Below are 115313 nucleotides of genomic sequence, written 5' to 3' on the forward strand. Positions count from 1 at the left end.
GCCCACCCCTCACCCCCCCCCCCACCCCCCACCCCATATATATCTATACATTTTCCATTTCTCCCAATATATATATATATAAATACAACCGCTTTCTTTCTTTCTTTCAATTCAATCTCAATCATCCATCAAAATACATATTACTACAAAGGGAAAAGGAAAAAAACATAGGACAAAAGGTGTTTGTGTAGTTCGGTATATATATACACAGAGACATCATCGGAGTCTTGTTGTTCTTGATTACTACAAGAAAGGGAGGATTTGAAGAAGGCATACATATATATATATACATGGGGCGGTCACCTTGCTGTGAGAAAGCCCACACCAACAAAGGAGCCTGGACTAAAGAAGAAGACCAGCGCCTCATCAATTACATCCGGGCTCATGGTGAGGGCTGCTGGCGTTCCCTCCCTAAAGCTGCAGGTACAACCTCTTTATGCATGTCTCTATGATAAAGATTTGTAAGAATTAAGACATTTATAAACATAATTCATTTTTCTGGTTAATAATTTGTTAAAAGGGTTTGTTCTTTGTATATAGGGTTGCTTAGATGTGGGAAGAGTTGCAGGTTGAGATGGATAAACTATCTGAGACCTGACCTCAAGAGAGGCAATTTCACTGAAGAAGAAGATGAGATCATCATCAAACTTCATAGTCTGCTTGGGAATAAGTATGTCGGATACCATTCTGGCCTCTTGCTTCTGCATCTTTCTTGATTTTTCTCATATGAATATCATCAGTTTTCATCAATTTTTATACTTGTCCTTTTTTTGGACCACAAAAGTAATAATTCTATTATTAGAATTTGAAAGTGAATTCTTAATTAATTACCTTAATTTAGTTAGTTTGATTGATTGTTTTGGCAAACACAAACATGTTATTTTATTTCTGTTTTACCCTTTCAATTCTTTCCTATCTTCAGACAAAGTAAAAGACAAAAAAAATAAGAAATTCAAGAATCAAGAGTCATAACCACATTTTTGTCAGAAGTTCCAGATTTTGAACATTATTTTTATGGGAAATACTCCGAGAAACGATTGTTTGTCTTTTTCTTGATTGTTTTTTTTTTAAAGGTAAAATGCAACATTTTTGTTTTTGCACTTTTTACTGCTGTTGAAATGGAGCTTTCTTTTTTCTAATATTTCAGCTGTGTGCAGATGGTCCTTGATAGCTGGAAGATTGCCCGGAAGAACAGACAACGAAATCAAGAATTACTGGAATACGCATATTAAACGCAAGCTTATTAGCCGTGGCATAGACCCTCAAACCCACCGTCCACTCAACTCCACCGCCGCCACTACCACCACCGTCGCCGCTGCCAAACCTTGCCTAGACTTCAGACCTTCAACTCCACCATCTTCAAAAGAAAACACGGCCGCATCAATGAATGAACCCATCACCAACAATATTAATAGCATTCCCGCAACAGATAATTCATCGTCAGTTGATAACACCAAATGCAACAGCAGCACAACGGAGGAGTCCCAACCACCGCCTCCTCCGCAGGAGGTGGAGGAGGGGAACGGCGCCGCCCATGCAGTACTTGACTTAGAGTTGTCTATAGGTCTGCCTTCTCAGTGCAAGTATACAAAAAGTGCTTCATTCAACTCATCCTCATCCACCGAGTCCAAGTCTTTCTATGACTTCTTGATGAGGCCGGCCGCGGTGGCTGAGGCGGAGACGGGGACACCCTCCACGGCGGCCATGTGCTTGTGTTGGCAGTTGGGTTTTCAGAAAGGCCAGTCGTGTAGCAATTGCCGATCCATTAATGGCTTATACAGATATTGCTGATCATCACTATATATGATATAATTGTAGAATTTTTAGATATATAGATGTTAATTAATGCTTCTTTTCTTGTAATCATTTTTTCTTCTTCTTTCTAATATCAACCAAAGATGCAGTAATCACTCAAAAATTAATGATTTGTGATTACTAATTATGCAGTAAAAAGTCTGAAAACCCTTCCTCTCTAATTAATTATTTGGTGTTATCATATGTAATTATTTTATTTTATTTATAGCTATATGTAATTATTTTATTTTATTTATAGCTAAGGAAAATGGAGACTATTAAAGAAAAAAGAGCACTTATATAATTATATTATAAGAAAAATAAAATATTTGGGGTAAGTGAAAAAAGGGCTGATTGAATAGAAATTGAAACAAGGGCACATCAGTTACAATATTACGGTTTGCAAAATATATTTATAACATTTAAGACAATTATTTTCGGATCCCTCTTTTGATGTTTTTTTTTTTTTTTTTGGTGGTGTATAAAAATATTTTTTCGTAGCACACAATGATTACGCTAATCACATGGCTTACCATTTTAATTTATTACATGGTCGGTTGAACTACTAAAATAATTTAATTATTGTAAAAGACCATTAATTAATTCCAGCAGGCATTAATTCTTTATAATAGAAAATTGTTTGAGTAAGCAAAAGTCGTGAATGGAGAGCTAAATAAAAACTGTACGTTTAAAGAAAAATAATGAAATCGAAAATTCATGATGGTTACAATATTTGTGCCTGTGACATAATTATGGTTACGGATTTCTTGGAATTTCCGATTAATTGCTTTCTTATGATATATTTGTCAATTAATAATTTAGTTTTCTCCTAATTTGCAAATGTCTTGTTCAAGTAATTACTTAGACTTAGACAACTAAAAATACTATTTTATAATAAATTCACCATCACGCATGCACCAATCATCTCTTGATCTAGTGGTTCAGGTTGAGGTCCCATGACTTAGTTCGAAATTATGGGTCTGAGTCCCACCAAATGTGTGGGTGTCAGTCCCACTTTTATGTGTGTTTATTCTAATTTGTTCTATGATAATTTTTAATCATATTGATGCACTGATTGAATCAACAGATTATTCAATTGCTTAATTTATTGAAATATTGATATAATAATGTAATTATGGTTTCTATCTGAAAGAATTGAATACTAACTAAAATATCTTTAATTATTTTCAAATTAGTCATTAACACATACATATATAATTTGAATAAACCACAGAATTAGTTGTTAGATGACGATTTCATAATAAAAAAAAATTCCAAACTTGAAATAATAACGAACTAAATTTTGAACTAATTGTTAGGTTTTAGATGTGAACTAACTCAATTAACATCAATATTGGTTATAAAAATTATTGAAAACTCTCAGACAATGAAATAAAAAATTATTATAAAAATAAACTTACCTATATATAATATTTTAATTGTAAGAACTCCAACTTTTTACTAATCAAGTAAAGCCTAATTGGAATTAACTAATAGATTAATCATATCAATATGATAATGCTAAATATGTTTGTTAAAATATTTAATTTCATTATTACATATATTAAAATGCTAAAAAACAATCCAATTGCGTAGAATCACAAAGCTCCAATCAAAATAGCACATGTACACAGAGGATCAGACACATGTTTGGTCAGGGTAGAAGGACCAACATAGAACTAGACAACAAGTTTGGTATTGTTTGAACCGAAATGCCATGTTTATTGAGTTTCAAAACGTCACTAATATGCCGACGTGGCCTTACTTTAGATTATGAGCCCACGAATATAAATATATGTCTATTTTTACTGTAGTTTGTTGATTTGAATTATGTTGTCTTGTTCAATTCCAAAGATTATTAGCTCGAATCCCATGAATATGAATGTATGTCTACTTTTATTTTATTTGAACGTATTCGTCGATTTGAATTATTAATGTATTGATTGATATAAGGAATTATTTGAACATATAAATGAATGTCTACTTTTTGGGGATTTAGTGAACCTATTGTGTATATATATATATATACATATATATATCAAATCTATGCTTTGTCATGAAAATCATATATACACTGACAGCTTTTGACCCACCCCCAAATCTGATCCAATGGAATTTGTTAGCACTGGCACATAAGAAAATTCCAGTCTTGGTTTTCAAATATTGGGACTGTTTTGGGCAATTTGGGGTTCAAGAATTTGACTTGATTACAAACATATATATATATATATATATATATTGTCCAATGAATGCACAACTAGGACATGAAAAGGTCACTTTTGAAAGATGCAACAACTTTACATTGAAAATGTTCTATTAGGTATGAACAAGTTATACAGATAGTGGCCAAAACAAATGAATAAGAGCCAATAATCTCTTACATGGGTGCTGACGTTTATTGTGAATTCGAGTTCTATGAATATATATTTTAATTTAATCTATTTTTTATAATAATTGTATGATGTTTCTTTATAAACTTTGGATTTGTTAATTAATTTATAAATATTGATGTATTGTGTACTGAATATTATATTAATACATAGTATATTAGTGGATTTAGATTTATCGATGAATTTTAGAAAAACATAAATGAAAAAGAAAACTAATTTTAGAGGGGGGTTTTGGCTAAAATTATTTAAAACATCTTATAAGTTCACATACTTATATAATACTTTTTTGAGCTTATATATTAGATCTAGTTTTCTTTTTTTTCAAAAAAATAATTTTTTGAATAAAATTACGCAACTTATTAGATGAAAATAATAATAAATTTATAATTAATTTAAAAGAATTTGCTTAGACGTCCTTCAAAATAAGTTAAAAAAATCCATTACTTCTACCGAACAAAATTATCAAATAATTTGTAACATTTAAAATAGTTTTTGAAAAAAATTATAAGCTCACCCAAACATCATCTCAATCAATTCAAAAATTTCACAATATTGATGTCACTAACATCGTCAAAGACCTTTTTTTTTTTTTTGAGTCAAAACGATTACAACAATCAATATCAAATATTTATATTTAACAACTATAGTAATTATATACTAATCATCAATATCAAATAATTATTATTAAAATAGAATGACGCCAACCATTAAACTAAAATAATAAGCCACACATTGATGGGGTTCGAACTCGAGACCTTATAGTCATGCAGCCTCAACTTCATCAAAAAAGATTGAATTTTACTTAAATGGTAAGACTTAGTGGATTTCATATTTGTGAATGTGAATATTAATTTCTTATGGGTTTTTTTTTTAAATATACACTTTAATTTGAAAATTTTCAATATATTAACATATGATATAATATGCATTTTATCTTTAAAAAAAGAATAAAAAGGGGGGCAAAAGGCATCATATGTTGAAATAAATGTAGTAAAATGCACATGGTATTAGGTGAACATAGAAACAAAATATTGGTGTATTTGGAATCTAGTTCTTGTGCCTATGCTCCACACAAAATGGCGCATATTCCTCCACTTAAGATATATATTAAAAATATTTGTGTAACAATGAAGCTATTATTAACATTATTTTCAAATATTCATTATAATTAGATCCCTTTTAAAAATATAAAATTATATTTTTTGTTAATTTTTTTTTAAATTATCTCTTTAAAAAAATTCTATTTGTAACTGTGACCTTTTTGTGGATTTGGATGCGAAAAACATATTTTTTTTAATTTTACACATCATTCAATATCCCGTATAAATTATTGACAACATGATTAGTTTTTTCAATCATCAACGACCACTGCTTTTTAGCCATGACAATAATTCGGAACAAAATATTATTACAATACACTCTTTTGATTTTATGTATAAATAAAAGTATTACTTGCATGGTTATATTTGTTGATAAATCATACAGAATGCTAAATGATGTGTCAAATTGAAAGATCATCTAAATTTTTCGTTAATATCAATATCTTTCGTCCAAACGATAATGAATGGGGTACAATTGTAAATAAAGAATTTTCTAAGAGGATGCAAGTATAATTATCAAAAGTTTTTGGAAGAAAATTGCAAAATTTCATATTTTTAGAGGGGCGTAGGTGTAGTTGGCCCTATTTTAAAATTGAGTGGTAATGAATGTACATGGTCACAATTAACAAATATAATTATGAGCCATTATATCTGGGATTAATTAGTTAAGTAACAATTTTGAGTTGAAGGAGAAAAAGAATAATAAAGAGATGGTGAGAGAGCATGTGACATGTTTGGATGGTAGGTAAACGGATCTTTTAAAATTTGGAAACATAGTGCAATAAAAAGAGAGAAGGAAAATGAAGAGAAAAGGGGATGGTTAGTTAAAGGTAGGTAGGTGGGTGGTGGAGATCTGAAGGGATGGGGGGATGGTCATGTGCGCCCACAACTTAATTAGTGTGGAATCCTACAAAGAATTTTAGGACAGCCAAACATTGCCTGTTTTTTAAGCATAATCCAACTATGCATTATCCTTCTTCACAACCCCTTTTTGTTTTTACTTTTTTTTTTTTTTTCCTTTCCTGATTTTCTGGTACTTGTGGGAACAATCACTAAAATAATTATAACACGTAACAACAATTAATTATCATAGTTAATAGCAATAGTTGTAGCAAATAGTTATTGATCACGATCACATAATAGTTGTTGCGCGTAATTTCTGTAAGGGTGGCTAAAATATTTGTCATGTCGGAAAACTATGTACGAATATTTTGACCATAGCTCATAATTTTCTATGTTGGAAAAGCTAATTTTTTGCATTAATTTTTTTTAATTAAAGTTAATAGCAGTCATTTATCATAATTTTTAATCATAGCCACTAATATTATAACCAATAATAATTTTTTCTCTACTGAATTTAGTTCTTTGTATATCTCTAGCAGTTACTATGATTCGCAATCTTACTCTTCTTTCTACATCCACATCTTCTTTGCTTATATTTAATTACAGTAAGCCTCGATTCAATCAATATATTAATATAATTATAAATAAATTATAATAATTTATATAAAGTGCGACAAATACCCACACGTCCAATGGGACTCGAGACCATGACATTGAACCTATTCATTGGACCTCAGCCCGAACCAAAACCACTAGACCAAGACATCATTGGTTAAATTAATAGCTTCTTAGGGCGAAAACTTACACAAGTACCTATTGAGGAAAATTACATCAACAACTCCTCAAGAGTGTACTTGTAATTTTATAAAAATTATGAGGTGTTTGTGTAATTACTTATAAGGGTAAATAACATTAACACCCCTTGAGACTAGGTTTAAATATACAAATATCACCGGCCCCTTTGTGAAATTACAAGTACACCCCTAGAATGGGTGTTAGTGTAATATACTTGAAAGGGTGTTCATGTAAACATTTGTCAATGAATATGGGATGTACTTGTAATTTTACAAAGAATAGAAGGTATTTCTGTATTTCGACCTAACTTCATGGAGTGTCAATGTACTTTATCCTAGATATAATTTTAAGAGGCATCAATATAATTTATCGTAATTAATAATTAATGATAAATTAAATGAATTTGGTATATATATATAGAGAGAAAGAGATATAAATTATAATTATATGATTATATCAATATTAATATTAATATTAAACAATACAAAAATTAGCTGTTGATATTCAAATTTACCAAATTCTTTAATTATTATATAAACTCTATACCTACTTCAACAACTCTATGGTTTTTTATATGAATTAAATTTAAAAATATGAAATAGTGTGAATCATAGTGTATCTGCACATTATAAATTCCACTATGGTTGAGATTACTTCCTCCAATCTCTATTAGATCAAACAAAAAGAGGTAATAATTGAAACAAGATAACAAGTTTACAAAGTCAATTTAAAATTTTGAATTTAAGGAAATGATTTTAACATAAAAAAAAAAAATTTAACTATGAAAATGTTGAATAAATTTGAAACTAGACATAATATTTTTTTTAAAAAAAAATACTGACCATTTTTTAAATAATATAAAATTATTCATTTATCTAATTTTTTTTAAAAAATACATCGATGTTTTTATACCAACCAACATATGACAACACTCATTATGCAATACATTAATCTAAATTAACCAAAAAGATAACAAAACAACTATTACAAAAAATGCAATATCTAATCATGGCTAATTATCATTATTAATAACAAAATAGCTATAGCAAATAGCCATTGACTATGACCATACAACGGTTGTTGGTCGTGGTATCTGTGAAGATAGCTAAAACATTTGTCATGGCTAAAAGCCATGTCAAATAACTTTTTTTGGTGCAAAATTTATATTGTTGCATTGGTTTTACTTAACCGTGGTCAAGAAAAGATATTTGTCACGATTTTTAGTCCATAGCTATTAAAATTGTAGTTAACAGTCATTTTTTTTTAGTGCACATACTATTATAAAAAATAGACTAAAATCTATATTCATAGAACTCGAACTCGAAGGAGACAAAGCAATTGGTAGTTGAAAAGATAATATAATAATAATAATGAAAAAGGTCAATTTGCACATGCTTTCACCAAACACATCTACTTTGCGGCGTTCTTAAGCTCTCATTCTCTCTTTCTCTACTCTCTACCATGTGCAAATTATTGCGCTTTTCTTCACTCCAACATAATATTTCCCTTCTTCTCCATTTGCCTTTTATTATAATTGTAACCCATTTATTAATAATATCTAATTTAATTGACGAATTCGAAACCTCATAACTACAAGGACATAATTCCGAATCCACCTAATACATCGGATGTTATTCTACTTTAGTTATAATTATTAATTAAATATTATTATTTGATGTTGAAGATTAGTATATAATTGTCATATTTCTCCAAGATTGATAAATATAAATATCTGATATTAATCATAGTAATCGATTTTACTAAAAAAAAAAAACAGAAAAGAGTAGGTTTTAATTTGAATTTTGTTATGCTTATCCACTTGACATCGTATTTTTCTTATCTCCTTTCTAGTCTAAGGATAAGATCTTATCTTTTGAAATCATTTAGACGATAAATTCAAACTATATATTACAAAAAAATTGAAATCAAATATCATGCACTCACGATTTGTAATACTGTAATTCAATTTTTAAAATATTAAATACTCTCAAATATTTATATTTATATAATTCTTTTAAATAATTCACGTTATTGCTAATATACTATCATATTTACTTTTCGATTTCATTCGTGTTAATCACTTAATTTATTTTTAATTATATATATTTTTTATTTTTAAAATTTATATTATATTTATTTAATTATACACACACAAATACTGCGCGACACTACGACTAGGTAGTTAAAATACAAAGTGAGACGTTGACATGGGAAAGGGGGTAGTGATAGACGGTATGATTTTCGTCAATCTACATCGTCTGGGTCGCTGACAATGCATCCAGGACACTTGTAAGAAATTAAGCAACATGTGACGGAATCATTAATTAATAATTATAGTTTAATTAACGGAATCATGCCACGCTAATCTCCGATCACACTGTAATTAATTAATTAATTAATTAATATTTATATATATATACATCTTTTTCAAAACCACATGTATACGACGACGTGTCACCGCCAATCCCACCAATCAATATCGAATCCTCCCTATCATCCAATAGAAAACAGGAACTTAATTAAACTTAAAAAAATGAAAATAATAAAGTCATACAATTACTTTACTTCCTCCCTAATTCTTTTTAAAGTTAATTATACTTAAACCCCTCTAAAAATATGAAAATTATAAAAAAAAATTATAATTATAATTACAATTACACAATTTTTGAAAATTCACTGTTTACACCCGACCTTTTTATTATGATTTGGATGAAATGTGCTAAAAAATGCATAAATCTTAAAATTTACCCTTCATTTAAAGTTTTAATATAATAATTTTATACTTATGAAGAAAAAATGCAATGATGTTAACTTCACTTCATATATATATATATATATTATTTATTATTTTATAAGTACAAATACATGAAAATATTAAATAAGGACAAAATTGAAAATCAATATATATATATATATATATTTTAAATATGTCAGTATTTTCCATCCAAATCCTAATAGAAGAAAGTCAGGTGTAATTGAAAATTTTTGGAGAAGGTGTAAGCGTAATTTCAAAAAAATTTAAAAAAATATATAATTTAATATTTTTAAAGAGAATTTCAGTATAATTCACCCTTCTTTTAATAATAATCCATAACATGGAGAATTACTAATGATATATGAGTGTGAACAAGCTGAAAAATTAGGGTTGAGAGATAAGCACAAAATCCACAGTACTTAAGACTATCTCAATATAAATAATTATAATAATAAAGCATCTTCAACCTAATTAATATATTTTGCATGTGATAAAACTATTTAAATCCTAATAAACCACTTTCTAGGAAACTATATATATAAATTAGTTGAATTTCTGTTATTATATCAAAAAGTTGTGGGTTCGAATTTTGCGTGTGTGAAAGGAAAGTAAGGTGGACCATCTTAATTATATCACATCCATAATTAATAAACCGTGTGGGCTGTGCTCCTTCCTACCTACACTCAAATTGAGTAACACGGAAAGAAAGGGACGGGAGGTGGGTGGTGGTTGGTACCGGCGCTGACGATACATACCCCACAACACACTCTCTTTCTCTCTCTCTCTTTCCTATCAGTTTCTTTCCCTCTTACTCTCCGCCCTCTACCTACTTTTCTATAATATATTCTATCCTCATTCTGTGACATGTGATTTGCAGTGTGATTGGTGTATACATATATATATTTATATTATTATATTCAACGTGTATAAAAATTATATTTTATGATCTATGATTATTTATATAAATTATTTTTATTTTTTGAATAATTACAAATATATTTATATGAAACATTAAAATTATTTATATTTTTAAAAATTACAAATATACCCCTCTAGAAATATCAATATCCTTAAACAAACTATTCATATTTTTTAATTGTCGTGGATGATTTCTGTAATTACGCAATAAATACAATTATTTGTAAAACTTATTATACACCCACTAGACTAGAATCTCATTTGACGTAATTTTAATGTTTTTGTCAAACGTCTTTCGATACAATTCTTGTTTAGCTTGTTAGTTAATAGTTTCAACTATAGGCTTGTAACGACCATCTTTGTCGATATTTCACGGATATATAGCTCGATGTAGGGGTAAATTCGTCCAGTGAATAAATAAAAAGACTAAATTGCCCTTCATAGGACTCAACCTTCCGTTTCAGATGATGATGTTGATGATGATACTCCAATATACTACATACATCCATACATACAAAACACACACACACACATATACATGCACATTCACATACGAAAAAATATATAATTAATAGTACAACAAATGAATAATGGAGTGAGGGGCAATCCGATGATGATGATGATGATGATGATCAAATAATGTATAGGAGGTAGATAAATACAAGTGGATAGGGATATTTCTTCTAGAAGGCCACGTTTGCCCCTACCTAAAAATTTGTCCAATTTAGGGCTTTTTCCCTAGATAACTCAAAAACTACCCCATCAACGACCAAACCAAACCTTGTACAGTAGCGCTTGTCTTCTCTCTAGAAGGCCAAATTAAGACCATCGTATCTGATGCGATTTGTAATTTGATGGATAATTTATTTTTTGAGGTATTGTTTACTTTAATTTTGCATGAGTTTTGTAATTTTATCCTGAAAAATCAACTTTCTATTAAAGAAGAAACTTCAGGATTTACAATACATTTCAAACTTCTCATTTGCAATCAATGTGTAGAGTAAATTTTTGTTGCGAACTTGGATCTACCCAATTTCTTGTCTTTTGTTGTGCCAATAAAACCTAATTCACAGTGCAAATGTCTGAATTAAGGTTCCAAATGCGTGTTGCAGCAGTCGGACATTTGGAAAAGGGCTATTTTGGTCAATTTGAATCAAAGGAAATGGGCCATTAAAGATGGGCTTTGGGGTCCGTTAAGCAAAAATTATGAACATTTGGGCCGTTGATCTGAAAGCCTACCTTAACTCCAATGATATGACCCAGTAGCCCATTTGTAGTGGATTGAGGCTCTTTCTTTCTTTAAATTTAAATCCTATTATCCATTATCCAATTGAAATTGTTTATTCCTTCCTTGGTTGTACTAAATTAGTTTTGAATATTGAAATAATAAGAGAGATAGGGAGATGATTGTCGTTCTACACATACATACCCCATCTTTACTTACTTGAATATCTCGCTTCGGGGTGTATACAATTCGAACTCAAAATATTTTGACTTCAGCTCGAGTTTTATTTTTTATTTATAATTAAAATAAAAAATATTTTAAAATATTTATTTATTATGTCAGATTGACAAGCTCAAATTATTTTAAACAAAATATATTCTTAATTGTCTTAAACTATTAGATAATTTAAAAAATTAATAATTAATATAAAATAAAAAATATATAGTAATAATAATGAACTTACTAACTTATTAATTCAACTTTTTTTTGTATAGAGATTAAATATATACATAAAAAATATTATATTTTATCATTAGCTAAATTTATAATATTTTAAGTATTATAATATATAATTAATTCTGAATATGAAGTTAAATATATAACAAACTGAAAAATACAAAATACCAAAAAAATTAAAATATATTGAAAAGCTCGCTAGCCTACTTGCGAACTTATGAACAGAATATTTTGAACTCGAGCTCAAATTCGAGCCAGCAGTCGAGCACATCTGCCACACCTAATCTTTGCTTTCTTCTTTTCCTGTGATTTTTGGGTCTTTATATATATCTATATATATATATATATATATATATTATTTTGGGTGTTTCGAAAACTGAGCAAAATAGATAAAATTATTACACAGTAATTCAACAATTCATCCAATAAACCAAACAAAATATTACATAATCCTATCATTATATATGCTAAAATTGACAAACATATATGGTGTCTTGGATCAAATTATTATTATGGCTTAAATGCATAAAACTCCTTTGTATTTTGAAAAGTCTGCTAAAATCCTCTCTTTGTTTTTCAATTAATTTGAAATTGTTAAATTTTAAAAAAATAAAAAAGTTTAGACTCAATAAATTATTTAACTTATATTATATATAAAAAATTCAAAATTATTAAAATATTATTATATTATTATATATAAAAAAGTAAATAAAAAACCCCTACACCCCCCCAAAAAAAAAAACAGGAATAAAATGGAATTTAGCCTTATAATTAATTATAGGCAGGTTTTATTGATACATGTATGTTTAAGTGAATTTGATAATAATAAGATTGATTTTCTTTTTTTTTTTTTCATTTTCTAATCATAGTGGGGTTATTTAATTTATGCGTGACTGTGGGTCCATATCATAATTAATGTTTCTTCGTCATTAAATCACTAAAGAATTATAATATTTAACTAAGGTTAATTATAATGATTAATAAGAAATAGTCGTAACAAATAGTTATTGACTACAATCACGCAATAATTGTTGACTATGGTTATTCCAAGGGTGGCCAATTTAACCATGGCAAATTGTATTTTGACTATGGCTCTTAGTCGTGACAAATAATTTTTCACTGTGAAAAAGTAGTTTTTTGCATCGATTTTATTTAGCAGTAGTTAATAGTAGTCATTTTACCACGATTTTTAACCATAAACACTAATATTATAGTCAATAATAATTTTTTTCTAGTGGATGTTTCTTTTCTTCCTAAGTTTTAATTTGTGATTTATTGTACTAACATGAATTACAATATTAATGTTGTAGATAGATAATAAAAAATTATTTGTTAATTTGATGTTGCCAATCATGGTATCACATTTAAAATATGAAAATAACAAGAATCCTAAGAAAATTAGTAACATCAGTTTAGAGAGGTCCTCAGCATCAAATAATATATATGTATGGGCCCAGAAGTGTCCATAATAGGTTTTATTTTGAGATAATTACATACATATACATATATATATATAATCTCAGATAAAAATATAGAAAACTTCATTTATTTATTTTTTTAAAAAAAAGATTGTAATTTTTTAAGAGCGTGACTAATATATTTGTAATAGCAAAAAAGGCACAGCAAAAATAATTTTTATGATGGATAAATTAAATTTTTGGATTGATTTTTATTTAATTATAATTAATTACCACCGTTTTAGTCTATAATCAATAAAATGGTAGCGGAAAAGAATTAAATGAAGTGATTTAATTTAGAAAATAGTAAGTAATTGCAGCATGAATGGGACAGACAGAGAAGGTAGGTTTCAACATTTTGTTTGTAAATCACATGAAAAGGGAAAAAATAGTAGAATTAATAGTAATTACTTTAAAGTGAGTAGAGTGTTAGTTACCAATATATAGATAGACAGAATATAGTTGGATGTGAAATGAGATGTCACAATCTTTTGCTTTGATTCCTTTTCAACATTTAGGCATAAATGGACAGCAACTTCACCATTTAGCTAACTCTCCTACACCTCTACACCCACCTCACCTCCATTTTTATGGTGTACCACTTTCTTATGCTACACACTCTTGGTTAAGTAATTCATTGTACACAAAATTAAGGTGGTAATAAAATTTTACGTATAATGTTTTATTAGATCAAGTATTGAATTATTTCATGTTTACTTACGCACCATCAAGACCTCCCGTTGTCTCTCCACCGCCCCATCTAGGGTGGCTACCTCCAGACGTGTCTCCGCCTTCACTTCAGTCGTGCATCTCCATCGCGGCACCACCATTCGGTGTTGCGCCGCCGCCACCGTTCTCCGGTGAAACTGGAAGAACAAAAATTCTCAACTAGTCAAACTCATGTCAGATTTAGTCAAGTTACGTCTATGTGTTTTTATTGTTTTGTTATTTTAGGCAATATTAGGGACAAATAAGTAAATGGGTTGGAGCATAATGAAGATATTTTTTAGAGCAAAAAAAATATCCCGTTGTCCTAAGTTGGGTCAAATTCGAATCCCAACTCCTCGGGTGGAATTCTAATCCAATAGTTATCATGTATAATATCGGGCTTGTCCTAAAAATCACGGGGTCAGATGAATTTAAAATAAACTAAGTATCCGATATAGTAAATAAGACCTTAATTAAATTGCAGTTATTAGACATAAAAGGAGAAGGTTAATATCCTAGTAATTAAACTACCATCATTATATATTTCTTAGTATTTTACGACCAATCTTTACAATTTTAATGGTTAATAATAGATTGATAGCGATCACTAATATATATATATATATATATATATATTAGCATTGGAAATAATTGTTTAGATAAATTCATGTGTATATATATTGTGTTCTTGATTACAAAACTTAATTACAATTTGAAAGCTCAGTAATAATATAAAATAATAAAAAGAATAATATAATTAATCAGTTACAGAAGCTAAATACCATTATAAAATTACTTCTTTAATATATATGTCGCTTTTTCTTTTTTAACTAAAAACGCATACAAAACAAATTCAGAAAAGGGCAACAAAGACCCTTATTGATACACTCCAACTAGCAACTTTTAATTTCCCTACTACTTATTATTCAATTACATTTTTTCTTTTCTTAAAAATCAAAGATGTATTAATTAATTAAAGTTAATTATTAAATGATATTTGCCTTTCACCAATACAAACCACACCACATCACCAAGAAAGTTAACTTTTAACTCAAATTAGAAAATAATAATAATAATAATCACCAATACATAACATGAATGCTTTTTCTATAAATACCTCGGACTAGACACCCAATGTCTTGCATCACAACTTTAATTATTGTCCATTTCTATGGATTCATCAAATGCTTCACTCCATCATCTTTCTTTCTTTGAACTATCCACCAATTTCGTATCAGAAAAATTCATCTGGCCAAAAGAAGAAAACCATAATGCAAACCAAGAAGAAGACCTTGACGAACCCATAGTTGATCTTGAGGGTTTCTTCAACGGCGAGGACGATGAAGCCCGGCAAACGGCCGAGCTCGTTAGATCAGCCTGTCTAAGCCATGGTTTGTTCCAAGTGATCAATCATGGGGTTGATCTAGAGCTCATAAAGCTGGTGCATGATCACGTAAAACATTTCTTTAAGCTTCCCATTCATGAGAAAATGAGGGTTGGAAGAAGTACTGATCATAGCTTTTGGGGCTATTCGTTTGCCCATGCAGACCGTTTCAGTTTGAAATTACCATGGAAGGAAACTATCTCCTGCTGCTTCCATGAAAGTGGCCCTGACGATCCTCAGGCAGCTCACGTGTTTTTCAAATCAGCTTTTGGACAAGAATTTGAACACATAGGGTAAGCTAGCATGCTTCCAAGAATTCATGCGTATTTATTAGTTTCGTACATGTACAATTCTATACCTATTTAGCACAGGAACACTCTTTTGCTTTTTTTTCTATTAACATGTAGATGACCATGTTGGTCACAATGAGACTATCGTCTCATGTCGGATGGAAACGAGGGACTCCGTTGTTTTTTTTTTTTTTTTAAAGGAAAATTGGAGATTTAATCTTGTAAGTATAGAGGATGATAATTTTAGTCTTGTTAAAATAAATTTTTGACAATTTGATCCTGCAACAATAATTGATAATTTTGGGGGGCGAAATTACACTTTTAATCAAATAGGATGAGAGGTTCAACACTTTCATATTCTACTTTACGAGAATTTAAAAATAACTCAAAATTAGGAAAATTCGACATTTCATAATTCACATAAATTCTGTAAAGTAGAGACTGTATGTGTGGAATTTTTTTCCAATTTTAGAACCATTCTGAAAATCCCATAATTAAAGCAGAGGACTAGATGTGACGAGTTTTTCTAATTTTGGACAATTTTGAAAATTTCTTAAAGCAAATGACTAAAAGTGTTGAATCTCCTATCTTATGTGACTAAAAATATAATTTTGCCCAATTTGAGGATAATTCTTTTTAACTATAGGATCAGATTGCCAAAATTGATTTCCATAGGACCAAAATCACGACCATCATATATTTACAGGACTAAAATTATAATTTTTTCAAAATAACCGAACTGTGAAATTATAACTATATATGGTTGCATGGATATGTGTTTTGTGGTAGATGGATTTTTGAGGAGTACTGCAAGGCCATGAAGAGATTGTCTCTTGGCATAATAGATATATTGGGGATGAGTTTGGGAGTGGATGAATCACACTTGAAAGAGTATTTCCAAGAAGGTAGCTCCATAATGAGATGCAATTTCTACCCTCCATGCCAAGAACCAGGGCTAGCCCTTGGCACTGGACCTCACTGTGATCCAACTGCTCTCACAATCCTTCATCAAGATCAAGTCGGAGGTCTCCAGGTTTTTGCCGACCACAAATGGAAGTCCGTCAGGCCGAGACACGATGCCTTAGTTGTCAGTCTTGGGGACACTTTCGTCCTAAGTTGCAATTTCTTTTTCATAAAATTTTAAATTGTTAGAGAATACGGTATGTTTATTCATTTTTAGGGTAAGTTATACTTACCAACGTTATATTCCATTTAAAAAATATTACATTACCAATCCTAATTTTGAACTTTTGAAAATACCCCGTTAGTAATTAAATCTATAATTCAAACACGTAAAAAGACTCTTTTATCCTCGACCTTATAAGTAAAAAAACAAAAATACATAAAAGAAATTATAATTTTAATTATGTAAGCATGCGCTGGTACAATTTTGATCCTATCGAAATCATAAATATTTGGATGTGGTGTAGGCATTAACGAATGGAGTGTACAAGAGCTGTGGGCACAGGGCAGTGGTGAATAAATGGAAGGAGAGGGTATCATTGGTGTTTTTCTTGTGTCCAAGAGAAGACAAAATCATTGTACCTCCAGAAAATCTTGTAAGCTCAGAGAAGGGAAGAGAGTACCCAGATTTCACATGGTCCGAATTCCTTGGCTTCACACAAAAACATTACAGGGTCGACCTTGCTACCCTCCAAAATTTCACTAAATGGCTCATCTCCCACCAAACAACATAATATATATATATATATATATATATATATTTCTACGTTTTTTCTTTTATCTTCTTCCCTCCAATAATATGCCCTACTCTAGTACTACTGTATCAATAGTATCTCACTACTTTGTGGGGGTGTCGTATTTACTGCAATTTTTAATGATTTCTGATGTGGTCGGTTTGAAAATTAGAATCTTGAGGCTTCAGAATTCGAGTTTCACTCAACTATGAACATTTGTCTACTTTAATAGTAGTGCTGCTTAATTATCAACTTGTTATTAATCATTTGCTGTTGATTGATGATTGATGTTCGTATCGTTGTAATATATATATATATATATATATATAATCATTTTATTGAAGCAGAAAAATTGAAAATACAGAATGTTAGATGGAAGTGAATAAGAACAATTGAATGTAAAATATTATATGTGAGTTTGATAGTTCATCTCACAATGATTAAGAATTGATAAGATAAGTATCATATGATTTTTTATAGCAAAAATTTAAATACATTCATTAAAAATCTCTTTTCGACGAGTTATTCATAGTTGAATAATGCACTTCGTGTGTTTGGAGTCAATTCTCATATTTGATAGGCTCATGGACTCGGAGTGTGACATTATAACTACTATATGTAGGGTTAAAGTGTTATGTTCGTGTAACATCAATTGTACCTATGCGGGAAAATATCATTTTTTGTTCCGTAACTTAAGGCACTTTTATATTTGATCCCATTAATTACGGAATTCTCGCATTTCATTCCATAAGTTTAATAAAATAGTACTTTTCATCTCATGATTACACCTTTCTGTTAGATATTTAATAGAAAAAGCCATATGGCCGTTAAGTGCATAAGACCAAAGTGAGAATCTCACAACCAGTGGGATCAAAAGTGTAAAGACTCTAAGAACCACGTGCTTTTCGTTAAAAATATTTTAAATAAAGTGTCATGAGACAAAATAATGCTACTTTTTAGAAATTATGGGACCAGCATAAAAATCTTGTAACCAATAGAATCACTAGAAAAAGAAATACTATTGGCTACAATATTAGTGGCTACGGTTAAAAATCATGGTAAATGACTACTGTTAATTATGGTTAAATAAAACAGATGCAAAAAACTAACTTTCCATCATGAAAAAATTATTTGTTATAGCTAAGAGTTATGATCAAAACATTTACTATGCATTTTAGTCATCACAAATGCTTTAGTCACCCTCGTAAAAACCACGGCCAATAACCGTTGTGTGGTTGTGGTTGTGGTCAATAATTATTTATTAATAACTATGATAATTATAATTATAGTTAAATATTATAATTCTTCTAATAAATTTTTAAAAAAAAGTTAAATTACATAACAAAAAGTATTATTTCTCCAAATCACACTATGAAATGTGTAAGCACTCTCCATCCCCAAAATAATGCCAGCTAAAATTATGCTTAAAACAAAACTCAAATAACAATACATAATGAGCCAATTTTTGTGGTTCACTTTTGTGATAAATCCCAGATGGCCTTTCAAATAAAAGAACATCATCATAATCAAAGTTTAGTCCCACTGATTGATGGATGCACAATGCCTCTAGCCTATCAAATCGTAACACGTAGTTGATGGATCTCTCGAGACGACTAATAATCTTATTTTAGTCCTTATAATATTTTGTGATATACGATAAAATCATGAATGTCTCATCGCCACCCAACGCACTAAAAAAATTATTAGAATACGGAAAATTTGTCTGATTATGTATATAATTAATACTGAGAATGCAAATCCAAAATACATATGGGGACATGGTGCGATCCATCAAATCCAAATATGATTAGGGCAGGAGTGTCTTTGTATTGAGTTGCATAATACAAAGAACATGGGAGTGGAGAAAAATCCAGGACACCCAAACCCCCTTATTGCAATTCAACTGTCAGATGCCCATTCTGTACACAAAGATTGTGCTTAACTTTTGGGATACGTCGCAACCCTACTATAGCTTCAAGATTTGAAATCCTAGAATGGGGGATTTGGAGAGAGAAACTAAAGTTTGATGTGAAATCACTTTTCACGAATCTTACCATTCGAATCTAGGTAATTTTTACCACTTTTTAAACGTGCAATAATTTCATTTGTGATGTTTGAAAAGTAATTAACTATTAAATTTTTTTTACTCAAATTAAATTGAACTGAATTGATCATTTTTTCTTTTTTAAATTATAGATTACTCGTACAATAAATGTATAATTAATTTTATCTGATAAACCCGATATGAATGGGAAATGGGTTGTGGGTTCGGACAAAAATGGAAGATTCATCAAGGCCTTGGAAAAGTCTTGCCTCAATGGAAGGCTCTCAACTTATGTGGTTTTACTTAGCAATATCCGAGGGTAGTGATGTCTGAGGAATTTAATTCACATCTAATTGTACAAGTGTAATTAATTTAGTTTTGGTCAAATGTCTTTAATTTGACGATGCCAAATTTTTCCAGTAGATGTGATTTTCAAGAAAATATTAAATTTCAATCAATTATATTACAACATTTGTCGTATTATTTACGGATTATATTTTTCATGTGATTCATTTAAATTTAACAAAATTGATTTTGGACTTCAGTTCACAAGTGTCTAACATTCGTGCATGGATAACCGTACTTTGTTCTATATCAATCTTTGTTTTCCATACAGCATCGTTAAGTGCAAAATAGATGAATCACATGGAAGACTTTAGTTCACAAGTGGCTCGTTGTGGTGTCGCCGCCGGCCGGAAAAGTGGAAGACGTCCCCAATTTCTGGAGAGTATTGTCTGCACATGATTAAATTGGCTTTCTTAGGTTGTTGCAAAACTGCACGTGTCGTTTATTTATGTCTGCGAAATAGAAAGAATTTCAAGACAAGATATGCCTTATTCGACAAAATTAATAATGGCTCTCCATGCAAGAAATGCGATGCTAATATTTAAGACATGCTGCTTGATCATAACATCTTTTGCAGCAGCTGATAATCAACCACAAGCGATCCATCCAGATTGTGAAGAATAGTGTGGCAATGCACGCATTCCTTGCCCTTTTCGGCCCGAAAGCTGGCTGTTTTTCTAAGTGAAGTTTTTTAACTAACTTGCAACACAAGTGTTAGTCCCTCTAGGTAAGAGCAAATGTGTGAACAAGGCAGGAGGCTGTTATTGCTCTTGCTCGGAAGGCTTCCAGGGGAATAGCAGAAGTGACGGAACGGGACGGAATGCAAACGTAGTTATATTTGATAATTATCCTGATATCAATGACCGCCCAAAACATTGCATTAATGCTCCTGGTACAGTTATATTTGTTCCCTGTCGATATGTAGATTTCATGAAGTAATATTTGGAAGGGGAAGCTGGAAGCGTAGTAGCAATAAAGAAGTCCAAGGTGATTGATGAAACACAGATCAAACAGTTTATCAGTGAAGTAGTTGTCCTCTGCCAAATCAATCACACAAATGTTGTCAGGCTTCTAGGTTGTTGTCTGGAAACTCAAGCAGCCCATTATTGTTCATGAATATGTTAAAAACGCAACCCTTTAGAGCACTTACATCACCAAAGGAAATCGTCTGGTTTATTCGAATAGCAGCAGAAACCGAGGGAGTCTTGGCATAACTACACTCCCAAGCACCACAGCTTGTATTATATCATCAATATCAGTCTAAAGCAGGAAAAGAGAAAGAAGTCGGTCTTGGCAAAGCACACTGATAATTTGTTTTGCCCCATAAACTTAAAGTTCAAGCTGGATCGGTCCCTTTGAATTCAAAAGGGGTACTTAACAAAGACAAAAGAGTTGCAAGAAAGGAACGATATACAATAATGAGAGTATAGTAGGACTTAAAACCTCACTGATGTGATCAAAGAACTGATTTATATTTGCCTGGCAGAAGCAGGCATCATCTTCCTCCACTCATTGGTGAAACAAAGCCATTCCTGAGGCTATCAAATCCAACACTTGTGCTATCACCATAACCGTTGATGGAAATGCCATTATATCCCCCAGCAAGCAAGGATTCCATCTCTTCTGCATTGCATCCAGTTTGGGCCCATGAGTGTTTCCCTCCATGTAGCAGCCCTTCTAGTTCCATTGCAACTTCCTTCATACTAGGCCTATCGTCCCCTTTCATATTTAAGCACCCCTGTGCAAGCCTAGCAACTTGCATTATCTGTTCCCTAGTATTTCGATCATCACCCGAAATATTATCATCAAGAACTTGGAATAAGCATTCTTGCTTGAGTACAGAAAGGAAAAAGTTGGCTAAGTTTTTCTCATCCTCTGGCTTATCAAAGATTATAGCCCTCCTGCCTGTTAGTAGCTCCAAGAGGACTACTCCAAAGCTATAGACATCACTTTTCTCAGTCAATTGGTTGGTTTGCATGTATTCAGGATCTAAGTATCCAAGGGTTCCCTGCACCACTGTTGACAACTGAGTATGATCCAGAGGAACCAGCCTTGAAGCTCCAAAATCAGACACTTTAGCTGTGAAACTATGATCCAAAAGAATATTGTCTGACTTGACGTCTCTATGAATGATTGGAGTAGCAGCCGCTGAGTGTAAGTATGAGAGCACTCCAGCAGCTTCTGCAGCAATCTTTAGACGTATATCCCAAGAAAGAAAACGTGCCCTCGCTTGATTGTGTATGTGTGAAGAAAGCGTTCCGTTGCTGATGAATTCATACACCGGAAGAGGAACTTCTGTTTCTAAGCAACAACCAAGGAGCCTAACGACATTTCTGTGGTTTACTTGAGAAAGAACTATCACCTCATTGATGAATTGCTCGACTTGGTTTGGATCGACGTATTTAGACTTCTTGATGGCAACTATGCTGTTATCTGGTAACAAGCCTTTGTACACGATGCCAAAGCCTCCTTGGCCAACTATCATACTATCATTAAAGTCATCTGTTGCTTTTTTAAGCTCAAATGAAGTGAAAATCTTCACAGATTCTGGTGATCTTCCTCTTGCATGGAGCTTCTCTTGTAACAGTGTGCCACCATTTTGAAGGAAGAACTTCTGCTTCATCTTGTTGAAGCTTCTTTTCTTGTGTTCCCAGTACAACAAGAAAGCAACAAGTAGCAGGAGTATGATCGCAACGGCAATTCCTGTTTAATTTATATGTTTTCATTAGCAATTTAAAACTATAAATAAGGTAATCAATGGAATGTAAATTGGATTAGTTAGGTTGAATGAATGATCCCTGTTTGTCTAAAACTTTTTTGCATAATTGTAATAACCATGCTAACCTGCTACAAGTTTTAGAATGAATGATTCACCAGAATCACCAGGACTGCAATTTTGTCCGTCACCATGGTACCCTTTTGGGCAGAGACAGGTATAGTTGCCATTGGTGTTCCGACAATCATATCTGCACTTGCTGAGCTTACATTCATCTATATCTGAATGAACAAAATTATCTCTTATATATATGTATAGAGATTTACGTACATCGATCTAAAAGTACATAAATAGGGGAGCTGGAAAGAAAGATGATAAGCAAAGTAGCAAACCAGCCACCAATTGTGAAGAAATCACTAAAGCAAATTAAACAAGTAGATGGATGGATGGATGGATGTACCTTGACAGCCTTGAACGAGATAAGGATTTCCATGATAGCCCTCCAGGCAACTACATCGGTACCCAGAACCACTGTTGGGCTCGTAGCACTTGGAGTTGGAGCTTTTGCAAGCATAGTCTGAGGAGTTCTTCCCGGCCTCCTCGCATGTCATATTCCCAATTGCCCAATCAGCCACCATAGGAAGCTGTGTAACATTCTTCAATTTTGCAACACTTTGCCGAGAAAAATTGAATACAGTTTCCTCAGCAAGAAAAGCATAGCTGCAATTATCGAAGCCTGAACGTTTGGTATAATTCGTGAAACTCCTGAGGTCGATATCCACTCTCCAAACATCTTCGGGAATGTAGGCGAGCTCACAGCAGCCCAAACCCGTGCAGGGCCCCTCCAACTCATCTTCAGGAATGTCGCCGTCAGTACAGAAGGCACTGCAACCCGTCGTGTATTCCCGGTTGCCCAGCCGCCGGCCATTGATATAGGCATATGCATCACAGCCCACAAGAGTGAACTTGTTAGCAGTAGTATTAACTGTAAAGTCTGCAAAGGATATGTAGGGATCATTACCATCTCCGGTGCCATTTGGAGCATAGCAGTCACGTGCTATGTACTGCAAGACTGTAAGTTGGCCATCAAGTGATATATCCGTGATTTCTATGGTGGAATTTTTCACGTAAAGTTTAGGGCCGGGATGGGAAGTTTGATTGCAGGTGACGAAGAAACTACGGCTTTCGTAACAATCTGGTGTGGTGCCAAAAGGAAAAGGGATTCTTACGTCGCCGCAACGATCAATGCAGTTGGGCTTTGCAACTGAATAATTTGAGACTGATAGAGTTGGTGGTAAGCTGCCCATCATGAAGATGAGGATGATGATGAAGGGATTAATTACTATGGGCAGGCACTGCAGGTCCAGCAGCTTCTTCTTCTTCATCATTCTGATTGAGTTCATGATTACACTAATTCTACGTGCCTGCGCCTAATTCCCTTTTTCGGCAGGGAATATTTGTTGTGACTGTGTAAGTAGGAGAACAAATAGTAAGGAATAAATAGAGGTAGCGAGGATGAATTAGTCTTCATACTTGTGCTCTTACTATTCAATGGAGGACTACTTCAAGTAGTTTCCTCTGCATCACTGTGGGCTGCTCAATTTTCTTCTCTCCCCATAATCCTGTCCCGTAATTCTCCTCTCCTCGCATATAATAAATAATTTTTTTTAATACTTTATATTATATTATAAATAAAATTAGAATATATAAACAACACGTCAGATTTCAAAAAAAAAGAAAAAATCAATGTAAGGGTATTATTGACAAAAAAAATAATAATCGTGTTTGTGAATAAAAAATATAACTTTTATTTTATATTAATATAGATTACATAATATTTGCATGCACATAATGATATAGATCTTAAAAACAATAAACAAAACATAATTAGAAGTGGAACAAGTGATAAACATGAGTATAAACATGATAGATTGTCGGTAATTAAAAGATGGCGTGAATTATTTAAAATAATTTATATTATTAATATAAATATTTAAGAGTATAATCTATCGATGTCACATTATAAATGGAAAATGATATTTTATATATATTACTATAGATATGAATATGATTTTCTGTATGAACAAATTTCTAATAGTTAATGATGATTTAGGGTGCAATTACAATTAAATTGTAATGCAAATAATATAACTCGTGAAAAAAAGGGTAGCTGTCTAATGAAATAAGTCAGTCTCTATTATTATACACGTAACAAATTGTAGATAAATATTAAAAATAAAATTAACATTAATTATGCAAACAATTGTCTATTGAATCTTACTATGCAAAGAAGTTAATTTGATCAAAATTTTATTTATTAAAGTAATAATCAATCATATGATAAATATATTTTAATCTGATTTAGTTATAAATGTTGCTACCAAAATGAAAAAGTCTTGGTCGCCTGTCTATCGGTAAGTCGCCCCAAACACCACTTCAGCCTCTTCATACCACACATATTTATAAGTATTCTATATTTATAAGTATTCTTAAATGAGAAATTAATCAAAGTCGGTCAACATATGGAGCTATCGATGACTATAAAAGTATTTTTATTTTTCTATATCATTGTGATAGATATTGATTTAAGTATCAAAGTAATTATATATCAACTTACACTCTTCTTTCTTAAAATTTAGGATAATTACGTATAGACGACTATTAAATAATATTTACAGTTCAAAGAAAATGAATGTTATTGGACATATTTGAAGTATATATTAAGTTTATTATATATTTTCACATATTTATGAGTTTTTTTTTTTTTTTTGCTTTTCTTTCTTTCTTTTTTTCTTTTTAGCAATATGATATATTGATTTATATATATTTTTCTTATTCATAATATATTTTTAAAATATAAAAAGTCAGTTATCATATGCACAAAGAGATAGCATGCCACAACGGCTAGTTATTTAAAATGAAAACAGATCAGTGCTTTTTATCTCTCTCCTATATGTCATATACGGTGGACAATTGAGTTTTGATCTTTTATTAATTTCTTACTTTTTTTAATCCCGTCCGTTTATATTAAAATCTTAATAATCTTTCATTATAAATTACTTTTTACTTTTAAATCTTTACAATTTCTTTCAAATTTTTGCATCAATTAGTTTTTATAATTTAAGTAATTTCAAATAAAAATCTTTCACAACATCTAAAATTAGTTTTTGTCCCGACATTAATTAATACATTACCTATTTATTTATCTTATTGAGAAGTTATTTTTTAATTCAAAATATAATTATTTTTTTTCTATCCTTTGAGTTATTTTCTTTATGCTTTTCTTTATTTTATTATATTTATAACTATTTTGTCATGTTTTACTGTTTTTTTATATGCTTACATATTTATTATTGATTTTGTTTAAGAGATCTCGTAGCAAAAACTATGGTGTTTAATATCAATGATAAGTAAAATATTATTTTTAAATTAATGAATTTATAAATTTTTTAAATTATAAAACTTATTTTTATCTATTCAAATGTTATTGACTCAATTAGACATTGGATTCATTTAAATTAATAATTTTCGTGAGTGAAGTGATAATCATATAAATATGATTAAGTTGACATTTATAATTTAATATAATTGACAATAATTTATGATGTATATATATATATGTGTGTGTGTGTGTGTGTGTGTGAGTCTTTGTTCATGTTGACATAATTTGCAGTACCATCTTTATTTATTTTTTAATGCAAATTGGATAAAGAATTTTTTTTTATTTAATAAGTTTCTTAGAAAATATAGAAAAATATTTTTTTTGGATAATACAAATTAAAATTAATAAATATGACTCATTAAAATAATGATCAAAATTGATACCAAATTAAGTTCAAATAATTTTAACGAGTTTCAGATTTTTATAGAAATATCATAAGAAAAAAACATTTCATTTGAAATTCAAGTTGACATTTGCAATATCTTTTAAATTTATTTCTCTGGTGTAATTAGAATAAGAGAACATTTTCTTATTTTAGGGTTTAAAAAAAAATAAAGAAATAATTTTTTTGATAATATAAAATAAAAATAATGTATGACTTTAAATTAATTTAATGCAAAAAAACTTGTGATCGTGCAATGCACGTGCCAAATGCTAATTTATAAGTATTCTTAATGTTATGTATTTTTGAGAAATTAATGAAAGTCAGTCAGTCAACATATGGAGGTATCGATGATTATAAAAATATTTTTGTTTTTTTTTTCTAGATATTAATTGAAGTATCCAAGTAATTATATATGGACCACATCATTCATTTTAATTCAAACCACGCTTTCATATATAAAAATTATAAAGAAAAGCACAATAAACTTTAAAAAAAAAGACTAAATCAACGTATATTTTATATTTGACTTTTGGGATAAAAATATTTTTTTTTTAGCTGTTACAAAAGTAGAAGTTAACATTCCAAACACATTTTGAAATTGATTTTCTGAAATTGGTGCAAACTGACAGAATCAAAATCAAAAGAGCAAACTTAGTAGTGGATTGGATTTTAAGGCTATGAAATCCAACACTATCACCTTATCCATGGATGAAACTGCCATTGTATCCCTCACTGAGCAAGCATTCCATGATAGGTAGCCTGTTCCATTCTTGGGCTCGTAGCAAGTGGAGTTGAGGCTTTTGCAAGCATAAGCGGAGGAGTTCTACTTAGCCTCCTCGCATGTTATATTCCCAATTGCCCAATCAGCCACCACAGGAAGCCTTGTAATATTCTTCAAGCTGACAACGCTTTGCCTAGAAATATTGAATACAATTTCCTCAGCTATAAAAGCATAGTTGCAAATATCGAAGCCGGAAAAGTTGGTATATATAGTTCACAAAACGTTTCGTATCAATTTCCACACTCCAAATATCTTTTGGAATGTCGGCAGCAGCCTACCCCATTGCAGGACCCTTCCACCAGATCCTCCTCGCGTTTGCACAAGGACATGCAACCCGTCGCCTACTCCAGCCGGTTGAGCCTCTGCCCGGAAATATAGGCATAAGCATCACAGCCCACAATAGTGAACTTGTTAGCAGTATTAGTAACTGTGATTTGTGAACCGGGAAACTTTATCCAGGCATCACCACCATTTCTGGTGCCATTTGGAGCATACCAGGCACGTGCTATATAGGGCAGGACTGTGAGTTGGCCATCAAGTGATATATTTGTGATTTCTATGCTGGTTTTTTGCAGGAATAGTTTAGGGGGATCGGAAGTTTGATTGCAGGTGACAAAGAAATCATAGTTCCTGTAACAATCTTGTTTGGTGCCGAAAGGAAAAGGGATGCTTATGTTGCCGCAAAGATCACTGCAGTTGGGCTTTGCTACTGAGACTACTGGTGGTGGTAAGCTACTGATCATCAATCTCATGAAGATGATCAGAAGCAGGGTTTTGAATAAAGTTTGCAGACGCCATATGATGATGATTGAACTACTTGCAGTGAGCCTCCTAATGAGAAACTACTACATTTTTATACAAATATTTGATAAATGTAGCTAGGTAGGAGTTTTCTTAATTTTGATCTATTCAATTTAGCAGACATAGTATATAATCAATATCAGTCTAAAGCTGGAAAAGATCAGAAAGAAGTCAGACTGGCAATAATTTACTTGCCCCATAAACTTAAAGTTCAAGTTGGGTATGTTACTTTTGAATTCTACATGGGTATTGAGAGTTGCAGCATCAGAACAATATACTACAATCCCATCGAACAAATAAGACTAAGATAATACGAGTATAATAGGACTTAAAAAACTAACTGATTCGATCAAAGAACTAGTGATCCATACTTGCCTGGCATAATCAGGCATCATCTTCCTCCACCCAGTACAACAGCATTCTTGAGGCTATCAAATCCAACACTCCTGCTATCACCATCACTGTCAATGGAAATGCCATTATATCGCGCACCAAGCAAGGATTCCGCCTCTTCTGCATTGCTTTCATTTTGGGCCCATGAGTGATTCCCTCCATGTCTCAGCCCTTCTAGTTCCATTGCAACTTCTTTCATACTAGGCCTATCTTCCCCTTTCACATTTAAGCACCCCTGTGCAAGCCTAGCAACTTCCATTATCTGTTCCCTATTTCGATCATCACCCAAAATATTATCATCAAGAACATCAAATAAGCGTTCTTGCTTTAGCACAGAAAAGAAAAAGTTGGCTAAATTTTTCTCGTCCTCTGGCTTATCAAAGGTTATAGCCCTCCTGCCTGTTAGTAGTTCCAAGAGGACTACACCGAAGCTATAGACATCACTTTTCTCAGTCAATTGGTTGGTTTGCATGTATTCAGGATCTAAGTATCCAAGAGTTCCCTGCACCACTGTAGACAACTGCGTATGATCCAGAGGAACCAGTCTTGAGGCTCCAAAATCAGACACTTTAGCTGTGAAACCATGATCTAATAGAATATTTTCTGACTTGATGTCTCTATGTATGATTGGAGTCGCAGCAGCTGAGTGCAAGTATGAGAGCACTCCAGCAGCTTCTGCAGCAATCTTTAGTCGTATATCCCAAGAAAGAAAATGTGCCCTCGCTTGATTGTGTATGTGTGAAGAAAGCGTTCCGTTGCTGATGAATTCATATACCAGAAGAGGAACTTCTGTTTCTAAGCAACAACCAAGGAGCCTAACGACATTTCTGTGGTTTACTTGAGAAAGAACTATCACCTCATTGATGAATTGCTCGACTTGGTTTGGATCGACGTATTTAGACTTCTTGATGGCAACTATGCTGTTATCTGGTAACAAGCCTTTGTACACGATGCCAAAGCCTCCTTGGCCAACTATCATACTATCATTAAAGTCATCTGTTGCTTTTTTAAGCTCAAATGAAGTGAAAATCTTCACAGATTCTGGTGATCTTCCTCTTGCATGGAGCTTCTCTTGTAACAGTGTGCCACCATTTTGAAGGAAGAACTTCTGCTTCATCTTGTTGAAGCTTCTTTTCTTGTGTTCCCAGTACAACAAGAAAGCAACAAGTAGCAGGAGTATGATCGCAACGGCAATTCCTGTTTAATTTATATGTTTTCATTAGCAATTTAAAACTATAAATAAGCTAATCAATGGAATGTAAATTGGATTAGTTAGGTTGAATGAATGATCCCTGTTTGTCTAAAACTTTTTTGCATAATTGTAATAACCATGCTAACCTGCTACAAGTTTTAGAATGAGTGATTCACCAGAATCACCTGCAGGACTGCAATTTTGTCCATCACCATGGTACCCTTTTGGGCAAAGACAGGTATAGTTGCCATTGGTGTTCCGACAATCATCTCTGCACTTGCCGAGCTTACATTCATCTATATCTGCATCAACACAATTAAGACTTATATATATGTATAGAGATTTACGTACGTACATCGATCTAAAAGTGCATAAATAGGGGAGCTGGAAAGAAAGATGATAAGCAAAGTAGCAAACCAGCCACCAATTCTGAAGAAATCACTCAAGCAAATTAAACAAGTAGATGGATGGATGAATGGATGTACCTTGACAGCCATCAACGAGATAAGGATTTCCTTGATAGCCCTCCAGGCAACTACATCGGTACCCATAACCGTTTTCGGGCTTGTGGCACTTGGAATTAAGACTTTTACAAGCATAAGCTGAGGAGTTCTTCTCGGCCTCCTTGCATGTCGTCATATTCCCAATTGCCCAATCAGCCAGCATAGGAAGGTGTGTAACATTCTTCAATTTTGCAATACTATGCCGAGAAACAGTGAAGGCAGTTTCCTCAGCAAGAAAAGCATAGCTGCAATTATCGAAGCCTGAACGATTTGTATAATTACTATAACTCCTCAGGTCAATTTCCACACTCCAAACATCTTGAGGAATGTAGGTCAGCTGGCAGCAGCCTAACCCCATGCAGGATCCTTCCACCAGATCGTCCTTGGCGTTACAGAAGGCCATGCAACCCGTTGTGTACGACTGGTTAAGCCACCTACCGGAAACATAGGCATATGTATCACAACCCACAATAGTGAACTTGTTCGCAGTATTGTTAACTGTAAAATATTTGGGTAACGTTATCCACGGATTGTTATGTGAAATCCGGGTGGCATTTGGAGCATAGCAGTCACGAGCTATGTACTGCAAGACTGTGAGTTGGCCATCTAGTGATATATTTGTGATCTCTATTGAGCTGTTTCCCCAGTAAAGTTTAGGGGGACTGAAGGTTTGGTTGCATTCGACAAAGAAACTACGGTTTTCGTAACAATCTGGTGTGGTGCCAAAAGGAAAAGGGATTCTTACGTCGCCGCAACGATCAATGCAGTTGGGCTTTGCAACTGAATAATTTGAGACTGATAGAGTTGGTGGTAAGCTGCCCATCATGAAGATGAGGATGATGATGAAGGGATCAATTACTATGGGCAGGCACTGCAGGTCCAGCAGCTTCGTCTTCTTCATCATTATGAGTGACTTCATGATTACACTAATTCTACGTGCCTGCACCTAATTCCCTTTTTCTGCAGGGAAAGGGATCGATATTTGTCGCGACTGTGTAGGAGAACAAACAGTAAGGAATAAATAGAGGTAGCTAGGATGAATTAGTCTTCATGCTTATGCTCTTACTATTCAGCGGAGGACTACATGAAGTAATCTCCTCTGCATGAAGATGAAGGTGGGCCTCCAGCTCCCTTTTTTCTGATTTTTACGACTAGTATGGAAAATTCTAATCCCAAGTTAGATTTGGCTTAATCAAATTAATTAAAGAGTATTTGTATTGTATTTAATCATGTGATTGGATACTTTTTTTAAATTGTAAAATAATTACACAATAAATATATTAAATTTATCGTATAATTAATTTAGATTAGACCCAAACTCGAGTTAGATTTTTTCTCATATCTAATTGTTTTTTTAATGATGTTTATTTTTAGGAAAATTGATGTTGCTATAAAAATTAAAGTCTTGGTCGCCGTTCTTGATAAGCCCCCACAAAAATCCAATACAGCTAGTGAGTACTTCACACCACAAAAATTATATGTACTCTTAAATTTATTAATGAGATATCAATGAAAGTCAGTCAACATATATGGACTGGAGTAATATTGTTGGTATCGATGAATACGAAAAAAAATTTGTTTTTCTACACCGCAAGATAGATATTCATCAAGTTTTTTGTCTCACTAAATAGGATTGTTTTCACTATTAATTCCATATTTTATGAGTATAATACAATCCAAAAATCTTAAACATAATCATTTTTTATCTTCTATTATTAAGCAGTGATTCGGATCGTAGGTCATTAATTACCTTGCGTCCTTGAAAATATTTGGGCTTTTCGCTTCTTTCAGTTAGTCGTAGGTTATTTTGTTTGATCGTTTCCTTTCAGGTGGATTTTCAATTATTTAGCACCGTCAAACTTGAAAAATATTATAAAATGAGAGGAAAATGACCATTGTGTTTGGATTCATTTTTTGAGTATTTTGTTTTGCTTTTGCGAAGATAAAGAGAGAAAAATAAAGTTAAATAAGTATGTGTATTTGGATTTATTTTTAAAGATAATTTAAAATAAGTGTTGCATGTCTGATGTTGTGTTTTGAGAGACAAAAGTTACTGTTTATTATCAAATAATGTCTCTTTTATATATATATAGGTGTTGTGTGTTTAATGTTGTATTTTTATTAGACAAAATTATTATTCTTTGTCAAATCATATCTCTTTTATATTATATATGTATGCGTGTTTATATATATAATATATAAAAAGTCCAAAGTTACACAGATAAGATGTAAAAAAAAGTAAGCAAATATTGGGTGTATTTTGGCTCATCTCGAGGATCCCAAAAAATAAAAACAAACAAAGTTGATTATTCTTTTTCCTAATTTTAACAGTTTTATTAGCGAAAAGACTAAAAATGTCAAAAAATCAATGGTTTGAGGATAAAAAATGCAATACTAAAATTATTTGAAGACCAAAATTGTATAGATAATTTATTTGAGAACCAAAATTGTATTTAAGCGGATATAATTTCTTGATTTCATTTTTTTTGGGTTAAAGAACTATGGAAATGGATTAAAAGTGCAAATTAAAGAATTAATAAAAGTATTATTAATAAAAAGGTAAAATAAAACAAATTGCATTGTTACTTTCTCCTTAACTTCAAAATGGCGCTCTCAGGAGTTTTGCCGCTCTTTCTCTCTTGAGGAGGGGTTTTGCTCATTCATCTCCCTCCCCCCAAAATCCTGTAAATTAAGCAGATTTGCAGCAAAAATCACAATTCCGAGCTTTGCAAAGACACTTCTATGGCTTCCAGTTCCACTTCTCTGCACGTCATCGACGACGACGATGTAAGTGCACTTCATCAATTGATTGTTCTTGTTTTTACGTTTACTACAATCTGTTCATTTATATTTAGGCAGAAAATGGACACTTTTTTTTTTCCCCATTTTCTCATTCCTTTTTGTGGGATGTGTAGGAATTTGATTGGGAAGCAGCTGCGCAAGAAATTGATGTGGCATGCCAGGCAACTGCCGCTGAAAAACCCACCTCCATTTCTAATATTCGTTCTAATTTGAAGTGTAATTTAGAATACCCACCACAAGAAATGCGCAAAAAAGGAAAAATTGATGTTAACTTTAATTCACTTTCTTCAACTAGGCAATCTACATTAGATAGATTTATTGGGGTTTCTTCTAGCAATTCTGACAAGTTTATGGGAAAGGTGGAATTTTCAGAACCGGTTGACGGAAATATTAGTAACAGCAATATTATTGACGATAAGGGTGATGGTACTGGTGCTGACTTTGAAGATGTTGAGATGCTTAATGGATTCATCAAGATTGATACTGATGCTGCCAAGACTTGGATTTACCCAGGTTCTTTTATTTCTTGAAAGCTTTCCGTTTGTTACCTTCTTTTCTTATCTATGTTAATTTTGTAATTTTTGGTAATGCTTTTCATTTGATCTTTTTGGGTTTTGGACGAAATGGTAGCTTGATGTGTTAAGAAATTGATAACGTGTGGTGAAGATACTCCTTCTCATGCAATGGTGTTCGTATCAGTCTGATTATATGTGTATGGCAATGATCCATCTTTGTAACATAACTTTTCCCTTTTCTTTTCCCTGCTGGCTTGCTTCCTAAGAATGCGTTTTGAAGTGGGTCTCTGCCTGAATGATGCCATTTTTTGTTGTGTGTGTGGTTGCAACTTGCAAGCTTCAATAGTTACACTTATTCCTGTTATTTTGATGACTTGTCTCTATCTATCCTATAACTGAAACCAGCTAAACTTTTGAAAATGTATTTATTTGAGTACATTGTTGTGAAGTGGAGGCTGTTTCTATTATTGTAACCAAAACCATTAGCAAGCAATTCACATATGAATGTGGTTACTTTTCGGAATATATAGAAAGCACTTACCTTAATTCTTGGCGAGTGAGAATATGCTGTTGCAGTTTTCCTACGACTCCAAAAAATGATTTTAGTAATGCTTAAGATTGCTGTCCAAAGAGTTTAGTTGTCGATCTACTTCTGCTTGCATTTAAAATTACAAATACTCATCTGTTAATTGAAAAGTGGATAGCAATGTTCATATTTCCTGGCTTGACATGAATGCCATTAGACATTTTCAAAGTATGTGTTTTAGAGGGGATAAGAGTTTGATTGTAAGGTTCTCAACTTCTAAAATTCACTCTTCTGTTGCTATTTGTGGCAGTGAATGTCCCTCGTCGTGATTATCAATTCTCTATCACCAGGACTGCACTATTTTCCAATACTTTAGTTGTATTGCCAACAGGACTTGGAAAAACTCTTATTGCTGCAGCCGTCATGTATAATTTTTTCAGATGGTTTCCTGAAGGTAGTGAATGCTGTACTATTTTGTATTCTGCATATCCTTATGCTTTCCTATTGCCTTTTTGTTTCTTACATGATTACTTATCCTAGCAAATTCCATGTCTTTGATATGTTCCAGTGTAACCCACCACTGATAATATACTACTTGTTTGCAATCTGCCATAGCTATTGCAATGTTCTGTTAGTTTCTATTATCTATAGGCTATCTAGCTTCTTCTTGAGTGAGCTCAAATGTCTGTTATGTTGACATATATAACTCAGGATATGGGTGGGAAACATGCCTTCTAACTTAGTAAGCCGTATCATCATGCCATCACGACACCCTACAATGACACAAGGCCCTCAAAATCAATTATATTTAGGGATAATTACCTTACAACTGTCTAAAGTACGATCCTATTGCAACCTGCCCCTTAGGTATGAAAAATTGTGTGCGGATCCCCTATTAGTGGTATAGTGGTTGACATTCCCCCTTTCAAATCTTTTGGACCCAAAAGTGGTGATGTGATGTCAGGAAAAGAAATGAAAAGAAAATAGCGATATCCCTGAAATACCTTCTGATTTTGCCTTTTGTTTTCTAGAACAAAAATACCTCTGGTGTCATATGCATGTGTGCTGCACTTGCTTATGCTGGCTTGTAATTTTCACTTACCACAGAAGGTGTAGATGTAAGATTCTGTCCTCAAAATTGACATAACCATTGAAAATCTAGTAGGCCTTTTCATTACATTTTTAATTATTAATTTCTCATTTTTTGGTCATTTTCTGTAATGTAAATCAAGTTCTGACTATTATTATATAGCTCTTCTAATATATTTACTAGCCTATCTTTAGTGAATGAAAATGATGTCATAGTTGTCTTATTGAGCTCAAATACATTGATGCACGACACATAACTCTGATGAATCTCTATTAGATTGGAGAATGACTAACTGTTAAACTTTATATTGGATTATATCTGTCATTGTGTTGATTTCATCATTGTTTTTAAAGAATTATGTTCAAAGCTTCTCAAAGCAATATTTACAACACTTCTTCTGCATTTCGGTAGGTAAAATTGTTTTTGCTGCTCCTTCTAGGCCACTTGTCATGCAACAAATTGAAGCTTGTCATAAAATTGTTGGAATTCCACAAGTAAGCAAATATTACGAAATATTCTTGGCCTTCTATATGTTTATGCTTTATGCTGGAGTGTTTGCATTACTTACCTAATTTGGAGAAAGTTGTCATTTAACTGATTTCAGGAGTGGACCATTGATCTGACAGGCCAGACGAATCCCACCAGAAGAGCAGATTTTTGGAAAAACAAAAGAGTATTTTTTGTTACCCCACAAGTGTTAGAGAAGGATATACAATCTGGTTTATTTCTGAACTTGTCACGACATGTTACTGAAGTCAATCTGTTTAAATTTGAAATTTGAATAATTAGTAATAATGTGGAAAATAGAAACTAATAGAAGAGCATGCTAAAGTTTTCATCTAATCCATGACCCATTTGTGTTTTAAGAATTAGTTTGTTTTTATAAATATCTAAGATATAGAAAAATAGTAGGTGCCAACAGAATAATTTTTCTACCTGAACTTGGGGTTTTTAACAGTTATAAAGCATGCTACTCAAAACTGTCTAGTTCTGGTATATGTTGTCCTTTTTGACTGGGGAATTTAGTAATTCTTACAAAAATATTAGTGAATCCTTATCCTTAGACTCAGTTGCTTCCTTTCAGTTTTTTTGGGTTTTCCATTTCTTTTGACAAACATATTGGTGTCAATTTAATTTATCTCATGTGTCTTTTTTAACCAAAATTGATCATAATCTATTCAAGCAAGTTCTTTGTAGTGGAAATATAAGGTCTATACCCTCTCTTTCTGTTCTTCTTTAAGCAGCGTATGGGATATTTTCTGCAAAATTAGGACAAGAGAATGCATGATTGTTATACCTGTCCTTTGAGATATTGCGTCTCTCTTTGGTTTGCATTTCTTCTTGCCCCTTCTCTGTGGTGAATGTCTTTCAGAAACAAAATTAGTTCTTTGCAGGAAATTTATTCACTCTGCTTAGATCTTAGCAGTTTTCTTCTGTTGGAATTTTCTTAACTGAATTTTTGTTTTAGGCTCATGTTTGGTGAAGCATCTCGTTTGCTTGGTAATTGATGAGGCGCATCGTGCTATGGGAAACTATTCCTACTGTGTAGCAGTCCGTGAGGTTTGTGACTTTATTGTTTTCTACCTGCGTACTGAAACCTATGTTGCCAAGTTTACTATATTGGCCATGAAATGTTTCGGAAAAATTTGATTCCAAGTGTTCTATGGTTAATTCTCCTTATGCATATACTTTTCAATTTTTTTTTTTTCACAACTATTTCTAGTAAAACCTTGAAATGTTGAGCTTAGAATATTTCATTTGAGTGGTGAGGGATGGGATTTTGATCTCTGAACCATCAAATTTTGCACATGGTCAAAGCTGAATATGACATTTTTTTGGAGCTATATGTAGGTGTAGCATAGGGGTTACTGCATTGCTAGGCCAATCACGTAACTTTCAGCTTGAGAAGAACCTTACAGTCAGTAATTATTCGTCCTATCACTTCATATATTGAACTGATACTACTGCATTGGTTTTGCAGTTGATGGATACGCCTGTTCAACTAAGAATATTAGCATTGACTGCGACACCAGGATGTAAGTACTCTGCAGGGTCCACCAGAAAGATGTAGTTGATATGATATTCTGCTTTCTTTTGTGAAATGATTCTTATTGGTAATTCAGGTAAACAGCAGACAATCCAGCATATAATCGACAATCTTCAAATATCTACACTTGAATACAGAAATGAAACTGATCCTGATGTACTTCCTTATGTGAATGAGAGAAAGATAGAATTGATTGAGGTACTAAATACATTGCATAATTGCTTAATTCGACTCTATGAAATACATATGAAAATGTCAGAAATTCTGTTAGGTTGCTATGGGTGTTGAAGCTGTTGAAATAAATAATCTGCTTCTGGAAGTAGTACGTCCATTCGTCGGCCGTCTCTGTGCATTTGGAGTGCTACAGAAGAGAGATTTCCAGACAGTATGTACCCCATATCCTTTTAGTTAAAACTTAAACATTTTTCTGGTGTTTCATAGGTTCGCAGCCTAGATTTCTAATTTAAGGTTTGCACATTTTTCCATCTCATCAGACTAAAGAAGTATATGAGAAGATATAAGATGGAACACTTTGTATATCTATCTTTTAGTTGATCTCTCCATAGTAACAACTTCAGTTAGTATTCCGCAGCTCAAAACAGCTGCATTCTAGTGTTGTTCACATTTTTGGGTAAAATAAACATAAGACTTCGTGTTTGTCTAAATTGCAGTATGTTGTTTTTCATGGATACTGTATCGGAGAAGGCACCTAGTCCATTCATTAAATGTTAAAGGACACTGGAAAAAAGAGTGCAGATAGTTTATGCGAATTTATACCTGGTTCAAGTTGAGTTTTACTGGATCATAGGTCTATCTAGCTATTGTACTTGGTATATCTCAGGGGATGAATATAAAACTAGATGGGATTTTGGGGCTTGCTGTCTGAGAGGGCGCCTAATCCATTGCACAATACTGAAAATCCATTATGTGGATTTATTGCTTATCTGGTTTAGAGAATATACCAAATTACTATAGAAAATGACATTGTCTGGTTAAATTGTGATCAGGAATTGCTTCTGTATCCCCGCTATTCCTCTATTCCCACTTGATAATTCTTTCTGCTGTTGGTTTCTTGGTTAGCCAATCCAGATTGCAATTATGGCGGCAGCTAAACTAGATGCTAGAACTTAGTGCTACATATAATGTTTGAATGTTCATTCTTCTCCTAAAACATATATTCATATTTTGCAGTTAAGCCCCTGCGATTTGCTTAATTCAAGGGACAAATTTCGCCAAGAGCCTCCTATGGGCCTTCATCATACAAAGTACGGAGAAATTGAAGGTTATTTTGGAGTTCTGATAACATTGTACCATGTCCGGAAGTTGCTTTCAAGCCATGGAATAAGACCTGCATTTGAGATGCTTGATGAAAAATTGAAACAAGGGTATGCCCTCTTTATCATCATATGGAGTTGTCTTTTTTTCATTTTTATTCAAGAATAGATGGGTTCCAAATTGGTTATATTCTCTCAGAATAAATTGGAAATGTTGGAAATATTACCAAAGGAATATTATCTGCAGATATTCCTGCATTTATATGCACTCAAATATTACAACTTTTAGCTATGAATGTCACTATAGTATTGATGCCAGATCTTCAACTTTTTATTTGGGGTAGTGCAGGTCATTTGCACGATTAATGAGCAGAAATGAAGTACTCTTGAAAGCAAAACTTCTAATGCAGCAAACTCTCTCCCATGGGGCCCCCAGTCCCAAATTGGCAAAATTGCTAGAAGTACTGATTGACCATTTCAGTATGTAGCATCATGACTATTCTCTTTCAAATGATAGCTTTGTGTTTCAATTTCATTACTATTACTTTCTGTCTGCGTCACTGATGAAGCTGAAATAAAACCAGTCAGATGAAGTAAGATATGGAAGAGGACATGACAATCAGAAGCATCCTTTTGCTGTTGTTTTGAACTAAATCTGTTTGTTGCTATGGTTTCCGCTAACAAAGACTTGCTATATTTTAAGAGAATTGATGTGTCAAGCTTAGATAGGGAGGATGTGGTATCTGTTAAGGAAAACCACGGACTAGGGGAACCCCAGGGGATTTTGCATGGCTGTTATTAACCATGGTGTATAGAAGGCCTCCATTTCTAGGATCCAGTGCATGCATTTAAATTGATCGTGTCAATACCAGACACTTATTTGGGGGATTCTTGAAACTGGCTTGTTAATATGAATCGAAGTATGCGTGCCGCGCAATTTTTTGGGGCAATTAGCTAATCTGGAACGTTTGACAGTGCATCATATTATTGATATAACACTACTCTATGAATCGTGTTTAAAGAACTGAGTGCATTTAGTTCCATGTTTGTACCTGCTTGCTTCACCTCGGTATTTGGTTTTACATGAGAAAAATGCAGTCCTATTTACATTAGGAATTGTGTTGCAGAAGTTAAAGATCCACAAAACTCCAGGGTCATCATCTTTTCAAATTTTAGGGGTAGTGTCAGGTGAAGTTGATTTTTGTTTGTTCAAATATAACCCATATATTGCTGAATCAGACTAGGTAATAGTCAAATAATTGCTCATGGTAATGATTCAATGTCAGGGACATACTTAATGCACTGACAAATATTGGTGAGTTTGTTAAAGCTACAGAGTTCATTGGACAAAGCTCAGGTATGTAGCTTGTTCTCCTGGGCATTGTTATTACGGATGCACTTAAAATCCTTAGACCATTGTTCTAAAAGTGGTTTGCCTGTGTGGTCATGTAGATTTCTCATTGAAACATGACCAAAAAATCATGAACCTGGAAGTAACAAAGTTTGTAACTATAACCCTGCTTCTTTACATGTGGAATTTGTTGCTGCTTCTCTGAGGATTTGCATACTTATGTGAATTTTTCCATAATTTGGATGATAATAAAGTAAATCCACTCTTGCTTTGATGAATCCATCTCAGTCTCCCATTAAATTGGGGGAGTGGGAAAGATATACAATTAGTAAGGTGCCAAAGTTAACACTAGTCCAGCTCTAATTATCCTTCTTTGTCAGCAAAACCAGTGGCTTTTTGGCGGTTTTTTCACACATGATCATTAATAATAGATCTATTGAGCAAGAACTGCACTTTCCAAAGGCCCAATTCACATTTAGATGAGATAAAATGCTAGACTGGATGAACAACCATGTGGACCCTACCAAGAAAGAAAACTAGTAAAAACCAAATATTTATTGAACCTAGAGTACATCTGCTAATTGTATATTTGGTGGTAAATTTTACATGCTGGCTTTGATAAGTTTATTGAATTGGTTGGTATACTTTGTGACTTCTCTTAGTTATCGTTTCTGCAGGAAAAACCTTAAAGGGACAATCACAGAAAGTTCAACAGGCAGTTTTACAGGTAATTCCTTTTTCCAGTTGCATTGTCCCATCCTCAGTGGTTTATTTGACTTGTCTGTGTAGAAATTTCGGACAGGTGGATACAATGTCATTGTTGCAACATCAATTGGTGAAGAAGGTCTAGATATTATGGAAGTTGATCTTGTTGTATGCTTTGATGCTAATGTCTCACCTTTGAGAATGATTCAGCGCATGGGGAGGACTGGAAGGAAGCATGAAGGACGAGTTGATATCCTTTTTCTTCCACTTAGTAGCTCTCTGGGGAGCTCATTTCTATTGATTTAAATGCAGATCAATGCTGTTACCATCTTATTTACTGTCGTTACATACAAAATCATTGAGTTTTAAATCCTTTCTGAAGCAAATTCCTTAACAAGCTCACTAGTTTTAGCATGTGAAGGGTCAGAGTTGAAGGGTTACATGCGAAAGCAAGCAAATAGCAAGGCTATTAAGAAACATATGAGAAATGGTGGACTAAATAGCTTTAACTTCCATTCTAGTCCAAGGATGGTAGGCTTTTTCTGCGGATTTTGTTATGATTTTCTCACACAAGCAAAATCATATATATATATATATATATGTAAATAGAAGTTTGTAATTGTGATGCAGCTGAGACCTTGGTCTACATGCTTTACATTTACAGGTTCCCCATTTTCTCAAACCAGAAGTGCAATTTCTTGAGATGTCAATTGAAGAATTTGTTCCTCGTGGAAAGAAAGTGAAAGATGATAACCCTGTCTCGCTGCCTGCATACAAAACCAAGCTAACCGTTGCAGAGACAGATCTACTCGCCAAGTATTTTGCCTCTGCTGGAGAAATTGCTTGGAGACCATCTCTTATTGCCTTTCCTCACTTCCAGGCATTTCCTTCCCGTGTAAATAAAGTGGTACATTCATCTAGAACCGGGATGCTAATAGACATGATGCAATATTTGCAAGGCTTAACATTTTCCGAAGACAACAAGATTCTTTTGGCAGAGGTTTGTTTGTTAGCTCTTGCTAGAATTCTTATATACTCCATTATATCCTTTGCAATTATTGGACTTATTATATGATTCAGGACGAAGATATTTCTGATCCTTGCCCGAGAGCTGAAGCAGTGCAGCCTTATTGTGAAATAAAAGAAGGTATCGCTAGGCAACAGAACGGGCCCTTACTTTCTGGAAGATTCACTTTGATTCAGCTTGCAATTTCTGGATTACTTAAGGCTTAGAAATGAAAAAAAAAAGGGGGCATGCACACCTTGCCGCCTTTCGGATTTCCACAAGATTGAAATCTTGCTTAACTGCACATCCACATGTATCACGACCTGAAAATTTCTCTTGACATATCTCTTCTTATTATGCTGTTCCTTTTTTGGAAAGATGTTTCAGTGCCATGTCACTTTCTCGTGTCATTTGCTCCACGGCATAATAATGATATAAGTTTCTCACTAAAGGGTGGTTTGTTTCACATGTTATATATAATTGTTCAACTGGAATGCTTGCATACATTATTGGGTGTCAATTAATTTTACATATGGAGAAGGCCAACAAAAGTGGCAACATCTTGTCCAGGAAAATCCGAGTTGTTGGATAAGGCATATTTCAAATACTTACTTTATACATTGCATAGCTTAATTGCTTGCCCTCTTTCAATACTAATAGTCAATTCAACCTGCAGTTAGCATCTTGAAAATGTTAATGAGCATCGCATAGTCCTATTTCCATATGATTGACTTGAATTCTTATTATGTAGAAATATGATTCTACAGTTCTCTATGATTTTCTTGTTTAAACATGTTCTAGGTTCAGAGCGGTCTAGTGATACTGAAGAGAAACTGAAAACCGAAGAACTGGAAATTGATAGAGAACTTCAGAAGATTGATAAGGATATGCGCATCGAAGACTTCCACAAACAAAAAGCTTGCCTGCATACCTTCCTGTTCGTTTCAGAGTTTGTATCGGTTGATGATAATGGAAACGTCCTGGTTTTATCATTACCACAACTGGCTGTGGAATCTAATTCGAAACATATGGATGGTAGCAGTATGGCTTCTGTATGCCATTTGATGCCCGAGTCTGAAGATCATGAAGAGAATACTGTGCAAGCTAAAGATAATCCTTCTTCACATTTACCAGAAGTTCAGATTTTGGTTGATTCTAGGCTATGCAACACTGACATGCAAAATGGGAAACTCTTGTCTGGGGCGGAGGAAATTTTTTACACCCCAGTTTCCGACAAAATGCCCAAAGAGATGGATCTCTATGGTGAGGATCCTAATATCGTGCATGATAGGAAGCTAATGCCGTTGGCTGATGAGCCAAGCAAAGATTTTGAAGATTCTGTGCTTAGTCCAAGACTGAATAATTTAATCAAAAGTGGAATTGTTCCAGAATCTCCTGTAAATGATTCTGGTTTGTATCTTCAGAAACTTTTATGGTTATACCACTTCTTGTGTACATTTATCAAAATCAGGGCTTATTTCTGCACTTTTGAATGTTACAGGAACATGGAATGGTGACAGAGGTGGTGATTTCACAGGTCCTGCTTTTGTTTCCTCCCCTAATTTGCAGAGTGAGGTCTTCATAAATTCTTCGAAACAGGATGGAAAGGCACTTCAAGATGACAGTTTGAAGAAAATGGAGGTCCCGTGTTCCAGTGATAACGAAATGCAAACACCTGAACTTCAGTGGAAGAATAATGCACCAAAAACATGCACATCACCTATTCCAGTTGCTGAAGAAATGCAAACTCCTTTTGCTAGATTGTCGGAGGCAAGCACCAGCAAAGACTGGCTTTTGGATTCTGGAGTAAAGCCTGAAACAGTTCACCAGCAGTGCAAATTCAGAAGGTTGCGCAAGCATGGAGATTTCAACAGGAAAATTCCTCCAGAACCCAAGGAACAAGCTGAGCCAAGTAGAAAACATAGAACTTCTAGGCGGACTGACTATCATACTGCCACTAAACTTTTCAAAGGTTAACTCATTTGATTTTGTTTATTTGCAAATGCTTAATGATATATCTGCCATATCATACTGTTATCTAGGTAATTATTATTTTCTGGCATTTTCTTAGGACCAAGGATTGGTTATCCTAAAAAAATGCTTGTCAAACTTGGTACTTGAACTGATATCATGCGAAGAATTAGCTTTCTTTATGATCACTAATTTTATTCAGTATTTTCTTTGATCGCATCCAGGTGAGGAGAAGCGAGCAAAAGATGTCACAATTTACATTGAAGAAGAAGCAGAGTAAGTCCATTGTCAGAGGGTGAACATTGCTGAATTCCTCGTTGGCTTGACTGAGAGCCAGACAAGAGGAATACATTGTTTTACTTTTCTCCGAAGTTCAGAATGTTATTCTACTATTCTCCTTTCCACAGTATATTGTAAAACATTTTCCTTGTCTGCTTTTTCTCTGAATTGCGCATAATAGTTGTTTGCTCATACTTAATTTTGTAACCTGTTCAGGGTATCTTCAGAAGCTATGGCATCTAATGATGAGGAAGATGACCAGGATAACAGTTCATATGAGGACAGCTTCATAGATGATGATGCAAATCCTACATCGGCTGGTACACAAGCTGGTCCCAGTAAGACCGATATGATGGCAATTTACAGGTTTTCAGTAAAGTTCACACTGTCATCACCTCTGTCTCTATTCTATAATATTCTTCCAATGATTTATTGAGTTTGCTCTCTGCTTGTTCATTAGCATCTAACCCCCCCTCTCTTCTCTCTTAGGGTGTCAGGGGGGTTGGGGCGGGGGTGTTGACAGTGCCAACTACGTATTCCTTTCAGTGGAAGATGTAATTTTTCTGGGAAAAAAAAGGGCTGAGTTGATGTATGAATGAGTAGAAGGCTTTCAACTTGGTTTTGGAAAAGAAATACTTTGCAAGTGTTATACAGGTTCTCACACGTGCACAGACAACTAGATATATTCTTCCTATTTGAGTCTTTCACTAGCAAGCATACTTATGTCATATGAATTGTGAAGTTTGTTCCTTCAATTTTCTTGATACTTTAAAAGCATGCGCACAATTCTTGTGGGCAGTTGGAACTTATATCACATACAATGGCAGGAGATCGTTGCTCAGTCAATCTCCATTTCAAGGGTTGCCCAACTTCGCCACAAACTTTAGTCCCGACTCTGTGTTTCAAAGTAGCAGGATAAATGAAAGTGGGAGCTCATCAGGTATGAAACACGATCCTACTCCTCAAACTGGCTTAGAATCAACTGCTAGGAACTCTCAGTTGGCATGCCTTGAGATCCCCTCAGAGATGGCTGACAGCAAGCTGGAGAGCCGGAAAAGAAAACTGAGCTTCTATCAAGCTCAATCAGTACCCACAGTTAATTTAGACAAGGAGTTCTCACTAATTTCTGAAGCTCCAGGCAAAAACTCAGCCATGCAGATACAAGCAGAGAAGGCAGAGGAGAACAGGGACATATTTGAAGATGATCAGTTCTATGAAGGCATTGATCTTGACGCTGTGGAAGAAGAAGCTGCTAAACTACTAAGGTACAAGACAGATTGTTCTACGCAGCAAACAGCGAATGTGTCTGAACCAATTCAACACAATCTTGGGGTTCTAGGCTCTCCCTCATTTGATCTTCGGTTCTGATTTGTTTTGGGATCATAAAATAAGCTGATGATTACAAGTTATGTATAGTCCTAAGGATGGAATGCTAAAATGCAAATGTATTAATTTATTATCAATAGTCTCCACAAAGTTGTGATGTAAATAGAGTTGATTATTGTGGGGTTGCTAGTTAATAGACGTGGATTCTAAAACAATTTTGGTTTTTTGACTTGAGTTGGAGGTTATTGATATCCTTGTATTTTTTTTAAGGGATAATTATACTTCTTTTCTATAGAATTTAATATAATTATACATATATTCTCTATTATTTCAAACTCTTGAAACTTGTTTTTGTGTAACAAATAGATTTATTATTTAGTCAAGATTTATGGAATTTTTAATATCAACAAAAGAATTTAATGAAAATTCATATTTATCTATGATTAATTTAGTATTGATTTATTATAAATTATGTAATTTTTTTCTAATATAATATCTTTATATAGATTGATATATGTGAAAAGACATACTTTTATCATAATTTGATATAAAAAAAAAATATTTGACTTATAATAAATCTATAAGTCAGTCGGTAAATATAAATTTTTATTTATTTTTTTATAAATAATAACAAATTTTTATGAATTTTATTAATTTATTTGTAGAACATAAATAAACTATTAAGAGAATTAAGTGTAATTTTTTAAACTCCAAAAAAATGTAAATCAAATTACACCAATCCTTAAGAAAAGGCAATGTAATTGTCTCTTTGTTTGATTGACCATCGTCCACATCCTCCACAATATTTAACATTTGGTGAAAGAAATGAGTTGAGTAATGAAGATTCTTTTTGCTGTATTCATGCACTAGGTTGGCGGATACAATCAAATTCTGGTAGCAATTTCAAGTTTTATAACCTGGCCATTAGTTTCCTCTCCGCCACAAATGCGCACTCGCTCTATCTGTCCAAACTCAGAAGCAGCCGAGATTTTCATTTTTACGTTTTTCAAATTCAGACAAACGAGGCGTCAGTAAACAGCAAAATAGAATCCACAAGTTACAACCGACTCTACATATCTAAAAGATGGAGTTAAAACAAGTTAAACATCTTTTTTACACGATGCGGAAATGAACACATCACTTCAGATTCAGCTCACGAGAAACTTCAAGCACTCAGCAAAAACTTCCACTACTGAGACATAAAAGACATGGCTCGTCTAAACTCCAATGATTTTAGGGCCGAATCTGGGAAGGGCTGACCACCCGGCAACCACAAGTTTCCATGATGAGGCAGCAATACCTGACCTTGATCGCTCTTTGCGGCATCTTCTCCAACATCAGAAGCATCAGACACTTCTTTCTTTTTCTTCACAAACTCAAAGAACTCCGCAACTTGACGTGCATACCTTCACAAGATTGCACCATTAAGAACACAATAACATAGATTGCACCATGAATGAATAAATAGAACAGCAGATTCAACAATGCAATAAACATTTCAAGCAAGCAACAAATGCAGGAATTGAAAATAAACCACACATGAAAATAAAATGCAACATGCGGGAGCATGTCAATGGAATGAGGATATAAGTCTTGAGACACACTTTGATCAAGTACCAAAACAGATACTAGTTCCATCAGGGCTCCATTCAGGTGAAGTTCATGAAATTCAAAATTGACATGCAATGATATACAAGGGCATGAAAATCCATAAGAATAGTTGATCGTGAAACAATTAAATCATTATGATGGTGGTTCTTTCAGCACAGGAAATACACAAACCAGAGATAATATATGACAGTCTTTGTTGCAGCATTTGAAAATTTTCAAAATCACATAATAAACAGGTAAAGTTAACATACTCCCGCTTGGCTTCTATGTCTCTGCTAAAATCAATGTCTGGCTCACAGTCGAGAACCAACGCAGGAACCTGCTTATTGCCCACAAAAGAAAAAAGTTTAATGACCACAGACGACAACAATTAACAACCAGAATAACAGGTGAGATTAAGCACAGAACGATACCCTTTGGATGCTTGAGTGCATATGATCACCATCCAAATAAAAAACTCGATCCTTGATATTAGGATGTAAAGTCCAGTCAACATCTTTTGGCAGCTTACTTACAGACAGCACTCCATGATTTCCACTTTGGAAAGGGAAAAGCCAACTTTCATGCTTTTCATGCAAGTCCCGTAGATAATCAAGAGAGACTCCTCCCTCCTCTGCCCTCTTACGCAACATCATACGCTTGTGGCAAGTATCAGGGCTAGCTCTAAGGTAGATAAAACCATCCGGAATAAGACCGGGCAAACTTGAGACAACAGGATCAAACCATGAGTCATAAATGCTAATCTCCATCTCATTCATCCACTTTGCCTCATGAACAGCTCTCACAAAGACCTTTATGTAAGAATCATAACAAACGTGCATTAGTACATACAAAACTAACCAATTTCTTTGTATACATAAGTTGGTGTTTTCACCCATTTTGCCATAATTGATTGTTTCAGGCAGCAGATTTGTCTTGATTAATTAGTGTGTACAGGTTCACGAGTAGAATAAAAAATGGGGGGCTCTGTCCCGTCTGTGGCAATGACGTTGTAGCTGGTGACCTTGTGATGAATAAGATACAGAAAGATTTAGAAAGCAGAATTACCATTCTATCACTGAAAACACTCCTTTCCATCAGCCGAAGAGGTTTAATGCCACCTGATGATTCTCGCTCCTGCATTACTCTTGTGACAAACACATAGTTCTGGAATGTATAGGCATATCTTTCCGGCTCAGCATAAAATGCATCTAATATGTTAAAGTGGTCTGGACCAACATTCTGCCACTTGTCAATTGGTTCAGGGACGACTTCCACAAGATCTCGAAGCTCAAGCGTTTCATTAGCTATTCTCTGCAAGAATGTGGTCTTCCCAACACTGATATTTCCTTCAACACATAGAGTAATTCGCTTCTTCTGGGCAGGCTTCATACCATTCTCCTTCAGCTCTTCATCCACGCTCGCCTTAATAAATGTAGTTATACTCTCGGCATGGTTTTTGTGTATGATCCCAACAGAACTTTGTAAGAACTCCACCATTTTCTGACTGGATTTCCCGAAAAACTGCAGCACCGTTCATACAAGTTTAGCATAGTAGATTGAGCTAAATGTAGAAATCCACAATCACAAATTCCTGGTGATACGACCACATGTTTGTTCAAGCATTTCTCAGCCAAATATTTCAAAATGCAGAAAGAATTTTAAAAAATTGTCAACCTATTGCAAAACATATTTTAGAGGGAAAAATGGAAAAGGAGAAAAAAAAAAAAAATCTGAATCTTAATGTGCTGACCATAGGTGTTCAAGCATTTCTCAGCCAAATATTTCAAAATGCAGAAAGAATTTTAAAAAATTGTCAACCTATTGCAAAACATATTTTAGAGGGAAAAATGGAAAAGGAGAAAAAAAAAAAAAATCTGAATCTTAATGTGCTGACCATAGGTAACGATACCGGCACACCGTACTCAAAACAAACCAACCTCAGGCCACAACACGCAACATTTTCACCTCAAACTAACCCTGCATATAAACACCAATATTCCAGCCATTAAACAAGAAAACATTTCAATCTTCTCTTTCTCACATTTTCAGCAACAGTCGAAGCCAACCAGAACAACCAACCACTAAACTGTAACAAAGTTTTATATAAAAAATTACTAGAGGTTAGAAACAATCCAACTTGCCTAGACAATTTATACATTGGCAAAAGGCAATAGTATACTCTCCTTACCTTATCCTTATAGAGCTGTTTGAGCTGAGCTACACCCTCAAAGCCTTTCTCCACTAGCTTTCTCAAATTCCTCGGCCCTACACCTGGTATTGTCAACAAATCAGGGTTCCCGACCACCACAGCCCCAACACCGGCGCCACTCCTCTGCCTCCTCTGCACCCTGGCTTTCACATTTTCCACATCATTCACTCCTTCATTTTCTGTTGCCACAGACAATTCACCGCCCTCCTTATCCGAGTTACCGGCACGCGTAGCATACCAAGCTCTGTACGGCGCAGCTACACTACCATAAGTACTCTCCTTGAAAACCAACCAAGCCCTGGACGGCACCGTATTAACACTATCCTCAACAGAGCAACTGCAGGGACGGAAACTAGAGGGAGGCATTTTCACAAGCCTGGGGCTGTGCGCAGAGGCGGAAAAGGGGTTTCTGGGTTGGTGTATAGGATGAGGGTGCCGGAGAGTGGGGGTAGAAGAAGACATCATCTTGGGGGCGGCGGGGGAAGGTGCAAGAGAGAGAAAAGCAGAGGTGTAGAGGGGCAGAGAGAGAGGAGGGTTAGCGGATAAAATAGGGGGGCCAGAGGCAGAAGGGCTTCTCCGGAGCAGCTTCTGCATAACTATGGAGCATCTCAGACTCAGAACCCAAAACTAAGGATGCAAGCTTGAGACAGAGTGCAAGAATACATACAATTAACAATGTCGGGAAGGAGGCGGGAGAATTAAACAAGGGTTTTTGGGGGTGTGGTTTTTGGTATTAGGGTTCAAGAATAAAAAATGGATTTCAAATTTTTGTCCTCTCCAATTTATAGTCCTAATTGATATGAATTTTTGGGGGGGGGGGGGTAGTGATTATCGTTTAGTGATTATCATTAGTGGGAGAGAAAGAGTAGATATTGTGATGACAGCTGACAATCATTATTCTCTTATATATTAATGTATCTTAATTCCATTCTCCACCATATTTTTCAGCCCATCTCATATATACAGGTTTTATTTGGATTTGTATTTTTACGTTTTCCGAGATAAGATAAAATATATTTAATATTTATTTTTATATTTTTATACTTTATCTGTGTATTTTTTTATTTTTCAACTTTTTATATATAATATATATACATAATATAAAACAGATATGATTTGACAATAAATAGTAATTTTTATCTCCAAAAAATACAACATTAAACATAAAATATTTATATGTAAAAATATATATAAAAATATATGATTTTGACAATGAATAGTGATTTTTGTCTCTCAAATCCTAATATCGTACCTACATCATTTATTTTAAAATACTTTAAATTAACCAAAACACAAATCCAAACATATCATCTATTTTCAACATACACTTATTTATCTCAATTTTTCTCTCTCTATTTTCAAAATAACTAAAACACAAACACAACGCAACGACAATCTCTCTAATTTCTACACTAATCTCATAGGGCTTCGATACCACCACTTGACTCAATTTATAAGTTGCTCAAAATATTTTATAAGTTCCAACATTATTTTTTAAAAAAATTAACTTCTCGTTCTTTTTTGAAACATGCTCAATAAAATTAAATTTTAAACCCACTTAAATATCTACATGATATTAAAAATGCTTTATCAATTAAAAAGTTTTAATTTTTAAAACTTTATAAAAATCATAATCCAGAACCACAATTTCTTCGCACGGTCAAATACGTTGAAAATTCCCAGTATTGCATGTAATTAAATGGTGGTGTTGTAACTTGAAATTTGTTTAGCTTCCCATAGTTTATTTGTTTATATATATAAGGTAGGATTGTAAATAATTCCAACACATTATTATTTAAATTTTATCTGAACATTATCGAATTTAAAATATTGTCATTTGAATTTGGTTTGATTATTAATCTGATTAATTTCAAATAAATTTTAATTGGATAAAACATGAGTCGAATTCGAGTAATTTATAACTTTTATATATAATATTAATCGAATCGAGCTGGAAAGTTTACCAAATAAAATATTTTGATTAAATTTGGTTCGTTAAATTTAATAAATTAAGTTCAATAAAATTTTTATCAAGTATCAAATAATTTAATTCATTTTTTGGGGTGGTGGTTGGACTGGTGGCACAAAGTCAAACTCATGTAGGTTGTCCAAGTCGTAAAGAAAGTAATCCAATGTGAAAAGAAACAGTTTATCACAAGAGAATCCCCACCTTCACAAATCACTTCACATTCGCACAATAACAACTCTTCGATGAATTAACGTATAATATACGATGATCATCGTTTCTATCTAAAGAAATTGGGAGGTCAAAACTCAAACCAGCAAGTCAAAATAATGGTCTGAACTCTGTCCACTTGCCAGGAAAAACTCAAGAACTCGGACAGCCAAAGTCGCCAACCACGCGTCTAACGTGTTAGCAGGAAAGACGATTAAGAGTGGACGTGTATGGGGCCGACCGTAGCTGATTTTTCTCATTTTCTTGATTAAATATTCGTAAGCCTTTGCATGAAAAAGCATATAACTGTTCATGGATACTCCTATTACAGCATGCGAGCTTGCTAACATACGTTATGGCCAAGGATTCATTTTTCTCTTGCACCACAATCATATTTTGCTTCCTCATCCTTTTCTTTTACTTTGTTATTAGGCCATCAACGTGTGCGAATGATGGGACGGACAGGGTGGCCTTGCTAGCGCTAAAGGCTGCTATAGACGATGATCCGTTTGGGGCGTTGAGGTCTTGGAACGAAACGATGCACTTTTGCAGGTGGCAAGGTGTGACATGCGGTCATAGACACCGCGATAGAGTTGTCTCTATAAACCTCAGGTCTCAAGGCTTGGTGGGGTCACTTTCGCCTCATTTAGGTAATCTCTCATTCCTCAGAAGCATCATTCTTCAAAATAACAGCTTCCACGGCCAAATTCCAGAAGAAATTGGTCGTTTGAGGCGCCTTGAGTACGTAGAGTTTAGCAATAATTCTTTTGGCGGTGAGATTCCAAGAAACCTGACACAGTGCCGAAATCTTTACTACCTTAACTTGATTGCCAATGACCTGACAGGAACTGTATTCCCAGAACTAGGATCTTTGTCCAAACTTGAAGCTTTAGGCCTGTCAAGAAACAGACTCTCAGGAACTATCCCTCCTTCCATTGGAAACCTTACACTTCTGAACCTACTTTCGTTGGGAGATTGTGGCCTGGAAGGACAAATTCCAGGGTCACTTGTCCAACTTCAAAGCCTGAGATTGCTCCAGTTGGCTGGAAACCGATTAACTGGTCGTATTCCTTCTGGCCTTTTCAACATTTCCACCATCTTTACATTTGTAGTGAGGTCAAATCGACTTGAAGGAACCATTCCTCCTGATGTAGCTTTCACACTGCCTAATGTTAGGAATCTTGATCTGGGAGAGAACCAGTTCACTGGAGAAATTCCGATTTCTTTGTCAAATGCTTCCTCCCTGACAGCTATAAATTTGTCATCCAACAATTTTACAGGGCCGATGATGAATAACTTGGAACGACTTACAAATCTTGAGTACTTTTTCTTGTCAAAGAATAACTTCTGGGGTGATTTCAGTTTCATTTCTTCATTGACAAACTGCACGAGCTTGCAAGTTCTTGGGGTCAGTCTAAATCTCCTCAATGGTTCTTTGCCTGATTCCATTGCTAATCTTTCCAGCCACCTTACCCACTTATCATTGGCTAGTAATCAAATACATGGAAGCATTCCTTTCGGCATTGAACAACTTCTCAATCTCACTTACTTGAATTTAAGAAATAATTATCTTTCCGGGCCGATCCCTTCCTCCATTGGCAAGCTTGTTAAGTTGCAAGAACTCTATTTGGAAGCAAACAGATTCACAAATGATATACCACCTTCATTGGGAAATTTAACTTTGTTGAATCATCTGTACTTGGGTTACAACAATATTTCTGGAAATATACCTTGGAGTTTCAGCAACTATCGCAACTTGTTAACCTTTGATCTTTCTCACAACAATCTCAACGGTGAAATACCTCGAGAAATTATAAGCCTCTCCTCCGTTTCCATTTCATTTAGTCTAGCCTACAATGCACTTACAGGACCTATTCCACCAGAAGTTGGGCTTCTGAGAAATCTAGCAGACTTAGATTTGTCCAATAATCTGTTATCAGGATTTATCCCAAACACTTTGAGCACTTGTGTTAGCCTGCAACGTCTTCACCTGGAGGGAAATTCATTTGATGGAGAAATACCTGAAGGAATAAGTGCTTTAAGTGGTCTACAGGACTTGGATCTTTCGAGAAATAACCTGTCAGGGCCAATTCCAAATTTTCTAGCTGATCTTCGTCTGTTAAGTTTGAATCTCTCTTTCAATAGGTTGCAAGGGGAAGTCCCATTATCAGGAGTGTTCAAAAATAGGAGTGCAATTTCAGTTGATGGAAACAATGATTTATGTGGAGGTATCGCTGAGCTGAAGTTACATTCTTGTCCATCACATCCAATAAAGAGAAAGTTCCCAAAGGTTCTGATAATTATAATCCCAGTGGTTGTTGGAAGTCTGTTTTTTATTTTAATGGGGTTTGTTTACTTATTTGTGCACAAAAGAAGAACGTTGGGGAAAAACAGGACTTCCATGGAATCATTCAAGGGCCAGTTTATGAGGCTTTCTTATCGAGATCTGCTGCAAGCCACTGACGGGTTCTCTGAGGCTAATTTGATTGGTGCTGGACGGTTTGGATCTGTTTACAAAGGAATACTTAGTGATGGAGAAACAATGGTGGCGGTGAAGGTTCTCAATCTCAATGTAAAGGGAGCTTCAAACAGCTTCATGGCAGAATGCAATTCATTAAGAGGGATAAGGCACAGAAACCTTCTCAAAATATTAAGCATCTGTTCTAGCACAGATTTCCATGGTCGGGATTTTAAGGCATTAGTTTATGAATTCAAACCCAATGGGAGTTTGGAGAAATGGTTACATTACAATGCAGAGGAAGAAAGTGAACAAGGTGAAAACAGAAAATATCTTACCATGATTCAGAGGCTGAACATAGCTATTGACATTGCATCTGCACTCGAGTACCTTCATTTTGGTACCGACACAACTATCATTCATGGTGATGTGAAGCCGAGTAATATTCTTTTGGATGAAGATATGACTGCCCATGTTGGTGACTTCGGACTAGCCAAAGCTATCTCCAACTTATCAAAAGATTTTCCTGCGCACGGAAGCAGTTCAGCTGCAATCAAGGGGACCGTTGGCTATATTGCTCCAGGTGTGCTTCTTAACTTTTATCCTCTTCGAAGTTTTATAGGTTAAAAACTATTCTCATGTTTTATTTTTGTTGTCCTCTCTAGCTAATTCTGTATCTTGAATTTCCTCAGAATATGGCATGGTAGACATGGTTTCAACACAAGGGGATGCATACAGCTACGGTGTTCTTCTGCTGGAGATGTTCACAAACAGAAGACCAACAAATGATGCATTTGAGGATCATATAAACCTTCACAATTTTGTTAGCAGTGCCTTACCAGGCTGCATAACAGAAATAGCAGACCCATTTTTGCTTCAAGAACTTAACATAAATGACGAGAAAAGGGAATGCATGGTTTCTATATTAACTATTGGAGTGGCATGCTCAGAGGAACTTCCTAGGGATCGAATGTCGATGACAGATGCTGTTAATGAGCTGAAGAAAATAAGAATTCCTCTTCTTGTTGAGAGAGCCAACTAGTTATCAAGTTCTGTGGCAACTTTTCAAATGGATTCTCAATTGTATTTCGCTTTGTGTCCAACATTCTGGGCAGTTACTGTAAGAAGCAGAAAAGGTGAAATCAGATTGTTTTAGTGAAAGTCTGTGATATCAATCAGTAAGTGTAATGAAAACTATTATTAAACAACATCAGAAGAGATCAAAGTCAGTCTTTTTGTTAGTCAATAACTTATTCCTTTGGTGTGCTGACATTCAAATGAGATTGTATCAGATTTTTTCTAAATTGACACATTACTGCCCAACAACTAATTTGCAAAGGATTAAATTTATCAAGGGAAGCATAAGAATTTGTGCCATCATCCAAGAACCTCCATCACTAAAAGAAAAGAAACATCATACTTTTCTCATAATGTTGAAAAAACTCTTAGAACAAGTCTATCTAGTTGCCAAAACAGAACTCAAAGATTGCAGCCCCACCCCACCACCCACCCAAAAGGGGAAAAGAGATAGAAATGCCTTTCACACAGGAAGAGTTTGAGGAGGGGAGTTGGGAGGTGGAGAATTTGGTTACTGAATTCAAGCCACTTCATTAATGAGTTCTGACATCTGCTAATGTGTTTGAAAAAGAAATGTTGACTGGCAAACTTTTATGATATTCAGCCAAGGGGTCCATGAATTAATGACAAACTAATCAAGTATGAAAACCCATAAATATACGCATGATCCTTCAATAAAACCAAGAAAGATTACTATCTATTCATATCAAAAGAAAGAACTATGGCAAAACTTTCATTTAGTCCATCTATGATCTTTGTGTTCTTGTTCCACTTTGTCACTAGTCCTGCGACATGTTCAAACAACGAGACTGATTTACAAGCACTGCTGGCCTTCAAGGATGCCATAGATCATGATCCCATGGGTGTGTTGAACTCATGGAATGAAACCCTTCCTTTCTGCAGCTGGAAAGGCATTTTATGCGGCAAAAGGCACCAAAACAGAGTAGTGTCAATTGATCTCATGTCCCAAGGCCTGACGGGATCCCTTTCACCTCATATAGGTAATCTTTCTTTTCTCAGATATATTACTTTACAAAACAACAGCTTCCATGGCCAAATCCCAGAAGAAATTGGTCGATTGCGGAGGCTTGAACAGATTGAATTTAGTAACAATTCTTTTAGTGGTGAGATTCCAAGAAATGTGTCACAATGTAGACGTCTTTATTACCTGAATTTGATTGACAACAATCTCACAGGGACTATAATCTCTGAGATAGGATCTCTCGTTGAACTTGAAGCTCTAGGCTTATCAGAAAACAGGCTCACAGGAACTATCACACCATTCATAGGAAATCTAACCCGCCTGTTTGTACTTTCTTTAGCAAACTGTGGCTTGCAAGGACAAATTCCAGAGCCACTTGTCCGACTACAATACCTGAGCTTGCTAAATTTGGATGAAAATAGCTTGACTGGTGAAATTCCTTATGCCCTGTACAACATTTCCAGTCTCAGAACTTTCTCAGTGCGTTCCAATCAACTCCAAGGAAGCATACTTCCTGAGATAGGCTTCAGATTTCCAAATTTGAGATTTTTTGATTTGGGAGACAATCATTTACTGGAGTTCTTCCAGCTTCACTGTCAAATTCTTCCTCACTTGAAAGAATAAATCTGTCTTTAAACAATTTCACAGGGGAAATAATGAAGGATTTTAGAAGGCTTTCAGCTCTTAAGTACCTAATTGTCTCATATAACCATTTGAAGGGAGACATCAGTTTCATTTCATCCATGATTAATTGCACTAGCCTTGAAAGTCTTGCATTCTTTGATAATAATTTGACTGGTTCATTGCCAGATACCATTGGCAATCTTTCCAGTCGCTTAAGTTACCTGTCAATTAGTAGAAATCAGTTGCATGGAAGAATTCCTTCTAGTATCGGAAACCTCCTTGGTCTCACTAGCTTAGACATCGGAACTAATGATCTTGAAGGCCCTATTCCTTTTTCCATCGGTAAACTTCATAAATTGCAAGAAATTTACCTTGGAGCAAACAGATTGACATATGAGTTACCATTTTCGTTTGGTAACTTGACTTTGTTGAACCATCTATACTTGCGGCAGAACAATTTTTATGGGAATATACCTCAAAGTCTTGGCAACTGCAGCAACTTGCTAACCTTAGACCTTTCTCGTAACAATCTCAATGGTTCAATACCTCCAGAAATTATGCGTCTTTCTTCCATTTCTATTGCCTTTAATCTAGCCAACAACTTCTTCACGGGTTCTATTCCATCAGAAGTTGGCTCTTTGAGAAATCTTGTGAGCCTGGACTTGTCTCACAATGGATTATCAGGGTCCATTCCAAACTCGTTGAGCAGCTGTGTAATGTTAGAAAGGCTTCACCTGGATAGCAATGCTCTTAATGGGGAAATACCCAATGGATTAAGGTCTTTGAGGGGTTTGCAGGATTTGGATCTCTCACAAAATAACATATCGGGGTCGATTCCAGGATTTCTGAGTGAGCTGCTCCTGGTAAATCTGAATCTGTCTTTCAATAGGCTGCAAGGACCAGTCCCAACTGTAGGGGTATTTCAAAACGAAAGTGCAATCTCACTGGAAGGAAACAGTGGCTTGTGTGGAGGTATTCTGCACTTAAACCTTCCTCCTTGCTCATCAACAAATTTCATGAAGAAACAATTTCCAACTATATGGAAAATCTTGATTCCATTATTAAGTGCTGGAGTCATATGCCTTATCCTCTCTGCATGCTTCTACGTAATCATCTACAGGCGACGAATATCACAAAGGATACAATTTTCCAGCCCTGCAATCGGGGCCGAGGTTTTGAGGCTATCTTATGCAGATCTCCTGAAAGCCACAGGTGGATTCTCAGAGGCCAATTTACTCGGGTCTGGGAGGTTTGGATCAGTTTACAAAGGAGTTCTCCATGATGAGCAAACACTTGTGGCAGTGAAGGTGCTTAATCTTAGCATCAAAGGAGCTTCTAAAAGCTTTATATCAGAATGCAATGCATTAAAGGGCATAAGACACAGAAACCTTCTGAAAATACTGAGTATTTGTCCTAGCACAGATTTTCAAGGTAATGATTTTAAGGCATTGGTTTATGAGTTTATGGCTAATGGGAGCTTGGAGAAGTGGCTGCACCAAACTTCAGAGGAAGAAAACAGAAATCTTAGCACAATTCAGAGACTGAACATTGCCATTGATATTGCATCTGCACTTGAGTACCTACATTTTGGTACAGACTCGACAATTGTTCATGGTGATTTGAAGCCGAGTAACATCCTTTTGGATGAAAATATGACTGCCCACTTGGGGGATTTTGGATTGGCAAAAGTTGTTTCCAGTATAGTTTCAATGCACGAGAGCAGTTCTCTTGCAATCAAGGGAACCATTGGCTATATTCCTCCTGGTATGACTTCTTATATCCCTACTACTGCACTTCCTTTTCACAATATTCACCAAACATAATTTACTTTATTATCTTTGAACCAAAAGAGCAGTAATAGGCACCAGGGCTAGATTGAGTTCCAACATTCTAATGTTAAAGTTAGTCAAAATGCTGAAAAAAAGAGGTAATATTGGTTGTACTTTCTAGGACATCATATCAGAAAACAGGTGGTTATAGAAAACAAGCATTTTCGTTATAAATAAGACATGCTTTCCCTTGATAATGTTCTACTCGAACGTATTCACAGAGTATGGCATGAGTGACATGATTTCAGCATCGGGGGACGTATATAGCTATGGGATTTCTCTACTAGAGATGTTCACAAATAGAAGACCGACGGATGATGTATTTTCGGGTCACTCAAGCCTTCATGATTGTGTGAGCAGAGCATTGCCAAGCCATGTACTGGAAGTTTTGGATCCATTCATTCTAGATGAACACAAGCACACCATGACTAGTAGAATCAAGAACTGCATGGTTTCTATTCTGGGAATTGGAGTGGCATGTTCCAAGGAATTGCCCAGAGATCGAATGTCGATGCCAGATGTTGTTACTGAGTTGCATAAGATAAAAACTGCTTATATGACTCAATAATTTTGCTAAAATTTTAGTGTAAAGAGATTGAAAAGAAATTTTGCTATTGACATTGCATCTACACTTGAGTACCTGCCTTCTGGCACAGACTCGACAATTGTTCATGGAGATTTGAAGCCGTGTGACATTCTTTTGGATGAAAATATGACTTGCCCACTTGGGAAATTTTGGATTGGTAAGAGGCTTCCTCCCATGTCAAAAGATTAGTAGCTTATGTAATTGATTCTACATTTGCACAAACACAACATGGATAACAGAATCGAGAATTGCATGGTTTCTGTTCTGGGAAAGGCATGTTCAAAGGAATTGCCTGGAGATCGAATGCTGATTGCCTAAGATAAAAAATGCTTATATGGTTCAGTGATTCTGCTAAAAATTCAGAGGAAAGGAGATTGACATTTCAATAAGTTACATAACAAGGGAAGAGGGCTAAGATATGTGTCCCTCTTGCCAAAATTAAAAGCAAATATCATGCTTACTTGTTTTTTTCCTCAAAAAAATAGTTACGGTATTCCTTGGGTGGAGATGTTCACCAACAGAAGAGCGATGACTGCTGCATCATGACAGAAATAGAAGATCCATTTTTGCATCAAGTACTTAACATAAATGACAAGAAAAGGGATTGCATGGTTTCTATATTAAGTATTGGAGTGGCATGCTCATAGGAACTCCCAGGGTTCGCATTTCGTTTCTTGTTGACAGCACACAAACTCGTTATCAAGTTCTCTAGCAACTTTTCAAATGGATTCTTAATTGTAGTTGTAGATCTACACTTAATTCTCTGAACAGTTTCATAACAAGCAGAAAAAGGCAAAATCCTTGTATTTTTGGCTGAAAGTGCTTTTATCATAAATTAGTAACTGATATCAATCAACAAGACTAATAAAAACATCTAAGTTGAATAAGGATTATAATATATGCCCCTTCAACCTTTTTAAGGATTAAACCTAACAAGGGAAACACAAGAGATGTCTGTCATCATGTTGGAAACACCTTGAAAAACTTCCAAAGAGAAAAGACGTATAATAGTCTTCTCATTTGCGTTGAAAAAGACTATTTAATTAAGTCTATCTAATCGCCATAATAAAACCAAAACTTACTGCCGGCCTACCAAAATAAGGAAAAGAAAGGAAAATCCAATCTCACAGAAGGAGTTGGGGTCATGAGGGATTGAGGTCAAGTCACTTCTTTGATGGATTCTGTAATTTCTTATTGTGTTTGAGAGAGAAATATTGACTGGCTATATTTTATGCTGATTAATAGGTAATCATCTAAGAATTTGCTTAAAGTTCAGCTAAGGGGTGCATAAGTATATGCATGATCCTTCAAAAAAACCAAGCACGATATTAGTCCAGTTTGTACCGAAAACTATGATAAAACTTTCAATGATAAATCCCTGTATGATTTTATTGTTCTTCTTCTACTTTGCCACTACTCCAGCTACATGCTCAAACAACGAAACTGACTTACAAGCACTGCTGGCCTTCAAGAGATCCATAGATGATGATCCAACCGGTGTCTTGAACTCATGGAATGAAACACTTCATTTTTGTAGCTGGAAAGGCATTTTGTGCAGCAAAAGACATCAAAACAGAGTCGTGTCAATTAATCTCATGTCCCAAGGCCTGGTGGGAACCCTTTCGCCTCATTTAGGTAATCTTTCTTTCCTCAGAACCATCATTCTACAGAACAACAGCTTCCACGGCTTCATCCCGGAAGAAATTGGTCGATTGAGGAGGCTTGAGTTGATTGAATTTAGTAACAACTCTTTTGGTGGTGAGATCCCAAGAAACCTGTCAAACTGTAGGAATCTTTACTACCTGAATTTGATTGACAACAACCTCACAGGAAGTATAATCCCTGAGATAGGTTCTCTTGTCAAACTTGAAGCTCTAGGCTTAACAAGAAACAGGGTTTCAGGGACTATCCCATCATTCATAGGAAACCTCAGCAGCCTAGTTCAACTTTCTTTAGCAAGCTGCAACTTGCAAGGACTAATTCCAGAATCACTTGTCCAACTTCAAAGACTGCAGTTGCTAAATTTAGTTGAAAATCACTTGACTGGTGAGATTCCTTATGCCCTGTATAACATTTCCAGTATCACTATTTTTTCAGTGCGTTCAAATCGACTCCAAGGAAACATACCTTCTGATGTATGCTTTACACTGCCAAATATGAGGACCCTTGATTTGGGAGACAATCATTTTACTGGAGTACTTCCACCTTCACTGTCGAATTCTTCCTCGCTTGAAAGAATAAATCTGGCCTTAAACAACTTCACAGGGGAAATAATTAAGGATTTTAAAAGGCTCTCAGCTCTTCGATACTTGTTTGTTTCATCTAACCATTTGGAAGGAGATTTAAGTTTCATTTCATCCATGATAAATTGCACTAGCCTTAAAACTCTTTTACTCTTTGATAATCTATTGACTGGTTCATTGCCAGATTCCATTCGCAATCTCTCAAGTCACTTGAGTTACCTGTCTATTGCTCAAAATCAGTTGCATGGAAGAATTCCTCCTAGTATAGGTGACCTTTTGAGTCTCACTCGCATAAATTTTGCATATAATGATCTTGAAGGTCCTATTCCTTTTTCTATTGGTAAACTATATAAGTTGCAAGAAATTTACCTTGGAGCAAACAGATTGACAGATGAGCTACCGTTTTCATTCGGTAACTTGACTTTGTTGAACCATCTATACTTGAGGCAAAATAATTTCCTTGGGAATATACCTCGTAGTCTTAGCAACTGTAGCAACTTGCTAACCTTAGACCTTTCACTTAACAATCTCGATGGTCCAATACCTCCAGAAATTGTGAGCCTGTCCTCCATTTCAATTACCTTTAACCTAGCCTACAACATCTTCACGGGTCCTATTCCATTAGAAGTTGGGTCTTTGAGAAATCTTGCAAACCTAGACTTGTCTCACAATAGATTATCAGGGTTCATTCCAAACTCTTTGAGCAGCTGTGTAAGGCTGGAAAGGCTTCACTTGGATAACAATGCTCTTAATGGAGAAATACCTGATGGATTAACTGCTTTGAGGGGTTTGCAAGTATTGGATCTCTCACAAAATAACTTATCAGGGCTGATTCCAAGATTTCTAAGTGAGCTGCCTCTGCTAAAGTTGAATCTGTCTTTCAATAGGCTGCAAGGAGAAGTCCCTACTCTAGGAGTGTTTCAAAATGGAAGTGCAATCTCACTTGTAGGAAACAGTGGCTTGTGTGGAGGTATTGTGCACTTAAAGCTTCCTCCTTGCTCACCAGAACATTCCGAAAAGAAACACTTTCCAACTGCATGGAAAATCTTGATCCCATTATTGGGAGCTGGAGCCATATGCCTTATACTTTCTGCATGCTTCATCCACGGGCAACGAATATCACAAAAGATTCAATTTCCAGTGCCCGCAATTGGGACCGAGTTTTTGAGGCTATCTTATGCAGATCTCCTAAAAGCCACAGGTGGATTCTCGGAGGCCAATTTACTTGGGGCTGGCAGATTTGGATCTGTTTACAAAGGACTTCTCAATGATGAACAAACACCGGTGGCAGTCAAGGTGCTTAATCTTGACATGAAAGGAGCTTCTAACAGCTTTATATCAGAATGCAATGCATTAAGGGGCATAAGACACAGAAACCTTCTGAAAATACTGAGTATTTGTCCTAGCACAGATTTCCAAGGTAATGATTTTAAGGCATTGGTTTATGAATATATGGCCAACGGGAGCTTGGAGAAGTGGCTGCACCAAACTTCAGATGAAGCAAGCAGAAATCTTAGCACAATTCAGAGACTCAACATTGCCATTGACATTGCATCTGCACTCGACTATCTGCATTTTGGTACAGACTCAACAATCGTTCATGGCGATTTGAAGCCGAGTAACATTCTTTTAGATGAAAGTATGACTGCCCTTTTGGGAGATTTTGGATTGGCAAGAGTGGTTTCCAGTATGTTCTCAAGGCATGAAAGCAGTTCTCTTGCAATAAAGGGTACCATAGGCTATATTGCTCCTGGTATGACTTCTTACAATATCTTTACTGCTATTGCATTTCACAATATTTGCCAAACTAATCTACTTTATTTAGCACTCTAATACTTAAATCAGTTGGGACGACCCACAGAAAGTCTTCCCACAGCATCATATTAGAAAGACCTTAGTTACATAGAATGGGCATTTTCGTTATAATAAGATATGTGTTTGTCATTGATTATGTTCTAATTCAAACCTATTCATAGAGTATGGCACGAGCAATATGGTTTCAACATCCGGGGACGTATACAGTTTTGGGATTTTTCTATTGGAGATGTTCACAAACAGAAGGCCGACGGACGGTGAACTTTCAAGTCACTCAAGTCTTCATGATTTTGTGAGCAGAGCATTGCCAAGCCAAGTGACAGAAGTTTTAGATCCATTTATTGTACATGAATACAAGCACAGTATGGATAGCATAATCAAGAACTGCATGGTTTCTGTTTTGGGAATTGGAGTGGCGTGTTCAAAACAACTGCCGGGAGATCGAATGTCGATGATGGATGTTGTTAATGAATTGCATAAGATCAAAAACGCTTGCATGGTCCAATGATTTTGCTAAAATTTTATTGGGAAATATTTTTCTTTATCTTATATGAGAAACAATAAAAATATTGGAGTCGTTTTCTTATTTCCTATCTTTTAATTCTTAAACATCAGTAGTCATCATATCATCATTTTTATTACTAATTTCAAGAATTTAAATAAAATTCAAATATTGAGAAGTTTCGTTAAAATAATGGACTAATTATACTTAAACTTCTTTCGAAAATGTGAAATTACACCTTTTTTTTTTAAAAAAAAAAAAAAACCTCCAACATCACACTTTACACCTGTAACTCTTTCATTAGAATTTGGACGGAAAATACTGATGTTAAAAAAAAAATAAGAAACATAAATTTCTAATTTTACCCCTCATTTAACATTCTCAATATAATAATTATGTACTTATAAGGAAAAAATATAATGATATTAATCTCACTTCATCTCTCTCTATATATATATATATTATAATTATAAAAAATATATATGGGAATGTTAAATGAGAAGTAAAGCTAAAAATTTGTATTTTTTTTTACTAGCATCAGTATTTTCCATTCAAATCCTAATAAAAGTGGATCAAGTGTATGGAGAATTTTTAGAGAAACTTAAATATAAGTTTAAAACTTTTTTGAGGTAAAGTATAATTTTGTATTCTTAGGGGGGTTTAAATGTAATTAACTCTAAATATTTAATTATTCCATGTTAAAATATTAGACAGTCACAATGCACTTTGTAAATGGGCCATTACAAAATGTTGCCAATAACAACATAAGCCCAGCAAATCAAGCCCAATAAGAATCCACGTGCTATTCGCACGCGGTAGATGAATCGGTCGCCCAAAGAATACGCAGCAAACCCTCGTCTCCAGGCTCCTCATCTTCCCCTTCATTTTGCCCTCATTCTTCTACTCTGTGTGCTCAGTTCTTAGATCGTGGAATGGCGATGAAAAACGGGTTGAGATCATGCGCTTCCAAGCTACTCAATTATACTCCATCGATTGCTCCGAAATCAGGTCTGTCCTTTCTGAAAATTTGCTCTTTTTACATCGTTTTTTTCATCGGTAATGTTTGAACGGATCTGTTCGGTTGGTTTGTTTTCGCTTTAGTAGTTTTATGTTCCAAGTTGAAATCTTGAGATTCTGCATAGATTGATGTGGAAGATGACATTTTGAGAGACATGGTTGATGAATTTTTTTGATCTTGTAGGTCTCAATCCATTAATCTTTTTTTTTTTTTTTTTTTGGTTTATTGGGTGATCTGGATGGTTGGCCTTGATTTTTTGGTATTTTTTTCCATTTTTTTCTGCATTAATTCGTAGTTATTTTTTGAATGCTAAATGCTAATTTTGCTATATTGGAACTTGTCGGTTTAGTAGAAAGGAAGAAGGCATATTTTTTGGTATACTTTCTGTGGTTTATGTCCACGAACATTTTCATACCATGGATTTTTGTTGTAAGGGTGTTGTTTATGTTCTTTAGAAACTGTGTTTTGTGCTTTATTTGTATTTGTATATTAAAGAGATGGAATGACTTAATTACTTGATGATGGCTGAATTTTGAATAAAGGAATTTGATTTCATTTTCATCAGCTGGTTTCCCAATAAGATGTGACACTTGGAACCAATAGTCTTAAGCTCATTGCCAGCTTCCTTTCATATGTTTTGGTTAGTTTTTTGCAATATCTTTCACAAGATTGTTGAATTTTACTTAATGCATAAGATATGTTAAACAGAATTTACAGATACTTGACTGAAAAGGTGGCTCAAAAAATTCTACTAAACAAATTCATTTACTGTAAGGTTTGTTTCTCTCCAGTGAATAGGGCAATTCACTCAACTAGTGTAAAGAACATGGGAGGAGGACATGGCCACGACGAGCCGTACTACCTTCACGCAAAGCACATGTACAACTTGGACAGGATGACAAATCAGAAACTAAAAATGAGTCTTGGTGTCCTTGCTGCTTTCAGCATTGGTGTTGCTGTCCCCATTTATGCAGTCGTCTTCCAGCAGAAGAAGACTGCTTCGGCATAATTTTTCTTGTTAAACCTCTTTTGCTGTAATAACAGAGACTATTTGAAGTGCTTTTTGTGGACAAAAGCCAGGAATCTATTGTTTCGAAAGAATTGATCAGTTCTTCTGTGTCCATTTAACAATTTGCAGTTTGTTTGCCATTTGAGTCAGAAAATAGTTTTGTTTCCTGCTTTATCAATAATACACTCCAACAATGTTACTGTTTTCCATTCTATCGCATACATGCATTATCTATGATCTTTATCCCATATCTGGTTTCTGGCTAATTGATGAGGCAAGGTACGTTACATTTGTCAGTTGAGCGCCTATGCTCCCTCCTCCTTTTTTATACCCCTTTCTTGTGCATCTGCGTTTCTGCACATGTATACTTTTATTGTGAATATACCTTTTGGCGATCTAGAGTCCAGGTGTGGCTGCAACACATTTTTTCAGAAACTTGATAACTCGAACAATAGCTTTTGTTGGATTCTTAGGTCTGTAAGATTGTGTCCACTGGACCAAAGATAAAGTTGATTGAAGGTTATCTTGCTATGGAGCCCATGGTGCTTCCTTGCAGGCTGTTGAGTTAAAATGAGTCTGGACTGCAATTCAATGTATGATGGTCTTGATGGAAGTTTTGAACCCAATATCTCATAACTACTAGGAGAAAATTATTAAAGCTGGCATTAAATAGCCATTATTGACTAAGCATCGCGAGAAAGAAACTTTACAATGACAGCATTGTAATAATACTCATTCTGCTCAAGTTAACGAAGTAGCTTTTGATTATCATATGAAACATCTGGCATGGTAATGCTATAGCTTTAGTCAAATAATATGTTCCTCCCCAGTGTAGTATTTCTGAAGCTATTGTAGACATGAGAATTGGTATAAGTTTGTTGTTACAAAGTCATGTCTTGCTGGATTGACTACACAAAGGCATCACTTTTCTTCATATATGTTCAATAAGTTCAAATATTTATTCACTGTATTAAGATGCTCCAGCTGTACATGTTATGCTTGGAATCAGTCATCATAATTTCTGGGTGGACATATGCTACAACTTATTGCCTGTACAGTTAAGGTGGTCAGTGGTACACCGTACATACAATTGCAATTTGCCTGTCGTTTTTAAACTAGTTGTGAAATTGCTTAAACATAAGTACATTGAATATTATCTTCTCACGACCAGCTTTTTTTTCGAGAAATAAGAAAAGAATCAAACAGGTTTGTTATGGCTATATCGGTCATATAGCTCAAGCTGATTATTATAGTTAAAAACATACATAAAATTCTAAATCTTCGTCATTAATTGCATCATCATCGCTGCTTTCCGTGATTACTAAATCATAATTATCCGTAGTTTGTGGGGGTAATCATCATATCCAAGTAGGAAATTATATCTGTTGAGCAAATCCCTTTCTGAGTTGCTTTAAAATTTGTTGATGGCTAAAGTCCTGGCCACTGAAGAAAAAAGTTGAAGGGATCCAATGAATTGGTGAAGGAGATTGGTCATTTCAGTAAAGAGAATCAAAGGGGAAGATAAAAAGCAGTAGCATGCTTTTCTGAAAACAGGCTATGAGAAAGACAGACAAAACAAGGTGACCTGATTCCTCTTTAATTCCCATCCTCTCTTGCTTTGATCATGCAACTATTTTTCATGTGCAGCTCCAACATTCTTTTCAATTATTGAATTGCTAATAGTTTCTGTTTTATTTTATTTTATTTTTTTTGTGTGTGTGTATACAGATGATGACAGATGAGAAGACTTCTCTCTTTCTGGTTGCATGTTTGGTTTAGGATGTAAGGCTTTGCCTTTTACATGATTATTATGATTATACTTTGGCCCTAAGGGAAATTTTTAGTATTTGCATATTGGCTGGCAAGAAAGACAGCTTAGTTTCATTTAGAATGATTCCAAGATCCACTCTGTGATAAACGCATAAGGACAATTTATGAAATTTGGCAGGCCCATTAATGGCAATCACAGACACAAGAGAGAGAACTTGTGTGGTGAAATGTGATACATGCTGGGTAGAAGTGAGAGCCACTCAATTATTGGAGAAATTGTACTGATTTTAATTTTATGATTGAGAAATATTATATATTATGTACACAACTTTTTCTTTCTCTCAGTACCACCACCACCTGGGCTGGGTAATCCCAACGCAGTTACATATGACTAAAATATTGAAAATGGTTTGAATTTCTTGCAACTTCTTTTGTTGTCTTCCCTTGATTAATGCAATAATCTCAAATGCATGCAATAAAAGTGTAATTTGTGAACACTCAAGGCAAGGCAAGAATCCATCCATCCATGCATTCATAAAATTCTTGCAGCTTTTCCCATATTTCCAGGTTTCTATTACACTGTAGTTAATGATCAGTTTATTGCTAGAATTTGCATACATTATTTTATTATATAGAACAAAGTGTCGGCATGAATGGTATCCACAATGTTCCAGATAAGCTAAACAATCAAACTTTTATCTCTCTGTCCTTACAACCCATAAAAATCCAGAAAAAAAAAAGGAAAAAGAAAAAGAAGGCCCTCATGGAAAAAGTCAAAGCAGCAGAGCAGACTTCATTATTGTCCTCCAACCAGATTCAGCCTTTGATTACTCAGCTTTTTAGCACAGAATGAATGAATACAGTGACAACTAACAATCACAGTTATCAAGACTTAGTTTTTTGCACTGCAAATTTCACATCTTTATAAAAGCCTCATTTCCTACTCCAAACCCTACATTCTCAAGTTGTTGCTCCCAAAAATGCAAATACCTCTAATTCAAGACCCGGAAACATCAGATGGTGAAAGAGAGGAATAACAATAATTAATGACAGAGATGATGAAACTTAGGCACTAACAAAGTAACAACAGGTGAAAAGGGATATGCACACAGTCTGATGAAGTGAAAATTTAACCTAATTACTATGAGAAAGAAAGCCTTGAAAACTACAATCATTGACTGAGAAAATTCAAGAAAATATTCAAAGGTTGTGGGAAATGCAAAGATATTTAATGGGATGAAATTCATCGATGCGGAGTTATTGCGAGTCTTTTGGATTTTCATCGCCGCTGTCGCTTTGTTGCGGCTGATTTTGGTGGTGCTGATGGTGTTGGTGGTGGTGGTGGTGGTGATGGTGCTCCAAATTCATGCCCAAATCAATTCTGCTATTACTACTATTATATGCATTCATGGAAGCCAACATTCCCATATTAGTTTCTGTAACACCTAAGCCCAGCTGCTGAGCTGAGGGCGGCTGTGGCTGCTGTAACACCATTGACCCTAGTTGTGACCCGACCCTAGTTGAACAGGGCTAAACCTGCCGGCTCCAGGGAACTCGAACCCACCAATTCTCTGCATTGAAGGTGCCTTGTACTGCCACTCTGGCTGCCCCGCTGTCGCCGTGGCCGCGCTTCCTGTCACCGGAAGCATCCAGAAGGCGTTCCCAACGTTGGCAGCTGCAGGAGCCACAGCCCACATGGCGGGAGCCGGGATGAAATTTGAAGGCTGAGAAGAACCGGATTTAGGGTCTGATCCCGTTTCTTGGTCCTGAACAGTACTGGTTCTTCCAGATTTAGGGGATGTTGCACCACTTGTATCTTCTCTGAAGCGTTTTTTAATGTAATTCTCATCTGGGTCCTGGCCGAAATGGGTGTTTGAGGTGATCTGGTGGTGGAACCCCAGCATGCCGGTGGCGCTGCCTAGGAAGAGTGGCGCGGATTTTGACGGTGGAGCTGAGATGGTGGTGCCGCTGCTGCGTAGCGATACGTTGAGAGTGGAAAAGTTAGCCGGGATAGTTCCTGTGCCGGTGGCTGCTATGATAGCCGGTTCAGCTTGGTGCAGAAGCCACTCTATCGTCTCACCATCAGACTTGTGACCTAATTCTCTAGTCAGCTGGAAAACACGGGCGGCGCATAAGGCCGGCATCCGTATGCGCCGCCCGCGACCATCCACCTTTGTGTGGCGGTCTTTGGAGGGTTTCTTGACAGCTTTGTTGGCGGCAGAATTGTTGTCGTTGCTGCTGTTGTTGTTGTTGGTGGTGGTGGCGGTGGTAGAAGGGTGGTTTGTGGTGGATGAAGCCGAGGAGGAGTGGGCTAAGTTTCTTGATTGTTGCATGGAGATGGAGCCCATGAATGGACCATGGGGTGGGGCTGGACCGGACCCAGAACCGGGTTCAGGTTGACTTTGATGGTGGTGGGGGGAAACAAGCTGTAGGGAGGAGGCTGCTTCATGGTGGTCTGAGTTACTGTTATTGGCTGCAGCTCCTTGGTTTTTGGGGTGTGGCTCCATAAATTCCATCTCTTGTGGAGGATGAAGATTGAAGTGCTTCAGCTTTTTCCTTTAGAGAATTGATCAACAAGATTTTCTTGGCTCTTCAAACATTGTTCCAACTGTCAAATTGATGATGCTGAAGACCACTCAGAGAGAGAGAGAGAGAGAGAGAGGAGAAGAAGAAAAGCTTAGGGATCAAGTTGTTTCTTTGCAAAGTCTTTAGAGCCAACTAAACAAGTGGAAGAAATTGGTGGGGTTTCTTTCTTTTTCCCTCTCTTCCTTTGTGGGTTGACTGGTGTCTTTGGAGAGAGAAAGTACTGTGTGCTCTCTGTGTATGAGAGAGAGAGAGAGAGAGAGAGAGAATCGGTGTGTGTGTGTGTGTTAGCTGTGGGATGGGAGGGGATTGGGGTCCAAGTGGGGGGTGGGGACCTTTGGAGGGGAAAAAGATGAATAAATGTTGGCAGAAACTGAAGCCCCACTCGTGGGGTCTCTCTTTCTTACAAGGAATGAGTAACAGTGCAGTTTAGCTGTCTTCAAACAATTGCTGATGATTCATTGCTCATTGCTCTCCTCTCACCCACACCCACACCCACACCCCATAAACTATAATGCACATATATACACGAAGAATCAACCTCAATTCTCACTCAAATACCCCTCAAATCATAATCAAACCAATGCAACAAGAACTTAGCTGTCTTTCCAAGAAACCAAAAACTAAAATATGAGATTGTTCATTAAAGTTGGAGGTGTCATATTTTGAGAAAATTGTGGTGTTCTTCACCAATAATTAAGGGGAGGGAGGCGGCTCGAGGTTCTGCGGTGTGAAAACTTGAATTTTGACTAAAAAACACGAGGGAGGGGAGAGGGGGGGAGGGACAATATTCTCAACCAAAAGTTTAGGCTCATGTCTTTTTCTAGTCTTTATTGTCTCCTTTTATACAAAACACACATTCTTTGTTTATTTGGATTAGGAGTAATTCTTGCTTTGGTTTCTCATTCATTAAGTTATCTATTGTTGATAATGACGACGTTGATGACGCTAATCAAGTCCACTCACTCATCCACGCTTTTCTCTTTTCATACCATTCTACACTGCTCTTAAACATTCGGTATGAATATTGTTCTTCATCAACTATCATTAACTCTGTTCTTCTCATCGTCTTCTTTCTACCTTTGCAACTGAATTCAGGTGCAAGATGTTGTATCATCAGTAGAAAACTACGGAAAATAATTAAAAAAAAAAAAAAAGATGTTGAGAAACACGTGTATGTTTCAAGTATTATTACCCATTGGGTGATTCTGAAGTAGAAGATAATTGAAGTGGTGAGTTGTTATTTAGGGAGGCAACAGAGTGCAGGAGCAAGAGGCAGTGGACAATAAGAGAAAGAAAAGAGATATGAAGCAGCAGATTCTGAGTCTGAGTCTGAGTCTGAGGGGATTGTTAATAAAGAGAGGAGGGTGTGTGGACCTGTGACTGTGAATGAAGGACAAATAATAAAGTTCTTAAGTAAATGAGTCAAGTTTTTTCCTTCTCTTTTCTTGGTTTGGGGGGTGGGGTGGGGTGGGGGGATTGGTCAGGTAAAAGCTAAGGTTGGACAGCTCAGGTAAAAGCAACAACAAATACAAGCTCATTCTTACATTAACCCCACTCTTCCCCACCTAACTCCCCATTCATGTCCCTCCTTTCCCCCAACGCCTCAAAAAAGAAAACTGAAATTATATGTATCTTGGTTTGAGTTTTTGAGAAGTTATGATCATGAGATGTCATTTTCAGTAGTTAGAAATATATATGTATGCTAGAATTTTTTATACATCCGTGGTGCAGCTGCATTTCCCACGTTATTGTCCATCCTGAGACATATACTTGGTATATTCGTCCTAATACTTGAAAAAACAAGGATTTCAAAACCTTAAGCAGCACACTTTGAAGAGAGCAGATAGGCAGGCAATGAATCAAGGTCTTGATTGAAGTACCTCAATTACACAATAAAAGCTTCAAACCATAAGTCCCTTTTGAAGAATGAAGCACAAATGATCAAACGTCGTTTTTATTTTAAAGAGAGAGTGATAACAGTCTTCCTAGACACTAATGTACACAAAACCAAACTTTTTCGTCACACTTACAACGCGGGACATCACCCAAAAATACTTCTGCTTTTAACGAAACAAAACGGCGTCTCACCTTTCTTTTTGGTCTACTATGGCTTTGTATTTGCGGAATTGTTTCTTCGCAGAGCTCTTCAGCAAGTCCACGAGGAGGATCTCTTGATCACGGGCTTCATTTGCTTGTCCTCTTCGAGCGAGATCATCCCCAGGTGTGAAGGATCCTCCAACATCATCTTTGCCACGAGATATCCAGCGATGGACCATGTCTGGTATTTTCTAGCTTGTTTGCCGATATATCTGCCCAACTTCCCGTCGTAGTACTCAGGCCAGCTGTCCTTCAGCAGACGGCTCTCTGCGAGATCGATTGCTCGTCTTGCAATTTGAGGGCGTCCAGTTTTTATGCAGGCAGCCGTTAGCAACCATAAAAGCACTGCATTGAAGATGCGCAAAATAGTGTAGCAACACAGAAACTGATCAATTTTCTATAATTTGAGATAGCTAGAAACCAAGAAGAAAGAGTATTGAATCAGAAAAATGGGGAGAGAGTGATGGAAGAACCTGGCCAAGATCCGCCATTATGATAACTCCATCTTGTATTCTTTGGGTCGCATCCAGTTACGATTCGCCACTCGTGACTTTCAATAGCTGGGTAACATATTTTTAGAGGCATTTCTCCTACCAGCTCCTCCCACCTTTCTTCAATAAGGTCCATAATAGCAGAAGCTTGTTCAGGAGTGGCAAGAGAAGATAATATGGCAACACAATTACCCAAAGCAAACCATCTAAAATCCATCCTTGCAGGACTAACATTTCCGATAAAATAACCACCCCTTGTTGGCATAAAATCGAACACCCACTCGGGAATTGAATCTGGAATTACGTTAAACTTATTAACAGCAGTATGAGAGTATTCTTCGGTTTTGTAGCGATATATATCATTTAACTGCTGAAAGTCGAGCCAAAAGTAACTTCTCATATGATAACTCAAGGCGTGCAGACGCTTTACAATTCTCTCAATGAACTCTTTGCCCTCTGCATCATGCTTCAACATTACCAAAGCAGATCTCAATGCCATAAAGAAGAGTGCTTGAATCTCAATGGGGTACCCGTATATTCCCTGTCAAATCAATTTGTTATTGAATTTAACATAGATATTTATCAGAGGGAAGTCTGATGAGCAAGTATGCAGATTCGCTTATTGTCACATGCATTCTAAATGATTCCTCAACTCATCAAATAAAGTCGTCGATAACAACAGCTAGACTCACCAAGAACTCACCGTTTCTCTATATAAATGCAAGGAAAGAATTGCCAAAGAAACCCTGAATTTTTTAACGGCCTACTCACTTGAATTGTTCCAGAAACGAGTCAAAAGACATGCCATTATGTAAGATAACATCAGTTCAAATCAGAGGAAATTTCATTGGTTTATCAGAAGGGAAGTAATGTGAAGCATCATGGCTCACTTACTACAGTGAATCCATACTTAGGTCATGAACTAACAAGCCATTGTATTAAAAGAGCCACAGTTATCCTCACTCCTTACTGTGGAGATTGCACTAAAAATTGTCTTACAACATTAGCAACAAAACTTATCTCCAGATTGCCACACAAATCACAAAATTGCTTCCTTTAGTTTGTAGTAAAAACATGTTAGGTGCCTTCCTAGCATTCATGTAATTTGCTTTGACAAACTTCGCATGTTATCATTGTCAAATGTCAAAACTTATTTCATGCAACCATGTGTCTTTCAGACTGGTTCAAATCAAGACCATCAAACTTTCATCTTTATCGGTAAAAATAGTAAAAAATGCTAACAAGAGAGTATTAAGGTATCTCACCATTCTACGATCTATCATTGAGCAACCATCAGCACACAGCAATGTTGGAAATGTGTCAAAACCTTCTGACAGGCACAAGGCCAGAATAAGTCTCATCCCCTTTTGGCACTCAGGTGTTTCAGCCAGGGAAAGGTCTCCGGTAGATTTTGTATATGCTCGGAGAAGAATTATCCACCAGAAACCAGAATCAACTGGAGCCACTCTTCCAATTGCACTCTCACCAAAATCAGCTATAATCGTATCTGTCTTGCGAACTGGATCATGGAGTACTTTGAAACTAGCCGGCATAGCACCCTCACCAAGCTTGAATCTATCTATTCTTTTTTCCCATCCTTGAAGCTGAAGGAAAGGAAATTCTTCACTATATCTGGCTCACCATTCATTAAAAAGGCCAGTGCACTTGGTACAAAATCTCGAACAAAAACCTGCAGTCAGTATAAAATATAAATTCAGAAAAAGATAACAGGTTTAGCAGCAAATACCAGAGGGTACCAATCGCCAATTGCTTTCTTACACCAAATCTGAAATTTTCACCTGTGTTGTTTTACTAACAAAACTTAACTTCAGCGTCAATATGTCAAATAAAATGGATCTTGAGTGTTTAATTAACACCTGACACTAATATGCAGATCTAAAGTACAGAAAACAATGAATAATTCATTGTAATTTACCTGATCATAATTTAACACCTCCTCTGAAGCATGATCATAAGCAGCAATTGTGCCAACAGGTTGACCACGAAAATACACCAAAGATCGTCGGAGGGCTTCCCACGCATCTGCAACCATTGGATGTGGCTCGAAAGAATTCCTAGCAGATGAGGCAGGGGTGTCCAGCCCCGATCGTCCAGGTGAGTATGCACTCTCATAATTATCCAAACCTCTTGTCAAACCAATTGATAACTCGCTAAGTGACCTTTCATCAAATGATCTCTGCCTCTCTATGTTTAATCTGGGCTTGTCAAGTAGCCTTGAGAGATCAAAGTCATCCATTTCGGATAATGAGCAATGGGAACTCACATTTTTAAGTCCACCCTCTCTTACACCATCAATTCCCCCCTTCAAACCATCAAGATTAACCTTAACACTATCCATAATCTGTTTCAACTTTCACCAAAAGTATCCGCTGTATCACCAAGAAATATTCTCATAAGATGAAAATGATGCATAGAATCACAGAGAGCAGATACAATAGTACAAATAAATTGACATACATCCATACAAATGTTAAAACTCCCAACAGTATACACCCACTGCCTGATCTAAAAAAGTATGTCTGTAGCACACTGGTGCATTTCAGATTACCCAAAAAAAGAAAGAAACATATAGAGTCAAAGATACAGTAATAACATACAAGCCGAAAATGCGTCGGGAGCATACTTCAAGGGAGCCAATAATGTAAATGAAAATGTCAGTCTCTCACTCACACACTAGAATTTCAGGTATATGTCTATATTAACCATCATCCTGGACACGGGATACTTGACCATGCACAAAGAGAAGCGAAGATACACTGTTCAGTAGGTATTAAGCAGGTCAAACCTTTGATATCACTATGCCCAAAATAAGACAGTCCGAAATGGAAAAGGAAAAAACTAGTGACAAAATAACAATGTAAAGGTAAGAGATTTTTGGACAAAATTACTATGATCTTATCCATAAAGAAGATAAATTGAGAAAACCGACTAAAAGTTCCAACATTTGCTACCATCTTATAACCTTATCCATATGAATAAGATAAGTTAGTAGTAATTGACACAGAAGGGCCGCTTGAGCTGCCAATACTTTGATAATCTTGCAACTAACATGCAGTAATGGCGATAATTGATCTGGAAGGGGACAAAGTATTGACTTTGATTAGTTAGCAAAAATAACTGCTGCTAGTTACAATCTACCTTAGAGAGTTAACAAGCTTAGTTACACGTATTGAAGAGAGTTAATCCACCTCAACGAGAAAATCTAAAATCCCACCTACCATTCAACCTACTGAAGATTTAGGTAACAAAATCTTTTCGAAAATGAAAAAGAGCAGACAGAAATTAATTACTTGGGATTTAGAAGATTGCATCTTTAGAGCCCCAACACCCAACCCCCGGAACAAGAAGAGCAAAACTGTATCGCAGATTCTAAACATACAGCTGGAAATCCTGATAGAGCTCCTAGAAAAACTCAAACTAGATAAAGTTTGAATCTTTTTAAGCTTGGGAAACAAGACAAACAGCACATTACCGATATTCAAGAGAAAGCGCAAGATCCACTTAAAAACAGCTGAGAAAGTGAACCCACAGATTTCAAATGATGGTTGGGAAGAAAACTGTTGAAGAAGGAACTAAGATTCAAAAAGGGTCTAAGAGAAGAGTCTCCAATCTGTAAAAGACACAACAGATCTAAACCTCTGTCATTACAAATCAAGAAACACGGAGAGAGAGATAAGAGAGAGAGAGAGAGAGAAGCAAGTACAGACCTTCAAGATATATATACTTGACAATGGAAGGAGAGAATATAGGAAGCTGGATATTCCGGCGGGAGGGACGGCCGGCGAGATTGCCGGATGAGAAAAACAAGAGAGAGAGAGATAGGAGTGAAAATGGAGAAGAGAGGAAAAAGGTATCATGTTGGCGGAGCTTAAATTTATAGACCCAAACCCAACAACCAACCGGAGAAAGAAAGGGTGTGAGTGTGAGTGTGAGAGTGTGTGTGTGTGTGTGTGAGAGAGAGAGAGAGAGAGAGGAAAAAATAAAACGGGCTTTTGGACCGTCACTATCCCTATAATTTAATGAGAAAGTCCGTTTGTACAGGCTGCAACTATCCCCGCTGTAGCTGAATTAATGACTTATGTAAGAGACTTACCGGCTATTGCCGGTTAACACTGCCCTTTTCTGTTATCTTATGTTTCCATTTGTGGCTTACCTACCCCAAATCACAAACCTTAGTTACACTTTCTTGATTTTTCTTCTCTTCTATTCTTTTTTTTTTTTAAAATAAATTTCATATAATATATAAGTCAAAAAATATTTTTTTAATTTAGTTTCTTGTTAATATATTTAAATAGTGAGTTGAAAGAGTTGCAATCTATCTCAATAATTTATTCTTGAAATACAATAAAAATACTCTATTATATTTAAATTTTATAGTTGTTGTGAAACACAACATTAATATTTATCAGAACTATTTATAGTAACAATAAAGATATAACCAACTTTCTCGTATTAGCTTTATCGTAATTTTTCTTTTTTAAATTACAATGAGCTTCATAAAGATTTTTCATAATTATAACTATTCCGTCGTTATTTAAAAATTTACTAATATTTTCTGTTAATGTATTTTAATAAATACTCATTTATAATGGATTGTTATTGGAGCTTATTTTTTAAAAAATTGTTAATTTTAAAAGAATATTTATAATATTTTAAATAATATAAAAATATTTATAATTATGATAAATTTTAGAACAGTAAGTTGTATTTAACTTCATTATTTTTAAGGAGCTCAAAGTAAATTTGACATGATCCCTAGGTATTAGAGTTTGAACAGGTGGGTTACCGGTGAGACCGGTGAAGCCAGCTCAGCAAATATACGTATATATATAATTAACGAAAAAGAATAATAACGTGTAGCGTGAGGAAAGTGCGGGGAAGGGGGTGAGAGAATAGCAAGCACGAGAAGATTGCCGGTTGCCCGCGTGGACCAAACGACAGCGTCTCTGCGCCTGACGATGTCTGCTCTCTGATCACTAGCTCTTTTGTTTGGACAGAGCGGGAGTGTCTTGGAGGACCTGTTTGGTTGTTGGATTTTCCTCCTCCTCCTCCTCGTGCACCCACTCCACTTGTTCCATTTTTTCCTTTTTATATATATTAAAAAATATAAAATATAAGTTTCACTTTTTGTAATCTGGCTATTGGATGTTCTTTTGGGACTCTCTCATACCACCATTTTTGATTCGGGTCGAAATATGCGATCTCGTGATGCGATCTCCACTCGAAGCGCCTATTCGTCCAAGACCAGATTTCGGGTTCCCTGAGAATGAAAACACGAACTGTGAGCTCGTCGGGCACGTCCCCGACAATGACCCTCCGACGCTCAAGTTAGTTTGGTCGAATGAAAGTGGTTTGATCTAGGAGTTCGGTCTCAATTAATGCGTATCAGTTACCTCATTTATGGCGTGTCGGGGTCTATTTATAATACACAGTTGTACGGTAAGTACTGGGCCACGTGGCCTTATCTCGTTGGTGTGCGTTCTGATCGAACGATGGGGATTGTCCGGGTTTTCAGTCGGTGTGCGCGATCCGGGTCGGGTCCCGCGCGACCCGCCTGTTACAATATTCGCGGATCCTGCCCTTGAAATGATTGTAATGCCCTTAATGAGGGGTGTTTTGGTCCTTTTGCAGGTACAATATTTGAGTACTCATCAATTTTATTTTGTGTTATATATATATATATATATATAATGGGTAATTTACAGAGAGATTTTTTAAAATTTGTCATAATTATAAATGCATTCATATTATTTTAAAAATTACAAATAACCTCTAAAATTAAAAATATCGTAACAAATACCTCTTTATGACATCTCATTACAAATATACTCTTTACAATGAAATGTCTTAAGGGATAAGTGTTTCGATATTTTTAGTTATAGTAATTATTATAATTTTTTAAATAATAAAAGAGTATTTAAAATTCAAATAAATTTTAGAAAAACAAGTTAATCTATATATTAAAATTTGTGAAAATCAATAGTGGATGTGGTACGAATAACATTATAAACCGAATAAATGACCCAACAAGATTCTAAATTTGACAAAACCACCCACTTGTTTTTTTTATTATAATTAAATAAACATCAAATCAGAAATAGAAAACCCTCATAATTGGGTCGTTTTTGTTTCCTTAAAATCCCCCATTGGTTTGGGGGTTTAAAAAAAAAAAAAAAAAAAAAGTCAAATTAGGAATAAATATTATTGATTATATGTTATTGACAAATTGTGCATCGAAATGGAGAGAGAGATGTGGTGTATAAAATAAGTGTTGGCGTGGACAATCATTCACCAACAACTTTCACTAAATATTATTAATTATAATTATACATATATATATATATATATGAATGACACGTGAATTGTTAATTACGATAATTGCAGCGTTAGTAAAAGAGTATAATAATTGTGTTTTTTTTAATAAATAATTATACATAAATCTAAGTGTAATTGTTCAAAAATAATGATTGTGGTTGCGTGAAAGTTAATTAAAAAAGTTATAATAAAAAATTATTGAGAATTTTGTGTGGGTCTTATGTATGAATCTCACTGACGATGCCCCAACAATTATAGTACGTATTGTACTAATGGAGAATTGGGGGTTGGTTTGGTCAATTGTCGTGCTTGTGGACGTAAATATAATAATTTGGTCCAACTAAGATTTTTGTTTTTCAGTATTAATATTTAAATGTTTTTGTACTTTGGCTTCATGACTTCTTATGACTTTTTTTTTTTTTTTCTTATTTTTGCTTTCTCGATCAAGAAAAAGGGTATTTATGAAATAATCTCAAATATATATATATTTTTTCATAAAAAAAAAACATATTTCTTTTGACGAAAATTTATGCCTCATTAAAGTATAATTCATAAATCATATTTACAGAGCCTCGATTTCAATTGTTGGGTCAAAACGTCGTTAATTTCAAATGGGTCATCAATAAAATTTTATTGTGTAAGTGAAATGATCAAAATACCCATATTGAGACGGAATATTGCATCTCATCAAAATCATGCTTGTATTGGCCATTAAAACAATTGTAAGTAGGTGGCTGTCGTTAGTTGTCTACACTCTACATACATACACTGCGTACACCACTGTTATTGCCCCTGCCCTCTTCGCCATTCTAATAGTTTCCCAAATGTTTGGGCAGTCTACAGCACCACCTCCCCTATTTAAGACCGTTCATTTGTACATCTGAGGTTGACATACGACTATATATAGATATATCCAAAACATAACTTGTAAGAGTGTGTAGCACTCACTCATACACACACACACACGTGTATATGTGTATATATTATTTTTGATAAAGTTAATCGATCATATGTAATGGGAACGAGCATAAAATTATTAATTTTAGCGTCTCAAAATTTACAATATTACTAAATTCAGACTCAATTTTTTGAATCGTATATCAAATATATATAAATATGTTTGTGTTCATAATATATAATTAAAAATTAAAGATAAAGTCTCATAATTATGAGATTAAAAATTCACATTTTATTAGGTATGTAAAAAAAATATATTATATGATACCATTGTTACCTTAGGAAAAAAAAAAATAATCACGCGGACACACTTATTCCCACTTTGTTTGGTGTATCCACCAAAGCACTATATATTAATATTGTGGTACCTAATTCATGTGCCAAATTTCAAATTTTTATTTTCAACTTTCAATGTGATTAATTAATGTTGGACTATTCACAATTAATTACTATATCTTATTAGAATCCAACACTTCAATGTTTACACATATCCCCCTTTCTTTAGAGTTTCGACGAAAAGTACTGATATTAGTAAAAATAATTATATAAAATTTTAATTTTATCTCCGTTTAATATTTTGATGTAATATTTTATAATTATATATATAAAAAAGATGTAGTGATGTTAACTTCACTTTATATATATATAATATTTATGCTTTTATTTGTTTATTTGATTGAAACATTGATTACATTCCTATTAATAAATTCACATTAAATAAAATAAATTTTTATTAAAAAATTTATATTAATGTGATAAACACTATCCACTCAAATTTATGCATGAAACCTCACTTTTAATCACTGAATAAAATATTATGAATTAATAATATATAAAAAGGTCTGATCAGTCATTTTTTGTACTATTTTATATTGAAGAAGAAAATGGTGGCATTATAAATATTTCAAAAAATTAAATGGACGGAATATATATATATATATATGTACAATATATTTATATTATTCCAGCTTTTAATTTGAAATTAAAAAAAAATAAAATAGTGGGACATTCTTCATACTTTTCTCTCCATGCAAATTAATTGATTGATTGGAGATAAGATTAAATATATGAATAAGGTTGGATTGCGTGGACCCTATACCCCTACTACGTACAATCTCATAATTAAATATACAAAATTGGTTGCTATATATATAGCTAGGGTTAAATGCAATTTATTTAATATGATATATGAAATGAGTAAATATATATAAAAAAAGAAATAGTAAATTATTTTATGTATCGAAAATGAAGAAAATTACTCCTCTATCAATGGTTCAGATAGGGGGTAATTTGCTTCATTTTTCAAAACACAGGGGATAATTTGATAAATTTTTTATATGAGGTTTTTTGCTCGTTTCTTATATCACATGGGGATAAATTATATTTTTCCTTATATAGATATATAAAGACCTTTTTTTCAATATATGGGTATTTTTTGCATCTATTTTTTAGTTTTGGAATGTTATGTATATATATAGCTAGAAAAAAGACTTTTTTTTAAAAAAAAATATTTGGGTCTTTTTCCTATCCAATATTGGGTAGGTATTTGACAGTGATTTTAATTTGTTTTCTTTGGATGTTATGTGGTTTAAATTTGAATTGATTATAATTAATATATTGTTAGTTTCATATTTGGAGAAGGTAAAACAGGATACGTGTGATAATTTACGTAATATAATGACGAAGGAGGGTAAAAATGTCAATGCATACTTGCAAACTCGATTATGTATATACAAGGATTAAATTATATATCAATACTTATGTGTAATTACATCTAATCTCCAATAAAATTTACTTTATGTATAAATCATACGGTTTATTCAGGATGACATCATTGGTTTAAATGTAACGATTGACATAATATTCATTGACAAACGGGATAATTATTAATTACAACGTCTTTCCATGAGATTTGATGTAATTACACATAAATTTTCTATAACTAAAAAATTATATCTAGTACTTCCTGCGGTTTCCTTTCGTATAATAAATAAGTCCCTACGTTAGTCAAAATTTTATCAAATTGATGATATTAACAAAAAGAACGGATAAAAATTTCACGTTTACCCCTGATTGATTTATTACTGATTTATTGCAAGTCAATAATTTTTTAATGACCAAAATACCCTTATATATATTTACACATTAATGCATATAAAAGAGGTATATTTTTAGCATTATAAGGGTAGTGTTATCATAAAAGATTTATTTGACCTGCAATAAATCAATAAAAAGTCAATCGAGGGTAAATATCGATTTTCGTTCAGCTTTTTTTGTTAATATCAACAAATCAGTGAATTTTGATCCAATAGAGGGACCTATTTGTTATACTAGAAATAATTTCTTAAATCATATAAAATCTACGTGTAATTACACTAAACCTTAAGAGAAGGGACTGTAACTATCTCTCGATAAAAATATCCTAGTACATACTACATTATTTTATTCATCACATGTCCAAACTCGTTAATGGACGAATTCTCTAGATAATTTTCTATTTATGTATAAATTAAGAATATTAAAAGTTCAAATTATGCACATTGATAATTGTTTAGGGTTAGTTTTGATGGAAGATGGGCATCTTTGAATAGGGATGAAGTAACTTTTTAGAAGACAATGACTTGCTACTTCAATCTCATCACTATTCCAACAAATTGCTGCAAACCCTAAATTGATTTGTGTTAAGAATCTAAGGCCAAAAAAGGGGTTGTTTTATTCCAACTTTAGTGCTAATCCTTTTGGAGCTTGTTTGGTTGCGCATATTTGGCAGGGTAGGGTTGCTTAAACCTTCAGCTCCACCTTTTCTTCTCACTCAACAACTCTCATAATTATTAAATCGATTATAATTTTATCTCGACGCCAACCACTGATAATAAAAAAATTATTTGATCTATATTAGAGTGTTTGAAGATGTATAAGAGTAAATTGATCAGAAAAAGAGATTTGTTGGATCCACAATAAATCAATTATAAGTTAATCGGATGTAAATATAAATATTTATTCAGTTTTTTTTTATTAATATCAGCAAATTTCGTGAATTTTAAGTGATATAGGGTATATTTTATGAACGAAAACAAATGTAAAGGGTACTAGATGTAATCTTTTGAAAGAAAATGGTGTACTTATCGCTTAAAAAATTAGAAAAATGCACGAATAATTGGATACGGACTCAACTAATCACATTTTAAAATTCGGCATTGATATCACGTTGATGTCAAATTAATATCTCAAAATTCAAAGCAATCAAAAAGGGGGGCCGATGCGGATCCATAAAAGTCGCTAACCACAAAAGAAGGCGAAGAAAATGAAGACAAAAGAATGAATTAATTGTTAAGCAAGAATGAATGAAGTGGAGATCTTATCCGTAGACATAGGGAACCAAACACACCATATTCATATATTCAATTAAAAAAATAAATTGGCACGACGCTTTCTAAAATTTGATATAATTATGCATAATTTTGCATAAATTGAAAAATTACAAAAATTGATGAAATTGTGTGGTTTCTGAATGGAGGCAAGAAATTATAACTTTATCCTCACTCTATTTTTATTTTTTTTAAAAAAATTGAATAATAATAAAGATATTGGATGAGGTGAAATTATAAAAAAAATTCAATTAATCAATAATTTAAAAAATAAAAATTAAATTTATAGTTTGCAAGGACATTTTGATTAGTTCAGAACAAATTAATAAAAAACTAACATAAACTAAACGAATTGAGCTGATTATTAGACGGCTATTAAAATAATTTTTGAAATAATAAAATATTCATAATATTGTAGGGGGATTATTGTAATTTACTCAAAATTAAATGTAGGTGGGATAGAAACACGAGGAGGAGTATTGTCCACAGAAGTTGGGAAATAGGATTTGACTTTTGAGAAAATATGAAAAGCGCTTTTGGTTTACTTATCAGATATGAATGAAGAAGAAGCGTGTGTCATTTTCCTGTATGTGGGGTTTGGGAATGGAAGGCAGTGGCAGTGCACTATCAGTCTATCACCAATTAAATTTTATTGGGACGTTTTTATTTTTCTGAATGTATTTATTATCACACGTGAGCAATGACATAGCAATAGCATGTGACCTCATACGTGTGGGCCTTCTATATCTCCAACCACCCTTCTCTCATTCTCTCTCTACGGTCTATATTAACATTATCCTCTCTATATCTCACAATACCTGACATACTATCCAATTTTCTCTCATTCTTTGTTAATAACTTATAAAATAAGATAAATTACTAAATTAGTTCTTTTGAAATTTATCAATTATAATTATTCATTTAAAATTATCAATCGTGTAGCAAATGCCTCTCGCGATAGCTTATTATAAGAATATATTTGTTGGACAGAGGTTTAATTTTGAAAATATATTTATAATTATTCAAATAATAAAAAAATATTTATAATTATGACAAATTTAAAAAAAACCCCTTATAATTTATATATAAAATACTGCAAAAATAGAGAAGCTATAAAGAGGAGATATACATATAGAGATATAGGCAAAGGCATGCCCAGAACTTGGGAAATCATTTGGTTTAAGCCCAAAGATTGTACTTGGGTTTCAGACGACTATAGCCCATCACATTATATCAACGGAGCCCAGTCAATGAGAATGATCATGTGCTCTACAGTTTACAAAAGGAGTTTGATATAGTGTTAAGCGATCAAAATCTTTTCCTCAGGCAAGTATAGAGGCACAAAATTGTTAACTCAAGCCTACAATTATATAAATATCATATCCAGATGCTGGCAAAAGCTTCTTCGATTGCGCGTTTCTTGCTGATCTCTACACTCCATCCGCCTGCTCTTGCAGCTTTTTCTGCTCGGAGTTTCATCGTTTCTTCATCTTCATATTCAAACATGTCATGACCAGACCCGAGAGGGATGGGTTGAGGGCCCATCCCCACTGGACGCGGCTGGGCGATTCCACCTCCAGCAACTGCCGGCGCATATTGGCCCTGAGCAACAGTGCCGCTGGTCCCTGCTTGGGAGCTTGATTGCTGCACATTCAAAAGTTGAAGAAAACAGTTAAACAAGGTGGCAATTCCTAAAATCTGAAACTTGAAAAATCCAGCTAGTCTAACAGTTGGTTACCAAGTTCGGAGACTCATTGACAGGCAAAGATTAAAGATATGAATTACATCATTCTCTACCATACATTGCAGACTTTATACATGCATATATCAAGAAGCCTAGAGAAATGTAAAATTCAACTTCCATTCTTTATGGTCAGGGTGAATGAAGATGGTTAAAAGAGTCAGAATGATAAGACATATGATATCTACATTCACATGTAGGTTTGTGAATCCTAAATAGCATCTTAGCTTTATAAGAAATTTGATAGTGTTTCCCACATAATCGGGTAGCTTACCTTTATAAGAAATTTGATGAAGGACCAAAGGTTTTAATATTCAAAAGAAATTTTCATGTGGAGCGTGAATTACATTCTCTTATTTCTTACCAATCATCTGACTCACTATGTTCCTCAACGCATGGTAAAAGAGCACAAGCTTCATTTCACTTGATCATTTTGCAACTAGTTATACGTGTGATAGTGCCTTCATATATCATTATCTTGGTTCTTGGATACAGAAATTAAACACTTTTTATCTCATGATACAGCAAGGATAAGAGAAACCATTTTATATGACTCCTATCTGGACTGTTGCCAACCATGAATACCGCGACAAGACCAAAATTAGCATATAATAAGAACACGGAATGTTTTCTCTAAACAAAGAGAAAAACTTTGCAGGGTCAGACAAATATGATTTTCGAGCTCCGAGCCAGATTCAGAAAAATTATTTAGCATGCAGTGATACAAGGTCTTCAACCCTTCCAGAATTACGGACGTCTGAAATGTAACTGCTGAAGTTTTTCAAATTGCTCTAAAGAGCATGAAAAAATTCTTTCTGAGCATTTCCACCAGCTGGTAAATCAATATAGAAGCTTAAACAAACATGACATACAAAAGTTAGAGAAAATGAAGCAAGAGGGATATGCAATAGAAAAATTTTTGCAGTATTCCGGATTACGTTGACTGAAAAGGTGAATGAAAGCATTGAAGAAACACGCTACATAATCCGTTAGAAAAGAAAAACTATCAAACGGTTAGAAGAACTCACAAGATCAGCACCCGTCTGCTGAAGTTGTCCCTTGCTTGCTGCCAAAGCAGCTGCATATTCCTCAGCCTACTCAATCAAAACAAACACCAGGTAAGTAATGTCAGAAAGTAGAGCAGTATCTTAAGAGTCTAAAATGTGACCTCTGAGCTCATATGACTCTTATGTACAATTCATTGAAAAAGGAATCTGAGAAACCTTGCGAGCTTGAGCATTCATGATTTGTTCAGCATTTTCTCTCTGGTACTGAGCAATTCTAGCTTCAATAGCAGGGACATCTATTCCCTCAATTAAATTAACTACTGCAAGCAAACACCTTTATTCAATTGAATGCTGATACAAGAGTGTGCCAAACAATACAACTAAATATACTTACTCATGTCCTCTACTTCCTCCAAGTAGTCATTGTATTCCCGTAACGATGGGAAATCCTCCTCTCTTTTATTGTATCTGTGAATTTGCAAATTTGGACGGAAAGAGATTTAGGAACTCAATGAGCAGCACATTTAGCAAATTTGTAATGTTAAAATGCTCTCATCTACCCAAAATAATAACTAGGTTGGAGAAAAAGGGTGAAACAGGTGCTTGGCAGACATATTATTTCCAAAAAACCAGAGTAAAATCAACACAGGAAATGATAACAACTGAATTTAACTGGACATCCCACATTCTTTTATGACTACTATTGCTAATTTCAAGAAGCACAGGAAATTTTCAGATCATTGTGGCTTCAATTCTCAGTATCTGCGGCTCGGTAATAAATCTAGAAGTCCACTTAAGACATTCCCAAGCTTCATAAATCTTCGAAACCCGGAGTCGAATCCCAAGCTCTCATTACCAAGTACATTATCACTAATAACATAAGAAACTTCCAAAATCTAAATTGGTACGAAATAAACTTCATCGAGTAAAACTCTTGTCCAAAATTGCCCTTTCCCACTATTAATCACTGGATCAAACACCTTTCCATAAATCAAATTAACTTAATTTTTTCCAACAAAAAATGAAAAGGAAAAAATTTTCAATGCACCTATTCAGCAATCCAGCAAGCAAATGAACTAAAACAAAGCAACAAAGCTTCCAATTTTACAAATAAAACCAACAAATGTATAAATTCCAAGCTCATCCACACAAATACACAAACAAATTATTCGTACATGCCGGCAATTCTTTTTCTGATCGCCATTTCCTTGGCGAAGACATTGGTTCCTGAGGCCACCACCATGTCTATTACTCAAATTCCGGGTCGACCCACAAAAATCTTTTTCTTACAAGAAAATGTAAATAAGTTACTGCAAATAATTTCCTGGATCGGAAAGAGGAACTTCAGCTTTTTCTCAAAGCTTTCGGGATGCAATCGCAAAATTTCAGAGGCAGACCGCCGGCAGAGAGGCGGAGGGGCCGCTGGTGGTTCGGAGAGGACTGTGGTAGTGTAGACTGGAGAGTAGAGGCGCCGACGACCGAAGGGGTAAATAGCAAATTATGAGAGAATACAGAAATTAATTATTCAAGTAAATATTTTACTGTTTTGTATATCTAAAATTTTAAAGTATTTCATCAAATGCATATTTATAATTAATTATAAAATAAAATAAATAATTTAACATATTCGATCAAATAAATTAATTTTAAATATGCTTAAATAAAAGTTTATTGATCACCCAATTGAATAAATTGATAATTATTTTATATATTAAATAAATATATTTGAGAATATTTCATCATACAAAAATTGAGCCAATACAGATAGTTATTACGGGAAATTCTCCCTTAATAAATAGTATAAATTTACGTCTATATTTTATTTATTTAATATTATTATTTAAATAAAAAAAGAAATTCTATTTAATTAATAACAAAATAAAAAATATTAAGTCGGGGTATATAGTAATTACCATTTTTTATTGTATATTTAATAGTGATTTTATTCAAAAAATTAAAAATAAAAATCGAATATTTTAAATTTCTATTAATATAAATATTTAATGGTGATTTTGAGATTCGAGTTGGGTGAGTATTGTATTAGGGCCTGGGCCTTCATTAACATTAATCCATATTCTATGGGCCTAGAGTTAGCCCATTTCCTTATATCAGGTTTGGGCCAATCTTGCATACTTATATATTTTCTTTTTGCTTCTCGCCCAATTTGATATCTTTTTTTTTTTAAATTATTTAAAATTCCATCAATATTTAATAAAATATAGTTTAAAATTAAAATTGAAGAATTTTAAATCTTTTAAATTTGAAATTGTCGAAATAAATTCATAGGATTTGTTATTATGAATCCTTCAATCCAAAGTACAAATTAAAGGATGTTATAAACTCATCATACTATTTTATTTTTTGATCTTATAAGTTAAACTCACTTTCTAAATTATTTACTAAATACTTTGCATTATCTTATAAGTTGTAAAACGTGTTTTAATATAAAAAGTTTATAAGTTCACCTAAGGACCCCCGAAAGTCTAATAATCAGGCCAATTAGTATATATATATATGGAAGTGGTAAAACAAATTGGACAGACAATTAATTAATTATTCACGTGACAACTATGAATTTTTTTTTTATTCACATCAGATTAGATCAAGTTAAATTAAACACAGAACAAGTGTGATATACTTGTCGTATGATTGACCAATTTTTGTAAATTATACACCATTCACATAACTGTAAATGTATTGCAATTGATATATATATATAATTAATTGATGCATGAACAGACTTAGTTTGGTTAAGGTTTCCGTACAACTACTTCTTTGATAATAGGGCAATGAGGGTTTGGAAAGTAGGTTCATCACAAGGGAGAGTGATTCCATTTCTACCATCAAATCCATACTCCTCTGCAGCCCTATCAAGAAGTTGCAAAAACAATGGATTCTTCAAGAAATAGGTAGGCACCACAAATCTCTTCATTTCACTGCCCACATACACCACAAAATGGCCTCTTGGTGCAACCTTCCTGCCCTGCAATTCAGCTTCTGCAGCACCTTTCTTAGCCATATTAGACAAGAGTAGCTAGTGAAGAGACAGGCAAAGAAATGGAGAGGCGCTCGTCCTCGTCGTCGTCCCGATTGTGTAAAAGGGATAAATGTTTCCATATATATAGGGGCTCGAACGTGAGCAAGGCCGTGCCCGTTTTGGATATATAAGTGAGGGAAGAACAGCCATAACGTGTATTAAAGGAGTTGTATGAATGCATGCAGATGCTGAGGTTGACTATATATAAATGTGAGTACTCTGTGATTTTTCTTGGGATCTTGGAGTGTTGTGTGTGTGAGTGTTGCACATGGTGTCACTGACTAGATACTTCCAAACTGACCTGAAATGGATACACACACAAGAATCCAGAATTGATCAGTGATGAGTTACTACAGACACAAACAATAAATTACCAAGAAACAAAACTAGACATATTATCCTATGCTTTTAGACTTATGTTTGAGGTTTGATTAAGTTTATGCAGTGTTTCTAAGTTTCCAAACCTTAAAAGTCCCATGATCATGAGTTGAAATCACTACAATGTTGTCCAAACTTTAAGCTTAGATATCCTAAAATTTGTAGAAAAAAAGATTTTATACACGTGAGTCGTTCAAGATTGCGTTCTTATGCATGCATGCATTCTTACCTGCAAGCATTTGTATCAGCCCATGTCATGAAAGATAAGATATGAAGATATGGGATTTGACAAGATATATGTGTACCACAAAGAATGGATATATAAACTGCTACTTTCTCTAGGATTCTAACTAGCTAGCTAGCTAGCTATAGCCTACAGGCCATAGCAGTTTGCACATGGAATGAAGGACTCTCCAAGCTGCAGCTGCTCCCATTCCTCTCCACACTCATCTAATATTTAGTCTTTTGTCTCATCAATCATAAATATCATATGCGCTCACTACATATGATTGTAATGTTTTGTCTTTTCTTCCTAGACTCACGTTAATTACCGGTGTCCGACCTGTTTTGACCCTATTCGAATTTTCTATTACAAATCTTATTTCATCTTCTCCTGTATTCAATATATACATATATCACACGCATAAATATTTTTTTGTAAATAAAACATATGATGTAGTCGTTATAGATGTGGTTCGTGTATGCTAAGTAAAATATGAGATGAATTAGATTCATAACAGAAAATCTAATCCGAAAGTCCGAAGTCTTTCTAAGTAGGTCGTGTTTTGGACAAGACAAAAACGTTAATAAGAACTCCACTGAAGCTGAAGAAATACCCATTCCTGTGGGGGCCAGAAGTTACGTAGGCAGCCCTGATATTGTCTCCGTCAGCGTAGCCCAGTTTATCTCTTATGATTGTGGATTGGCCCATTTGAAGTAATCCATTCACGAACTACAATTATGGTCTTATTTTCAACTTTGTGTAAGAATATAGTCATATTTCCATGTTCTTATTTCATTTTGCCATCTTCTTGCCTCTTGGGTTGTCTCAAAATTTTCAATCAACCACAACAAATAACAAGTCAAAATGAGGCGGCAATGGAAAAGTATTCCGGATTTGTGTTTTGCAGAATTGATTATTATAGAAGAAGAAGAATTGAAAGCAAATTGGAAACGCCCATTTTGATCTAATCTAACCACCAGCAGATTTTGTAACAGACAGTTCTTTGCCTGATGAAAAAAGAGGGGATTTTCAGGAATTTTGTTCTTGACTTTCTCGCCTGCAATTATGCAATTGAAATCCATCAACACCTTTGTGATCACACTTATGTTGGGTTTTGCACTCATCATCTTCTTCTTCACAACCAGCTTTCTTGAATTCCCATCTGCCAATTCTTCTGTCTCATCAACCCTAGAGTATTCTATTTTTGAAACTCTGTCGAATTCCAGCAAACCAGAACCCTTCATTGACTTGCACAAGGCATTCAATAAATGGGATTCTCAAGTGGGTTGTGCTCAATTCAGGGAAAAACACAAAGAATTGTTGGGGAATAGGTCAAAGATCTCATCTTTACAAGATGCCGAGGGTCAAATCCAGTGTGGTGAGTTGCAGATGAACCACGTGAGTGTTCTTGTCAAAGGGTGGACTTGGGTTCCTGATAATATGAACAACCTGTATAGTTGCAGATGTGGGTTGAGCTGTTTATGGACTAAATCTTCAGTTCTTGCTGATAGGCCTGACGCCCTATTATTTGAAACCACAACTCCTCCATTTCAGGTAATTACTTGTTCTAATCAATAAATTTCTGTTTCTTGAAAAATTGAACTTTTTGGGTATTGCAATGTCTGATGTATGGTTCAACTCTTTCGGTTCACAATATGTAAACCATATATAATGATAGAATGTGGTACTCTCTGTTCCTCTACTTATACTTTGAGGTTCTCCTGGATTGAAATATCAGATCATGATGTTGCAAGCAGTAAATTGATCTACAGGCCACACCTATCTGTTGTTAGCTATCACGACCATGTCTGTTTCTGATGTGTTACCCACGGTCCCTAGGTAGGAATTAAACTGGATTGATAATGAAGCATAGATGAAAATTAGCCTTCACATCCTAGTAATAATTATCAAAGTCCCTTGTAGTATTTCTCTGGTGTACTGTTGTCTATGTTAATATCAATACGGAGATCCATATCTTAGCGTAAAGCAAGAATAACCAGCACTCCTAAATTGCTGAGTTGCTAGGAAGATTCTGAATCATAATGTTCCATGTCTCTCCAGTTACTGGTTCCTGCTTTCTATTGCTGGTACAAATTTCTGTTTGACAATGAGGACGTTGGTGGCTGGTTCATTATTTTTCCTGCTGCATTCTTCATGTGCAAATAAACAAACTCCAACATTGTTATCTCATGTGCATCTCCTCACTCAGAGTCAGCTTTTCATTTCACTTCCTCATAGTTACTGTTATTGTTATCTTTTATGACAGAGGCTATCTGGCGATCCCCTTCGTGTCTATATGGATCTTGAAGCTGGGAGGAAGAAGTCTGGCTATGAGGACATGTTTATCAGTTATCATGCTAAAGATGATGTCCAATCAACTTATGCTGGGGCTCTCTTTCATAACAACAGAAATTATCAATTATCTTCCATCAAGAACAATGTTAGTGCTCTCGCTAACCCATGCCAATGTACCCCTTTTTTATTTCGACCTGTTGCTTATTTGAGATATCGTTCATTTTAATATCATTACGTTGATATTATTTTTATCTGCTTCATCTGAATTTTGAAATTCTTTACGACTTCTACATTCAAGGATACCCTTGTTTATTGGTCCTCATCACGCTGTCTACCTCAAAGAAACCAACTTGCCAAAAAGCTACTGAGTTTGCTGCCACACCACTCATTTGGCAAGTGCATGAACAATGTCGGAGGCTTGGACCAGGCACTGTCCTTCTATCCTGAGTGCGTGAAGGATTCCAATGAAGCACCAAAATGGTGGGATCACCTGCATTGTGCCATGTCACATTACAAGTTTGTCCTTGCAATTGAGAACACCATAACTGAGAGCTATGTGACTGAGAAACTCTTTTATGCCCTGGACTCGGGGGCTGTTCCTATATACTTTGGCGCCCCAAATGTTTGGGACTTCGTACCTCCTCATTCAATAATAGACGGAACACAATTCAGTTCTATGGCGCAATTAGCTTCTTACATCAAGTCCCTAGCTAATGATCCGGTTGCTTATGCTGAGTATCATGCGTGGAGGAGATGTGGTGTTTTAGGTAATTATAGGAAGACTCGTGGAGCAAGTCTAGACACGTTACCTTGCAGGCTGTGTGAAGCTGTGAGCAGAAAAAATGGGAGAAATGCAAAAGCCTTGTAACTTAGTTCTAGTTGTTACTGAGAGTTCCGTGGCCATTACATTTTGATGCTCATTTTGTGTCCCCATATTGTTAGTTGTATACAAAGCACTGAGAGAGGGATGTTGTAGCAAGACCTGCAAACTTACGAAATCAATCATACAGAAGTTTTTGCTTCTACCCTGAAGTTTGAACATACTATCAGCCGGCACTTTTAAGTTTTGCAAGGTTCACTGGCATTGTGATTAAATATTGGCCAAAAATCCATGCAAGTCACAAGAGCCCTCTTGATCTAGTTTTGCTATCCCTGATTTAGCAGCACTTAGAATAAACAAATGCTGGCACCGAGATTGATTATCAAACCGACCTGAAAACCTCAAGGGCTTCAATTTTCTTAGGTGAAAAACATAAGGCTATACGACTTTGCACAAATTTTAGTTTATCAGTGTTTCTGCAGCAATCCACATTCCAAAATAAGATACATCATAGAAACAGGAGAAACCACTGGACAGAACTTTAAGGAGGCAACTATGTTCTAGAGTTGTACAAGTACAATGATCACAACAAGAGGACATGTGAAACTAATGCCACTGAGACCTAGGCTTCTAACTAAATTGCTTAAGAAGTACATCATGCATACAAGTAAAAGTTACATTACTAAGGAGAAACCCTTAGGGTGTGAAAAAAGAATGAGAACTGACTATGGATCACATTGGCAGTGTGCATTTCTTTTGAGAATGCCCAAGCATATGGCAGCGACCACATTGGACAACTCTTTTTGGGCGTTTTAAACTCTCTATGCGGAGAACTTTCTTTTTGGGTCTTCCTGGAGGTCTACGAGTTTTGGGTGGGCGAATTGTGATATCAACTTTAGCACTTCCACCCTCAGCGCCTTCACCAGCCTCCTTCCAAAGGCTTTTGTCGGGAATGGGATATATCATCTGTGAGTAGGTTTCCCGATAACTGTGAACAGTGAAACAATGCTCAGCGAACAAATGAGCATTTTGCCCACAAGAAATAAGTGCAGCAGCAGCATGTGCACATGGCAGACCGTAGAGTTGCCAGCGGCGACATGAGCAGACTCTACTCCTTATGTCCACAATGTTTGTCCGCTCAGTTGACACAATCTCGAATTCAACTTCATTTGCACGGAGTACTTTATAACAGCGAGCATCAGCAATAGCTTCTGCAATTCGCTTTTCAGCAGATGGCACAAGAATTGAGGTCAATCTCATCCCGATATTACGGCGATCATTGAACCATGACATTAACTGATGCCGGATATGCTCCATCATCTGTACAATAGGGAGCTCATGACATTCCAATGCCCAATTATACAATAGTTCTGTGACTGTCAATGTGAAATGGCCATACCGTACCCCTTCAAAGTATGCCACGGCCCATAGCTGGGGGTTGAAATGGTGAAGCCAAGGCAACACTTCCTGTGAAATCTGTACCATCTCAGAGATTTTACTTTCAAACTCAGCTGTTGTAAGTGCGTAAACAGCATTCCAAAATATATTCACCAGCTTTGAGTTCTTAAATGTATCGCGGAAGTTTTCACTGATATATCTCAAACAAAAACCATGAAATGCATTAGGAAAATGTGTCTCAACTGCGTCCACCATTCCCACTGTTCTCTCTGAAAGGATTGTGAGCCTGGGCATACTGTCAGTGTTAACTCCAAGAAGCTTCCGCAGCTCTGACATGAACCACATCCAGTTCTCATCACTCTCAACATCGACAATAGCTATTGCCAATGGAAACAGTGAATCATCAGCATCAACAGCAGCAGCACAAAACACCGTTCCCAAGTACTTTCCTTTGAGATGAACCCGGTCCAATTCCAAAAGTGGCCGACAAGCATTTATGAATCCGTATATTGCAGCACGATAAGAAACAAACAACCGCTGAAATGAATTGTCCTGTCCAGTGGCGACAACGGAGGCAATGCTTCCTGGATTAGTCTTTCTTATCTGTTCACAATACGCAGGAAGAAGTTTAAAACCTTCCTCATAAGTCCCATGCAGAGCAGCCATACTACGCTCCTTCCCACGCCATGCCTGCATATAAGAGACGGCAACCCCATGTTGATCTCGAATGTCTTGCAAAATCTCCTTGGGCTTATACTGGGGATTGTCCCTCACACGTGCTTCCACAGACCGTGCAACCCATCCCACGGATGCCTGTTGATGGTGAAGATTCTGGACCCCTTCACAAGTGTGCTCCCCATGAAGTGTTCTAATGGTAAAAGTGGGGACTCCGGGGCATTTTGCCACGTGGACACGCCACGGACAACCCTCTTTGGAGCACTTAGCTATGAACCTACTCCTATCAGATTTCACTATCCGTATCTCAAAATGTAATGCTATAGCTATATCTTTCAATGTCCTCCTACAAGTATCAACATCCGGGAACTCCTGTCCAATCGACAGCGTATGGCTTGCCAAAGAAACAGCTGCATTCATACTAGAGACCGGCGAATATGCATTTTCAGCCATGTGGCCAGCCAAAGCAACATCCGCATTCGCATTGGGAACTGTGGATAAAGCCTGCTCAGCCATTTGCATCATTCATTGAAACAACACTTAAAGTTGGAAACCCGTCATCACGTCCTCTTCCAAATGTCACGTTTCACGGGAAATATCCATCAAATGCCAAAATTTCCAAACTGCATCCAAGAGCGCCAAATTCTGCAACCGGGCGCCCAGCAAATCCAAAACTTTCCAAAATTTCACCACAAATCACGTAAATCTCACAAATAGGTTTCCAAGAATAATCCCGAATTTCCAAGTAGCTACCTACAAATTAAAAAAAAGAAAAATGAAATTCATATAACATAAAAACACTCAAGATTTAGTCACTGGAATCTCAACATTCAATAAAACCCATCTATTCGTAAACGCCCATGCACAATTCTACTCGCAAAACAATCAAAATGAGTCTGCACAATCAAATAATCAGTCAATGAGTGATTGTATTTCACTTGGAGTGTAAACACTCAATTCGGGTCGGTCCCGCCAGCGAGTCTACTGTGAGTGTGTGAGCCGGGAAAAGAGAGTGAAAAAGAAAATCGAGTTACCTCGTAAAGACAATGAATGTGCTCAGAATTTGTGAGATCTGAAGTACAAACTAACAGATGCGTATGTATCTGTGTGTCTAAGTAGACAAATATACATATACATAAACACAAAACTCCGTGTATATATATATAACTAGGAAGGATTACAGAAAGAGGTGAAGACGTAGAATCTGAGAGTTCTAAGGGTAATTTCGAGTGAGAAAATCAAATAATTTCTGGTGTGATTTGGTTTATGGGTTTGCCCTAATTGAATGGAATGGAGAAATAATGTGTGTTGTGTGTGGGGGGTAGAGAAATATGTGTTGGGGATATTGTAAACATATGGCCAAGTTACAGATATGCCCTTAAGTTTGGACTTAATCTCGAATATAACCAGTTTTTGCCTATTTGATTTGAAGCCCGGGCTCCTAACTCGGGCTATGGCCTGTGGGTGACCCGCTAACCCGTTTAGACGGCCCACGTCCAATCCACATTCTGATACGGGGTGCAAGTGCAACACCAAACTCCAAACCGCTTTATACTTTACTACTGTGCTTTTCCTCTTCTTTTTCAGTGTATCTTCTCCAACTCTGAGGTAACCAAGATTATAGGGGGAGGTGGATTTTATTTATTGATAGAAATGGAAAATCTTGCCCTTGTCTCATCCACGAAAATTGTAGTGGGTTTCTCCCCAAACCCCAGAAACTCTATCGTTTCCGGCAATTCCTTTGTGGGTCTGCCATATTTGCTTAAGAAAACCGGCAAAAATGGCAGAAATTTCAAGTCTAGTTCTTCAGTTTCAGTTCTCTCCTTATTTCAGGCGCCTATGGTCACCAAGACTATTGGTAAACACTTCTTTTAATCATGTTAATGTGGTGATTCTTATGCTTTTTTGGTAAAGCTGAAGTCTCTATGCTGAAGGACTGAAATTTGTATCTGTACTTGCGTATTTTCGATCGGGAGTTTGTTTCTCTAAATAGGACTTGTGTATTTGCCAAAGGTGTGAACTTTATTATAAATGCTGATCCTATTTGTGAAACGTATGCATGTTTGTATGATCTTATTTTATGTTTGCCTTTCTGCATGTTATATCTGGGCTTGCTTGTAGTCAAGATATAATTTTTCAATGTAGAATGGTGTTTTTACGTGCGCAGTTTTGTAACTGTTTTATTGTTGTGTTGTAATGCTATCTTTCTATGTATAGATAGATGAATCTGTTCGTTTATACAAAATCAAGATATAATATTTTTACCTATTATAGTGTTCAGAAACATTTTCTGTGTTATTACTTGAATTATGTGTTAATGTTTGGATCTTTGCCTCGTTTGATCTTCGTTTCATGGGGTTACCCTTTACACACTTTTGGTTTTTTTATGTTATATGCTATTTATTTTGGTGACTTGTACCACACTGATTATGTTGGCAGATACTACTGCTTTTTTGTCCCATTCGTTCTATTGTTTTAGTGCTTGTCATCATAGTATTACAATCCTCATACAGTGCCAGAAAGAGTTGCGAGAGACTGTTTTGCTAGCATTGCTTCTTCAAGCAGCCAAGAGACTTCCTCAGTTGGTGCAAATCCCCAGCTTCCAGTGACACCTCCCCCGTCCCAAGTGTAATCATCGCTTGTGCTTTCACTTTCTATTTTCATTCGTAGCTGTTAGTGATTATTCTTTGTAATTAACATTACTCATATAACAAATCTATGGTATTATTTCGTTGGACCTTACCATGCTGTCTAACTTTTTCACTCTCCGCGCCCTCCTATATGTCTTCTCAAAATAGGGGGTCACCTCTCTTCTGGATTGGTGTTGGTGTTGGTCTTGCTGCACTTTTCTCCTGGGTGAGTACAAGTAGACTGCTTGTTGTTTTCGTAGTTTGTTTCTTAGAGTTCATTTCATCATTTCTAGTTAAACTTTCTTCCTGATAATTTTCATAACATCGCAGGTGGCTGGTCGAGTGAAGGTGAGTACCTTACTATGTGGTCCGATAAATTACGTTTTCTGCATTCCATTTGGCAGTTGAACTTTTCTTTTCCCTTTCTTTCTTTTTCTCCTTGTTCTTCTTCTCTTTTAGTTGGTCAGATACTGTAGTTACTTTTCTGATATAAATTCGGGTCCACAAAAATAGTTTTGGAGGCTACGTAGTGGCATGTGCTGGAGACAGGCCATACATTGAGTCGTTTATGGGTTATAACCTGAGGTTGTATGGTTGAAGGTGTAACATGACACAATCTTCTATGCACCGGTAATCCCTTTGTAAAAGAAGATGAGTCAGGTGGCACTGATATTCAAGGAATTACATTGTGGAGAAAGTGGTTTTTTGTTTATGATGGGTTTGATTTTTTGTCGAGATCTAAACAAAGGAATAATTTAGTAGTTTGTCTCTTGCTTTGGGTTGGTGAAGAAGGCCCACCTAGCAAACCAGGTTGTTTAATATATGACTATACCTTCTCTAATCTTTAATAACATCATTACCAAGTCACTTAGCATGCAGTTATAGAAGTCAATAAACTATGATTGCTTATCATGTTATTTATGTTCTTAACAAACATCTCATTATTACAGAAATATGCAATGGAACAAGCTTTAAAGACATTCACGCAACAGATGAATGCTCAGAATAATCCATTTGGCAATGCTGCCTTTTCACCTGGCTCCCCCTTTCCATTTCCACCAGTTGCAGCTCCTACGTCAGATACATCTAGAATTTCAACTCCTGTCACTGCTCAAGCTGCAACTGTCGATGTCCCTGCAACAAAGGGGGAAGACCCTCCATCTATACCTGTCAAAGAAAACGTAGAACCTGAGAAGGAACCAAAGAAATATGGTACTTAATACACCCTATTATTGCTTTATGCGGAAGCTGCTTGCAGCCATCATGATACACAGAGAACATGAATTGAAGCCTTCCTGTTACTCTTTCCATGGATTCTCCAGTGCTGACACAATTGAGCCAGCTAATCTTTAAGGTCATTTCAAATGCTGAGGATCTGAAACAATATTTTTTCTTTGCAGCTTTTGTTGATGTTTCCCCAGAAGAAACATTCCAGAAAACTGCCTTTGAGAGCTATAAAGAAGAGATCCAGATGGATTCACCAAATGATCCCCAGTCTTCTCAACCAGTAAGTTTTTCTCTCATCTGAGGCTGCTCATGTAATTCATTACAACAACATCCCTTTTTCTTCTCCAACTAATGAACATCTTGATAAGGTTTCTCAAAATGGCACGGCAAGCAAGCCAGGGATTGGTGCTTCAGAACGTACCTCCACCAGTAAGTTGGGAAATCTTTGTTATCTCAGCATAATTATATGCAAAATTTGTTGAGCTGTCAAAGCTGACTTATGTTTGTCAAAAGGGGAAAAAGAAGGCAGACGCATTATGATACTCTACCGATGTAGGGACCACTTGTTTCTTTAACTGCTTGGCTGCCTCAGTTTCTTTTAATTCAAGTTATTATAATTCGATGAAGGAAACCTATGAAAATACTCAAACATATGCTCATGAAATTTAGGTTTTTATGCCCATGGAATTTATCTGAATAAAGTTAAGGTGGACTGAGATATCCAAGTTCTTTGAACTTTTAGTGAACGTAAAAGCTCAGAATATGGGCCTTTTGGTCTTGTAGGGCTGCCTTAACAAATCTTCCATAGCCTCATAAAATGAGATCCATGGTGAGTTTTCATATGGTAGTGTGTTTAAATATGTTTGTTTTTTATACTTTTATTTCTTTATTTATTTAGAACTGAAGGAATGCCTCTACACTTGTTAATTTCTTGGTGATATACATTTCTTTTTTGGAATCCTGCTCAATTCTGCACTGTGAAGAGAATCCTCTTCTTATCTTCTTCAACATTTATAGTTGCACTGCATAACCGAAAAGTTGATTTATAACGGATGCTTTTGTATTGAGTTTGACTCTGCCTATTGGTAACATTCATTGTAGTTCTTACAAGGTTGTCTTTGCTGATAATATTTGCCAAAATCTAGACTGGTGCTTGCCACTGTCTTGTAACAGGTTCATTTATTTCGTATCTTCCAGTAAAAGGGCCCAAATGAGTTTTGACTCGTTTAATTAACAGGTACAGCAAACCCTCTATTGTCGGTGGAAGCTTTGGAGAAAATGATGGAAGATCCAACAGTACAAAAGATGGTTTATCCGTAAGGAGATACCCTTTAAACTTATGTTCTATTCATAGATATGGTCATGTACTTTTCGCTGTTGAGCATTTTTACAGGAGATATGTACTTGTTTTCCATGGTTAAATATCCTTATAGTATAGATTGTGGAACCAAATTGATGTATTGTATATCTCTCATTGGGAAATTAAGAAAGATTGTATAAGAGGTATAAAGGAGATGGGGAGTCTTTACTGAAAACAGTTGCACTTTACTTTGCCTAGGTTGTACACAGAAGAGCTAAAAGGCTTATCTAAATACTTAGATTAAGCCAGTTTAGTTTAACCACATACTTTGTTAAACTATGTTTGCAGTTACTTACCAGAGGAGATGAGGAATCCTGCCACCTTTAAATGTGAGTATCCGTTTTGATTACCTGTAATTAGTAGAACTGCCGGATATTTCTCTGGAAATTTAGTTAGACTTAGCGGACTTTTCTCGAAAAAGAAAAAAAAGGTTAAGACTTAACTAACTATTTTGATCTCGATTATGTAGCAAAAGCAATTTTCATCAGTTTTCTGTTCCCCAGGGACCTATAAAAAGAAAAAAGGAAGAGAAATCATCACCGATATTATAACCTTAAAAATTCTTGAAGTATACCCTAAGATATCCCAAAATCCTCTCATAATCACAGAAGATAGGCATTTTACTTTGACCTAGTATCATTGATCCTAGTCCTCAAGTCTATCAAGGAAATGCTTAAAGACGTCTGCGTGTGATGCTGCAGGGATGCTACAAAATCCACAGTATCGTCAACAACTCCAGGACATGCTGTAAGTATATTTTCCGACTTTCCTATCTGCCTACTAGTTACCCATTAGTACACATTGTTAGATAGAAGATGTTTGTTGGCCTCCAATTCTATTTATTGGTGCAATAAGTTGGCGTCTGTTGAATGATTCAGAAACTTATACTCTAGTAATGATATTCTCAGAAATAACATGGGAGGAAGCCCCGAATGGGACAGTCGTATGATGGATTCCTTGAAAAATTTTGACCTTAGCAGTCCCGAGGTCAAGCAGCAGTTTGGTGAGTTGCAATGGTGATTGTTTGCTCAAATTTCTGTACCATAAACCTTAGTTTGGTGCATGATACATATATGAGATTTGTCTTAGAGATAAATCACCAACTCTTACAATTTCATCCTTTCACTGTTTCTTTCTTTATTACAGATCAGATAGGCCTTACTCCCGAGGAAGTCATTTCTAAAATCATGGCCAATCCTGACATTGCGATGGCATTTCAAAATCCAAGAGTTCAAGCTGCTATCATGGAAGTAAGCAACTTTTATGTCTTCTTTAGTTCTTTTCATTTTTCCCCCTCAAGTGTTTCCATTTCATCGACATATTGCTCTTTTAAATCTTACTCTCAGAAATAGCTTCCTTTGCCACACTTTTAAGTTTCTGCATTTTTGTTCTTTCTTGCAGTGTTCTCAGAATCCATTGAGTATTGCCAAATATCAAAATGACAAAGAGGTGATCATTATATATCATCCATAGATCATTACTTAATCTCTTCTTACCAATCAAACTGTTTGTTCTAAGCTGCAATGCGGTCGAAGCTTACTAAGTTTTTGCCACTTGGGTCTGGAACATCAGAAACGACATAATCGCATGGATTTCTTGTCTTTCTGTTTCAGGTTATGGATGTTTTCAATAAGATATCAGAACTCTTCCCAGGGGCAACAGGTTCTTAGTTCTACTTATCCTACCACTGCCAGTAACTAAGCTGTGTATAGTACACTGGAGAAACTAGATGATGAATCTCATACCACACCTGTAAGCATGTTTCTGCACTTTCCTGATGTCCAATGTATGAAGACGAGACGGGCGTCGCTGCCCTGCTTTATCAACGTGTCGCCAAATCCAGTATCAGCTTTCTCAACAATTTTAGAAAGCTCACTGTTGATCTCACCTTCCAGCACTAGTTCTTCCAGATTCTACCGTAAATTTTTTGCTAGTCCTAGTCGGTTCATCCGTTTATAGTTTTCCTGTGTTTCTTTCCTTTTCTGCTTTTGGATGTACGCATACTTATGTTGAAACTTGAGTCCAACTATAGAAGACCTAAGTCCGAAACGAGCTTTAATTAAATCAACCAATGAAGAGTGAAACTGAAGCCGTCTGACATTTCTCATGTATTTTAACCAAGTACGTTATTGATTTGAACTATGTTTCAAGTTTTGCAGTTACGACATAAATAATTGTATGCATTGAATCTGAGGGGATGAAGCTGGAACTGAGCTGCAAGAAGCAAGTACACGGAAATGACATATTCACTCTTCAGTTCATAAGCCAGCAGCATGCTGTCCAAATCACCTCACAGACTTACAATCACCACATCAACAAGTGCATTTTATCATCATTTGGCCCCTCAATTTAAATAAATATAAGAAATAGAAGAAGATTTATATCGAAAAACAAGATTAATTATTATTGATGATTCAAAAAGGATAATATGATCTCATAGGAAAATGACATCAATTTCTTGGAAGTTAAATCAGATTCCAATCTCGTCAATAAACTCATTTTTGTATCCATACTTAGAGTTGATGATTTGTTCACGATGATTTAGCTTAATGGTTAAGGTTGAGATCGAGTTGAAATTTCATAGTACGTGTGAGTATTTGTCCCAGTTAATGTGAATTTATTAATTAATTTGATATATAATTTGAATTGTGAATTTTGAAGGTGGAATATTAATGAGGATGAAGAATGGATTTTTGGTGTAAGAAACAAAAAATGAGTGTTGGATCTGAATTTGATGATTGTCCAATCCAATGAATTCATATGTTCGAATTTGCAGCATTTCTTTCTTTCAATGCCTAACAGTGACTTAACCTTAGAGCCCCTTTGCCAACTCCAAATAATGGCTACAAAATATTCTCTCTTCCGCTCCCGCACTCTCCCGTCCTTCACATTCTACTCTCCGCCGCGCTTCCGCTTCGCCGCCAAGCGCCTCTTCGTTCCCCTCGTCTCTTTCCCCTCCACCACCACCGTTCTTTCCTTCTCCACTCTCCCGTACGGTCCGTCCCTACAAAAGGGCTATTCCCCTTTTCCCCTCAAACCTGTGAAGCACACCAGCTCCGGTGAGAATATCACATCCCTTGACGAAGCCGCCTTCACTCGAGTCTTTGACATTTCCGCGCTGAGAGTACCCTCCAGTATCTGTTCCAAGCTCGAGAACCGCCTCCGGGGACACCTCCTCAACTGGCCTCGTATTAGGAACATCGCTAGAGTTCCCGGCGATGAAATTGATGACCAATTAAAGAGCCTCTTGCCTAGCTCCGGTAATGGAGCTGAAGCTGAAGATGAGAATCTGGTGGCATTGAAACGGAGGATTTACGGGAAAGCTGAGGGGGGGGAGCCGCTCGATGCGGTTTCGTATCGGGATAAGCTCGCGATGACTTTTAATTCCAGAGGGTATGTTAAGTTTAGAAATTTAGCTAAAATGTCTAGACCGAAGAAGAAGAAAAAGAGGGATGATAGGGAGAAAGTGCAGATGAAAGGGATTGGGAAGAATGAGATGGCGGTGGTTCAGGTGGTTGAAGATGAGGAAGAGGAGAGTGATGGAGAGGAATTGAGTCGGTTGTTAGGGGAGGATGTTAAGCGGCCTCCAAAGTGGAGAGGCTCAACGAGGCTCCTGCTGTTGGATGAGCAATTGGCAAATAAAAGTATTGAGGAATTGCCTGAGGCAATCAAGGTTTATGTTCTTATAGCATTTTGATAATCAGTCATTTGGTTTTGTTTCTGTGGATCGTCTGTTTGCCAGAAGTAGTCTGAATAGTATGTGCTCATTATTGCTGTGCTTGAATTTGGTCGGCTATTTCATATTGGAGATTGTGAATTATTAGTATCTAGGTGTACCGTTAGGTTTGTGATTTTGCTTTGTTTTTTGGAAGCTTATAAGAAAACTAGTACTTCAAATTGCTTTTAATGTCTGCAACATATGATATTCATTATCTATTTGTGTTTGTTTTGGTTACACATCCTGAAGGTGCCGATTCATAGTACTGATGCTATGAACCCAAAGCTTTCAATATATTGGTAAGAAAACTTATAGAATTGTGGAAGTTGGACTTCTGAGTTCATAGACTTGAAGGAGGAAGTTCAAGATGATCAATAGAAACAAACCTGAAGTTATATCCTGACCATGCAATACTTGGTAATAGATTTGTTTTTGTGCTCCATCCCTGTCAACTATTATTGATGACAGCCTTTGTGTTTCTTCATAAAACTAGGGATTATAATTAATTGATATAGCTTTTGCCTGTCTGGATGACAAGCTCTGTTTTCAATCTTGCAGTTAATATATTCTACAATGAGGTATCACATCTTATCTTATGTTTAAATTGTGTTGTTCAGGTAGTTTTTCAAGAACATGACAGCCAGTGTATGGAACTTGTGAAATGCAAATTGACTCTGTTTTATGATTATTGGGAATTACATGAGGTATTCACTTCTGCACTATGAGTTGTGAGATATATTTCTCCATTTCTGTTCTTTGTTTATTTTCTTTTAATCATGCCATGGCCTTTTTGAGATTTGTTTTAAGTTTTACTTTTAGCTTTGGATAAAAGAATATCAGTTTATTTTCCTTTCCATGATATTAGTTTTCAGTGGAAACAAGTCAAAGCTTTGACGTAAATCTCTTAAACATTTTTCATGTCTTTTCGGTGAATCTTCTCTTTTCCTTCGTAGAATCGTCTCCCATTTTGCTACCAGATATACAGGAGAGGACATAGTGATGCATCTTGCAGATATAAGTTGGGGAATTGATTAATAACATATCATCAATAAGTGCTACTTCTTGTTGCATGTGTGTAAGGTAGACATCACGCAATGTTTGCAGGTCCTGGAGATTTTGCTTCCAAATGGCATGATTATTCCTTCAGCTTTTGAAGCGGTTGGGCATATTGCTCACCTGAATCTGAGAGCTGAGCATCTTCAATATAAAAACCTTATCGCAAAGGTACCTGCAATTCCCTGTAGTAAAACTTTGTTTTGGTGTGGAGTTTAACGTTGCTTTGTAATTTCACCTAACATTTTACTTGGGTATTTTTCTTTTTACTTATGTTGACATCAGGTAGTTTTGGATAAGAATAGGCCAAAGATACAAACAGTTGTAAACAAAGTTGAAGCAATTCACAATGAATACAGAACAATGCAGCTCGAGATTTTGGCAGGAAATAAATCCCTTGTGACAACGCTAGTGGAAAATGGATTGCGTTTCCATGTTGATTTAGCAGCAGTGTAAGTATGGAAAGGTGCAAGATATAAGCATAGTTGCAATAGAAATACTTATCGAATCTAATGTTTAATATACCTGCCTGTAGATATTGGAACTCAAGGCTCGCAACTGAAAGGCAAAGGCTTCTAAGTTGCTTCACACGCAGTGATGTTGTCTGTATGTTAGTTGATAATACCTGATTATCATTCAAAGCTTTACGATTGTTGTCTCAGGAGTTATATGCTTCATTATCTTATGATTTATTTCAAAATTCGAGCATCAAATATTAGTTTATGGTTTGATGAAGTAGTATAATCACAAAAATGGTGCTTATTGTCATCTTATGGATGCTATCATGGTTTTAGTAGGATCAGATGGCAAACCTAATATATGTTATATTATAGCTCGAATAGCTAATATGGTAAAGATACAGTGGGACGTATTACCATATCATTTTTCTATTATGAATCATTATCTTGTGGTTATACCTAGAAGTTTTGGGTGCCACTGATTTGACATAAATACTGTAGAAAGTATGTATGTCCTCTAATTGAAGTCTTACACCCTCGCAAAGATATAGGACGACGTGATGTAAGAATAAAGATAATGTAACACTAATTGCATTTTTAGATTTGAGGTAAATTTTCTATTTTTCTCCCACCAAGTTTAAGATATTTTCCACAGAAAGGGAAAATGCAGGAAGCATGAATCATTGTTTAAAATCAGAAAACATGGCTAAGTGAAGATTGATCTTGGAATATTGAAATGGTGATACATGGCAAATTTGGTATAGAAATCTCCTGTGATTAGGCAACATGATAGTAAATAGTTGACAGCCAGTTTTTGAATTGAGCTATCGATTGCCATACTGTTCACACACTGTCATCCTATACCTGTAGACATTCTTATATTTGCCTTTTGTAAAGAAAACATGGAGGTCTCTGTTACTTCATTCAATTTTCCTTTTCCATTATAAATGGTAATGTGCTGGTTCCTACTCCTTTTCTCTCTATATAGGTGATGTTTTTGCTGGGGTTGGTCCCATTGCCATATCTGCGGCAAAGAAAGTCAAGCGTGTGTATGCTAATGATTTGAATCCTTGTGCTGTTGAGTATCTGGAAAGAAACTGTGTCCTCAACAAACTTGAGAGGAAAATTGAGGTATGGATAGTTACCATCATGCCGTATTCTTCGTGTTATGGAGTATTCGAAGTAAATGAAAGGATAAGCGCATCCCTGTGTGGATGTAAACTGTCCACTTGCTAACTATAGACTTCATACGCGGACGAAGCTATCTTTTCTTTTTTTAATTGGAGCTTGCAATTTTCGTTTAGCATTTGCTTTACTAGATAGCGTATGTTGTGAAAGCCAGGAATTATTGCACATAACACTGCCAGCTATTTTATTAAATCATTAGCACTTCTGTCTTATATATTAAAGGATGTTCAATGTTGGGAATTTATGCATCGGCGTATATTTTAAGTGCATCAAGTAGCATGCTATCATTTTAATGTTCTGTCAATTTGTAGGTATTTAACATGGATGGAAGGAGGTTTATTGAAACAGTTTTTGCTAGTGAGAGAACTCAGTCCATTACTCAAGTAGTCATGCATTTGCCAAAGGATGCAGCTGAGTTTCTTGGTACACAAAGTTGCTAAGTTTACTATTCTTCCAAGTTTTTCAACTATGGCAACCCTTCTGTTGGCTGATATAACTTTCACTTCCTAACTTTGGCATGTCATTCTCTCAAAGTAGACAAATTGGTAGCATAATGTTTTTCTCCAGCAGGACATGTATGCTTTTGCACTAATTACTTTTTTTGAATGCAGATGCTTTTAGGGGAATTTTTGAAGGAAATCGTCCAGGTAAAGAATATGTTTTGCCTAGGATTCATGTATATGGGTTTTCAAAGGCTCAAGATCCAGAATTTGACTTTCACGAGGTATAATTGTTTTTCTGCTATCATGTTAGAATTAATTTAGCCACACTAATTATACGTCACCATGGGTTGATTATATTGTCTCTGTTTTATAACCAGCGAATTAGAACTGCACTGTCAGAGGCAGCTCTTGATGTAGAGATGCACAGAGTTCGCGCTGTTGCACCAGGAAAATGGATGTTGTGTGCATCGTTCATCTTGCCTGAGAGCGTGGCATACTCAAAAATGGGTTCAAACTTATAAATAGAAACCCTTCTGAGCGCGTGTGTGTATATTTATATCTAGGATATGATATTCTTTTTGGAAATCTGCAGTTCATTGTCCAGACAGCAACCACCACTATGCCGATGACTCCTAGGATACTGAATGCACAAGCCCCGGACATGTTAAACTAGAGTGATGCTTAATTCAATTTTTTTGGAGAACCAGCTGAAGCTCCTCGAATGCATCCTAATAATTGGTGTTGTATTTTTTTGCAAGATCAGCTTCGTACTAATGTGACTCAATGGTCAACTACTTGGTGATGATATTTTATGCTTGATAGTCTCACAGTGTAAGATTTCGACTTGCTATCAGAAACTTGTCTGACTTAGAATGAGGAAGTTATCATGCAATAGTTGCTGGAAATGGCTCACGGAACATGTCCAACATATGTCTAACCTATCAAGGGGAAAGGATAATGCTGTCTTTAGCATCTTCCGACTAAACATTATGGTTAAGCTAAATATACGAGGAGAGTCATGTAGTTTGAAGATGTTGTCTTTACTACTTGATTTCCCTGTCTTTCCCTTCCAATTTAAGGGTTAACAACTCTGTTCCTTTCCTTTTTTGTTGAGTATGTCAAAAAATGTAAGTGTAAGCTAAGGTTAAATCCTGAGATTGGGAAAAGTACAATGTGGGAGAGCAAGAATGGGAGGTTGAGGACCACATAGAACAGACATATCCGGACACTATCTTGCTCTGGGCTTAGGGTTTTGTTATTTACTGTGTCAAGGTTTTAAGGTTAAGTCAGTGTTCGGCACTGCAAGAAAGAAATGCTGGAACATAAGTCGGCCTTCATGAATTCATTGGACAATCATCAAGAAATGCTGTAAGTATGTTTACTGACTTTCCTATCTGCCTACTAGTTACCCATTAGATTTACACATTGTTAGATAGAAGATGTTTGTTGGCCTCCAATTCTATTTATCTGGTGCAATAAATTGGGATCTCTTGAATAATTCAGAAACTTAATACTCATGTAATGATATTCTCAGAAATAACATGGGAGGAAGCCCTGAATGGGACAGTCGTATGATGGATTCCTTGAAAATTTTTGACCTTAGCAGTCCCGATGTCAAGCAGCAATCTGGTGAGTTGCAATGGTGATTGTTTGTGTCAAATTTCTGTACCATAAACCTTAGTTTGGCGCACGATGCATATATGAGATTTGTCTTAGAGATAAATCACCAACTCTTACAATTTCATCCTTTCGCCGTTCCTTTCTTTATTACCGATCAGATAGGCCTTACTCCCGAGGAAGTCATTTCTAAAATCATGGCCAATCCTGACATTGCGACGGCATTTCAAAATCCAAGAGTTCAAGCCGCTATCATGGAAGTAAGCAACTTTTATGTTGTCTTTCAGTTCTTTTCTTTTTTTCCCCTTATGCATTTTCATTTCATCGACATAGTGCTCTGTAAATCTTACTCTCAGAAATAGCTTGATTTCCTTTGCCACACTTTTGAATTTCTGCATTTTTGTTCTTTCTTGCAGTGTTCTCAGAAATAGCTGCACTGCATCGAACTTTACTAAGTTTTTGCCACATCTGGAACAGCAGAAACGACTTAATCACATGGATTTCTTGTCTTTCTGTTTCAGGTTATGGATGTTTTCAATAAGATATCAATACTCTTCCTAGGGGCAACAGGGAACTAAGCTGTGTATAGACGTCTTCAACTACACTGGAGAAACTAGATGATGAATCTCATACCACACATGTAAGCATGTTTGTGCACTTTCCTGATGTCCAATGGACAAGATGAGACGGGCGTCACTGCCCTGCTTTATTAACTTATCACCAAATCCAATACCAGCTTTTTCAACAACCTTTAGAAAGCTCACTGTTGGCCTCACCTTCCAGCAGTACTTCTTCCAGATTCCACCGTAAATGTTTTGCTAGTCCTAGTGGGTTCATCCTTTTATAGTTTCTCCGTGTTTCGTTGCTTTTTTGCCTTTGGATGTACGCATATTTACGTTGAAACATGAGTCCAACTAGAAGACCCGAGTCCAAAATGAGCTTTGATTCCAACTAGAAGACCGGAGTCCAAAATGAGCTTTAATTAAATCAAACGCGGCATGGTGAAACTGAAACAGCTTGACATGTCTCATGTATTTTAACCAAGTACACTATTGATTTGGACTATGTTTCAAGTTTTGAAGTTATGACATAATAATTGTATGCATCGAATCTGAGGGGATGAAGCTGGAATTGAGCTGCAAGAAGCAACTACGCTGAAATGACATATTCACCCTTCAGCTGTCCCCATCACTTCACAAACTTACAATCACCACATCAACAAGTGCATCTTATGTCCTTTTGGCCCCCAATTTAAATTTGAAAAAAAAGAAGAAGAAGAAGAAGAAGAAAATCTATCTGAAAAAACAAGATCAATTATTACTGATGATTCAAAAAGGATAATATGATCTCATATGAAAATGAAATCGATTTCTTGGATTAGATTCTAATCTTGTTAATTAACTTATTTTTGTATCCATAATCAGATTTGATGATTTATTCATGATGATCTAATTTAATCGTTAAGGTTGAGGACTTATGATAAGTTCGAGGTCATAGTTGGAGTTTCATTCAGACGTGTGGTTATTTGTCTCATTTAGTGTGAGATTATTATGTAATTATGTAATCATCATTTCATAGAGAAAAAAATAAAATCAGATTCAATGTGTTAATTATGAAATGGGATTTTAAAAGAAAAATAATTTGATATATAGTTTAAATTGTGAGTTTTGAAGGGTGGAAGATTAATGAGGATGAAGAATGGAGGATGATTGGATCCACACCGACACACATTTTTGGTCAAAGATTAAATGAATGTTGGATCTGAATTTGATGATTGTCCAATGAATTCATGAAGGCCGACTTATGTCGTCCATTCAATCCAGTCACCCATCAACATCTTCTTTTGTGTGAATCAGATTTAGTTTAGTTGATGAAACGAAGTACTCAGGATTTTTTAATATTAATTATTGATGAATTATATATATTTGATAGGATAATTACAATCGTCTTTTATGAAGTTTGGTAAAATTGCGAATGCCTTCTCATTGTTGAAAAATTACAAAACACTCCTTGATGTTTAAAGAAATTATGTAATTCTTGGATGAAGGTATGAAATTATAACTTTGTTCTTATTGTAATTTTTTTTATAAAAAAAAATTAAAAAATTTGTAAGAAAATCGAACGAGATGGATGGAAAAAAATGAAACAATATAAAAAAAAATTGACCAATTAATTCACAAAAAAAGTTAAAAATTTTTAGAAAAGAAATAAAATTAGAGTTCTTAGTCTATAAGGGCATTTTAGTTAGTTTACTACAAAAAAATAAATAAAAAACTAGTGGAGACAAATAAATTTGGTTAATTATTAGATAATTATTAAAATCATAAGGTATTAATAATTTTTTAAACAATAAACGGGTATTCGTTAATATATATAGATATAATGGATGATGGGATGTAGTGTAGGGGATGATTTTTTCTTTCCATGTAAGGTTGAAGAGTGAAGTGGTTGATGGCTGAATTGACTGACAGCTTCACACTATGAAATAAACAAGACAAAAAAAGAGGGTCCGGGGAGAGATCTTTACCAATGTTTAGGATCTACTAATGCCCCACTCAAACTTCACTCATCATCTTGAAAATGACTTCCACTTTTCTACTTTTTCTTTTTCTTTTTGGTCACTACTACTTCATTTAATTTTAATTACTTACGTCCCTCTTTTTTAAAATTTGATATAATTATATATAAATTTTTTATGATTTGAAAAATTACAATTTATAATGCTGATCTTTGTTTTCCGCCAATAAATAGGCCAATCTCTTAGTAAAATTCATGAAATTTTCAACCATAAGCGAAAAGATTGATTGAAAATTTATATTTAATCCCAATTGATCATGAAATTTTATTGTAAGTAAAACAAATTCTTTAGATATAAACTTTTATTCATTTTTTTATATCGACAAATTTTCTGAACTTTCACCAGCAGATGAATATATTTGTTGGACGGAAACAAATATTATAACTATATATAATTTTTCAAATCAAACAGAATTTACGAATAAATACACTAAATTTCAAAAAAAGACGGTGTAATTATCTCTTAATTTTCTTTAAATCAAAATTAAACACTTTGAATATGTTGTTAAAGGGAGTTGGTCTTTGGTACAAGAAGATAATGCAAAACCCCAATTAATTAATATTAACCTTCAAATAATTAATTGGTAATTAAGCTTTTAGGTCATGACCTTGCTACTATTATTTCTTTAATTTAAATTCTCATCATTAATGAATTATATTGTCACTCAATATATATTCTTAGTGATAATTTTAAAGTTATTATTTTGATATTAGGATTGAAAAATAAATCAAACCATTCGATACTCGACTAAAATCGATTGATAAAAACTCGATTTGTCGAACTTAACAAACCAAACTTAAATAATTTTTTTTTTGTTTAATAAACTTTCAAACTCGATTCAATTAATGAGAAAATAATAAAATATACTTGAAAATATGAGCTCAATTAGATTGATAATCAAACAGAATTTTTTAAATTTGAACAATAATGTGTTGCACTCGACTCGAATCATTTACAATCCTACTCTTGTCGTAGTGTCGAACATTTGTAATAATTAGGTTGTAATGAAGAGAAATGAATGATGAGGAGTGGAATAATTAATTAAGAAAGGAGGTTGTTGTTGTCAAGGTTAGGACAGCAGAAAACAACTGAGACCAAATTCAGAATATGTGGTAAGTAGTTTTCAAGCTTTTCTTCTACTTAAAATAGTACTCCCATTTTTTTCTTAAATTAATCTTACAAACAAACCAATTATTATTATTATTATTATGATTTTTAAATGAAAAAGGTTACTTACTTTTGACTTTACAAAAAGTAAAAAAGAAAAGCAAAGGTAAAACAAATTGGTTCGACCTAATTAAAATTGTTTATGATATCCCTTGCAATGGATAACCTAATTAGAGCTAATCATCAATTCCTAATTAAAACCCCATTAATTAAGAATTTAATTAGTAATAATTAGATGCTAATTAATTCATTGCAGAACAAGGGGTAGATGTATATCGAAGGTTTAGCGCTTTGATTGTGTGGTTTCACGGCGAAACTTCAACTCGCCATAATTTTGATCGAGGAGTTATGGGACGGACCACACATTGCTTCGATCGTCTTCAAGAAGAGAATTTAATCTCTCATTAATATTGTTGTGAGGAGCCGTTATTCGACGCGAAATTCCATCAATTCAGCCACCGTCCTAGCAATTCTTTAATTTTTTCTATTTTTCAATCAACTTCACGTATTTTTTTTATTTATCTTTTGGGCTTGATACTTTTTTTCAGAATATTACAACCGTGATAGGGTATTCTTGGGCCAAGTTTTGCAGACTTTTAAGATAGTTCAAATTTTAGCCAATTTCAAACCTGTTTTACCTATATTAAGATTATGGTTCATTTTTTTTTTAAATAACTGATAATTATGTTAAGAAAAACATTCATAAATATAAATTACTTTTTACTTTCAGTCTCAGGTTTCAAGAATATCGAAAATCGTGTTTTCACTATTCTTTATTTTCAATTGCTCACTGAAATAGCAATTTGAGATGTATAATGTTAGGCGATGAAAAGGGTCGTGTGGAGATAAGTAATGGGTCAATTTAAATAAAGCATATAGAAGAATGATATAATAAATAGGTTTGGAAGTAGCAAAAGAGCGATTTTTGATGCCTTCTTTTGAAAACAAAATAAAATAAAACGTGTTTTAACGACATGTTCTAGAAGATTAAGATTTTAATGAATTTCAATGCAAGAAAGAATCTTTTTTCTTACATTAACATTCTTTGTCTCCATCAATATTAATATTATGCTCTTTTAAGGGTATTAGTTATTTTTTTATTATTTTGATAGAAAGGATAATTACATATTATTATATCAATTAATGATTTAATGTTTTCATTTTAAAAAATAATGATTGTTAAATGCCCATCTCATTCAAAAATTTAATTCTTGAATGGGATGCGTTCAATATTAAATTATTTTTTTATCTAACAACTTAAACATTTAAATAAAATGATCTTTTAGCAACGATAAACAAACTCGTAGAAATGAAATAAACACGCATCTATATGAATATTTTGCCGTGTTCTTACGAGCCTAATTAATTCTTAAACATTAGCATATTTTTAAAATCAAGAAAACATATATAGTTAATTATACTTAGACTCCCTTTAAAAATATCAAATTATATTTTCTCTCCCCCTCCCTCAAAAAAAAAAAAATTTAAAAAAATACACCTACACCCTCTTAAAAAATTCTTTCTTTACATATGACTCCATTTCGTTAGATTTGAACGAAAAATGTTGGTCATGTTTTGTTCAAACTATAACGAAACGGGGCCAGACGTAAACTGTGAATTTTCAGGGAAAGCGTAAATATAATCTTAAAACTTAGTTGTAGGAACATGTGATTTCAAATTTTTAAAGGGGTCTAGGTATAATTAACTCAAAAATATATATTAATTATCTTAAAATTTAAATTAGGATATTGATTTATATATATGGGTGATTGGGGGAGAGTTAAAGCTTACTAAATTATTTTGCATGTGCAGAATAAAATAAATGATGCGTGCAATAAATAGGGAGGAATAATATTTGAGGGGAAAATATAAATAAATAAAATGAGTGAGAGTGAGGTGTTATTATTATAAAATGCAGGACACAGACACACACACACACGCACGCACGTGTTCCACTGACAGAGCAATAATCAGATGCGATACATAGCAGTGGCTCCCTGTCCTGATGGATGGACTGTTGTCACATCAAATAATTGCAACTCTTAGTTTGTGCACCACATATAATTGGGTTGACGCTGGTCAGCTGCTTCCCACCCCCACCCACTGCCTATATATATATACAAATAATTTCTTTGTGATATTATAAATGAGTGGATTATCATCTTATGAAAAATAAATAATAATTTACCTCTTTGTATTTTTTAAAATACAATAATTTACTTTCTTATATTCTTTAAAATACAATAATTTATCTCCCTATATTTTTTAAAATGAAACAATTTACCTCCTTAAATAAGGAGGTAATTGCTTCATTTTAAAAAATATAGGAGGGATAAATTATTACTTTTTTATGAGACTAATTTACTCATTTGCAATATCATAAGAGGATAAATTACTATTCACCCTATATACATATATATGACCCGTGAAACCCTTCAAAACAAAAATTTGACACTTCTCACCGTGCGGCAAAAATCACATTGTTAGCAACAATATAAATTTATTACAAAATAATGGAATTTAATATTAAGTCATGTATGTATATAATAATTAATTTGTTGTTGATTTTAATATTAAATTTTTATATTGTTGGTTTTGGTTAGAAATTTTACTAAAAAAATATTTGTTAAGAGACTTTTTTGGTGAACTTCTCAATTTTTTTGATAAAGCTGACTGCGAAGTTTTATGTTATTAATTCTTTTTTTAATTATACTAAAGAAATATTTCATTTAAATGTTAATTTTGAAATTGCATCAACTTAAAATTCATATTCCTTGCTAAATTTGTTACTAATTATCAATAAATGTACTCTTATTTCTAATTTTCTTAACTGTTATCGTAATTTCTTGTAGTGTTTTCATATTTCCTTAAAGTGCAATTTTGCCTATTATTTCTATTGGGTTGGAAATTACTATGATATATATGTTTTTTTTTTTCTTATTGTATACAAAAAAGAAAAAATAGGGTCCTGATGATGTTGAAACAAATTTAAGTACTTCAGACGTTCAAATTTAAGTATATATAGAGCATATAAATAAAAAATAATTTTTTTTGAAAAAAATGCTTATTATTAATATTATTTAATTATGATGATGATGATATTCTTTTGGTCTACATAATTGGTCATTAATTATATTTAAAACATATAAATTTAAAATTTGATTAGGTAATGTAGCAGGACGACTCTCTTAATTAATAATTTGTATAAATAAAAATACAAGAATGTGTAAAGAAAACAAAGAAAAGGAGGTCATGTGAGACAGCAGGA

At 34.9% G+C, this 115313-nt stretch overlaps 17 protein-coding genes across 23 annotated transcripts; 10 read left to right on the top strand and 7 right to left on the bottom strand.

Moving 5' to 3' along the window:
* On the top strand, nucleotides 73-1962 carry LOC105175664 (myb-related protein 330). Its single transcript, XM_011098181.2, has 3 exons — nucleotides 73-423; nucleotides 541-670; nucleotides 1158-1962. The coding sequence occupies exons 1-3, from the start codon at nucleotides 291-293 to the stop codon at nucleotides 1789-1791; spliced, it is 897 nt and encodes a 298-aa protein (XP_011096483.1). The 5' UTR covers nucleotides 73-290; the 3' UTR covers nucleotides 1792-1962.
* Nucleotides 15595-18041, top strand: LOC105177525 (gibberellin 20 oxidase 1-D-like). Its single transcript, XM_011100720.2, has 3 exons — nucleotides 15595-16118; nucleotides 16905-17223; nucleotides 17546-18041. The coding sequence occupies exons 1-3, from the start codon at nucleotides 15613-15615 to the stop codon at nucleotides 17810-17812; spliced, it is 1092 nt and encodes a 363-aa protein (XP_011099022.1). The 5' UTR covers nucleotides 15595-15612; the 3' UTR covers nucleotides 17813-18041.
* LOC105177535 (putative wall-associated receptor kinase-like 16) lies at nucleotides 21353-24425 on the bottom strand. The gene is made up of 3 exons (XM_011100730.2): nucleotides 23378-24425; nucleotides 23046-23198; nucleotides 21353-22904 (listed from the first exon to the last, which is right to left on the bottom strand). The coding sequence occupies exons 1-3, from the start codon at nucleotides 24318-24320 to the stop codon at nucleotides 21697-21699; spliced, it is 2304 nt and encodes a 767-aa protein (XP_011099032.1). The 5' UTR covers nucleotides 24321-24425; the 3' UTR covers nucleotides 21353-21696.
* LOC105177555 (putative wall-associated receptor kinase-like 16) lies at nucleotides 28494-31476 on the bottom strand. Its single transcript, XM_011100752.2, has 3 exons — nucleotides 30397-31476; nucleotides 30058-30213; nucleotides 28494-29916 (listed from the first exon to the last, which is right to left on the bottom strand). Exons 1-3 carry the CDS (start codon nucleotides 31331-31333, stop codon nucleotides 28718-28720), a joined length of 2292 nt encoding a protein of 763 aa, XP_011099054.2. The 5' UTR covers nucleotides 31334-31476; the 3' UTR covers nucleotides 28494-28717.
* Nucleotides 33029-45565, top strand: LOC105175667. Its single transcript, XM_011098195.2, has 23 exons — nucleotides 33029-33201; nucleotides 33330-33729; nucleotides 34568-34711; nucleotides 35759-35841; nucleotides 35952-36066; nucleotides 36816-36907; nucleotides 37329-37383; nucleotides 37471-37592; nucleotides 37666-37779; nucleotides 38586-38779; nucleotides 39018-39148; nucleotides 39796-39856; nucleotides 39955-40025; nucleotides 40697-40746; nucleotides 40809-40974; nucleotides 41128-41255; nucleotides 41389-41724; nucleotides 41805-41871; nucleotides 42532-43140; nucleotides 43232-43702; nucleotides 43926-43977; nucleotides 44197-44346; nucleotides 44808-45565. The coding sequence occupies exons 1-23, from the start codon at nucleotides 33157-33159 to the stop codon at nucleotides 45346-45348; spliced, it is 4197 nt and encodes a 1398-aa protein (XP_011096497.1). The 5' UTR covers nucleotides 33029-33156; the 3' UTR covers nucleotides 45349-45565.
* Nucleotides 46295-49876, bottom strand: LOC105175681. Its single transcript, XM_011098217.2, has 5 exons — nucleotides 49088-49876; nucleotides 47965-48420; nucleotides 47331-47708; nucleotides 47169-47236; nucleotides 46295-46712 (listed from the first exon to the last, which is right to left on the bottom strand). Exons 1-5 carry the CDS (start codon nucleotides 49700-49702, stop codon nucleotides 46496-46498), a joined length of 1734 nt encoding a protein of 577 aa, XP_011096519.1. The 5' UTR covers nucleotides 49703-49876; the 3' UTR covers nucleotides 46295-46495.
* Nucleotides 51606-54953, top strand: LOC105177562 (putative receptor-like protein kinase At3g47110). The gene is made up of 2 exons (XM_020692127.1): nucleotides 51606-54325; nucleotides 54435-54953. The coding sequence occupies exons 1-2, from the start codon at nucleotides 51640-51642 to the stop codon at nucleotides 54782-54784; spliced, it is 3036 nt and encodes a 1011-aa protein (XP_020547786.1). The 5' UTR covers nucleotides 51606-51639; the 3' UTR covers nucleotides 54785-54953.
* On the top strand, nucleotides 55512-59251 carry LOC105175688 (probable LRR receptor-like serine/threonine-protein kinase At3g47570). Its single transcript, XM_011098230.2, has 3 exons — nucleotides 55512-56414; nucleotides 56450-58189; nucleotides 58476-59251. Exons 1-3 carry the CDS (start codon nucleotides 55541-55543, stop codon nucleotides 58820-58822), a joined length of 2961 nt encoding a protein of 986 aa, XP_011096532.2. The 5' UTR covers nucleotides 55512-55540; the 3' UTR covers nucleotides 58823-59251.
* LOC105177570 (probable LRR receptor-like serine/threonine-protein kinase At3g47570) lies at nucleotides 59993-63492 on the top strand. The gene is made up of 2 exons (XM_011100778.2): nucleotides 59993-62836; nucleotides 63060-63492. The coding sequence occupies exons 1-2, from the start codon at nucleotides 60136-60138 to the stop codon at nucleotides 63404-63406; spliced, it is 3048 nt and encodes a 1015-aa protein (XP_011099080.2). The 5' UTR covers nucleotides 59993-60135; the 3' UTR covers nucleotides 63407-63492.
* On the top strand, nucleotides 64228-65636 carry LOC105175711. Its single transcript, XM_011098261.2, has 2 exons — nucleotides 64228-64408; nucleotides 65210-65636. Exons 1-2 carry the CDS (start codon nucleotides 64333-64335, stop codon nucleotides 65425-65427), a joined length of 294 nt encoding a protein of 97 aa, XP_011096563.1. The 5' UTR covers nucleotides 64228-64332; the 3' UTR covers nucleotides 65428-65636.
* On the bottom strand, nucleotides 67855-70272 carry LOC105175721 (transcription factor TCP23). Its single transcript, XM_011098273.2, is given in 2 exon segments — nucleotides 67855-68703; nucleotides 68706-70272. Coding segments are annotated over 2 exon segments (1257 nt in total). The 5' UTR covers nucleotides 69714-70272; the 3' UTR covers nucleotides 67855-68454.
* On the bottom strand, nucleotides 71669-76346 carry LOC105175731 (probable alkaline/neutral invertase D). The gene is given in 7 exon segments (XM_011098283.2): nucleotides 71669-72225; nucleotides 72354-72912; nucleotides 73637-73983; nucleotides 73986-74061; nucleotides 74308-74761; nucleotides 75865-76002; nucleotides 76100-76346. Coding segments are annotated over 5 exon segments (1701 nt in total). The 5' UTR covers nucleotides 74731-74761; nucleotides 75865-76002; nucleotides 76100-76346; the 3' UTR covers nucleotides 71669-71929.
* On the bottom strand, nucleotides 84165-87276 carry LOC105175740 (CDK-activating kinase assembly factor MAT1). Of its 2 annotated transcripts, none has more exons than XM_011098304.2 (5): nucleotides 86956-87276; nucleotides 86175-86248; nucleotides 85997-86097; nucleotides 85802-85867; nucleotides 84165-84676 (listed from the first exon to the last, which is right to left on the bottom strand). In XM_011098304.2, exons 1-5 carry the CDS (start codon nucleotides 87021-87023, stop codon nucleotides 84410-84412), a joined length of 576 nt encoding a protein of 191 aa, XP_011096606.1. In that variant the 5' UTR covers nucleotides 87024-87276; the 3' UTR covers nucleotides 84165-84409. The 2 variants fall into 2 exon arrangements, with proteins under 2 accessions (XP_011096606.1, XP_011096598.1); XM_011098296.2 differs by having other exon boundaries at nucleotides 85997-86100.
* LOC105175757 (alpha-(1,4)-fucosyltransferase) lies at nucleotides 90184-92757 on the top strand. Its single transcript, XM_011098332.2, has 3 exons — nucleotides 90184-90972; nucleotides 91685-91858; nucleotides 92012-92757. Exons 1-3 carry the CDS (start codon nucleotides 90484-90486, stop codon nucleotides 92579-92581), a joined length of 1233 nt encoding a protein of 410 aa, XP_011096634.1. The 5' UTR covers nucleotides 90184-90483; the 3' UTR covers nucleotides 92582-92757.
* On the bottom strand, nucleotides 92919-95913 carry LOC105175750. The gene is made up of 2 exons (XM_011098317.2): nucleotides 95641-95913; nucleotides 92919-95359 (listed from the first exon to the last, which is right to left on the bottom strand). The coding sequence occupies exon 2, from the start codon at nucleotides 95129-95131 to the stop codon at nucleotides 93266-93268; it is 1866 nt and encodes a 621-aa protein (XP_011096619.1). The 5' UTR covers nucleotides 95132-95359; nucleotides 95641-95913; the 3' UTR covers nucleotides 92919-93265.
* On the top strand, nucleotides 96082-101990 carry LOC105175764 (protein TIC 40, chloroplastic). Its single transcript, XM_011098343.2, has 14 exons — nucleotides 96082-96464; nucleotides 97120-97234; nucleotides 97405-97462; nucleotides 97567-97584; nucleotides 98187-98448; nucleotides 98637-98743; nucleotides 98832-98892; nucleotides 99701-99779; nucleotides 100112-100152; nucleotides 100525-100570; nucleotides 100732-100826; nucleotides 100970-101073; nucleotides 101225-101272; nucleotides 101437-101990. Exons 1-14 carry the CDS (start codon nucleotides 96260-96262, stop codon nucleotides 101491-101493), a joined length of 1296 nt encoding a protein of 431 aa, XP_011096645.1. The 5' UTR covers nucleotides 96082-96259; the 3' UTR covers nucleotides 101494-101990.
* Nucleotides 102520-109403, top strand: LOC105175772 (tRNA (guanine(37)-N1)-methyltransferase 1). Of its 6 annotated transcripts, none has more exons than XM_011098363.2 (12): nucleotides 102520-103496; nucleotides 104159-104245; nucleotides 104646-104765; nucleotides 104880-105046; nucleotides 105130-105200; nucleotides 106041-106183; nucleotides 106552-106663; nucleotides 106852-106964; nucleotides 107061-108055; nucleotides 108218-108312; nucleotides 108462-108560; nucleotides 108822-109403. In XM_011098363.2, exons 1-9 carry the CDS (start codon nucleotides 102558-102560, stop codon nucleotides 107202-107204), a joined length of 1896 nt encoding a protein of 631 aa, XP_011096665.1. In that variant the 5' UTR covers nucleotides 102520-102557; the 3' UTR covers nucleotides 107205-108055; nucleotides 108218-108312; nucleotides 108462-108560; nucleotides 108822-109403. The 6 variants fall into 6 exon arrangements, with proteins under 6 accessions (XP_011096665.1, XP_020547533.1, XP_011096674.1 ...); XM_020691874.1 differs by having other exon boundaries at nucleotides 108466-108560; XM_011098372.2 differs by having other exon boundaries at nucleotides 107061-108051; nucleotides 108717-109403.

The sequence above is a fragment of the Sesamum indicum genome, linkage group LG2 (assembly GCF_000512975.1).
Source record: "Sesamum indicum cultivar Zhongzhi No. 13 linkage group LG2, S_indicum_v1.0, whole genome shotgun sequence".
Classification (NCBI taxonomy): Eukaryota; Viridiplantae; Streptophyta; class Magnoliopsida; order Lamiales; family Pedaliaceae; genus Sesamum; species Sesamum indicum.

Bases quoted from the DNA above. Each gene is read 5' to 3' on its own strand.
- LOC105175664 (XM_011098181.2), top strand. From the start codon at position 291: ATGGGGCGGTCACCTTGCTGTGAGAAAGCCCACACCAACAAAGGAGCC. The intron at 424-540 runs GTACAACCTCTT...CTTTGTATATAG, and splicing joins TTCCCTCCCTAAAGCTGCAG to GGTTGCTTAGATGTGGGAAG. The intron at 671-1,157 runs GTATGTCGGATA...AGCTGTGTGCAG, and splicing joins CATAGTCTGCTTGGGAATAA to ATGGTCCTTGATAGCTGGAA.
- LOC105177525 (XM_011100720.2), top strand. From the start codon at position 15,613: ATGGATTCATCAAATGCTTCACTCCATCATCTTTCTTTCTTTGAACTA. The intron at 16,119-16,904 runs GTAAGCTAGCAT...GTTTTGTGGTAG, and splicing joins CAAGAATTTGAACACATAGG to ATGGATTTTTGAGGAGTACT. The intron at 17,224-17,545 runs GTCCTAAGTTGC...GATGTGGTGTAG, and splicing joins TCAGTCTTGGGGACACTTTC to GCATTAACGAATGGAGTGTA.
- LOC105177535 (XM_011100730.2), bottom strand. From the start codon at position 24,320: ATGAACTCAATCAGAATGATGAAGAAGAAGAAGCTGCTGGACCTGCAG. The intron at 23,199-23,377 runs GTACATCCATCC...TTGTTCATTCAG, and splicing joins TCTCGTTCAAGGCTGTCAAG to ATATAGATGAATGTAAGCTC. The intron at 22,905-23,045 runs GTTAGCATGGTT...TAAATTAAACAG, and splicing joins CATTCTAAAACTTGTAGCAG to GAATTGCCGTTGCGATCATA.
- LOC105177555 (XM_011100752.2), bottom strand. From the start codon at position 31,333: ATGAAGTCACTCATAATGATGAAGAAGACGAAGCTGCTGGACCTGCAG. The intron at 30,214-30,396 runs GTACATCCATTC...GTGTTGATGCAG, and splicing joins TCTCGTTGATGGCTGTCAAG to ATATAGATGAATGTAAGCTC. The intron at 29,917-30,057 runs GTTAGCATGGTT...TAAATTAAACAG, and splicing joins CATTCTAAAACTTGTAGCAG to GAATTGCCGTTGCGATCATA.
- LOC105175667 (XM_011098195.2), top strand. From the start codon at position 33,157: ATGGCTTCCAGTTCCACTTCTCTGCACGTCATCGACGACGACGAT. The intron at 33,202-33,329 runs GTAAGTGCACTT...TGGGATGTGTAG, and splicing joins ACGTCATCGACGACGACGAT to GAATTTGATTGGGAAGCAGC. The intron at 33,730-34,567 runs GTTCTTTTATTT...TATTTGTGGCAG, and splicing joins CAAGACTTGGATTTACCCAG to TGAATGTCCCTCGTCGTGAT.
- LOC105175681 (XM_011098217.2), bottom strand. From the start codon at position 49,702: ATGCAGAAGCTGCTCCGGAGAAGCCCTTCTGCCTCTGGCCCCCCTATT. The intron at 47,709-47,964 runs GTAATTCTGCTT...TCTTACATAAAG, and splicing joins GTGTTTTCAGTGATAGAATG to GTCTTTGTGAGAGCTGTTCA. The intron at 47,237-47,330 runs GTATCGTTCTGT...GGCAATAAGCAG, and splicing joins TGCACTCAAGCATCCAAAGG to GTTCCTGCGTTGGTTCTCGA.
- LOC105177562 (XM_020692127.1), top strand. From the start codon at position 51,640: ATGGCCAAGGATTCATTTTTCTCTTGCACCACAATCATATTTTGCTTC. The intron at 54,326-54,434 runs GTGTGCTTCTTA...GAATTTCCTCAG, and splicing joins CGTTGGCTATATTGCTCCAG to AATATGGCATGGTAGACATG.
- LOC105175688 (XM_011098230.2), top strand. From the start codon at position 55,541: ATGGCAAAACTTTCATTTAGTCCATCTATGATCTTTGTGTTCTTGTTC. The intron at 56,415-56,449 runs TGAAAGAATAAA...ACAATTTCACAG, and splicing joins CTGTCAAATTCTTCCTCACT to GGGAAATAATGAAGGATTTT. The intron at 58,190-58,475 runs GTATGACTTCTT...ACGTATTCACAG, and splicing joins CATTGGCTATATTCCTCCTG to AGTATGGCATGAGTGACATG.
- LOC105177570 (XM_011100778.2), top strand. From the start codon at position 60,136: ATGCATGATCCTTCAAAAAAACCAAGCACGATATTAGTCCAGTTTGTA. The intron at 62,837-63,059 runs GTATGACTTCTT...ACCTATTCATAG, and splicing joins CATAGGCTATATTGCTCCTG to AGTATGGCACGAGCAATATG.
- LOC105175711 (XM_011098261.2), top strand. From the start codon at position 64,333: ATGGCGATGAAAAACGGGTTGAGATCATGCGCTTCCAAGCTACTCAAT. The intron at 64,409-65,209 runs GTCTGTCCTTTC...GTTTCTCTCCAG, and splicing joins ATCGATTGCTCCGAAATCAG to TGAATAGGGCAATTCACTCA.
- LOC105175740 (XM_011098296.2), bottom strand. From the start codon at position 87,023: ATGGTGGTGGCCTCAGGAACCAATGTCTTCGCCAAGGAAATGGCGATC. The intron at 86,249-86,955 runs GTACGAATAATT...GCAAATTCACAG, and splicing joins AGAAAAAGAATTGCCGGCAT to ATACAATAAAAGAGAGGAGG. The intron at 85,868-85,996 runs GTTTCTCAGATT...TTGATTGAGTAG, and splicing joins TGAATGCTCAAGCTCGCAAG to GCTGAGGAATATGCAGCTGC.
- LOC105175757 (XM_011098332.2), top strand. From the start codon at position 90,484: ATGCAATTGAAATCCATCAACACCTTTGTGATCACACTTATGTTGGGT. The intron at 90,973-91,684 runs GTAATTACTTGT...CTTTTATGACAG, and splicing joins CCACAACTCCTCCATTTCAG to AGGCTATCTGGCGATCCCCT. The intron at 91,859-92,011 runs GTTAGTGCTCTC...TCTACATTCAAG, and splicing joins TATCTTCCATCAAGAACAAT to GATACCCTTGTTTATTGGTC.
- LOC105175750 (XM_011098317.2), bottom strand. From the start codon at position 95,131: ATGATGCAAATGGCTGAGCAGGCTTTATCCACAGTTCCCAATGCGAAT.
- LOC105175764 (XM_011098343.2), top strand. From the start codon at position 96,260: ATGGAAAATCTTGCCCTTGTCTCATCCACGAAAATTGTAGTGGGTTTC. The intron at 98,449-98,636 runs GTACTTAATACA...TTTTCTTTGCAG, and splicing joins GAAGGAACCAAAGAAATATG to CTTTTGTTGATGTTTCCCCA. The intron at 100,571-100,731 runs GTAAGTATATTT...TGATATTCTCAG, and splicing joins CAACAACTCCAGGACATGCT to AAATAACATGGGAGGAAGCC.
- LOC105175772 (XM_011098363.2), top strand. From the start codon at position 102,558: ATGATTGTCCAATCCAATGAATTCATATGTTCGAATTTGCAGCATTTC. The intron at 104,766-104,879 runs GTACCTGCAATT...TGTTGACATCAG, and splicing joins ATAAAAACCTTATCGCAAAG to GTAGTTTTGGATAAGAATAG. The intron at 105,047-105,129 runs GTAAGTATGGAA...ACCTGCCTGTAG, and splicing joins CATGTTGATTTAGCAGCAGT to ATATTGGAACTCAAGGCTCG.